We start from the raw sequence: 144,179 nt of genomic DNA on the forward strand, positions 1-144,179 counted from the left end.
TCCTGACCACGGTGGAGAGTTTTACTGAGCGGCCCTTTCTTGGCAGGCTTGTTGTGGTGCCATGTTCTTTCCATTTGATAATGGATTTGATGGTGCTTCGAGGGATCATCAGAGATTGGGATATATTTTTAGAACCCAACCCTGACTTGTACTTCTCTATAACTTTGTTCCTGACTTGTTTGGAGATTTCCTGCTTGGTCTCCATGGTGGTGTTTGGTTAGTGGTGCCTCTTGCATAATGGTTTTGCAGCCTCTGTGGTCTTTCAGAAAAGGTAAAGTGTACATACTGACAGACCTTGTGACACTTGGGGCCCCGTTACATTTAGCGATGCACCAGTGATCCCGACAACTATACAACCCAGTCAGGATCGCTGGTGCATTGCTAAATGGTCGCTAGTGAACTGCCAAACAGGCAGATCTCTCCAGCGACGCAGCAGCAATACAGCGATCCATCGGGGGTTGCTGTTACCTGTCACACCGCAGTGATTCTGACGACTTCCACCTTTTGTCCATGAGTTCTGCAACGTCGCTAGCTGGCGCCGAACACAGCGAAGCATGCCGGCCAGCGGGACGCCAATGACGAAAAAATGGCCCAGGCCGTTTGAGCACGATCAGCGATATCGGGCGGGGGGGGGGGGGGGAGGGTGTCGCAGGTGCGTGTCACACAAAGCGAGATCACTGGTGAGATCGCTGTTGCGTTACAAAATCTGTGACGTTTTAGCGATATCGCTAGCGATCTCTCTGTGAGAAAGGCCCTTTAGATTGCACACAAGTAAAGTTCCTTTCGCTAGGCATGTGACTTTATGAAGGTAATTGCTTGTACCAGAAATTAAGGGCTTCATAGCAAAATGGGTGAATACATATGCCAATTTTTAGTTATTTGAACCCACAAATTTAATTTCTCTGTGTATGTGTGTGTATATATATATATATATATATATATATATATATATATATATATATATATATATATATATATATATAAAAATTATATATATAAATTTATTTTTTTTTTTTTTTTTTTTTTTTTTCTCCACCAACTTAGACTATTTAGTGCTGAGGCATCATGCACAAATCTGATTACAAAAATATTTAAACACCGGTTGTATTGTAACAAAATTGTTAAAGCTAGTGGAGGTTGAATACTTCCGCAAGCCACTATATAAATTTGTTGTCACTTTGCTTATACAGACCTGGACAATCAAGTTACCATTGTCTGTACAATGATGCAGTAAAAAAAAAAACCATGGTGGAACTACTGTTTTTCAGTACATTATTTGGAAATAAAGATATGGCTCTTGGAAGAGGGGGGTGGAAAAATGACAGCATAAAAACGTGAACCGGCCACCGCGTGAAAGATATTGGCAGGTTGAAATCGGTCTGCCTCACTATCATGAGATTGAAGGTGCAAGTCATGTTAGACCACTATTTGCTGTGCTGCTGATGCATCCGACGCTCCAATTCACCCATAGTTGAATATCTCTAGTTACGTTTCTAGGCATTTTATTAGGTGGCACGGGGTAATATCCAACCCATCTGTACACATCTTGTCAACAAGTAAATTTTCTACCTCCTGAAAGGGAGAAAAGCTTTATACTTTTTCTTTTTTTTTTTTTTTTTTTTTTTTTTTTTAACCAGGGAGTGTTTTTATGTAAGACTTGCTACACCAGGTCTTTGCACTAGTGTCTTCCAAAAAACTCAACACCCACTATCCGGCTGAACGAGTCTGTACGGGATGCAGAGCACTCAGCAGTTGGCTAGCCGTAGACTTCTCTACAAGTGTGTTGGCATAATGACAAATCTAAGCTCCTCTACAATGTCATCCAATCAAAACCTTTGTTTGCCATGTAGAACTGTTTATATGTGTATTTATTTTATCAGATATTTTTATAAATTGTGTAATTGTATATACAGCATTGTTTTGGTATCGTATTTAATTTTTGCCTTAATTCACCTTGTTGCAGATTTGAAATCAAATAAAATAAATTTATAACTTTTTCACTGAACTGCACCTTAGAATGAAATGAGATGCATGACCGCTACATACTTCTAGAATCTGACTTATGTTTCTATGGTAAAAGGGCTGTGTGCATGTCTTAGGCCTTATTCAGATGTCTGGTTTTTTTTTTTTTTTTTTGGTTTTTTTTTTTATGTACTTGTTATGTGATTTTTATTGATCTAATGTGTACCCATTATAATGTGGTGCTATTCACATTTTTTTTCTTTTTTGTTTTGAGGATTGTATGTCTGCAAAACAAAACACCACAGAAATGTTTGATTTTGATCCAAGTCACATCAAAATCAACTATTAAAGTCTGTGAAAATCACTGACGGATGGCATCTGTGCTGTCTGTGCTTAACCCTTCTCGACATATGACGTACTATCCCGTCTATGTCTTAATGCCCATGGATGGGATAGTATGTCATCGCGATCAGCTGCGCCCACGGGGTAGCGCAGCTGATCGCGGCCGGGTGTCAGCTGATTATCATAGCTGACACCTTTGCCAGGAGCAGTCATGGACCGCTCCTGGCACATTAACCCCCGGCACACTGTGTGATCAAGACATGATCGCAGTGTTCCTGGGGGCTTAGGGAAGTATCACGCAGGGAGTGGGACTCCTTGCATGCTTCCCTGAGACCCTCAGAACAACGCGATGTGCTGCAAGATGGCTGTGGGGGCCTTCTGGGTCCTATAGGGAGGTGGCTTTTCAGTGCCTGCTGAGAGCATACTCAGGAAAAATTGCACAACAAATTTTGGGGGCCAATTTCTCCTGTTACCCTTGGGAAAATTAAAAAATTGGACTAAAAGATCATGTTTGTGGGGAAAAAAAAGTTGTTGTTTTTTTTTTTTTCATGCCCAGGTGTTATTAACTTTGGTGAAGCACTTGGGTGTTCAAAGTGCTCACCACACATCTAGATCAGTTCCTTGGGGGGTCTAGTTTCCAAAATGGGGTCACTTGTGGGGCGTTTCCACTGTTCAGGCTCATAAAGGTCTCTCCAAACGCTACACAGCGTCCAATCTCAATTTCAGCCAATTTTGAGTTGATAAAGTCAAACGGCGCTCCTTCCCTTCTGAGCTCTGCTTTGCGCCGAAACAGTGGTTCTCCCCCACATATAAGGTATGAATGTACTCAGCACAAATTGCACAATAGCTTTTGCATTCCAATTTCTCCTGTTACCCTTGGTAAAATAAAAAGAATTGGATCTAAAGGAATTTTTTTTTTTGTAAAGTTAAATGTTCGTTTTTTTTTTTTTTTTAAACATTCAAAAAATTCCTGTGAAGTAGCTGAAGGGTTAATAGACTTCTTGAAAGTGGTCTTGAGCACCTTGAGGGGTGCAGTTTTTAGAATGGTGTCACTTTTAGGTATTTTCTATCATATAGACCCCTCAAAGTGACTTCAAATGTGATGTGGTCCCTAAAAAAAAAAAAAAAAAAAAAAAAGTGGTGTAAAAAATGAGAAATCGCTGGTCAACTCTTAACCCTTATAACTTCCTAACAAAAAAAATTTGGTTCCAAAATTGTGCTGATGTAAAGTAAACATGTGGGAAATGTTACTTATTAAGTTTTTTGTGTGCCATTATCTCTGAGATTTCAGGGCATAAAAACTCAAAGTTGGAAAATTTCCATTTTTTTTCATAAATAAACGCAAGTTATATAAATGAAAGTTTACCACTAACATGAAGTACAATCTATCATGAGAAACAATGTCAGAATCACTGGCATCCCTTGAAGCGTTCCAGAGTTATTACCTAATAAACAGACAGTGGTCAGAACTGAAAAAATTGGCCTGGTCATTAACATGCAAACCACCCTTGGGGGTAAAGGGGTTAATAATTGGGCCTCATGGACCTGAAAAAGATCATGAAAGACCTATTATCTGCAGAATAAAAAGCTATGTCTGGGCTGAGTCTGATTTCTGGATCTATGAATGGGTCAGTGATGTAATGGACGTGGATGCCATCCGTATTGAATCCATGTGCTGTCCAAGAAAATACATGAACGTGTGATAGTAGCCTTAGGCCGGGGTCACACTAGAGAGAAATACGGACGAGTGAGAGGCATAAAAACCACGCATTACACACTGACAAATGATTCTCTATGGGGTTGCTCCCATCAGCCATATATTTCTCTCGCGTATTTTACGGTCCGTGCCAATCGCAGCATGCTGGGATTGTTAGCGTACTATGCCCGTAGTACGCCATGGCAAGTCTATGGGTGCACAAAAAATAGGCATTACACACGGACCACACGTGTGACTTGCGAGAAATACGCAGGTCTTTGGCAGATGACAGGAAATGGACCAAACCATCATCGGGAAGATTAGACATGCTAATTACCTCAAAAAGCGCTCCAAACATCCAGGAAGTATGCCTCCACAGAGTAGAGCATCATGCCACCCTACTACCTCAATGTGGAGATGCTTATTGTGTTAGTGTAGGAGCTCCTGGAAATCTGGGACCAACGTGATGCCCATTATGCCAACCGGGCAAGAAAGGAGGCATCATATAGGCGCATATGTCGCCAGATGTTCCACGATTTTGGTGATCGGCCACGTGAGGAGCAGCAGCAGCAAATGAGTAAGTACAACCAAAAAAGGGTTAAAAATTACCTCACATCAAAAAAGGCATTTGGAATACATTTACCATATGGCAAAAATACAGTGCCTACAAGTAGTATTCAACCCCCTGCAGATTTAGCAGGTTTGATAAGATGCAAATAAGTTACAGCCTTCAAACTTCACACAAGAGCAGGATTTATTAACAGATGCATAAATCTTACAAACCAAAAAGTTATGTTGCTCAGTTAAATTTTAATAAATTTTAAACATACAAGTGTGGGTCAATTATTATTCAACCCCTAGGTTTAATATTTTGTGGAATAACCCTTGTTTGCAATTACAGCTAATAATCGTCTTTTATAAGACCTGATCAGGCCGGCACAGGTCTCTGGAGTTATCTTGGCCCACTCCTCCATGCAGATCTTCTCCAAGTTATCTAGGTTCTTTGGGTGTCTCATGTGGACTTTAATCTTGAGCTCCTTCCACAAGTTTTCAATTGGGTTAAGGTCAGGAGACTGACTAGGCCACTCCAACACCTTGATTTTTTGCCTCTTGAACCAGGCCTTGGTTTTCTTGGCTGTGTGCTTTGGGTCGTTGTCTTGTTGGAAGATGAAATGACGACCCATCTTAACATCCTTGATGGAGGAGCGGAGGTTCTTGGCCAAAATCTCCAGGTAGGCCGTGCTATCCATCTTCCCATGGATGCGGACCAGATGGCCAGGCCCCTTGGCTGAGAAACAGCCCCACAGCATGATGCTGCCACCACCATGCTTGACTGTAGGGATGGTATTCTTGGGGTCGTATGCAGTGCCATCCAGTCTCCAAACATCACGTGTGTGGTTGGCACCAAAGATCTCGATCTTGGTCTCATCAGACCAGAGAACCTTGAACCAGTCTGTCTCAGAGTCCTCCAAGTGATCATGAGCAAACTGTAGACGAGCCTTGACATGACGCTTTAAAAGTAAAGGTACCCTACGGGCTCGTCTGGAACGGAGACCATTGCGGTGGAATACGTTACTTATGGTATTGACTGAAACCAATGTCCCCACTGCCATGAGATCTTCCCGGAGCTCCTTCCTTGTTGTCCTTGGGTTAGCCTTGACTCTTCGGACAAGCCTGGCCTCGGCACGGGAGGAAACTTTCAAAGGCTGTCCAGGCCGTGGAAGGCTAACAGTAGTTCCATAAGCCTTCCACTTCCGGATGATGCTCCCAACAGTGGAGACAGGTAGGCCCAACTCCTTGGAAAGGGTTTTGTACCCCTTGCCAGCCTTGTGACCCTCCACGATCTTGTCTCTGATGGCCTTGGAATGCTCCTTTGTCTTTCCCATGTTGACCATGTATGAGTGCTGTTCACAAGTTTGGGGAGGGTCTTAAATAGTCAGAAAAGGCTGGAAAAAAGAGATAATTAATCCAAACATGTGAAGCTCATTGTTCTTTGTGCCTGAAATACTTCTTAATACTTTAGGGGAACCAAACAGAATTCTGGTGGTTTGAGGGGTTGAATAATAAATGACCCTCTGAATAAACTTTTCACAATTTAAAAAAAAATTAAACAAAGAAATAACATTCTTTTTTGCTGCAGTGCATTTCACACTTCCAGGCTGATCTACAGTCCAAATGTCACAATGCCAAGTTAATTCCGAATGTGTAAACCTGCTAAATCTGCAGGGGGTTGAATACTACTTGTAGGCACTGTATGTGTTACAAAAAAAAAGGCAAAAGTAAAACTCTGTCTACAAAATTTTACGTCTCTGTCTCAAATATGAAAAAAGTTATCAGCATACTAACATACGCTTACCAAGGCAATTAAACAGTAAGAGAAACATAGGGGGTTGAAATATATATATTTACACAGACAGAAATCAAAAATATATAACATAGACACAGCATGCTCTTGCCAAGAAGTTTCCCCCTCAGGTGACAAAGTAATTTGAAAATATCATGCACTTTGAGACCAGAGAGCGGTCTATGTTGAGGGTTGATATGTAGTCTCGCCCTACGCACATTGTCCGACCCACCCACAACACCAGCAGAGGAGGAACAATCATGTATCCTGGTGAAGTTATGAAGAACGACACATGCTTTGATAACTTCATTCACGTTTTGTTCACTCAGCTGAATGGCAGACTGGAGGACCCGCTATTTGGCACAAAGAATGCCAAAGGAACACTCAACCAGTCGCCGAGCACGTGATAGGCGCAAGTTAAAATTTCTGCACCGGTGGTCCAGGTTGTGCCGGGAATATAGCCTCATTACATTGCGCGTTAACTGAAATGTCTCATCTGCCACAAGGACATAAGGGATTGATTTTTGAGTGGAGCCTGGTAGCTGGCGCTGTGGGGGTAGATCCAACTGGTTGGTGCATAGCCGCCGACCCATAATGGAAGTATTGAAGACTCGAGAGTCTCCCGTCCTTCCATAGGCCCCAATGTCGACAATTATAAACTTGTATTGAGGGTCGGCCAGAGCCAACAATACAACAGAAAAGTATTGCTTATAATTGAAGAATTGGGAGCCAGAGTTCGGCGGCTTACGCACCCGGATATGTTTGCCATCAAGGGCCCCAATACAATTAGGAAGCTGGCATTCCTCCTCAAAGTCCCTTGAGATCCTCAACCAGTCTTCCATCCTGGGCTCGGGCATGACGAGTTGAAGGAGTCTTGACCATATTTTACTACATGTCGACCTCACTATGCCAAAAATGGTAGATCTTCCAATGAGAAACTCATGGTGGAGGGCAGCATAAGACAGGCCAGTGGACAGGAAGCTGAAAAACAACAGAAATAGAACATTTTAGAAGGTAAAAAAGATAAAAAGACCAGCTACAGACATACCAAACTTTTTATTGTTTCATATCTACTAACACATTTTTTCTAGCATAATGACTACATGATATTCAGTACATATTACACATAACATTCTGGTATGTAATTTTTAATATATCTGGACTAAGATGAGGGCAAAAAAATTATTACAAAAACAAAACTACACATACTTTGGGCAACACATCATGAACATAGAGAATGTGCTTGTGTAGTACATACTGTAATGTGAGTAGAAGTCGCTTCTCTGCAGATATAGCTTTACACATCCTTGTGTCCTGAAAGGTTATCCCAGGGCGCACTGTCTCCAAGAGTAGATCAAATGTTGCAAGGCTCATGCGACAGTATTGGAAGAAATTTTTCCAGATGATCCCGCAAAGAAGAATAGAGGCGGTGAAAATGACCTCTTGTGAGTCGTTGCCTCAAAAGTGGAGGACCCACATGTGTCTCCTCTGCGGATCCACTATCACTGGGTATGGGTGACCAAAGCAGTGTGACAAAAGCCAGTTGAAGAGAACCTGCTCAGTTGTGTTGGAACTCAGACTGTCATGTTGGCCATACAACACCAACACACCTAGTGAAGGCAAGGTCACAAATGGACAGAATGGAGGCAGCCACCTGTTTCAGAGCCAATAAATAGGTTGTAGGCTAATGATTTAAATAGGCCTCAAAACCATTAAATGTCCATTTTGCAAGCCTGTGAGAAAATCGCCATACGGATGCTTACATGCGCAAAATACACAACCACACCTTGCTTACGGATGACATACGGAGCACTATTTAGGGGACATTTCTCCGTATTACGCATGTAAAATACGGACCGTATTTGGCGTCGGTTAGTGTGACCCCGGCCTTAGACTGTGTCTTTTGTTCAGTCTCCGGTGCCTTTTCTCTACTCTTCCAGCTATAAACAGCGAGCAGCTTCCAAACCGAGCCGCCAAAGAATGGACCTTCTACTTTAAACCTCATCACGATTTCCGAACCTTGAAGCAGTTAAAAAAATGTCACAAAGGACTGAATATTTGTACAGCAATGTCGTTTAATATGTGCACAACAATGTTTTTGTGTTGCTGTTATGATCATTTTTTTGCCACGCTTTTTCAGTCAGATTCCAAGTGGAATCCACTTTTAACAAGATGTCGTTTGCCTATATTTTAAGGAATGTGTTTATGGAAAAATCCTTTATGGTATTTTTCCATAAACTATCCTGTTCAATTTGGTCTTAATTTACTGTTTTACTTGCGGGTGTTGGCAGAGCTGAAAACAGTTGTGTGGTAGGGACTCCAGGTGTCAAAAACCCCACAACCAGTCTGATATTGATGACCTTTTCCAAGGAGTTTTTTTCTGCTGGATCAATATCATACTCCTGCCCATTCAAGGCAATTCTAAGCTTTCCAGTTTGGGCAAACGCCTAGAAATCCTGTAGCTTTGTAATATTTGCCCAAAATTTACTCTTTAATTCCTGGTCTATGAAAGTGTAGATTGCACTTTCATTGAGCTGTTCATGTACTGTTTTATACACTGTACAGCCATAAAGTATCTGGACTCCCCTTCTAATTACTGAGTTCTGGTGTTTCATTCACTCGCAGTGTAAGTGTGCATAAAATCAAGTACTCAGCCAAACTATTGCCATAGACAAATATTGGTAATAGTACGGTTCTTGTTGCAAGCTCGGTGACTCTTCTTCCCACTTTTATTTTTTATTTCCTCCCCTTCTTCATAAAAAAAAAAATATATATTTGCAACAATTTCTACATTTCTGTTTTTTTCAGTCAAGATGGGGTGCAGAGTGTACATTAATCAAAAAAAAATGAACTTTTTTGAATTTACCAAATGGCTGCAAGAAACAATGAGTGAAAAATTTAAAGGGGTCTGAATACTTTCTGTACCCACTGTACTTGTTATTTTTGTCTAATATTTTTAAATTTGTTTGGTGATCTGAAACATATAACTGTGACAAACAGGCTAAAGGATAGGAAATCAATAAGGGGGCAAACATACTCTCACAGAAAGTACCTAAACTCAACTGATCAAAAGCATATAGCACTGATGGACAGAGAGAAGAGGGCCCCTTTTCAAGAACAATGTATGAGCATACATGGGCCCTTTCTAGTCCAATTGCTCATCATGATGCACAGTTGCACTTGCTTTGGAGGTTGAAATGTGCCCCCTAAGCTCGTAGGCCAAATTGCACTGATGCAATGATGTGTCCACCCCTGGCATATACGATTATGGATAAATATAAAATCAATGAAGAAAATAATAAGCAGATGATGCAAACGGGAATCAGCCACTGGTGAAGTGGAAAAGATGAGCTTTCGGTGAGCATAGCGTGCAACACACTTGTGACCATCTCAGATACATTGTGACGCGATGGTCAGATGTATCTTAAGCCCCTTCACCCTGAAGCCTGTTTTCACCTTTCTGACCAGGCCACATTTTACAATTCTGACCACTGTCACTTTATGTGGCAATACCTCTGAAATGCTTCACTTTCCCAGTGTTTCTGAGAATGTTTTCTCGTGACATGTTGTACTTTGTTAGTGGCAAATTTAGGCTGATATTTTTTGCATTTAATTGTGAAAATATCCCATTTTGGAGAAAATTTTGAAAACTTCGCAATTTTTCAAACCTTTAATTTTTATATCCTTTAAATCGGGTTAATCACGCTGTACAAAATAATTATATAACATTTATCATATGTTTTATTTACATCTGCATAATTTTTTTAAACATAATTCCTTTTTGTTAGGACGTTAGAAGGGCTAAAGTTTATCAGAAATTTCTAATTTTTCCAGCAAAGTTTACAGAACTGTTTTTTTAAGTGTCCACATCACTTTTAAAGCGATATTTATGGGCCTATATGACAGAAAATACCCAAAAGTGACACCTTTTTAAAAACTGCACCACTCAAAGTACTTAACCACATTCACTAAGTATATTAACCCTTTAGGCACTTCATAGGAATAAAAGCAATGTGGAAGGAAAAGGTGAACATTTTAATTTTTCCCACCAAAATGTTAATTTAGCCCCAATATTTTTATTTTTAGAAGGGTAACAGGAGAAATTGAAGTATACAATGTGTTGAGCAATTTCTCTTGAGTACGTCGATACCCAATGTGTGGAGGAAAACTACTGTTTGGGTCCATGGCAGCGTTCGGAAGGGAAGGAGCACCATTAGACTTTTGGAGCAGAAAATTCGCTGGAACTGATAGCCGTGTCGTGTTTTTGAGAGCTCCTGATGTGCCTAGACAGTGGAAACCTACCACAATTGATCCAATTTTGGAAATTACACCCTTCAAGGATTTTATATTTAGAGTGATGGTGAGCACCTTGAACCCAAAGATGTTTGACACTATTTTATAACGTGGAGCCATAAAAATGAAACAAAAAAAATACAAATTTCCCTCAAAAATATTGCTTTAGCCCAATTTTTCATTTTCACAAGGCTAAGATGAGAAAATGAGCAATAGAATTTGAGTGCGTTGATACCCCATATCTGGTGGAAAACTACTGTTTGGACGCACAGCAGGGCTCAGAATGGTAGGAGCGCCATTAGGCTTTTGGAGCACAAAATTGGTTAAAATAGACAGCGGATGCTATGTTGTAGTTAAAAAGCTCCTATTGTGCCTAAAAAGTTGACCCCCCACACACACACAAATGATCCCATTTTGGAAACTACAACTACACCCCTCAAGGAATATTAAGATCAGCTGTAAAAATAAAAAAAAAATCACAATAAACTCAATATATGTGAGAAAAAAAAATATAAGCATATATATGTACAAATTATTTGATCTGGAAAACAAATCATCAAAAAGGAGGGGGGAGGATGATAATAAGCTGTAATGTAATAAATTGAAGACAGGAGGGCACCACTGAGTACTGATCACAACACAGGGATCACCACAAAAAATTAGTTTTTATTTGTAGAAAAGACATACCATAGTTAAAAACATTAAAAAGTCATACAATGACATACCAAAAAGCACAAAAGGCCCATAATGGGGCCAACAAAGCTCACCCTAAAACCTGAGAGTTGATACACAAGTACAGGACATAATACACAGTATACATGCAATAATGCTTATAGCGAAGTCATATAGTCCAAGACTGTTCCTCAAGAAAATAAGTGTACACCATGGCAGACTAAGGCCCTAAAAGTTCCAGTGAAAAGGCCTAAAGGTGATGGAGATATATAGAGACACAATATATATTAGCACCCTGCATAAGTATACCATACAGGAACAGTACCTATAAACAAAGATGAGACATGCTCAATAAGGCAAAAAAATGACGCTACTTATGAATAAGGTCATGACTATACATATGCCAAAGAGGCTAAAAGCTGCAAACACAGAAAATAAATCCTGCCTGAATCTAGGAGTGGTAATGCTCACATGTGGGGGAGCTTGTGGAGTGCCCGACGCGTGTCGCCACCGCTAGCTGGCTTCGTCAGGGGCTGGAGAGTCATTCTACACCATACCATATAAATATGTTCAATAATTACTAATCATTAGATACAGCCGCAGCGATATACCTGTTGAAGCCGCATTAAACATGGAGGCCGGGAGGCACAGTCACGCCATGAGGGGAGGTTTAGTCCCGGGCTTAGAGTCATTTCCTGGTTAGAGTGGTATGACGTATCAGGTTCCTACTGCGCAAGCGCAGGGGGCTGAATCACCTTGCAAAGGAGGCAGTACCAATCGTAGTGTCCCCAGAGAGGGGAGGAATGAGAGGCGCGGTTACAAAAAGAATAGAAGCGCGATGTACAAATCATAATAGATCCCTATGTTACCCGTCATTCATACTGCGCACGAGCAAAAGAACCTGGGTCTAACAATGATAACACTTTATCGTTGCGCTGACGCACAGCAAGCAGCAGTACGGCAATAAGAGATAGGACATCATGGTACAGATAAAGGATACCCCATACACTGTCCATAGCATATAGCGCAATACATGGTCGCACAAAATCAAGTAATGGAAAATTAGACTATTTTATAACTACCCAAAAAGGGAAAAAGAGCGGTTACATGGAAATAAAGGCACAATATAAAAGGTATAATAAATCCTTGTGTGACCCATAATCCTTACTGCGCAGGCGCAAAAAAGCATTGGTCTACCAGTGGGATATCATAATCATGGAATATTTTATATCATTTAGTCATTGCGCCGACACACAAGGACCAGTGATAAAGTAAAAGATAGAACATCATTGTAAAATATAGAACCGGACAGAAAATACCCCGGATGTTTGTCCATAGTGAATAACATAATATGCAAACGTATAAAATCCAATTATAGAAAGGTACACGATGTTACTGAGATGTTACACATAAGATGGCGTGATTGCAACATGTGCGTACATACAAAATGGCGTCTGTTGGAGGCCTGTACCCCAAAGTATGTACACTCATGGGGTTATCCATATGGTGGCCTGGATGACATAGATCTGGCAAAAGCCAGCACACATCATGTTATTCATGTGCATACATATTGAGACAATCCCAACATGAGATAAAATGTCATTGTAAAGTTTATCCCCAATGTATAGACAGTGGTAAGATTATCATCACCCCTTAAATACAATAGGCAAGAACAGAAAGTCTCACCCTGTACTCATATTAGACCCAAACAACCCTTCAATGAGTACTGAGGATGAATATATGAAGGAAAATCAAAAATAGGTGGACACAAGGTCACAAATGATCAAGATATGTACGAGGACTTGGTCTCCATCCAACATAGAGCCATGTCAAAGGGAAGAAATCCCACAGAGAGAAAGCTGCCTCCATAGGTTTCACTCCATATCATGGACATGGAAAGTATTACTGTATCGACTTCTGAAGAGACTCCACAAGCTCCTCCCCATGCCAACACCCACTCAAACAGATGTAAATGTTAACCACATATATAAAGGGAAAAAATACCCTTAGGAATTTATATTCAATTCACTAAAAAAGTGATTGAATAAAATAGAATTCCGTTGGTGAAGACTTGGTCTCCATCCAACATAGAGCCATGTCAAAAGGGAAGAAATCCCACAGAGACAGGGCTGCCTCCATAGGTTTCACCCCATATCATAGACATGGAAAGTATTACTGAATCGGCTTCTAAAGAGACTCCACAAGCTCATCCCTATGCCAACACCCACTCAAACAGATGTAGATGTTAACCACATATATAAAGGGGAAAAAATACCCTTAGGAATTTGTATTCAAATCACTAAAAAAGGAGAATATACATAAGGAGAACCCCTCTGTGAATGAGTCACAGTCCAGTGATTTTTTATCATCAGACCAGAGCGACACAAAGGGCGCCACAGGAGGGGTGGGTGGGGCAGAAGAGCCCGTAAGAAGAACCAGGAGGTATCGTCAATGGTCTCCCAGGTTTCGAAGGGATACCAGACAGAATCGCAGGCATTAGCTGGTTTTGACATTACTCAGTCGGGTTGTGTGAATGCCCTTCATCCGGAAGAGGGTAAGCTGTCTGTTCTTAATTTGTCCAACTATGAATTATCATCAAGTGAATTTTCTATTCTACAACGTGGTCTTTCTTTTTGCCCAACGAATACTCTTGATAAATTTACCTTTGTCAAAGATTTGTATCTTTTCTGCAGACAGCTTACGTTTAAACTCCCGTACCACCAACCCACTATCGTTGATACCTTACCAATGGAAGACAGACAAACATTTAGGGATCTTCTCTCTCTTTTAGAGGAGAATGAGAATCCTTCTACGAGAACCCACTTCACGGGACGTCTTCCTTCTCAAGCAACACCCACGTTTTCCCTTTTTCCAGTGGTCCAAATCTTCTTCGATGCGGTATGTAGAGATTTAACAGCATTGGACATTAAACCTAATCTCTTGAATAATGTAACTAAGTCTGAAAGGACTGCCATTAGGACTCTTGGTGGGAATAAAAATTTAGTGATAAGAGAAGCTGATAAAGGAGGTAATATTGTTATCTGGCCAGTAGATCTCTATTTAAAGGAAGCCAAAAGACAGCTCAGTAATTCCTCCTTTTATCAGGTACTCCCTTCTGATCCCACCATGGTATTCAACTCTAAACTCGACAAACTCCTTGATTGGGCTTATACCCACCATGTTTTGAACAAAAAAGAAAGACACTTTCTTACCTCCCGCCACCCAAGGATCCCAACCTTTTACATGTTACCCAAGGTGCATAAGTCCATCATTGATCCACCCGGACGACCAATCGTGTCGGGTATTGGTGGGTTGTTTGAAAAGCCTTGTATTTATGTTGACTTTTTTCTCCAGCCCATGGTGATTACTTTGGATTCTCATGTCAAAGATACTTCTCACTTGTTGTTTTTGTTGCAGGATTTAGTTATTCCCCCTGATACATATTTGGTTACTTTGGATGTTGAGTCCCTTTATACCAACATCCGACACGATTTGGGGATCCAAGCAGTAACTTTCTTCCTGGACCAGCACACTATGGGGGATCAGCAGCATGATCAATTTTTGTTGGACCTATTGCATTTTGTGTTAGACAAAAATTATTTTGTATTTGATCGGGTATTTTATAGACAGGTGTCTGGGACTGCAATGGGTGCACGGTGTGCGCCATCGTATGCTAATCTTTTTCTCAGGTGGTGGGAGGTAACCCGGGTCTACCCATCATTAGAGTTTAAGGACCATGTGGTCAAGTGGTGGCGTTACATTGATGATGTCCTTTTATTATGGACTGGACCACTGGAAGAATGCAGGAAGTTTGTTGATAGCCTCAATGATAATGCATTTAATAATCATTTGACGGCTAATTTTGCAGGTAATACGGCGGAATTTTTGGATTTGAAACTGACCATTGACGGACAATCCATTCATACCACTCTCTATAGGAAACCCACTTCCACCAACAGTATTCTACACTATTCAAGCTTTCATCCAGAGCACTTGAGAAATGGAATTCCGAAAGGACAGTTTTACCGGTTAAAGAGAAACTGTTCGGATCAACAAGATTTTTTAATACAGGCTAAGGATTTGACCGAACGCTTCAAAAACAGAGGATACCCACGTAAGGTAATATCCAGGGCTTTTTCATCTGCCAGGGACAGGGATCGTGTTGACCTCCTAGGTCCACGACCTTCCAAGGCTTTTAAACCTTTAAGTCTGATCACCACTTTCAACAATCAATGGCGGGATTTACGGGGTATCCTGAGTAAATATTGTGGTATGTTAGTGAATGAGCCCAAGCTCTCACCCCATTTAGCATCTCAACCTACTCTTGTTGCCAGGAAGGCTCAATCACTAAAGGATTCTTTATGTCACAGCCATTTCAAACAGCCTGTGCATAGTCTGAATAGAGGCATACGCCTGGTGGTCACGTTTGCCTGTGGCAGATGTAACATATGCCATCTAACTACTGGCAGTGAAGGGGTCTCTGTTCCTACCCTGACTTTTCCTGTTGCTTCTAAGACCTTTTTCAATTGCAGGTCTAGGAATCTTGTCTATGCCTTATTTTGCCAGTGTCCAAAAATTTATGTAGGACAAACCACACAAGAGCTCCGGAAAAGGATTCAACAACACCTGTCTAATATCAACACTGCCAGGACTGACCGTGAAAAAGGTAAACCCTTGACATCTGTGGCTGCTCACTTTTTATGCGAACACAACAGCTGTGTGACTGTCATCAGGGTAATGGGCCTGGAAACAATACAAACAAACATCAGAGGGGGTAATATCTCTTTGGAATTACTGAAACGTGAATCCAGGTGGATTTTTGATCTCCGAAGTCGTTCACCTGTGGGTTGAATGAGGAATTATTATTTACTGGTTTTTATAAACTGGTTTAAGTTTATAAATAGTTATATTTCTTCTTTATCTTATTCACAGGTTCTCGTCCCTCTGTGCCTAATTTGCTGTCTTTGGACTTCCCTTGAAGTTTTTCTCTCCGGGGTTTTACCTATTTGGATTCCAAAGCTTTCCATATGCCTGGATCGAATCTCTGTTTTGTCCTTCTGAATTTGAATATTTCATCTTCTCTAATAGGCTTGGATGACACCTATCAGGACATACTATCATTGAGGATACTTGGATACAATGGTGGATTTTCTTGGTTCACTTGGCCCAGTGATTTGGCCTTTATTGACACTTTTTTGATAATACCTTTTGTGTCTTTTATGGTTTTCTTAATTATTTCTAATTATTTCATCTAATCATTCTAGGTGATTTGAACATCAATAAACTTTCATGAGTACTTCTCCCCTTTATATACATTTTTCATATATGGTTAATATGGAAATTCATTTGAGTGTGTATGGGCATTGGGAGGAGCTTGTGGAGTTTTCATACCCTCTATTGTACGGTTGTACCGTCCTCAGAAGTTGACCATCTAACATTTTCCATTCCCAGGAGACTGGGGTGGAATTTGTGGAGTCATTCCTTTTTGTTGAGTATGACTCCCTTCCTTTGGTAGGGCTGTCAGTCGGATAGGGACAGGGATTCTTGTGCATATTTTGACTACTTTTGTTTTGTTCTTTACCATCTGGTTTGTTTTTTCTTTCCCTTATATGACAATCTCCAGCACCCACCAACGGAATTCAATTTTATTCAATCACTTTTTTAGTGATTTGAATACAAATTCCTAAGGGTATTTTTTTCCCTTTATATATGTGGTTAACATCTACATCTGTTTGAGTGGGTGTTGGCATGGGGATGAGCTTGTGGAGTCTCTTTAGAAGCCGATTCAGTAATACTTTCCATGTCTATGATATGGGGTGATACCTATGGAGGCAGCCCTGTCTCTGTGGGATTTCTTCCCTTTTGACATGGCTCTATGTTGGATGGAGACCAAGTCTTCACCAACGGAATTCTATTTTATTCAATCACTTTTTTAGTGAATTGAATATAAATTCCAAAGGGTATTTTTTTCCCTTTATATATGTGGTTAACATTTACATCTGTTTGAGTGGGTGTTGGCATGGGGAGGAGCTTGTGGAGTCTCTTCAGAAGTCGATACAGTAATACTTTCCATGTCCATGATATGGGGTGAAACCTATGGAGGCAGCTTTCTCTCTGTGGGATTTCTTCCCTTTGACATGGCTCTATGTTGGATGGAGACCAAGTACTCGTACATATCTTGATCATTTGTGACCTTGTGTCCACCTATTTTTGATTTTCCTTCATATATTCATCCTCAGTACTCATTGAAGGGGGTTGTTTGGGTCTAATATGAGTACAGGGTGAGACTTTCTGTTCTTGCCTATTGTATTTATGGGGTGATGATAATCTTACCACTGTCTATACATTGGGGATAAACTTTACAATGACATTTTATCTCATGTTGGGATTGTCTCATTATGTATGCACATGAATAACATGATGTGTGCTGGCTTTTGCCAGATCTATATGTCATCCAGGCCACCATATGGATAACCCCATGAGTGTGCATACTTTGGGGTACAGGCCTCCAGCAGACGCCATTTTGTATGTACGCACATGTTGCAATCGCGCCATCTTATGTGTATCATCTCAGTAACATCGTGTACCTTTGTATACACATGTGTATACCTATCTTACGATAGTTTAACTTTCTATAATTGGATTTTATACGTTTGCATATTATGTTATTCACTATGGACAAACATCCGGGGTATTTTCTGTCCGGTTCTATATTTTACAATGATGTTCTATCTTTTACTTTATCACTGGTCCTTGTGTGTCGGCGCAATGACTAAATGATATAAAATATTCCATGATTATGATATCCCACTGGTAGACCAATGCTTTTTTGCACCTGCGCAGTAAGGATTATGGGTCACACAAGGATTTATTATACCTTTTATATTGTGCCTTTATTTCCATGTAACCGCGCTTTTTCCCTTTTTGGGTATGTTATAAAATAGTCTAATTTTCCATTACTTGATTTTGTGCGACCATGTATTGCGCTATATGCTATGGACAGTGTATGGGGTATCCTTTATCTGTGCCATGATGTCCTATCTCTTATTGCCGTACTGCTGTTTGTTGTGCGTCAGCGCAACGATAAAGTGTTATCATTGTTAGACCCAGGTTCTTTTGCTCGTGCGCAGTATGAATGACGGGTAACATAGGGATCTATTATGATTTGTACATCGCGCTTCTATTCTTTGTGTAACCGCGCCTCTCATTCCTCCCCTCTCTGGGACACTACGATTGGTACTGCCTCCTTTGCAAGGTGATTCAGCCCCCTGCGCTTGCGCAGTAGGAACCTGACACGTCATACCACTCTAACCAGGAAATGACTCTCAGCCCGGGACTACACCTCCCCTCATGGCGTGACTGTGCCTCCCGGCCTCCATGTTTAATGCGGCTTCAACAGGTATATCGCTGCGGCTGTATCTAATGATTACTAATTATTGAACATATTTATATGGTATTTTGTAGATTGACTCTCCAGCCCCTGACGAAGCCAGCTAGCGCTGGCGACACGCGTCGGGCACTCCACAAGCTCCCCCACATGTGAGCGTTACCACTCCTAGATGATTCAGGCAGGATTTATTTTCTGTGTTTGCAGCTTTTAGCCTCTTTGGCATATGTATAGTCATGACCTTATTCATAAGTAGCGTCATTTTTTTGCCTTATTGAGCATGTCTCATCTTTGGTTATAGGTACTGTTCCTGTATGGTATACTTGTGCAGGGTGCTAATATATCTCCATCACCTTTAGGCCTTTTCACTGGAACTTTTATGGCCTTAGCCTGCCATGGTATACACTTATTTTCTTGAGGAACAGTCTTGGACTATATGACTTCGCTATAAGTATTATTGCATGTATAATGTGTATTATGTCCTGTACTTGTGTATCAGCTCTCATGTTTTAGGATGAGCTTTGTTGGCCTTTGTGCTTTTTGGTATGTCATTGTATGACTTTTTAATGTTTTTAACTATGGTATGGCTTTTCTACAAATAAAAACTGTAATTTTTTGTGGTGATCCCTGTGTTGTGATCAGTAGCTTTTTTCTACCTATTTCTCAATAAGCTGTAATGTATTATTACCCAACAGGCTTACGAGTTTATGCTATTGATCTTATACCTAAACATACTCGAGGCGGCAATCACACTGATGCGGTACGCAACGGAGCGTACTGGATTTTTTTGTTGCGTACATATGCACCCACAGGGCTAAACCTCAGACGAGAAGTTATGCTACATTATTAGCGCTCTCGGTGAATGCTGGGTGATGGTGGGCGTCCTCTGGCGATAACGTCAGGACGCATGCGCAGTAGGGACGTCTCATCCCATCTTGTTCACTATAAAAGACCGGATAAATGTGCAATGGCGTATCCCTTTTGATAAAGCCAAGGGCGAAACGCGCGTCAAGGGTGACACGTGGCTCCAGAGCAACCAGGGACCATACTATATGGGTAAGCATTAAGAAGCAGTGATTTTACTTGGCTCTTTTTGGCAGCACTTTGTGGGTTGGTTCCTATATATATGTAGCGCTACTAGTTTTTATGGTTACTATAACACTTGGTGTAAAATAATTTTATTATGTGCCATTAAAGTTTTTTCTGCCTGTATACATGTAACAGTACCGCTTTTTTATGGTCATTATAACACTTCTGTGTAAAATAATTTTATTATGTGCCATTAAAGAGTTTTGTTGACTTCGTTTGCACTGGGTACATATACCGACTAGGGTTGTATGATATACTCAATTTTAATCAATTTTTGTACACATTTATTTGTAATTAATTAATAAATACTATTTTCACTCTATTAATTGATGTGCACTTCATTATATGTATTGCACTCCTTTTTCTTCTTTTGGCATATTCTGTTTGGAGTTTACATTCACTTTATCCATTAGGATTATTTTTGGGCACGTATTATTTTAATATTCACTAGGTTTATCATTGACTGAATATAGGTGTTATTTTGCCCATAGTTGCATTTGGGAATTTGTGGTATTATTAGCATTTATCGTCATGATCCCAGTGCAGGTTTTGACCTGCACGTCAGTGGTTAATGTCTTGAGCACAGTTCCGGCTTTGACCTGCACACCTTGGGTTAATTATTGTTGCCTCTCTTTGGTTCAGGCAGAGCTTTTTATTGCCCTGAGATACTCCAATCCCTGTCAGTTATACTTTCGCCCTTGGCATTGTGTGGTGACCCCTGAGTATGTTTGTTCTGTGTTCTGGTTGCTTGATTCTCTGTGTACGACTCGGTCTGTTCTCTGGATATTGCTTTGGATTCTGCTTGGTACCTTCTATGTCTGTTTGGTTTTGACTTCTGCTTGGCCCTGACTATCTGTTCTGTCTCATCCCTGGTACTTTACTGATATCTCTGTGTATGACCTCCGTTATGCCTGACTCTGAGTATTTCTGTATAGTGTCCTGCCATCTCTGAAAGCAGGACACTAAGCCCCCCCCTTTGCAGTCACATGACCGTAGGTCCTGTAACTGCTTGCTAAACTTCAGCGTCCACAGGTCCTGTGTATCTGTACTTTCCGGCTGTACCTGACCCCGGGCCCCCCTCCAATGCGGATGAGTCCCTGCTCAGGGGAGGCTGCACGCCAGCGCTGACAGGATCCTGACATTATAACTGACCGTGAACTTTTTTTTTTCTCTCCTCACTTCTGCAGCATGGACCCAATGCGTGCCTTATCTGAGCAGGTGAAATGCTTGACTCAGTCGCTGCAGAAGCTAGGTTTGGAATACCAAGCTCTGGCCCAGTCCCAACGGCAGGTTGTGGACTCGGTTCAAGGGGTGCTTTCCGCAGGCTTTCAGCAGGTGGGGAATAGAGATGTCATTTTAGTCCCACCCGAATCCCCGGTTAAGTTACCAGATATGTTTGCTGGTGACAAAAATGAATTTAGAGCGTTTAAAGAGGGCTGTAAGCTCTTTTTCTCCTTGAGACCGCGCTCCTCTGGGGATGAGAAATAGAGGGTGGAGGTAGTTATGTCCCTCCTTAGGGGGTCCCCACAAGCCTGGGCATTTTCTCTTTCCTCTTCTTCCCCAGAGAGAATGTCTGTGGATGCGTTTTTTGAGGTCTTAGGGCTTATTTACGATGAGCCAGATAGAGTGCGTTTGGCTGAGGACAAGGTGATGAGTGTCTGTCAGGGGGAGCACTCAGCCGAGTGGTTCTGTTCTGAATTTAGGCGTTGGGCAGCTGTTTCTTGGAGTGATGCCGCCCTTCGGGGACTGTTCCGTAGAGGCCTGTGTGAACATCTGAAGGATGCGCTGGCACTCCATCCTCCACCTGACTCCCTGGAGGATGCCATGACCCAAGCGGTTCGCATAGATCGCAGACTGCGGGCAAGAGGTGTTATGCAACTTGAAACATCATTATTCTCCAGTGGAGTTGGGACCCGGACTCCTCCAGTGGCTATGGAGGTGAGCACTGTCACCTGTGATGAGAAGGAAAGAAGACGCCGCCAGGAGAAGCAGTTGTGCTTCTATTGTGGGGAATCTGGACTGTTATGAATGAGTCACCGAAGGAGGAAAAAACAAAAATACAAGCTAAGTCCAGAAAACCGGAGGTTGGTAGCTATCGGATTGCAGACCCCTGATCCTAACCACAAAAACTAACAGTAGCCGTGGGGGGTTCCTACGATGCCCTAGACCAGGGTTTCCCAACTCCAGTCCTCAAGGCACACCAACAGATCATGTTTTCAGGATTTCCTTAGTATTGCTCAGGTGATAATTGCTTCACCTGTGCAATACAAAGGAAATCCTGAAAACATGATCTGTTGGTGTGCCTTGAGGACTGGAGTTGGGAAACCCTGCCCTAGACCCCTCGAACACAGCCGGAGAACTAAATAGGCCTAAAGAAAGAAAGGGGAAATCTAAACTGCCCCAGAGCAGACCCCAAAGCAATAGGCAGCCCCCAACATATAATGACGGTGAAGCAAGATGAAAACACTAACACAGATAGAAAGATACGTTGAGCAAACGATGGGGCCCAAGCTAAGTAAAAAGGACAGGATAGAAAAGCTGCTGTCTGCAATCCGTAAAAAACCCTACCAAAAAATGTCCCAACCGTCTGATAGGAAAAACAGGCCCTGAAGTCGCTAGGACTTCAAAAAGACTATATCAGCACTCAGGTAAATTCTGAAGACAGAGCAAAGAGACAAACTGATCAGAGACAAAAATGGAACTCAGCACACCCCCGCCCGGGGATGGCTGAACTCCAAAAAACAAGGTAAACAAAACTAATAAATTCAATAGCAGAGCAAAAACTTATCTTTGGGAAGCTCGAATCAGACTGGTCTCCAAGAATCCAGCAGAGAAATCACCAGCGACTCAGAACGGCGTCGGCTGCCATATATCCAGTCAGAATTTCCTGCTGTTACCCAGTCATCATCTACCAGATCAGGTGTTTGGTAATCAGCCTCACTACCTTCCTTCACCAGAAGAGGGAGTTCATCAGACATCGACGGTGAAGGGGAAAATGAACTCACAACACTGGACATTGGAAGAAGGACTGCCCCTCCTGTCCATCATCCTCCAAGGTGGCGGGAAACGACTAGGTCTGGGTAGTAGTCGAGGAGGCTACCCAGACCTTCAGGTACCTTTTTCCTCACTTGCAAAAATTGTGCTTCGGGTGGAACTGGAACTTGGTGACGGTCCTGTTCAGACTACCGCCTTTGTTGACTGTGGCTCTGCTGTTAACCTGATTGATGCCTGGATTATGACTCTTAATAAGATAGGGACAGTTAGGCTTCAGGATCCTGTTAAACTTGTGGCAATTAACTCGTCCTGTCTTACCCAGGACGGTATCGGTTTCAGGTCTGAACTTTTTTCGCTGAAAGTGGGTTCCACTCATGTGGAAAAATTAACTTGTCTTGTGTTAGATAACTTGCCTGCAGGACTGGTACTGGGTATGCCTTGGCTACAACGCCATAATCCTACCATTGATTGGGTGACGGGGGAGATCACTCAGTGGGGATGTAAAGATAAGTGTTGTAACCTGGGGCCTTTTGTTAACTCTGTTAAAACCGTATCTGTCTGTCGGTCTGGAAGGTATTCCGGAGTACCTGAAGGATTCCGAAGACGTGTTTTCCGAAAGTGAGGCTGAGGCGCTGCCACCACATAGATCCTACGATTGTGCCATTGAGTTAGTACCTGGGGCCAAGTTACCTAATGCTCGATTGTTCAATTAGTCCGGGCCTGAGCGCCAAGCCATGAAGGAGTACATAGCTGAGAGTCTCCGCAAAGGGCATATCAGGCCTTCTGTGTCACCCGTGGCAGCAGGATTCTTCTTTGTGAAGAAGAAAGATGGTGGTTTGTGGCCGTGCCTCGACTTTCAGGAACTTAACAAGATAACGGTTAGGAACACTTATCCACTTCCCCTCATCCCAGACCTATGTAACCAGTTATCTGGGGTCCAATGGTTCTCCAAATTAGATCTCCAGGGGGCCTACAACCTGATAAGGGTTCGGGAAGGGGACGAGTGGAAAACTGCATTCCTCACATCTGAGGGACTCTTTGAAAACCTGGTTATGCCCTTTGGGTTAACTAATGCCCCCGCTATTTTCCAGAACTTTATTAATGTTGTGTTTTCTGTTGAAACCCGTGGGGTCTGTCAAGGAGGACTCCGAGTCTGTTGTTCCTCCAGTGTTGGTGGAGGGTCACTTGGAGTATGAGGTTGGACATATTGTGGACTCTCGGCGGATGCACCGCTCTTTGCAGTACCTGGTCCACTGGAAGGGATATGGACCAGAGGATCGCTCATGGGTTCCTGCTCACTCTGTACATGCAGATCGCCTCATTCGGGCTTTCCATGCCAAGTACCCGGGGAAGCCTGGGGGTCCAGAGACCCCCCGTTGAGAGGGGGGGTACTGTCATGATCCTGACTCGGTCTGTTCTCTGGATATTGCTTTGGATTCTGCTTGGTACCTTCTATGTCTGTTTGGTTTTGACTTCTGACTTCTATCCGTTCTGTCTCATCCCTGGTACTTTACTGATATCTCTGTATATGACCTCCATTTTGCCAGACTCTGAGTATTTCTGTATAGTGTCCTGCCATCTCTGAAAGCAGGATGCTAAGCCCCGCCCCCTTGCAGTCACATGACCGTAGGTCCTGTGACTGCTTGCTAAACTTCAGCGTCCACAGGTCCTGTGTATCTGTACTTTCCGGCTGTACCTGACCCCGGGCCCCCCTCCAGTGCGGGTGAGTCCCTGCTCAGCGGAGGCTGCACGACGGCGCTGACAGGATCCTGACATTTATATTATACATACCGTATATATTTTTTGGTTTTTTGGCTAATATAAATAGTTGTTTTCACTGCAAAGTTGCATATTGAGTTTATTTTGCATTTTTTGTAACATTTGATTTGTTCACTCTGCTGCTTGCAATCATGCACTTTGTTCCCTTTTTATTGTTGGTTTCCTTATAACCCCCCTCCCAAGTGTTTTGTGTTTCCACATTACTGCAATAGTGCGGTATATTTAATCCTTGTATTTATTTAACTTTGTAACCAGTGTTCAAGAGCTGTGTGCTCGAAACGCGTCTGGTTTCATTACTCACCACCCCTCCTGTTATTGCTGTGTCATCTGAGATGTTCGCTTGTAATTTTCAGTTTTTAAAGGATAACCTAATAAAAGTTTGATCTTTTTAAATAAGCCCTGGGAGTGAGCTGGATCCACTTCTATTTTTTCTGTTGCCTAGAACTCTGTGCAGCAGTGCGGATGCCGTGCTCCTTCTCGTGAATGGAGTTACATCTCAGGGGTGAGCTGAAACTTATTTACCTTTTTAATTAGGTTAAACTGTATGCATGACAATAGTCAATTTTTGGACACCTCCACCCCCGCCAAAAAAAAAAAAAAAAAATGCAGTCACCTGCAGCAGCTATATATTTAGCGATGGACTGCAAAGCCCTGCTAAGGCCTGTTTCACACTTCCGTTTTTTTGTGTCAGTTAAAATCCGCCAAAATGGCGGAAAGCGGATCCGTTGTTAACTGATGTGAACGGATGCCACCGGACCGTTTTTTTTACGGATCCGCCGAATGAAGACTTTTAAAGGAACCGCTGCCCGGGAAGGGGAGAGAGAAAGAGAGAGAGAGGGAGAGGGAGAATTTTTTTCTGTCCGCCAGAAATGATTTCAGGGTTAAATTTCCTCCTGACTTTATTTCTCCGGGCATGCGCTGTATAAAAATGCGGACCCTGCAGTACAAAAAACGTTACATGGTCCGTCCAGGCATCTCGGCGGACGCAAAAAATTGACAGATCCGCAAAAAAACGGATCCAACGGATGGCCATCTGTCAAGGTCAGCCGGTAATGCAAGTCAATGGGGGAAAAATCGGATCCGCCAAAATAAATGGCGGATCCATTTTTTTTTTGCAAAAACGGCTGATTTTGACTGATGGTCAAAAACGGAAGTGTGAAACAGGATTTATTCGTCCACTGTCCCGCCTTCAGCAGTTGGCCCTAGGCTAAATGCAGATTATATCTCATAGAAATGGCAAAGCGCAAGGATAGAAGAGGACTTTTTGTATAACCATGTATAAGTATATAAGGTGACAATACAAATATCTTTCTGAGGATTTTTTTAAACCAAGGAAGGTGATGGTCAAAAGGGGGCATTCTCTGCGTCTGGAGGAGAGAAGGTTTTCCACCAACATAGAAGAGGATTCTTTACTGTTAGGGCAGTGAGAATCTGGAATTCCTTGCGTGAGGAGGTGGTGATGGCAAACTCAGTCGAGGGGTTCAAGAGAGGCCTGGATGTCTTCCTGGAGCGTAAGAATATTGTTTCTTACAGTTATTATGTTCTTTAGAAGGACGTAGATCTGGGGATTTATTCTGATGGAATATAGGCTGAACTCGATGGACAAATGTCTTTTTTCGGCCTTGCTAACTATGTTACTATGAATGGTTCAGTAAAAGTATCAACACTAGAGGACTCTGATCACTGAAACTGTGCACACAGGCCTGGACAACTACTCTCTCAATCCAATCACAACTGTCCCTGAGCTGGGCAATGGCGTCAGTGAGCCGAGCATAGTGGCGCTAATCCTTTTATAGGGTATAATGGGGTAATGCGGCCAGCCAATCACAGTAATGCCACTACCAAGAAGGCTATGACAATACAGCGGCTGGCAGGCAATCCCTGCATGTTTATTGGCTTTGTAACAGGTACCAAACAAGCAGGGTGGGGATTCAAGCATTAAGCTGAACACCAGCCAATGCTCATCGAATACCAAGCACAACTGAGCACCAAGATGCTCGAGTGATATCCGAGTATCATCTCAGTCATTTTCCTACCACATTTGCTTGCAGGGCAATTGTCCTGCACTGGCCCCCATTTAGCTTCCTTTAGCAGCCCGCTAGCCGTTACTCTGACCATTTTACAGCCATTTTACAGCACTGAAGTTCGGGTCCCCATTGACTTGAATGGGGTTTAGCGTCCAGGGTCAAGTTGGGGTCAAGCTCAATTCCTGAACCAGACTTTTTAAAGATTCTGCCCAAACCCAGTGAAATGAAACATCCACGGATTCGCTCATCACTAATAAAAAACTAAAGGCCCCGTCACACTAAGCGACTCCCCAGCGATCCCGACACCGATATGAAGGTGTCAGGATCGCTGGTAAGTCGCTATGTGATCGCTGGTGAGCTGTCACACAGACAGTTTCACCAGCGATCAGCACAGTGATGCCGAGCGCCCGGCATCGCTGGCTATCACTGTAGAAAATAGTATCAAAATAAAAAATATAGTTATTCTCACCTTCCGACGTCCTGTTTAGCCATCCCGCCTCTCTCCACGCTCCGGTCCCAGTGATCCTTTGCACGAATGACCGCGAGATGTCACGGTCTCGCGGGATAACAAAGTCTCGCGGTCATTCATGCAAAGGATCACTGGGACCGGAGCGTGGAGAGAGGCAGGATGGCTGAACGGGACATCGGAAGGTGAGAATAACTATATTTTTTATTTTTTTTTATTATTTTTTTACACCTGATCGCTGGTCTCCCGCTGTCACACACAGCGATGCGTGCTGGCCAGCGGGAGACCAGCGACCAAAGAAATGTCCAGAGGTTTCTTGCAGCGATCAGCGATACCGGCAGGGGGGGCCGCTCGCTGATCGCTGTCACACACAGCGATCTCGCTGGTGAGATCACTGTTACGTCACAAAAGTTGTGACTCAGCAGCGATCTCGCTACCGAGATTGCTTAGTGAGACGGGGCCTTAACACAGGACCATGGAGACATCCATTAGATGTGCAGGAAAGGGTTCTTTACAGTTAAGGCCCCGTCTCACTAAGCAATCTCGGTAGCGAGATCGCTGCTGAGTCACAACTTTTGTGACGTAACAGCGATCTCACCAGCGAGATCGCTGTGTGTGACAGCGATCAGCGAGCGGCCCCCCTGCCGGTATCGCTGATCGCTGCAAGAAACCTCTGGACATTTCTTTGGTCGCTGGTCTCCCGCTGGCCAGCACGCATCACTGTGTGTGACAGCGGGAGACCAGCGATCAGGTGTAAAAAAATAATAAAAAAAAATAAAAAATATAGTTATTCTCACCTTCCGATGTCTCGTTCAGCCATCCTGCCTCTCTCCACGTTCCGGTCCCAGTGATCCTTTGCATGAATGACAGCGAGACTTTGTTATCCCGCGAGACCGTGACATCTCGCGGTCATTCGTGCAAAGGATCACTGGGACCGGAGCGTGGAGAGAGGCAGGATGGCTGAACGGGACATCGGAAGGTGAGAATAACTATATTTTTTATTTTGATACTATTTTCTACAGCGATAGCCAGCGATGCCGGGCGCTCGGCATCGCTGTGCTGATCGCTGGTGAAGCTGTCTGTGTGACAGCTCACCAGCGATCACATAGCGACTTACCAGCGATCCTGACACCTTCATATCGGTGTCGGGATCGCTGGTGAGTCGCTTAGTGTGACGGGGCCTTTAGAGTAGTCAGACTGTGGAATGCCTGAATGCAAGAGGTGACCTGGCTATTTTCCCTTTTTTGTTTCCTCCCTATCTTCCAAGAGCCATAACTTTTTTTTATTTTTCCATCTAGCTAGCCTCATGAGGGCTTGTTTTTGGAGGAACGAGTAGTATTTTTGAATGATAATATTATTTTGTTTTTCATGTGAAGCTCTGGAAAGCAGGAAAAAAAATTCCAAGTGCGTTGAAATTGCAATTTGCAAAAAGTGCAATACCAAAATTTATTTTAAATTACAATGTTCATTATACGGTAAAGCTGACATGGCAATATGATTCTCCAGGTGATTATACCTGACACATCTGCAGGTTCCTCTCATCTTCCAGCTCACAGGCAGACAGGGTTACAAAATTGCTGCAATACAGCAGAGCTGTGAGAGCCGCAGCAATTGTGTTTGTAAGAAGGAAAAGTTCTGTTCCGTTGTTCTGTGTTAGTTACATTTCTCACACTGGTAACAACCCATTTTTATTAAAAATAATTTCTGGGGGCAGAGTCTCATGCAGATCGGTGTCCCGCCCATAGATCTTAACAGCTCATTGACATATAAGAAATACATTCATTTTTCTAAAATAATACGTTATCACAGATATCATCTTTTCCAGCATCCTATGACCTGCAGGCCCATATAGACGTATTAGAAGGGTTCATCCTACTGACTGATCCTCTGTAAGTGTAACTGAATCACTAATCCTCTTCTCCACTTTTGGCCAGTGTTTCAGGAGGCCAGGATTAATGGAGACATGGAACCATTATGCTCCTGTATTGGACCCCACCCATCAGACTTATGAAGTACAGTATTGATAGGCCATAAGTGGTAGTAATATTCTATTAAATGCAACGAGACAGTAATCAATGTAAGATATTTTTAATTAATAATTCTATGGAAGAATGAAGAAATGTTCTTGATGAGGCCTTCACCTTCTGCAGATGTTTCTAGATTCCCTATCAGTATGTCTTTGGAAGGGTGGGAGGAGACCGGAGTACCCGGAGGAAACCCACACAAGCACGGGGAGAACATACAAACTCCTTGCAAATGCAAGGCTACAGTGCTAACCACTGAGTCACCGTGCTGCCCTATGTAGATGGTGAAAGTTCTTCCACACTTGTACAACTCTGACGATGGATCTGCTGTACTCGCTTCAGGGCTCTACATGAGGCGGTTTTCTGTCTCTGCAATGTTTAAGGTGCCCTGGTGACACATTGCAAAAATCCAGCTTTCTCTGATAGCGTGAACTGCCCTGGATAATCCACACCGACAGGATGATCTCAACCGGCGGCAGAGAGAACCTATGAGAAGAGATATGAAACTTATGTAAGGAATGTGACTTCATATTTTAACTCAGGAAAAGTTCAGAAATCAATATTTTGTGGAATAACCATGATTTTTAATCACAGCTTTCATGCGTTTTGGCATGCTTTCCACCATTCTTTAACACTGCTTTTGGGTGATCTTATGCCTCTCCTGGTACAAAAATTTGAGTAGTTCTTTGTTTGATGGCTTGTGACTATCCATCTTCCTCTTGATTACATTCCAGAGGTTTTCAATGGGGTTCAGATTTGGAGATTGGGCTGGCCATGACAGGGATTTGATGGGGTGGTCCTTCATCCACACATTGATTGACCTAGCTGTGTGGCATGGCGCATTGTCCTGCTGGAAAAAACAGTCCTCAGAGTTGGAGAACATTGCCTGAGCAGAAGGAATCAACTGTTTTTCCAGGATAACCTTGTATGCGGCTTGATTTATATGTCCTTCGCAAAGATTAACCTGCCCAATTCGAGACTTGCTGAAGTATCCCCAGATCATCACCGATCCTCCACCAAATTTTACAGTGGGTGCAAGGCACTGTGGCTTATACGCCTCTCCAGGTCTCCGTCTAACCATTAGAAGACCAAGTGTTGGGCAAAGCTGAAAATCAGACTGATCAGAGAAGATTACTTTACTCCAGTCCTCTATGGTCCAATCCTTATGGTCTTTGGCAAACTTCAGCCTGGCTCTCTTTTGCTTCTCATTGATGAAAGGCTTTTTTCTACCTTTACATGACTTGAGCCCTGCCTCTAGGAACCTGATACAAACTGTTCTTGCCATGCACTTCACCCCAGCTGTCATTTGCCATTCCTTTTGTAGGTCACTTGATGTCATCCTGCGATTGCTGAGTGACATTTGAATAAGATGACGGTCATCCCGGTCAGCAGAGAGTCGGTCTGTAGCTTCGTTGTCCCCAATGTCTGCTGCTTGACCTCGTAGTAATGGACTGCCATCTTCGAAATTTCAAGGATGGAGGCAACATGACGCTCACTGTATCCCTCTGCTAGTAAAGCCAAAATTGAGCCCTTCTTTTCCTCACTCAAGACTTTTCAACTCCTTTGGCATGGTTAAAAGTTATTTTTTCATTCTTATTAATTTTGGGATATTACTAGCACTTGTTTTGCCATCCAGCTTGTCCTTTTGCAAGAGGATTGTGAACACCACAGCAGGGTTTTTTATGCTTTCCTTTGTTAATTAAGATTTGGTTCAGGTGATCACCTAATCAGACGCACATTAAGTAGAACGAGGTCTACTCTGGTTGGAATTCAACTGACACTGGAATGGCTGTCAGACATTTAGGCAACCTGATTTTTATAAAACTGTGCAGTGGTCTCTTAATTTTTGCCAGAGCTATATTCTTCTGCGTCTTTCGGATTTTGAAAGTTTTTTTGTTGAGCCACCTGTGTGTCGAACTTTCAATATAGCCAGATACAGTAATTGGAACTGTATATGGTTTTTAAATAGTCTGGAACATCAGTCACTGTGCCGTTTATTAACCTCCACGGAATAGTCACTGAAATTGATAATTTTGTGCTCGTGAAAAGTTAACGTCTATAATAGTATAATGCATCCCAGAGTCATATATAGTAGTATAATGCATCCCATAGTCATCCATAGAGAAAACCCAAAACTCAGAAACAGGGCGGTCACATCCTTATGCACAGAATGCACATTGAACTAAATGAGAAACTAGGTCTGAGATAAAAAAATAAATTAATGTGTATGCAAAATGTAGATGCATATAAACACATCACCTTTACACAGAGAAAAACAAAAACAAAAAACAAATATCCTAAAATAAAAAAGTAAAAAATAATGCAAAAATTACATGAAGGAAGTAATAATAATAAGGGTATTTAGTAAACATAATTTTGAGCAAAAGAGTGTACAAGCCATCCAGCCACGTCAATGCAACCCTTGTGGGACAGTCCTAACTCTTGTATTTAAAACCTTTCCACTTGTCAAGTGACATAAATGTGAACAAGGACTGAGAGACTGAACCACCAGTAAAAGCATAGGCCAGACAGCATGGATTTCCCAACTCAGAAACAGGGCACTCACATGCTTATATGCACAGAATGCACATTGAACTAAATGAGAAACTAGGTCTGAGATGAAAAAGTAAATTAATGTGTATGCAAAATGTAGATGCATATAAACACATGACCTTTACACAGAGAAAACCATCCATAGTAGTATAATGCACACACATAGTCATACATAAAGTATAATGCACCCCCATAGTTATTTATACTAGTATAATGCCCTCCGTAGTCATATATATAATAGTATAATACACCCCATAGTCATGTATAGCAGTATAATGCACCCCATAGTCGTATATAGCAGTGTCATGCACCCCATAGTAGTATAATGCACACCATAGCAGTATAATGCACCCCACAGTAGTATAATGCACCCCTATAGCAGTAAAATGCACCCCCATAGTAGTATAATGCACCCTATAGCAGTATAATGCACCCCACAGTAATATAATGCACCCCCATAGTAGTACAATGGACCTCCATAGTAGTATAATGCACCCCATAGCAGTATAATGCACCCCCATAGTAGTACAATGCACCCCCATAGTAGTACAATGCACCCCCATAGTAGTATAATGCACCCCATAGCAGTATAATGCACTCCTATAGTAGTATAATGCACCCCATAGTAGTATAATGCACCCCCATAGTGGGGCTTTAAAAAAATAAGTAAAAGTTTCTCCTTACCTCGCCGAAGTAAGGGCAGTAATGCGCTGATGGTGGCCTTGGCAGATGCTGCTCAGTGTCTCTGCTGGATGTCAGGCTCTATAGTTGCATCATGCAACCATCTACATGTAGCAGAGCTAGACCCATCGTGGGATAAATGGCTTATTATCTTTTCAGTGGACAGGTGAGGAATATTGTTTATTATTTTTATTCTCTTACATGGGACAATGGCTTCACTGGAATGGGCGATGTCATAAGTATGGTTAAATTAAGATTGATTAAAGTAGTCTGTCATTCTTTCAATGAAAGGACTTTATTCTGGGTGTGTGGGTTTTATACAATATGACTATGGGGTTACTAATGGTTAGCTGTCTTATAAATGCCTCCCCATTACTAACCTCTGGGCTTCATGTCACCTGACTATGCAAAGGTGACATCAACCCCTTCCCAACTATTATCCCACTTGCCACTGAACCAGGGCAAGTGGGAAGAATGAGGCTAAGTATCAGAATTGGCACATCTTATAGATGCGTCTTTTCTGGGTTAACTAAAAGTTGATGTTTTTAGCTTCGGGGGGCAATATCCATGCTGCCTTCCTAGGCTATTAATATCAGCCCGCAGCTGTCTGCCTAGCCTTTGCTGGTTATTAATTTTAGATACACCCTATGTCAATTTAATAGCCAGTAAAGGCCAAGTATATAGCTGTAAACTGATATTAATAGCCTGGGAAGCTCCATGGTTATTACTCCCCTTCCCAGGTTATAAAAATCTGCCCCAGCTGTCGGCTTTCCCTCTGCTGGTTAAGAAAATTACGTGGGAACCCGCAAGATTTTTTCACAAAAATAATCATTTAATAATTAAATACATGTACAGTAAGCTGCACACACACTGTACTAATTGTATATGTCACTTTCATCTTTACATCTATCTATTTTATGTGTACGAGTATATACTGTATGTAATCTATTCTATCCTGTCGGGTCCCGCTGTGATTTTACTGTACGCGGTAGATGAATTTCTGAATTTTCAAAGGACATAAGTGCCTAAAAATCAGACGGCACTTGCAGGGTCAATGGGTGCAATTTTTTTTCTGCACTCACTGACTTCTATTGCCGAATGCGATCTGATTTCCGATTACAATCGCAGCATGCTGCGATTTTTTTTCCAGGCCGATCGTGATCCGATCCGAGCTGGAAAAAAAATCGCAGATGAACACACAATGATAGAATAACATTGGCTTGAATGCAACACGATTTTTAATCAGATTGCATGCGTCTGATTTCATCGCCAGTGGGAATGAGCCCTAAACCTACTTTTTGTAAGCAGCTTCTTTACTGCCAAGAGAGCAGGTTTTGCCAGGAGAAATGCAAATGAAACGCAACTTGTGAACATTAACATTTTTCCTCATGGAGAACACAGCTGGCGTAGGGAGACTTTGGTGATGGTAGGATCATTGTGAAGAAAATTCATTCTGTATCATATAGTTCTTATTTTATTCCATTTGCAGTGAATTGACACAATAATTGTCTTCCTTACATTGCTCCCATCACTCTTTTATCAACCATTTTTGTAAAAATTAGTAACTTGTGGTTAGCCAAAAGGGACTGAAATGGAGAAGTCATGATACAGTTGGTAGGAACCAATACAACATAGGAGGTGCAGCTAAGCTCCTATTTGCAAAATGCTTTTGTAACGTTCAGTTACAACAGAGCAATTTATTTTCACAACCTTTTTGTTGACAAGAAGTATTGAAAGTTTTGCATTATTTTTTAAAAGTTCATTTATATATTGCTATACTAAGACATCTGGAGCTTGATGCATTTCTACTATTTTGATTTATATTGTTGAGGAGTTTTTCCAAAAAAGAACCCTATTTTTAGATAACATTGTTCTATTTATATGTGACAAACTGCAATTTTCAAACTTTAAATTTTTATGCCCTTAAATCAGAGAGATATGTCACACAAATTTCTTGATAACTAACATTTCCCACATGTCTACTTTATATCAGCACAATTTTGGAAACAAAATTTTTTTTGTTAGGAAGTTATAAGGGTTAAACGTTGACCAGCGATTTCTCATTTTTACAACAAAATTTTTTTTAGGGACCACATCATATTTAAAGTCATTTTGAGGGGTGTACATGACAGAAAATACCCAAAATGACACCATTCTAAAAACTAGACCCTTCAAGGTGCTCAAAACCTCATTCAAGAAGTTTATTAACCCTTTATGTACTTCACAGGAACTGAAGCAATGTGGAAGGAAAAAATTAACATTTAACTTTTTTGCAAAAAATTTACTTAAGAACCAATTATTTTTACTTTTACAAGTTTTAAAAGAGAAAATGAACCACAAAATTTGTTGTGCAATTTCTACTGAATATGCCAATACCCCATATGTGGGGGTAAACCACTTTTTGGGCACATGGCAGAGCTCGCAAGGGAAGGAGCGCCGTTTGACTTTTTCAACGCAGAATTGGCTGGAATAGAGATCGGACGCCATGTTGCGTTTGGAGAGCCCCTGATGTGCCTAAACAGTGGAAACCCCCAAGTGACCCCATTTTGGAAACTAGACCACTTAAAGAACTTATCTAGATGTCTGGTGAGCACTTTGAACCTCCAAGTGCTTCACAGAAGTTAATAACGTAGAGCCGTGAAAATAAAAAATATTTTTTTCCACAAAACTGATCTTTTTGCCCCAAATTTTTATTTTTGCAAGGGTAACAGGAGAAATTAGACCCCAGAAGTTGTTGTGCAATATGTCCTGAGTATGCCCATACCCCATATGTGGGGGTAAACCACTGTTTGGGCGCAAGGCAGAGGTCAGAAGGGAAGGAGCACCGTTTGACTTTTTCAAAGCAGAATTGGCTGGAATTGAGATTGGATGCCATGTTGCGTTTGGAGAGCCCCTGATGTGCCTAAACAGTGAAAAAACACAAGTGACACCATTTTGGAAACTAGACCCCTTATGGAACTTATCTAGTTGTGTGGTGAGCACTTTGAACCCTCAAGTCCTTCACAGAAGTTTATAACGCAGAGCAGTGAAAATAAAAAAATCATTTTTTTTCCTCAAAAATGATATTTTAGCCTGCTATTTTTTATTTTCACAAAGCTAACAGGAGAAATTGGACCACAAAAGTTGTTGTGCTATTTGTCCTGAGTATGCTGATACCCCATATGTGGGGGGAACCACTGTTTGGGCACATGGGAGAGCTCGGAAAGGAAGGAGCGCCATTTTGGAATGCAGACTTTGATGGAATGTACTGTGGGCGTCATGTTGCGTTTGCAGAGCCCCTGATGTGCCTAAACAGTAGAAACCCCTCACAAGTGACCCCATTTTGGAAACTAGACCCCCCCAAGGAGCTTATCTAGATGTGTGTTGAGCACTTTGAACCCCCAAGTGCTTTACAGAAGTTTATAATGCAGAGCCGTAAAAATAGAAAATCTTTTTTTTTCCGCAAAAGTGATTTTTTAGCCCCCAATTTTTTTATTTTCCCAATGGCAACAGGAGAAATTAAGCCCCCAAAGACGGTAAATAGTCCAAACCCCTCAATTCTAGATCCAACCCTAACCCCAACATAACCCTAATCCTAAGCCTAATGCTAATTCTGACCCTAATCCTAGCCCTAACCCTAATTCCAACCCTAACCCTAATTCCAACCCTAATTCTAACCCTAACCCTAATTCCAACCCTAACCCTAATTCTAACCCTAACCCTAATGGAAAAATGAAAATAAATATTTTCTTTATTTCATTATATCTTCCCAACTAAGGGGGTGATAAACGGGGGGGGGGGTTATTTACTATTTTTTTCATTTTGATCACTGTGATAGGGTTTACAGTCATATGTTAAAGTTTGGGCACCCCTATTAATATTAACCTTTTTTCTTTATAACAATTTTGGTTTTTGCAACAGCTATTTCAGTTTCATATATCTACTAACTGATGGACTCAGTTATATTTCTGGATTCAAATGAGGTTTATTGTACTAACAGAAAATGTGCAATCTGCATTTTAACAAAATTTGACCGGTGCAAAAGTATGGGCACCTCAACATAAAAGTGACATTAATATTTCGTAGATCCTCCTTTTGCAAAAATAACAGCCTCTAGTCGCTTCCTGTAGCTATTAATGAGTTCCTGGATCCTGGATGAAGGTATTTGTGACCATTCCTGTTTACAAAACAATTCCAGTTCAGTTAAGTTTGATGGTCGCCGAGCATGGACAGCCCGCTTCAAATCATCCCACAGATGTTCAATGATATTTAGGTCTGGAGACTGGGATGGCCATTCCAGAAAATTGTAATTGTTCCTCTGCATGAATGCCTGAATAGATTTGGAGCGGTGTTTAGGATCACTGTCTTGCTGAAATATCCATCCCTGCGTAACTTCAACTTCGTCACTGATTCTTGCACATTATTGTCAAGAATCTGCTGATACTGAGTTGAATCCATGCGACCCTCAACTTTAACAAGATTCCTGGTGTCGGCATTGGCCACACAGCCCCAAAGCATGATGGAACCTCCACCAAATTTTACTGTGGGTAGCAATTGTTTTTCTTGGAATGCTGTGTTTTTTAGCCTCCATGCATAATGCCTTTTTGTATGACCAAACAACTCAATCTTTGTTTCATCAGTCCACAGGATCTTCTTCCAAAATGTAACTGGCTTGTTCTAATGTGCTTTTGCATACCTCAGGCGACTCTGTTTGTGGCGTGCTTGCAGAAACGGCTTCTTTCGCATCACTCTCCCATACAGCTTCTCCTTGTGCAAAGTGCGCTGTATTGTTGACCGATGCACAGTGACACCATCTGCAGCAAGATGATGCTTCAGGTCTTTGGAGGTGGTCTGTGGATTGTCCTTGACTGTTCTCACCATTCTTCTTCTCTGCCTTTCTGATATTTTTCTTGGCCTGCCACTTCTGTGCTTAACAAGAACTGTACCTGTGTTCTTCCATTTCCTTACTATGTTCCTCACAGTGGAAACTGACAGGTTAAATCTCTGAGACAACTTTTTGTATCCTTCCCCTGAAAAGCTATGTTGAATAATCTTTGTTTTCAAATCATTTGAGAGTTGTTTTGAGGAGCCCATGATGCCACTCTTCATAGGAGAATCAAATAGGAGAACTACTTGCAAGTGGCCACCTTAAATACCTTTTCTCATGATTTGATACACCTGGCTATGAAGTTCAAAGCTCAATGAGGTTACAAAACCAATTTAGTGCTTCAGGAAGTCAGTAAAAAGTAGTTAGGAGTGTTCAAATCAAGAAAATGATAAGGGTGCCCATACTTTTGCACCGGTCAAATTTTGTTTAAATGCAGATTGCACATTTTCTGTTAGTACAATAAACCTCATTTGAATCCAGAAATATAACTGAGTCCATCAGTTATTAGATATATGAAACTGAAATAGCTGTTACAAAAACCAAAATTGTTATAAAGAAAAAAGGTTAACATTAATAGGGGTGCCCAAACTTTTACATATGACTGTATCACAGTGATCAAAATGTACATTGAATGAATGAATGGAATCTGCAGGCCAGCAGATTCGGCGTGTGCACTGTGCAAGCGCACGCCATTTTCTTCCCTGACCAAGATAGCAGTGCCCACTGGAGGAGGCAGGAGGGCCGGGGACCACGAGGACCACCGGAAGGGGATCGAGAACCCTATTTCTCCTCTGATGTGCACTCACATCAGAGGAGAGAGAAATTAAATGCAAAATCGGCGATCGCAAAAGTGGGGTCGGTAAAAACCGACCCGAATCATGTTCTCTGTGGTCTTGGCTACCCCGGCAGGCGAGACCCCGGAGAAAATCTGACTCTGGGGGGCGCTATACACTTTTTCCACAGTGCCGTTAATTAACGGCGCTGTGATTTAAGTACCCATAACTACCGCCGTTAAAAGGCGTATCGGCGGTTGTTAAGGGGTTAAAAAAGCTCTTGTTAGAGGCAAAGTAATATTTTTCCAGCACACAGAGTACTAGCATTTTGTGTTGCCTTTTTTTCTTTTTTTAAAGCACCGTCTATTTTCCCGCTGTTTTTGGATTAGTGCCCTACGCAAAGCAGTAGTCCAAACATTTCCTACTGCCTGCTACCAAGCACACACCAGGCCATTTTCCCCTCTGTTTTTGTGGTCACAGCCTGCCTTCTGCTGTCCACATTAGTCCACTGAAAAAGGCAGTTAGTGCCCTACATAAATCAGTAGTCCAAACATTTCCTACTGCCTGCTACCAAGCATGCACCAGGCCATTTTCCCCACTATTTTCGCTGTGACAACTAGTTTGGCTTGTACCATCAACATCTGAAAATCTGTGAGCAAAACTCAAAATGCCAAAAAAGCTTGTTGTTAAGGGATCTGGACGTGGATGTGGTGTTGTCAGTGGTGTGCGAAAAGGCACTGAGTCAGTGTCAGGTCAGAAAAAGTTTGATGCATCCACTATGTTCCTGGAAAAATTTGCCGGTCTGGAACGTAAACGTGTGTGGAAGCCAAAAGAGCAATAGCAGATTCTGTCTTGGATAGGAGACAAGGCCTCTACGCATTTGTCAAGCAGCACTGTCGATACACAGAAGACTGGCCCATCCAATCCTGAAGCTGGTTCTCCTTCCTCCCGCCATTATCAGTTACAGGAGACATGACCCCCAAGCTTGGCCACTCCGAGAATCTGTTTGCTACGTATCCTTTGGTTGGCTCTGGCCTATTACCATGCAAAATTTAAGAAAGACAAGAGGTGGTGTGCGTTGATGATATTTGAGGACCTACCGCCAGAACAAAGCCACTTGGAGGAACGTCATTTACTGACTCCAGAGATGGAAGCTGATGATGATGGAACACAGTTGCCATGAGGTCAGCCTACAATGTCAACTGGGAAGGAGGATGAGATGGAAGATGAGGTGGTCGATGATATGTCCACTGATCTGACCTGGACCATTGGCACGCATAGCCATTACAGCAACACAGGATATGTAGCGCCAACACAGGCACCAAAGGGTCGCGGTTTGCCCAGAGTGAGAACTGGGTCAACTGTTCCCAAGAGCACCCCCGCTGTGCGCCAAGTCAGGGTAAGGGGGCGTTCAGCCGCTGTGTGGAATTTTTTTCTGAAAGTCCTTCAGAGAAAAATATTGTAGTCTGTAGCATCTGCCATACCAAGTTGAGCAGAGGCCAGGTCAAAGACAACCTGAGCACCACCAGTATGCAAAACCACATGGCAGCCAAGCACCCCAATAGGTGGGTGGAACACCAGGATACCAAATCTGTGTCTGTGGGTCAAACCACTGCCATGTCGCCTGGGCTATGTCTTTCAGAAATTGCTGTTCAGGAAGGAGGCGCTCATATCTCCTGCCCACAAGCTGCGGTTGCTCACACACAAGAAACATCAACCACATCCATTTCCTTGTGCCAGTGAGCCATGCACCCACAGGCACAAATACTAAACTCACACATTGCCAAATTGCTAACTGTGGAGATGTTGCCGTTTAGGTTTGTGGGAACATAGTCTTTCCATGATCCCTTGGCTGTGGTTGCCCCATGATACACTGTTCCCAGCTGCCACTATTTTGCCCCCCCCCCAAAAAAAAAAAAGCACGTCGGGGTGTGCTCTGTATTTGGCACCGGCTCCCTTTTTTTTCATATGGTTGTTATTGCTGCATTTTGATACATCTTATATGCTGCACTGTAATTAAGTACTATTTGATCTTTCTGATTCCTTTTTATTCTTCTATTTGCACTTTGTCACTTTGTGCAATTTTTTTGCCATTTTTTCACGCAAATTGCACTTTTTGCTATACATTATACAAATGTATTCATACCCCCTCTTTTTAATATTTTTTATTACTTTGTTCTGGGGTATTTTCTTTATACACTATTTAATGTTGTAAATACTTGAGCTTTTTTCTCCAGGACACATTTTAACTCTAATAAGGATACATTAACATAAACTCAGGGGCTCTTTATGTATAAACAAATAGTTTTTATGTCCAGTATGTAAGTAATTAACATCTGTTCATCCCTGCATCTTTAACAATTTTATGGGATGCCTTTTACCAATGATGATTGTAATATTATGTAGATTCTAAATAGAGGCACATTTTTTTGTGTGATACTTCCATTTACCACTCTAAATAAAAGCTATTTCTTGATTAAATTACTCCTGCTTATGTTGTCTGTGTATCTGGGTACTTTTGTTTTTTCCTGCTTTCTGGGTGGTTTCCACCCCCTTACTGAGCAGCGGTGGTATTTATTATATAATCTTGTCATATTACCCATTGTATACTGGTGCTTTTGGAGTGCCCGCCAGGGCAAGTGGGGTACTCGGTACTGGGCCGGTATCTTAAAGGGACAGTGTCACAGCGGCGTTGACCCGGTCCGTGGCCCTGGGCGTCCAATGGAAGGGGATTATTTACAGGGGATGATGAAGATAAGAGGTTTTGTAAAGCGTATTCGTGACGCCACCTGTGATATCTGGTCAGAAGGAGACCAGCACTGCAGTGCAGATCCTCTGGGACAGATGGTATGATGCAGCAGAGGTGTAATAGCTCTCCACAGGCAGAGCTGTAGTCCCAAGGCAGTTGTAATAGATGTTGAGGTAGATGATATAGTGTTTAGGCACAGAGATGTAGCAGTGTTGAAGGGGTTGCAGGAAGAACTCAAAGAACACAACAGAGTGCAGTTTCTTTTACCTTTTACTGTGCTTTGTAGGTACAATCCAGAATTCAGATTACAGATGGCACTGGAGTTAGTCAACCTGGAAGCAACTTGGGAATCTCTCTATGCAGATGGGTGGTGAGGTCTCCCTTCTAGCGCTATTCTGAAGTACTTGCGGTTCTGAAATCCACACAAGTTCCTCTTTCTGTCTGTTACCTAGAACTTCACTTGCATAACAGGCAGCTGTAGCCCTCTCTCTTCTCTCTCTCTGGCTCACACATGTTGCTGCTGTGTCACCGAGTCTCAGTTGGGAACAGAGCATTTACAGCCTCTTGTTCCTCCGGTTTCTGCTGTGGGACCGTTAGAATCCACACAGCCTCAGACTCTGGCGTCCGGTCAATGCGCTTCAGCTGAGGGGTGAGCTCTGCTCCAGCTCCAGTCCCCAGCTCGTCTCCACATGTCCACACTCTTCCCACTCTCTGCACCCATTAACTAACTTCCTTCCTCCGGAACACAGAGAGCAGCTCCCCTGCAGTTAGGTTCAGAGCTTCCTCTGCTGGCCTGGAGTAGGAACTGTGCTGTGTGCTGGAATTAGCTGATAGAGAGACCCTTTCATTGCTTCCAAGCATGACATCACACTCCCTAGGAAGGAGGTAATGCCACTGTGGCTACCGTACTCCTGGGGGCACCACATTTTGTATTTCAGGTAACTATTTTGCACAGTGTGTAGTCCCTGCATTACACAAGCACGTGTTATACAATCTGAACTGTGCTCTCACCAACGCCGTAACCAGGAAGGTCCACCTAAGAACAGACACCTGGACAAGTTGTTGTGGACAGGGAAGATACATTTCTGTCACGGCACACTGGGTGAACCTGGTGGAGGGTGGGACAATGGCTCAAACTGGAACATCACACATCCTACCCACACCAAGAATAACAAGCCCACAGCTTCTTTCAGTGTTTCCGCCTCTTCATTTTGCACTTCCTCTCTACCCTCCTCCTGCTCCTCATCCTCTGCTGAAGTACATTCCCCATCACTGCCAAGCTGGGGCCTGTGCAGCAGCGCATTGGGAAAGCAGCAACACGCTCTTCTGAAGCTGATCTGTTTAGGTCATAAACCACACTCCAGCACAGCTGTGGCAAGCTTTAAAACAACAGACCGATCAGTGGCTCTCTCCGCAGTACCTCCAACCCAGTCTGGTCATCTACGATAATGGGCATAACCTGGTGGCGGCTTTAAAGGTCGGCAAGCTTGTACACATGCCATGCATAGCTCACGCGCTGAACCTAGTTATTCAGAAATTCCAGAATTCCTATCATATGTTGGTGAGGATTAGTGAGCAGCAGAGGGCAGAGCTGAATACCAGCTTCAACATGCCCGTCAGACTGAGAGTCAGCCACCACACATGACAACTGTCAAGTGGGTGTGGATTGCTGACATTTGTGAGATTGTTGAGAACTTAGAGTACTGCACCAATCTCGTGAGCGGTGATCAGACTATTATCAGCGTAACCATCCCGCTGCTGTGTCTCTTGAAACAATCACTGCATAATCTCAAAGAGGAAGCTTTGCGTGCCCAGCATGTTGGAATGGAGCCAGATTTCACAATGGGTGATACTACCCAGCCCAGCCAATATTCTGAGGCAACATTAGATGATGAGGAGGAAGATGATGAGGATGAGGAGGGAGAGGACTTTTTTTTCTGTGATACAGAGCGGACTCCTATTGCTACAGAGGGGACACCCAACCCAAGTTTCATGTCTGTGCAGCCTGGATGGACTGGAGAGGAGGAGGACAGAACATTTGCCTTTTTGCAGCTTGGCTCACATGGCACAGTTCATGTGTAAGTGTCTGTGGCAAGACCCTCGCGTGATACACATTTTATCCAAGAACCAATACTGGTTGTCCACCTTTCTCGATACACGGTAGAAGGAGAAATTTCCTTCTCTCCTTCTGGAGTTTTACAATGGAATCGTTCAAGAGGGCTGCTGTAGATCAGTTGCTGAAAACATCACCCTCAGACAATGCTGGTGGCAGATGTAGCGACTGTTTTCAACACCAAGGGATAATGGAGAGAGACACGAACACTAGGTCCAACAGAGATGGGGGGAAAATGTACACAAATTGGTCAATTTTCAGTAAACCTGCACAACAGCAAGGGCTATCTGTGCCTGTAACAATGCCAAGGTGGGAGAAGTTGCAGAACATGGTCAAGGGGTACTTAAGTGGCCATATGTGCGTCCTTTCTGACGTTTCAGTTTCCTTTAATTATTGGGTGTCCAAGCTGAACACTTGGCCTGACCTCTCCTTATATGCCTTGGAGGTGCTGGCCTGCCCAGCTGCTAGTGTGATGTCAGAGCGTGTTTTCAGTTCCGCTGGACCAATCACCACTGATAGGTGCAAACGCCTCTCCATGGAAAATGCAGACAGACTTAATCTGATTAAATTCAACAAGGACTGGATATCTCCACAGTTTGCAATCCCTCCAGATGACAGCAAGCCAACCTAAATTCACCAAAAATGCTGATTCCTGCTACTGGGTGAGTATAATCTAACTTGTTTTTCTTATCTTTCAGATTACATCAGGGGCTTATCTACAGCATTACAGAATGTTGTAGATAAGCCCCGGATGTCGGTGCCGGCAGCTCATAGTCGAAAAAAGGAATGACAGATTCCCTTTAACGTCAACCCCTTCCCATAAAAACCCGTTTCCTTACTTAATCAACCATGACTCAGCCCATAAAGCTAATTTTTACAAACCCTATGCACATTGTGCAGTGCACAAACCAGGACAGTATTCCTACTCCAGCCTAACTACTATTTGTGATTGGAGGCCCTTGGGATGGTGGCTTCCTGTGTCAACCATGACTCAGCCCATAGAGCTAATTTTTACAAACCCTATGCACATTGTGCAGTGGACAAACCAGGACAGTATTTCTACTACAGCCTAACTACTATTTGTGATTGGAGGCCCTTGGGATGGTGGCTTCCTGCGTCAACCATGACTCAGTCCATAGAGCTAATTTTTACAAACCCTATGCACATTGTGCAGTGCTCAAACCAGGACAGTATTCCTACTCCAGCCTACTATTTTTAATTGGAGATCCTTGGGATGGTGGCTTCCTGCGTCAACCATGACTCAGCCCATAGAGCTAATTTTTACAAACCCTATGCACATTGTGCAGTGGACAAACCTGGACAGTATTCCTACCCCAGCCTAACTACTATTTGTGATTGGATGCCCTTGGGATGGTGGCTTCCTGCGTCATCCATGACTCAGCCCATAGAGCTAATTTTTACAAACCCTATGCACATTGTGCATTGGACAAACCAGGACAGTATTCCTACTCCAGCCTAACTACTATTTCTGATTGGAGGCCCTTGTGATGGTGCCTTCCTGCGTTAACCATGACTCTGCCCAAAGGACTAATTTTTACAAGCCCTATGCACATTGTGCAGTGGACAAACCAGGACGGTATTCCTACTCCAGCCTAACTACTATTTGTGATTGGAGGTCCTTGGGATGGTGGCTTCCTGCATCAAGCATGACTCAGCCCATAGAGCTAATTTTTACAAACCCTATGCACATTGTGCAGTGGACATACCAGGACAGTATTTCTACTCCAGCCGAACTACTATTTGTGATTGGAGGCCCTTAGGATGATGGCTTCCTGCTTCAACCATGACTCAGCCCATTGGGCTAATTTTTACAAACCCTATGCACATTGTGCAGTGGCCAAATCTTGAATGTAGAGTGGCCTTACCAAACTAATATTTGTCATTGGAGGCCCTTGTGACAGGTTGTCCCTCATTGTGACTGAGATAGGGGATACATATTCAATAGAAATCTAAGTTTGGTAATTGTTCTTGTGTATCTGTAAAAGTGGTGTAATACTGCAACAAACTTATTCCCAGAAACCATATGTGAGTCAGAAATGCATGCAAACATATTCTCCAGGCTCTTCACATTCCGGTAATGTCTGAAGTTTGCTAGAGAGCATTTGGATCACCCAGAAGCATATTGGGAGAATGTCATATGGTCTGATGAAACCAAAGTCAAACTGGTAGAAACAAAACTCGTCATGTTTGGAGGAGACAGAATGCTGAGTTGCATTCAAAGAACACCATACCTACTGTGAAGCATGGGGGTGGCAACATCATGCTTTGGGGCTGTTTCTCTGCAAAGGGACCAGGACGACTGATCAGTGTACATGAAAGAATGAATGGGGCCATGTATTGTGAGATTTTAAATGCAAACCTTCCATCAGCAAGGGCATTGAAGATGAAATGTGGATGGGTCTTTCAGCATGATAATGATCCCAAGCACACTGCTAGAGCAACAGACAAGTGGCTTCGTAAGAAGCATATGAAGGTCCTGGAGTGGCCTAGTGAGTCTACAGATTTCAACCCCATAGAAAACGTTTGGAGAGATTCGAAAGTCCATGTTGCCCAGCGACAGGCCCAAAACATCACTACTTTAGAGGAGATCTGCATGGAGGAGTGGGCCAACATACCACCAACAGAGTGTGTCAACCTTTTGAAGACTTACAGAAAACGTTTGATCTCTGTTATTGCCAGCAAAGTATATACCGTATATACTCGTGTATATGTCGACCCCCTAAATTTGCCACAAAAAAACTGGGAAAACTTATTGACTTGCGTATAAAACACAAAAATTGAGCTTGGTTTGAGTTGGTACACATGCAGCATATAAATGCATGTTCACATGGCCATAAAGCATACAAAACCTACAAAAGACAAAATGAAAAAAACCCTGCTATAATTAAATAAGTAAAAAGCAAAAGTGCATTTAAATCATAGAGAGTTCTTAGTAAGACTGTATTTGATCAAACATAGCATAAAAGCCGTACCACCATCGACAAGGTGACGGCTTTTATGCTATGTTTGATCAAATACAGTATTACTAAGAACTTTGCATGATTTAAATGCAATTTTGCTTTTTACTTATTTAATTATAGCAGGGTTTTTTCATTTTGTCTTTTGTAGGTTTTGTTGACTTGTGTATAAGCCTAGGGTGGAAAATGCAGCAGCTACTGGTAAATTTCAAAAATAAAAATAGATACCAATAAAAGTAAAATTAATCGTGACATCAGTAGGTTAAATGTTTTTGAATATCCATATTGAATCAGGAGCCCCATATAATGCTCCATGCACTCCAAGATGGCCCCATAATAATAATTATAATCTTTATATAGCGCCAACATATTCCGCAGCCCTTTACAGTTTAACAGTTTCAAAACACAAGTCATAAGTAACAACGCTAACAATACAGTAATTAAAGTAAAATAAGACGACCCTGCTCGTGAGAGCTTACAATCTACAATGAGATGGGGGAGATACAAAGTACAGGTGTGTATTTACAATGATGTATTTACGATAGTCCAGCCATCTTGAGAAGGTGGGGGACAGAGATAGTGAATGGGCTACATACTCACACTTGCACATAAAATGACTGATTAGTGAACGTGATAGGCTGCTCTGAATAGATGTGTTTTGAGAGAGCGCCTAAAACTGTGCAAATTGTGGATAGTCTTAATTTCTTGGGGTAGAGCATTCCAGGGGATTGGCGCAGCGCGGGAAAAGTCTTGGAGTCGGGAGTGGGAGGTGCGGATTAGTGCAGAGGTTAGTCGAAAGTCTTTTGCAGAGTGCAGCGGTCGGCTAGGCCGATAGACAGAAATGAGGGAGGAGATGTAGGGGGGTGCCGCACTGTGGAGAGCTTTGTGGGTGAGAGCAAGTACTTTGAATTGGACCCTATAATGAATGGGCAACCAATGTAAGGACTGGCGAAGAGTGGATGCGTCTGAGTACCGATTAGCCAGGTAGATGACCATAAGATGCTCCATACAAAATACACCCCATATAATGCTGCACAAAGGTTAATAATGCCCCATACGCTGCCCCATAAAGGTTATGGCCCCATAAGATATTCCATAGATTATGCTCCCATAAAATGCTCCATAGATTATGCCCCCATAAAATGCTCCAGAGATTATGGCCCAAATGCTGCCCCATAAGATGCTCCATAGATTATTCCCCCATAAGATGCTCCATAGATTACGCCTCATATGCTGCTCCATAATTATGCCCCCATATGCTGCGCCATAGATTACGCTCCCATATGCTGCTCCATAGATTATGCCCCCATATGCTGCTCCATAGATTATGCCCCCATATGCTACTCCAAAGATTATGCCCCCATATGCTGCTCCATAGTATATGCCCCCATATGCTGCTCCAAAGATTATGCCCCATATGCTGCTCCATAGATCATGCCCCCATATGCTGCTCCATAGATTATGCCCCATATGCTGCTCCATAGATTATGCCCCCATATGCTGCTCCATAGTTATGCCCCCATATATTGCTGCTGCATAGTTATGCCCCCATATATTGCTGCTCCATAATTATGCCTCCATATATTGCTGCTGCTGCCCTGCAAATAAAAAAAAAATGATATACTCACCTCTCGTCGCTGGGGGCCTGGTGCCGGTGTCCTGAGCAGGTGGTGACAGGTTCTGATGTCACGGCTGGCTCAGGACCCCGGCTTTGGCGATATTTACCGATCCCGCTCCATGGCTGCATATCGCTCTGTCCTCTCCTCCGTGTCCTGTCAGTGACGTTCAGGCAGAGGGCGCAGCGCGCACAAACTACATCACCGCACCCTCTGACCTGAACATCACAGACAGAGGACGCGGAGAGGACAGAGCAGCGCGCAGCGATGGACCCAGGACAAGTGAATATAGCTTATACTTACCCCCACCTGGCACGGTCTCTGCAACCCCAATTCTCCCGGTCTCAGGCTCCTTCCTTCAGTGGATTAAAAACACAAGTGACGTGCACAAATGTGAAGAGGTCGGTCGGACAGTGTTCACACCACCCACTGACTGAAACACAAAAAGAAAGCACAGAATGACAAACGTGCAAAAATACTCCGTTAAGGGTTACCATAGTAACATAGTAACATAGTTATTAAGGTTGAAGGGAGACTTTAAGTCCATCTAGTTCAACCCATATCCTATCCTAACTTGCCCTAACATGTTGATCCAGAGGAAGGCAAAAAAACCCCATGTGGCAACAGTAAGCTTCACATTGGGGAAAAAAATTCCTTCCCGACTCCACATACGGCAATCAGACTAGCTCCCTGGATCAACGCAATATTAAGGAGACTAGTGTATATACCCTGTAATATTATACTTTTCAAGAAAGGCATCCAGTCCCTTCTTAAATTTTAGTAGTGAATCACTCATTACAACATCATATGGCAGAGAGTTCCATAGTCTCACTGCTCTTACAGTAAAGAATCCGCGTCTGTGAGTATGCTTAAACCTTCTTTCCTCCAGACGTAGAGGATGCCCCCTTGTCCCCGTCACAGGTCTAAGAGTAAAAAGATCATTAGAAAGGTCTTTGTATTGTCCCCACATATATTTATACATTGTAATAAGATCACCCCTAAGCCTTCGATTCTCCAAACTAAATAACCCCAAGTGTAATAACCTGTCTTGGTATTGCAGACCCCCTAGTTCCCTAATAACCTTGGTCGCTCTTCTCTGCACCCGCTCCAGTTCAGCTATGTCTTTCTTATACACCGGAGACCAGAACTGTACACAGTATTCTAAGTGTGGTCGCACTAGTGACTTATATAGAGGTAAAATTATGTTCTCCTCTTGAGCATCTATGCCTCTTTTAATGCATCCCATTATTTTATTTGCCTTTGCAGCAGCTGCTTGACTCTGGCCACTAAATGTGAGTTTGTCGTCCACCCATACACCCAGGTCTTTTTCAGTGACTGTTTTGCCCAGTGTTTTACAATTAAGCACATAATTATACAACTTGTTCGTTCTACCCAAGTGCATGACCTTACATTTATCCCCATTAAAGCTCATTTGCCATTTATCAGCCCAAGCTTCTAGTTTACATAAATCCTCCTGTAATATAAAATTGTCCTCCTCTGTATTAATTACCCTGCAGAGTTTAGTGTCATCTGCAAATATTGAAATTCTACTCTCTATGCCCCCTACAAGGTCATTAATAAATATGTTAAAAAGAAGCGGGCCCAAAACTGACCCCTGTGGTACCCCACTGCTAACCGTGACCCAGTCCGAGTGTGCTCCATTAATAACCACCCTTTGTTTCCTATCCCTGAGCCAGCTCTTAACCCACCTACACATATTTTCCCCTATCCCCATTGTTCTCATTTTATGTATCAACCTTTTGTGTGGCACCGTATCAAAAGCTTTTGAAAAGTCCATGTACACCACGTCCACTGCATTCCCTTGGTCCAGTCCGGAACTTACCTCTTCATAAAAGCTTATCAGATTAGTCTGACAGCAACGGTCTCTTGTAAACCCATGTTGATATTGGGTCATAAGGTTATTCTTCTCCAGATACTCCAGTATAGTATCTCTTAGAAAACCCTCCAGGATTTTACCCACAGTTGAGGTTAAACTTACTGGCCTATAATTTCCAAGTTCAGTTTTTGTCCCCTTTTTGAATATTGGCACCACATTTGCTATACGCCAGTCCTGTGGTACAGACCCTGTTATTATGGAATCTTTAAAGATTAAAAATAGTGGTCTATCTATGACTGTGCTTAATTCCTGCAGTACTCGGGGGTGTATCCCATCCGGGCCCGGGGATTTGTCAATTTTAGTGATTTGTAGATGCCGCCGTACTTCCTGCTGGGTTAAGCAGGTGACATTTAATGGAGAATTTTTATCCCTGATCATGTTATCCGTCATGGGATTTTCTTGTGTAAATACTGTTGAAAAAAAGTTATTTAGCATATTGGCTTTTTCCTCATCCTCATCCACCATTTCACCCAGACTATTTTTAAGGGGACCAACACTATCATTTTTTAGCTTCTTACTATTTATGTAGTTAAAGAATATTTTGGGATTATTTTTACTTTCTCTGGCAATAAGTCTCTCTGTCTCAATCTTTGCTGTCTTGATTTGCTTTTTACAGAATTTATTTAATCTTCTGTATTTATTTAATGCCTCATCACTACCTACTTGCTTTAATTCTCTAAATGCTTTATTTTTATCTCTTATTGCGCCCCTTACAGCTCTATTTAGCCATAGTGGTTTCCTCCTATTTCTCGCATGTTTATTCCCATACGGTATATATTGTGCACAGGTCCTATTCAGGATGCTAATAAACGTCTCCCATTTTCTTTGTGTATTTTTATGTCTCAGGATATCGTCCCAGTTAATTGCACCAAGATCATCTCTCATCCGTTGGAAATTTGCCTTCCTGAAGTTTAGTGTCCTTGTAACCCCTCTACTACACATCTTATTAAAGGATACATGAAAACTTATTAATTTGTGATCACTATTACCCAAGTGACCCTCAACCCTTACATTTGATATGCGGTCTGGCCTGTTGGTTAATATTAGGTCAAGCAGTGCCCCCCCTCTTGTTGGGTCCTGAACCAGTTGTGAAAGGTAATTGTCTCTCATCGTTGTCAGAAACCTATTACCTTTGCTGGAACTGCAGGTTTCGGTTCCCCAATGTATTTCAGGGTAGTTGAAGTCCCCCATAATAATGACTTCTCCTTGAGTCGCTGCTTCATCTATTTGCTTTATGAGGATATTCTCTGTAGCTTCCATTATTTTTGGAGATTTATAACAAACCCCTATCAGTAATTTATTATTTTTCCCCCCTCCCCTTATCTCTACCCACAGGGACTCTACATTTTCATTAGATTCATATATATTATCACGAAGGATGGGTTTTAAGGATGATTTTACATATAAACACACGCCTCCCCCTCGCTTATTTGTTCGGTCATTTCTGAACAGACTATAGCCCTGTAAATTAACAGCCCAGTCATGGCTCTCATCCAGCCATGTCTCAGATATCCCCACCATGTCATAATTATGTTCCAACAACATTAACTCCAATTCCTCCATTTTGTTGGCGAGACTTCTGGCATTAGTATACATGCACTTTATGTATCTCTCTGTACCTCTATTCTTTCTTAAATTATTAACTGTTCTAACCCCACCCCCCATGCCACCTCCACCCCCAATGTCATTATTTGTGCCCAGGTCTCTATCTGCACTGTCTTCCCCTCCTATAAAAGGAATACCCTCCCCCCCGTCCCTAGTTTAAACACTCCTCCAACCTTCTAGCCATTTTCTCCCCCAGCACAGCGGCACCCTCCCCATTGAGGTGCAGCCCGTCCCTAGCGTAGAACCTGTAGCCAACTGAGAAGTCGGCCCAGTTCTGCAGGAACCCAAACCCCTCCTTCCTACACCAATTCCTGAGCCACTTATTAACCTCCCTAATCTCCCGTTGCCTCTCTGGCGTGGCACGTGGTACAGGAAGTATTTCCGAAAATACCACCTTGGAGGTCCTTGCTTTAAGCTTACAGCCTAATTCCCTGAAATCATCTTTAAGGACCTTCCACCTACCTCTAACTTTGTCATTTGTGCCAATGTGCACCATGACCGCTGGATCCTCTCCAGCCCCTCCCAGTAATCTGTCAACCCGATCAGCGATGTGTCGGACTCGAGCGCCAGGTAGGCAGCACACCGTTCGACGATCCCTGTCTTTGTGACAGATTGCCCTATCTGTTCCCCTAATAATTGAGTCTCCCACTACCAGAACCTGTCTGGCCTGCCCTGCTCTCCTATTTCCCCCCTTACTGGAGCAGACACTCCTCCGGCTTTCAGAGGACATGCCTTGCTGCAGCAGTGCTACTCCTGCACTAACACTCCCCTCATCTGCCAACTTAGCAAACATATTGGGGTGTGCCAGATCAGGACTAGCCTCCCTGGCACTCTTCCCTCTACCCCGCCTTCTAACTGTCACCCAGCTAGCTGCTTCATTGTCCTGCAGCTCCAACCTAGCATCCCCCCCCTCATCTATCCCATTGAGCATCTGCTCAGTGAGCAGAAGACTCCTTTCCATATTGTCTATGGATCTCAGTGTTGCCAGCTGCACATTTAGATCCAGTATCTGGGCTTCCAAATGCACAACGTGCTCACATCTTGCACAGCAGTATGCACCCTCGACCGGCTGTTCAAGGATTTCATACATGCGGCAAGACGTGCACTGGATGGCATTGGCAATAGTGGAGCACATCCTAATGGGGATTGCACCAGACAATAAGATAAGCAAAAATAAATTAAAAAAAAAAAAAAAAAGTATTAATATAACAGCAATTCAGTAAGACCTCCCTTGGAAACTCCCTGAATCTAAAGTCACTGAATTTCAAGTCACACACTTACCACAGTTCGCACTTACGCTCAGGTCACACTCAGCTCGTTCACACTTGCTCAGGAAGAAGATTTAAAAGAGTTTTTTGTTTTTTTTTCCCCTTTTACCAGCACACCACCTTGCTGCTCAATGCACTTCCATGACAAGGTGGAGTGGCTTGGTATACATTTTTTGCAAAAAACGTATCGACTAAATACCCTGTATTTGTTATCATCTTATTACTAGCACTAGCTGACTACTGTTTTTTTACTACAGAGTATTTTTGCACGTTTGTCATTCTGTGCTTTCTTTTTGTGTTTCAGTCAGTGAGTAGTGTGAACACTGTCCGACCGACCTGTTTACATTTGTGCTTGTCACATGTGTTTTTAATCCATTATTTCCTTGCTTATGAATGGTTTGGGAGATTCCCACCCCTCTCTTGTGTGGCATGCACATAAAAAGCCATCTTACACCACATGCCCACATCAGGAAGTGCCTGTCTGAATCCTGCTCATTTAGGTACTGTTCACATGTTCAGGTTTTAAATACATTAGATAGGGACTGCTCCATTAAGGGCTACCATGACGAGGTGGAGTGGCTTGGTATACATTTTTTGCAAAAAACGTATCGACTAAATACCCTGTATTTGTTATCATCTTATTACTAGCACTACTGTTATATTTTTTACTACAGAGTATTTTTGCACGTTTGTCATTCTGTGCTTTCTTTTTGTGTTTCCTTCCTTCAGTGGTCACGTGGTACCGCTCATTAAAGTAATAAATATGCGCATATTCATGACTTTAATGAGCGGTACCATGTGACCGCTGAAGGAAGGAGCCTCAGACTGGGAGAAGCAGGGGGGCTGCAGAGACTGTGCCAGGAGGGGGTAAGTATGACCTGACAGCCCCGCCCCCCTCCCCCGCCGACCCCCTGGTATATGACTCGCGTATAAGCCGAGAGGGGGACTTTCAGCCCCAATAAATGGGCTGAAAATCTTGGCTTATGTGCGAGTATATACGGTATAACAAAATATTGAGATAAACTTTTGTTAATGACCAAATACTTATTTTCCACCATAATTTGAAAAATAAATCTTGCCAAATCAGACAAGGTGATTTTCTGGATTTGTTTTCTCATTTTGACTCTCATAGTTGTGGTCTACCTATGATGTCAAATATAGGCCTCTCTCATCTTTTTAAGTGGGAGAACTTGCACAATTGATGGCTGACTAAATACTTTTTTCCCCACTGTATATTGTATATACAGTAGTCGCAGTATCACATACATAATGTATATACATTAGTCTATACATTATACAGGTGATACTATGACTGCTATATATACAATATACAGGTGATACTGCGACTGCTATATATACATTATAAAGGTGATACTGCAACTCTGCTGTAAGTACATTATATAGGTGATACTGCTGTATATATGTTACATAGGTAATACTGTAATTATACACAGCAATCACAGTATCACATACAGTGGGGCAAAAAAGTATTTAGTCAGTCAGCAATAGTGCAAGTTCCACCACTTAAAAAGATGAGAGGCGTCTGTAATTTACATCATAGGTAGACCTCAACTATGGGAGACAAACTGAGAAAAAAAAATCCAGAAAATCATATTGTCTGTTTTTGTTTCATTTTATTTGCATATTATGGTGGAAAATAAGTATTTGGTCAGAAACAAGCAATCAAGATTTCTGGCTCTCACAGACCTGTAACTTCTTCTTTAAGAGTCTCCTCTTTCCTCCACTCATTACCTGTAGTAATGGCACCTGTTTAAACTTGTTATCAGTATAAAAAGACACCTGTGCACACCCTCAAACAGTCTGACTCCAAACTCCACTATGGTGAAGACCAAAGAGCTGTCAAAGGACACCAGAAACAAAATTGTAGCCCTGCACCAGGCTGGGAAGACTGAATCTGCAATAGCCAACCAGCTTGGAGTGAAGAAATCAACTGTGGGAGCAATAATTAGAAAATGGAAGACATAGAAGACCACTGATAATCTCCCTCGATCTGGTGCTCCACGCAAAATCCCACCCCGTGGGGTCAGAATGATCACAAGAACGGTGAGCAAAAATCCCAGAACCACGCGGGGGGACCTAGTGAATGAACTGCAGAGAGCTGGGACCAAAGTAACAAGGCCTACCATAAGTAACACACTACGCCACCATGGACTCAGATCCTGCAGTGCCAGACGTGTCCCACTGCTTAAGCCTGTACATGTCCGGGCCCGTCTGAAGTTTGCTAGAGAGCATTTGGATGATCCAGAGGAGTTTTGGGAGAATGTCCTATGGTCTGATGAAACCAAACTGGAACTGTTTGGTAGAAACACAACTTGTCGTGTTTGGAGGAAAAAGAATACTGAGTTTCATCCATCAAACACCATACCTACTGTAAAGCATGGTGGTGGAAACATCATGCTTTGGGGCTGTTTCTCTGCAAAGGGGCCAGGACGACTGATCCGGGTACATGAAAGAATGAATCGGGCCATGTATCGTGAGATTTTGAGTGCAAACCTCCTTCCATCAGCAAGGGCATTGAAGATGAAACGTGGCTGGGTCATTCAACATGACAATGATCCAAAGCACACCGCCAGGGCAATGAAGGAGTGGCTTCGTAAGAAGCATTTCAAGGTCCTGGAGTGGCCTAGCCAGTCTCCAGATCTCAACCCTATAGAAAACCTTTGGAGGGAGTTGAAAGTCCGTGTTGCCAAGCGAAAAGCCAAAAACATCACTGCTCTAGAGGAGATCTGCATGGAGGAATGGGCCAACATACCAACAACAGTGTGTGGCAACCTTGTGAAGACTTACAGAAAACGTTTGACCTCTGTCATTGCCAACAAAGGATATATCACAAAGTATTGAGATGAAATTTTGTTTCTGACCAAATACTTATTTTCCACCATAATATGCAAATAAAATGAAACAAAAACAGACAATGTGATTTTCTGGATTTTTTTTTCTCAGTTTGTCTCCCATAGTTGAGGTCTACCTATGATGTAAATTACAGACGCCTCTCATCTTTTTAAGTGGTGGAACTTGCACTATTGCTGACTGACTAAATACTTTTTTGCCCCACTGTACATAATGTATATAGCAGTCACAGTATCAACTATATATTGTATATGCAGTAGTTGCAGTATTACCTATATAATGTATATACAGCAGTCACAGTATCACATAGAATATATAGGTGATACTGCGACTGCTGTATAATCATTATATAGGTGATATTGTAACTGCTGTGTATCGTTGCAGTATCACCTATATAATGTATATACCAGCCATTCAGGAATTGTATTTGTTTTTTTAATGTCATTCACCGTGTGGTAAAAATGATAAGGCAGCTTTATTCTTTGTATCAGTACGATTACAGCGATACCACATTTATATCATTTTTTAATGTTTTGCCGCTTTCACACAATAAAAACTATTTCATAGAAAAAATATTGTTTTTGCATCGCTGTATTCTGAGAGCTACAACTGTTTTATTTTTCCTCTAATGGAACTGTGTGGCGGCTTGTTTTTTGTGGGACAAGATGACATTTTCAGAGATACCATATTTATTTACATTGGTCTTTTTGACTGCATGTTATTCAACTTTTTTACAGCGCTATAATGAAAAACCATCATTTTTTGCCATGTTTTATTTAATTTTTTTACAGCGTTCACTTTAGGGGACAAATAGTTTGACAGTTTTATAGATTGGGTTGTTACAGATGCGGCGCCCCCTCCCTCTCAACCTTGCAAATGTGGCGATCACTGTGGATTGTGGCATCTGGAGGGTTAATCAGCCAGCATTGTGTGGGCACCGAACCTGGCTGTACCACAGGAGTTTGGCTGTCAACTGCGCTGAACCCCCGCAGTGATCATGTAGGGAAGTGCTTCAGCACTTCCCGGTGATAACATACTGTGATCAATCAGTCAGATTGACCGATAACAGTGAAGGTACCGGTGCTGAAATGGATTCCTGCATCAATAGCCGTGCCAGACAGCTGTCACTGACCGCTGTCAGCACGGAGCTGTCACTGTGTGTTTATTTCTGTTTATGTTGATGATTATGGCTTACAGCCAAAGTAAACCCAAAATTCATTATCTCAGTAAATTAGAAAAATTAACAAAACACCTGCTGACTTGACAGATATCCAGAAGACAGTCACTAAATGAAGAAAAATGCAGTGGATCGCCAGCCAGGCCAGTGGGGTACTCGGTACCGGGCCGGTATTTCACAGGGAAGTGCCACAGTAGCGGTGACCCGGTCCGTGGCCCTGGGCGTCCATGTAAGGGAGTGAAGTGATGGAATAAAGTTTATGAATAGATGATTCGTGACGCCACCTGTGGTGTTCGGTAATGAAGATGTCAAGCCGACGCTGCAGACAGATCCGCTGGGACAGATGGTGTGGTGCAGCCAAGATGTTATAACCATCCACAGGCAGGGTTGTTGTCCCAGGGCAGTGTAGATGGGTGTTGGGAAGGAAGGTGCAGGCACAGAGATGTGGCAGTGCCGGGGAGGTTGCAGCAAGAAGGCAAGGACACAATAGGTTGCAGTTTCTTTACCTTTACTTGGCAAATGCAGTCCAGGGTCCTGAGTACAGATGGCACAGGAGCTGGTTAGCCTGGAAGCAAATCAGGAATCACTCTGGCAGATGGGTTGTGCAGTCTCCTTACTAGCGCTCTCTATGAAGTACTCCCAGTACTGAGTTACACTGGAGTTCCTCCTTTCTGATGTTATCCACACTCCACTCGCATGGCAGACAGCCGTAGCCTTCTATCTCTCTTGGCTCACCCGTCGCTGTTGTGCCTCCGAGGATTATGTGGGAATAGAGCATTTACAGCCTCCTATTCCTCTGGTTTCTGGTGCAGGACCGTTAGTATCCATACACCCTTGGAGACCAGGCTCCAGATCATGCGCTATCACTGGGACTGAGCTCTCCACTTTCCTCAGTCTCCCCAGCTCTTCTCCACGTCTGTACACGACGCCCTCCTCACACCAACTGACTAATTTCCCTTCCTGGCCCTCAGAGAGCGCTCTTCCCCCAATTCTGGTTCAGAGCTCCCTCTGCTGGCCCGGAGTGGGAACAGTGTTGCATGTTATGGTTAACTACCAGAGAGACCCTTCATTGCTTCCAGGCGTGACATCACTCTCCCTAGGAGGAAGGCAATGCCACTGTGGCGACCATACTCCTGGGGGCGCCACAGCAGCACTCGTGGAATCCATTAAAAAACCATAGTCCTTTATTGAATTAGTTGGACAAGGTCAGCATGAGGGCTAGGTACGTGAGCAACAAGCAGGGAAAAAGACTACAGCTGTTTCGCATTACACACGCTTCAACAGGTCCAATGCCATTTTGCTGTTTCTCTCTGTTTGCAGAAGACAGTCACTTTCATACTCCACAAGGAAAATAAATTTTGCATTTCATTTGGAAATCAAGGTCCCAGAGTCTGGACGAACAGTGGAGAGGCCACAATCCAAGCTGCTTAAGGACTAGTGTTAAGTTTCCACAATCAGTGATGGTTTGGGGAGCCATGTCATCTGCTGGTGTTGGGCCACTCTGTTTTATCAAGACCACAGTCAGCGCAGCCATCTACCAGGAAATTTTAGAGCACTTCATGCTTTTCTCTGCCGACAAGCTTTTTGGACATGGAAATTTCATTCTCCAGCAGGACTTGGCACCTGTCCACACTGCCAAAAGTACCAATACCTGGTTTGAAAACAACAGTATCTCTGTGCTTGATTGGCCAGTAAACTCGCCTGACCTTAAACCCATAAAGAATCTATAGGGTATTGTCAAGAGGAATATGAGAGACACCAGACCCAACAATGCAGATGAGCTGAAGGCTGCTATCAAAGCAACCTGGGCTTCCATAACCCCTCAGCAGTGCCACAGGCTGATCGCCTCCATGCCACTCCGCATTGATGCAGTAATTGATGCAAAAAGAGCCCCAAATAAGTATTGAGTGTATTTACTGAACATACATTTCAGTAGGCCAACATTTTGGATTTTAAAATCATTTTTCAAGCTGATGTTATAAAGTATTCTAATTTACTGAGATAATGACTTTTGGGTTTTCATTGGCTGTAAGTCATAATTATCAATAGTAACAGGAATAAACACTTGAAAAAGATCTCTCTGTTTGTAATGACTCTATATAATTTGAATTTCACTTTTTGAATTGAAGAACTGAAATAAATAAACTTTTTGATGATATTCTAATTTTGTGAGAAGCACCTGTATATCCAGCACAGAGGTTCCCAGCCCCACACCCTTGGCTGCCACACTCAAGTTGAGTATTATAGGTGGCTGTACATGGGTGGATCTCTTTTTTATTCACTTCTATGGGAAGAATACTTGCTCTGATCTCCTTTCTAATAGGACCCTCATCTTTTTCAACAATGAGGCTCTGATGCATACAGCTGTCAGAGCAGAAGTAGGACGAATCTCTTAATTTTTATAACAATTCTGACAAAATTTTACAACTGCATACAGGCACCCTGTGCATATGCCAAAAGTGTAAGAAATTGGAATATCCCTTTAAAAAACAAGTATTGGCTTATAAATACTGATGTAAATTACTGACCAAATACTGAATGTGTGAATGTGGCCAAAAGCTGAATGTAGATGCTGTGACATAGCATATGAGGCTGTTGAGTTCACGGAGGTCGAAATTCAGCCTAAATATTGGACATAGATCATTTGCAAGTTAATGTGCCTTCAAAGTAGACACAATTATTCAATTAGTTCATGAAAACATTCCTTTTCTTAATCAAAAGAGAAGACCTTGGCTTAGTCAAGTGGAATGAAAACATTAGTGTGATAAGGTGTGGGTGTCTTAGCAAGAAGAACACAGAATTGTCAACATCATGACGCAGATACTCTCATTTGAGGGAATCCTTTACTCAGAAATGATGAGTAATTCTAATTTCTTCCATCGTAAATATTTTTCAACACATTTTTCAATTTCACCCACTATCAGTTACAAAGACACAACAACTATAGATATTAAAAGATACAAAAATATAGCTAATACGTGTTTTATTAGGACATGTGTAGAGAAATGAAAATATGAACATGAAATAAGAAAAAAAAATATGGCCATGTGCGTAGTTGCATTACAGGCAATTAGCTCCATATTCAACAACATATAAAAATAAGGAACACATACAGATATGAGATACCAGGGTAGCAGGTAGTGTATATCAGATCCCATATGGCTGCACTTTGCGTATTTTTTTACTGTGCCATTAAGACAACAGAAGAGAATTGAGAAAAGCCAGATAAATACATGGGAATTGTGACAGTGTGCACATCACACACAGACAACGTGCACATTGCACACTGTCACAACTCGTCAATAGTCGTCAGACTCATACAGTGACTGCAGACTTCTGATTTCAGCTTAGGCAACCACTTAGCGATAGGAGCCTAAGTCCACTATTCAGGAACTCTGGGCATCTAGTAAGACTATACCTAAAATACCTATTCTGGATAATATTATAGGCTTCAAAAATATTTTGTTCTCCAAAGCATCGCTGTGCACCATCTCACACTGCCCCAAACAATAGAATCGAGTGTTACATGTGGCCACGCTGATGTTGCCTTCTCTTCCTGCAGATTGACAGCGAGGACATCACATCTCCTGGTGGCCACCCACACTAATAGGACTTGGCAGTACAGGACTGTGGGGTTCCCCACTTATTGATATGCCCAATGTTTATGTTTTAGGTGATTTCAGCATGCTCTATATAACCCCAACCACAGTTTTGTACAACAGCCCAATGTTGTATGTCTCCTGTTACTCCCGTGTAATATCTCTAAGTCTGAATAGTTTTATTACTTGAGTTGTTGTTATGACATTTCCCAGACAAAAATTATTTTCTTGTAACAGGCCCCATTATGTAATGTCCATCCAACTTCATCCATTTGATATTTAGCCCAAAAAAATTCTGATCACTCCCATGTACAGGAAGTATTTGAATAGGATTGCCCCTTTTGTGGTGTACAGGATGAACACTCATCCATTCTAGCCTAATTTAAAGTAGTTGACAACCCCTTATAAATCCATATGTCCCCCTTTGTAATATAATTACACTTAATTTTACCTCTGGTGGCAGCGCTTTCCACCAGTGTTGGCACTGGCTCTCCCAGGGATCATGTGACATTGCTATGTCAAGTGATCCCTGTGGCCAATCAGCGCTGGCTTCCCTTTCCACTACAGGACATGGTGTTCATATTACAAAACCATGTGGACCTTATCTCAAAAAATTTAAAACTCCTTCCATAGTTCTCTTATATATATATATAAAAACCCCTTTTCCCTCCAAATTAAGACCAGTGTACAAGTGCTTCTCACAAAATGAGAATATCATCAAAAAGTTAATTTATTTCAGTTCTTTAATACAAAAAGTGAAGCTTGTATATTATATAGAGTCATTACAGAGTGATCTATTTCAAGTGTTTATTTCTGTTAATGTTGATGATTATGGCTTACAGCCAATGAAAACCCAAAAGTCATTATCTCAGTAAATTCGAATACTTTATAACACCAGCTTGAAACAATTATTTCAAAATCCGAAATGTTGGCCTACTGAAATGTATGTTCAGTAGTGTTGAGCTTTCCGATACCGCAAGTATCGGGTATCGGCCGATATTTGCCGTATCGGAATTCCGATACCGAGTACCGATACTTTTTTCGTATCGGATACCGGAATCGGAAGTCCAAAATGCAATGAGCCACTTTTGTGGCTCTGATTGGCTGCCGAAATGACGTCATCATGATGTGCTGTCTGTGCGCATCATGATGCGCCGTCAGTTCGGGCCTTCGGGGGGGCTGTGCCGACTATCCGGGGGACTGTGCCGGCCTGCCGGTGGTCTGTGCAGGCTCCGGTGGTCTGTGCCGGCCTGCCGGGGGGCTGTGTCGGCCTGCCGGTGGTCTGTGCAGGCTCCGGTGGTCTGTGCCGGCCTGCCGGGGGGCTGTGCCGGCCTGCCAGTGGTCTGTGCAGGCTCCGGTGGTCTGTGCCGGCCTGCCGGGGGGCTGTGCCGGCCTGCCGGTGGTCTGTGCAGGCTCCGGGGGGCTGTGCCGGCCTGCTGGTGGTCTGTGCAGGCTCCGGGGGTCTGTGCAGGCATCGTCCGATGGGACTACAAGTCCCATCGGGCGATGCCTGCTACCATGACAGTGATTGACACATTAGCCAATGACGGGACAGTAGTAGTCCCATCATCCGGCTAATGTGTTGAATGTAAAAAAAAAAAAAAAAAAATTTACATGCTACATACATACAACATGCATACTACATATATACTACATGCAACATGCATACTACATACATGCTACATACTACATGCATGCTACATACATACTACATATATACTACATGTAACATACATACTACATATATACTACATGTAACATACATACTACATACATGCTACATACTACATGCATGCTACATACTACATACATGCTACATACATAATACATATATACTTCATGCATGCAACATACATACAACATATATACTACATGCATGCATACTACATATATACTATATATACTACATGTAACATACATACTACATACATGCTACATACTACATGCATGCTACATGCTACATACATGCTACATACATACTACATACATAATACATATATACTACATGCATGCAACATACATACAACATATATACTACATGCATGCAACATGCATACTACATATATACTATATATACTACATGTAACATACATACTACATATATACTACATGCTACATACATGCAACATACACACTACATGTTACATACATGCAACATACATACTACATACATGCTACATACATACACACTACATGCTACATACATGCAACATACATACTACATACATGCTACATACATGCAACATACACACTACATGCTACATACATGCAACATACATACTGCATACATGCTACATACATACACACTTCATGCTACATACATGCAACATACATACTACATACATGCTACATACATGCAACATACATACTACATACATACATGCTACATACATGCAACATACATGCAACATACATGCAACATACATACATACTACATACATGGGATCAAAGTGACAAGTGACGGTAAGTATGTACTCTATGTTATATGTACTGTATGTCTATATGTATGTATTGTATGTAGTATATATGTATGTTGCATGCATGTAGTATATATGCAGTATATATGTAGTATGCATGTTGCATGCATGTGGTATGTATGTAGCATGTATGTAGTATGTATGCAGTATGTAGTAGCATGTATGTAGTATGTATGTTGCATGTATGTAGTATGTATGTAGTATGTATGTTGCATGTATGTAGCATGTATGTAGTATGTATGTTGCATGTAGCATGAATGTAGCATGTATGTAGTATGTATGTTGCATGTATGTAGCATGTAGTGTGTATGTTGCATGTATGTAGCATGTAGTATGTTACATGTAGTATATATAGTATATATGTAGTATGCATGTTGCATGCATGTAGTATATATGTATTATGTATGTAGTATGTATGTAGCATGTATGTAGTATGTAGCATGCATGTAGTATGTAGCATGTATGTAGTATGTATGTTACATGTAGTATATATGTAGTATGTATGTTACATGTAGTATATATGTAGTATGTATGTTGCATGCATGTAGTATATATGTAGTATATGTATTATGTATGTAGTATGTATGTAGCATGTATGTAGCATGCATGTAGTATGTAGCATGTATGTGGTATGTATGTTACATGTAGTATATATGTAGTATGCATGTTGTATGTATGTAGCATGTAAATTTTTTTTTTTTTACATTCAACACATTAGCCGGATGATGGGACTACTACTGTCCCATCATTGGCTAATGTGTCAATCACTGTCATGGTAGCAGGCATCGCCCGATGGGACTTGTAGTCCCATCGGACGAAGCCTGCACAGACCCCCGGAGCCTGCACAGACCACCGGCAGGCCGGCACAGCCCCCCGGCAGGCCGGCACAGACCACCGGAGCCTGCACAGACCACCGGCAGGCCGGCACAGCCCCCCGGCAGGCCGGCACAGACCACCGGAGCCTGCACAGACCACCGGCAGGCCGGCACAGCCCCCCGGCAGGCCGGCACAGACCACCGGAGCCTGCACAGACCCCCCGGCAGGCCAGCACAGCCCCCCGAAAGGCCCGTACAGACCCCAGAGAGGCTGTACAAGGCAAAAATAGGGTTTTTCTTATTCCGATACCGGAAGTCCCATAGACTTGAATGGGACTTCCGGTATCGGAATCGGCGATACCCGATATTTTTTTTAGATTGGCCGATACCATCCGATACGATACTTTTAAGTATCGGACGGTATCGCTCAACACTAATGTTCAGTAAATGCACTCAATACTTGGTCAGGGCTCCTTTGGCATCCATTACTGCATCAATGTGGTGTGACAAGGAGGTGATCAGCCTGTGGCACTGCTGAGATGTTACGGAAGCCCTGGTTGCTTTGATAGCAACCTTCCGCTCATCTGCATTGTTGGGTCTGGTGTCTCTCATCTTCCTCTTGACAATACCCCATAGATTCTCTATGGGGTTAAGGTCAGGTGAGTTTGCTGGCCAATCTAGCACAGTGATACTGTTGTTTTTTAAACCAGATATTGGTATTGTCTACGCTGACTTTGGTCTTGATAAAATACAGTGGACCTACACCAGCAGATGACATGGCTCCCGAAACCATCACTGATTGTGGAAAGTTCATTCTAGACCTCAAGCAGCTTGGATTGTGGCCTCTCCACTCTTCCTCCAGACTCTGGGACCTTAATTTCCAAATGAAATGCAAAAATTTACTTTCTTCTGAAAACCACACCTTGGGCCGCTGAGCAACAGTCCAGTTCTTTTTCTCCTGGGTCCAGGTAAGAGGCTTCTGGTATTGTCTATTAGTCATGGCTGGCTTGAAACAAGGACTGTGACACTTGTAGCCCATGTCATGGATAAATCTGTGTGGTGGCTCTTGAAGCAATGACTCCAGCAGCAGTCCACTCCTTGTTAATCACCCCAACATGTTTGAATGTTTGAACAGCCTTTTCTTAACAATCCTTTCAAGGCTGCAGTTATCCCGGTTGCTTGTGCACCTTTTTCTACCACACTTTTTCCTTCCACTCAACTTTCCATTAAAATGCTTGGATACAGCACTCTGTGAACAGCCAGCTTCTTTAGCAAAGACCTTTTGTGGCTTAGCCTCCTTGTGGAGTGTGTCAATGACTGCCTCCTGGACATCTGTCAAATCCACAGTCTTCCCCATGATCGTGGAGTCTGCTGAAACAGACTAAGGGACCTTTTTAAACACTTAGGAAGATTTTGCAGGTGTTTTTTGTTAATTATTCTAATTTACTGAGATAATAAGCACTTGTATTTGGACAAACTTCCACATGGATCAATGGTCTACATGGAAAAAAAATTGCAGCATGCATCCTTTTGTCCAATATATGGACCAGACTAGTGCAAGTAAATAGCTGGCAGCTCCTGCACTTTTCCTCTATGTGGATGAACTCCCAGAGCAGCTCTTGGAGTCGGCCACATCCAAAATTTGACTGGCCTTAGTTTTAATGCGAACATCTGACCCAGACCTTAGACCTCATTCAGACCTCTATTTTTCATGTATGTGTTTTCACGGAATGAACACCTGTGCATTATAGTCTATGCGGCTGTGCACAAGTCTGTGTTTTTTGTGGACCCAGTGTTCACAATGTAAATATCAGAGACATGTTTGTTTTCGTATCACAATCACGGATGAATATTACCCATAGAAGACTACGGGTCTGTGATAGTCACGGAGAGCACACAGATGGCGTCAGTGTACAGTTAGTGTACTGTCTGTGATTAAGGCTACTTCCACACTTGAGGTTTTTGCCGTCAGTTGTAAACCTGCAAAGTTTTAAAAAACGGATCCGTTTCCGTAGTGCAACAACCGGATGCCAACGGATGCGTTTCTTGGCCGGATACGCTGGAGCAGAAACTTAAAGGGAGAGAGAGAGATTTTTTGCCACTTCCAGGGTTAAAATTCATGGCAGAGAAAATCTTCCTGGCATGCGCAGTTTAAAAAAGCGGTACGGCACAAACAAAAAACATTACATGTAACGTTTTTTGCAGAAGCCACACCGTCACTTTTTGCCGTATCCGTCAAAAGCTGGACGCGATGCGTGGCCATGTGGCACCAATGTAACTCAATGGAGAAAAAATGGATCCGGCGACACATAACGCCAGATCCGGTTTTCCCTATTTCCGCCGCAGGGTGCCGGATTCTGAAAGCCTGAAGTGTGAAAGTAGCCTAACATTGCAAGGTTCAGGAGCAGATTTGTAATACATTTTATTTTCTGCACGTGAAAATCACTGATGAAACACTGATGGTAAAAACTTACACACTGACCAAAGACTGATTAAACTCGGATAAAAATCACTGATGAATCTCGAATAAAAAACACTGATGAATCCAGGACAGCATTTTGTGCAGATGAAAAATCACTAATGTCTGAATGAGGCTTTAAGGTGCTTTTATACTGCATGATTATTGAGAACAAGCATTCCTAGTAACACCCTTTTCCCATCTTTTCTAATAAATCTGTATTTGCAAAAAAAAAAAAAAAGCATGTATTTTGTGGATTATCTATAAATGTATTGATCGTTGCAACCCTGTATCAGAAACTGTAGAACTTCGATAAAAATCTCCTTGTTCTCCCTATCCCTTCTGTACCTCTGGTCTCAATCCCATAGAGACATCCAGAGAAGCGCAGGTGTGATGTGACAGCACTAAGGGAAGGTTTTCAGGCTAGGTTCACACGACTGTATTTTCTCTCATCTAAGAAAATCGGGCTGATTATGCTAATTACATTCTAATCAAAGTTTAATCAGAGTGAGATCACAGTGTGATCCGATTTTTTGGTGGTTTTCATCCTTAGCACTTGTACCTGTGATAGTTTATGGAGCCATTCACATGTCAATGATTTTTCGCGAACTAAAAGTTCAGCAGAAAATTGTGAAGACATGTCCAATTGTGATTTGAGGGTCAGATCTTAATCGGCAATGCAATGCAAGTCAAAGGGTCCGTGAAAAAAATTGGACCATAATCGGTTGACATCTGAGTGCGGTCCAATTTTCACGTAAGGAAAAAACTGATGACACTCAGACCTCACTCTGATCAAACTGTGCTCAAAATAATCAGTTCATTTTTTTCGTACGTGAGAAAAATAGACGTTGGAATGAGGCCTTGATGAGTGCGTTTTTAACAAAATTGCATTAGCGCAGAACACGAGTTAGTTTTATATGTAGACTATTGCTCTCCATAACGTCATAGAACAGTCTTATAATGGTAATGCCTTACAGGAAAACGTAGACTGCACAAGTGAGACAAATGCTCAGTAGATCTAATTTTTGGCTTATTCAGTGGTTTTTCTTTCTCAGAATTCACATTGCAGGACAATTGACTGAACTAGACTGACTATTCAAAATAAAGGGAGTGCGTCATTCCTAACTGTCAGTAATAACGAAGCACACATCATTGATGGGGATATAGCCCTTATAAAAATCGCACCTTTAGGCCGGGATCACACACAGCGAGATACGGCCGAGTCTCGCAGGTTAAAACCACGCTCTGGCGCCGGCACTCCGGAGCGGAGCATGCAGCCGCACAGCAATACATGTAGCTGCACGCTCCGCTCCGGAGTGCCGGTGCTAGAGCTTGGTTTTAACCTGCGAGACTCGGCCGTATCTCGCTGTAGTGTGACTCCGGCCTTACTGTTCTAATTTCTGCCTCTCTTCTGCAGAAAGTGAAGCTTATTCAAACATGTTAATTAGGGTGCTGGGTGCACGCCGGGCATGGAAAAGAGGCTCAGTGCACTGTTCTGCCCACTAGTTGAATGCCCTGCCTGCCCTACTGGTGATTGACTGCACTGGCCTGCTTGGAGTTAAGGCAAACCAGTCTTGCCAATCACCAGGGAGGATATGTGGAACATGCAAAACCAGTGGGCGGAGCAGTGCACCAAGCCGCTTGGCCACACCAAGGGCACCAAAGGGCATTTTGGCGAAGCAGGGAGAATCTGGCATTAAAAGTCCCAAATCTTGCGATTTTTCAAAGTAATTCATGCCAGAATTCTGGCTAAATTGCTTTGATGAATCAGGTTTTGCAGCAAGAGTGGAACCTAGTCACACACTAATTGCTTTGATGAATCAGGGTCTATGACTTTGTGGTGAGTGAAGGGGTTAAAATGCTGCATGTGTGACTACAAACCATATGGCTCCTCTGTAATACTACTGGAAAAATGGTAAAACAAATCTTTTTAAATGCACAATCCTGTTTATGCAAAAGATCACATGTAAAGTAAATTTATAGAATTTATCATAAAACTTAAATTCTTGATACTCTCCTGGATTGCAATGTTTCAAAGTGTGCACTAGGTGGCAGGGGAAGGACAGGATATTGATAGGAAAGCAGCCATTGTAGCAAAGCATAGAATAGATCTACAGGTCCCCAGATAATAAAAAAAATTATGAAAAATAAAATGCAAAGAGAGGCGCAATGAGTGTACCTGTGTTTAAATTAATTCCCTAACTGAATCGACAGGGTGCTCACCTTACAGGGTTGTGCCACCTTGCACAACCACGGTGTGAACGTGAGTGGTAGTTGGGGAGCGTGTCCTCGCAACCCAGAAGGGTACTGCACGTGGCTGTCAGCAACCTCCGCTCTCCTGGTCAGTCCATCTCTCACCGGCTTCCGGATGTGAAGTTGAGACCGATCCCAGCCGTAAGTGAACACCTGAGGAAGACGGCTGTGACCGTAGAAACGCGTTGTGGGTATTGGAGGAATAATTAATGTTGAGTTTTTTACCCTTTTTCTGGTTTCTGCCTCTCTTTTAGCGCTCCTATAGACCGCTTTTTTTGTTGTTGCTACACAATAAAAAAATTATGGCGCAGGCACATAAACGATAAACGGAATAGAGAACCAGACAGTTTAGATTACGGGATGAAAGAAAATGGAATGAACACAAAGTGTAAGTTGAAATTTACGTTGTAAATAATGCAAACAAGATATTGCTATTCCATTATACTTTGTGGATAAGTTCTGATAAGTCTTTAATGATTAAGTGGAGAAAGAATATTTAGAATTGAGAGTCCTCAGTGGTTGATACCTTTTGTAAGTGGAGAAAGGCTTTCATGTATAAAATATCCATTTCTGTGCAGTCCATGTCTTCTAAAAGCAGCACAACACATTTTCGCTTCTTTCAAAACTGCCAGAAGGTGAAAACAGTTGAGAGACAATAGGGACTGGAGAGGTTAGGGTCGCCCATGATCATTGGCACATGGGGGGGCTCATGACCAGTTCTCTGCCACATAAAGTGATGGTCAATGTCATAGTAAAAGGGTGCACAGAGAGCAGACTTGAGTTGCTTAAGGCTGGGGTCACACTTGCGTGTGTAATGCAAGAAACTCGCGCATCAATACCCGACACTGCCGCCGGCACTCGGGACCGGAGTGTGCGACTGCATAGAAAGAAATGCAGCCGCACACTCCGGTCCCGAGTGCCGGCGGCAGTGCCTGGTATTGATGCGAGAGACTCGAGCGAGTTTCTCGCATTGCACACACAAATGTGACCCCAGCCTAAGAGAGAGTTGGCAAAAATTAAAAGACCACCACATCAAAACCCTGTCAAGGGCAGCCCATTCTCCAGACCTGAACCCCATTGAAAACCTCTGGAATGTAATCAAGAGGATGATGGATAGTTACAAGCCATCAAACAAAGAAGAACTGCTTATTTTTTTGTGTCACAAGCAGTGTGAAAGACTGGTGGAAAGCATGCCAAGACGCATGAAAGCTGTGATTAACAATCATGGTTATTCCACAAAATATTGATTGCTGAAATCTTCCTGAGTTAAAACATTAGTATTGTTGTTTCTAAATGATTATAAACTTGTTTTCTTTGCATTATTTGAGGTCTGAAAGCACTGTTTTGTTTTAATTTTGACCATTTCTCCTTTTCAGAAAAAAAAATACAACATTTTTTGCTTGGAAATTCGGAGGCATATTGTCAGAAGTTTATAGACTAAAATAACAATTTACATTTTACTAAAAAATATACCTATACAGAGAAAAATCAGACAAACTGAACATGTGGAAGTGGTCTCTTAATTTTTGCCAGAGCTGTATATTCAGGCCAAATTTTACAATTCTGACTAGTGTCACTTTATGTGGTAATAAGTCTGGAATAAAGTGCTTTAAATTATCCCAGTTTTTGTGACACATTGAACTTTATGTTAGTAATATATTTAGATCAATATTTCTTGTGTTTATTTGTGAAAATATCAGAATTTTTGCAAAAATTTAGAAAAGGTAGTAATTTTCATACCCTTAAACCAGAGACTTATATCACACAAAATAGTTAATAAATAACTTACCACATGTTAACTTTACATCTGCATCATTTTTTAAACATAATTTGTTTTGCTAGGAAGTTAGAAGGGTTAAAAGTTGAGCAACAATTTCTAGTTTTCCAACAAAATTTACAAAACTAAGTATTTTAGAGACCAAATGCCATTTAAAGTGGCTTTGAGGTCCTATGTGACAGAAAATACCCAAACATGACACCATTTTAAAAACTGCACCACTCAGTTTATTAGCCCTTCAGGTGTTTCAAAAAAATGAAGCAATTTGGAAGGAAAAACATGAACATTTTTAATTTTTCCCCCCCAAGAAAATTGCTTTAGCCACAAATGTTGCATTATCACAAGGGTAACAGGAGAAAGTGGACAGTACAGTTTGTTGTGCAATTTCTCCTGATTACACCAATAGCCCATATTAGGTGGAAAACCACTGTTTGTACAAACGGCATTGCTCGGAAGCAAAGGAGCGCTATTTGACTTTTGGAACGCAAAATTGGATGGAATAAATAGTGGACGCCATGTTGTGTTTGCAGAGGCCTTGATATGCCTAACCAGTGGAAACCCCCCACAAGTGACCCCATTTTGTAAACTACACCCTTCAAGGAATTTATCTAGTTGTGGTGAGCACCTTCAAACCGCAGATGCTTCACAGAATTTTATAACATTGAGCAATGAAAATGAAATCACATTTTTCCCACACAAATGTGGCTTCAACCCCATATTTTTTATTTTCACAAGGGTAACGGGAGAAAATGTACTCTAAAATTTGTTGAGCAATTTATCCTGAGTACACTGATATCCCATATGTGCTGGAAAACTAAAATTTGGGCTGACAGCAGGGCTCGGAATGGGAAGAGTGCCATTTGACTTTTTTAAAGCAAAATTGGCTGGATTAGATAGCAGGTACCATGTAGTGTTTGCAGTGCCCCTGAGGTGCCTAAACAGTGAAGCCCCCAACTAGTGATCCCATTTTGGGATCCCCACCCCTCAAGGAATTTATTTAGATTTATGGTAAGCACCTTTAACCCTCAGGTACTTCACAGATTCACAGAATTTTATAACATTGAGCTATGAAAATGAAACAATACATTCTTCCCACAAAAATGTTGTTTTTGCCCCACATTTTTCATTTTCACAAGGTTAACATGAAAAAAATTGACCATACAATGTGTTGTGCAATTTCTCTTGAGTACACTGATACCACATATGTAATGGAAAACTACTGCTTGGGTGCACGGAAGGGTTTAGAATAGAAGAAGCGACATTTGAATTTTGGAGTGCCAGCAGAAACCCACAAAAGTAACCCCATTTTTGAAACTACACCTCTCGAAAAATTCATCTAGGTGTGTAGTGAGCATTTTTAAACCTCAGGCAATTCACAGACACTCCTTGAAAAAGCCACAGTGGGCGAAACGTACGTTGGAGGGAGCTTTTACACACTGAGCCACTTATTACAGGTATTTTTGATTTGGGTTTACATTATTAATATGCACTTTTTATAGTAGTTGGTTTTTTTCAGCTTACATTATGCACTTTATTGGTATTACTACCCTTTTCATTTTCTGTATGATTATGTATCTTTTGTGGTCACTGTGTTTAATATATATGTATTTTTTGTGATTACACATTATGTAATATATTTTTTTATTATGTTATTTTGGTTCTGTTTATACCTGTAATTTTTCAATAAATTTATTTGAGTCTCATTCTTTTGGACTCTTTTTGGTGTATTCATTTTTGAGTAGGTTAATTCACAGAATTGTATAACATTAAGTTGGCTGAGTAAATGGAAAATTACCATTTTTGCCACAAAATGTTGCTTTAGCCCCAAGTTTTTCATTTTCAGAAGGGGTAAAGATGACGCATACCTAGAGGCAGAGCAGGACGGAAGCAGGAGGGAGGAGAGAAACCATGCTGGAGTCCCCGGGCGGCAGGACGGGAGGCAGGAGGCGCAGCGCAGCGCCGGGCAAGGTGAGCAGAGGACCGGGGAAGGCTAGTGGCAGTATCGGCAGAGGCGGGCACCGATATGGGAGGCGGCGCCGGCATGATAGCAGATGCTGGCGTGACAACTACACACATCTAGGAGTTCAGTCAGCATATTGACACCACTTGTGCCTCACAGAATATTATACCATTGGGTAGTGAAGTAAGAATAATTACATTTTTATTACTAAAATGTTGTTTTAGACCCAAGTTCTTAATTTTTATAAGAACTAATAAGAAAAAATGGATCTCAGTTAGTTGTGCAATTTTTCCTGAGCGCACCAATACCCTACATGTAATTGGGAAATACTTTTCAGTCACAGTGGAAAGCTCAGAAGGGAAGGAGCGCCATATACTGTAATAGTGCATCTTGTTGTTAAGGTTTGTGGGTGCCATGCCACATTGGCAGTGCCCCTGAGGTGCTAGAACAGCAGAACCCCCATAAATGACTGAATTTTACAAACTACACCTCTCAATGAATACATCTAGAGGTGTAGTAATTATATAGAAACCACAGACATTTCACTGAATTTTATACCAATGGGCAATGAAGAAAAAATAATTACATTTTTACCATAAAAATTTTATTTTGGCCCCAGATTTTACAATCTCACAAGGGCAAATGGGTAAAAATGGCACCAAAATTCGTCACATCAGGGTTTCCAGCCAAATCTCCGAATGACATGATTCAGATGAATCCCCAGATGGGTAAATTCACTACAATGAGGCAGCAATGTTACTCTGGACTCCATCTGGCCTCTGTTCAGTGTTGTTTTTCTTTTCAGACGTACACAAAACTGTGGCCGACAGTGCTTTTAACCCATTCCTAATTTCAAGTGCAACATGATGTCTATTTAGCAGGTGTGAGTCTAGGTTCTCAATATGTAGTCCTGCACTTCTTGTGATGTCACCACCCAAAATGCCCCAAAGACTGAAGTGATCATCTGTGAGGTCACTATTTGTCAGCACCGCTCCCCGTTCCGCTGCTCCCGCTCCCGCTGCCATACTCACCGCCTCCGCTTCTGGTCCGACTCGCTCCTCTGACGCGTCCTGGACGCGCGCCCACGCTCTCCTCGCTTTCCGGCGGCCGGCGTCCCGACGCACTCCTCCACTTCCCTCGGCCGCGCGCACTATGCCTCTGCGCACGCGCCGGAGGGTTAAGCCGCGCGCCTCTGCCGTCAGCCACCTGCCTGGCGTGACCTGACCCGGACCAGCCTCCTGACCTATCAGAGCCCACCACCAGGTATTTCAGGCCGCCCTCCCTTAGTGGAGGCGCCTGACTATTGAGTTACCTCTCTGATGTCTAGGCCGCGCTCTCTGCTGCTAGTTCCTTGCAAGCTTGCGCGCTGGTTAACCCCTTGTGTCTTGTACCTCTTCTTCCTGATAATCCCTGTGTCTCCCGCCTGTGTCTCCTGTGTTCCCCCTGAGACTCCTGCCTGTGCCTCCTGGTAACCCCTGTGTCTCCTTCCCTTTTCAGTTTGCCTCTTCTTGGTTCCCGCCATCCTCCTCCGTCCTTCTCCTCCTCCCTCAGCCTCTGGACCTTGGTCTTCCTGGTTCCTCTCCGGATCTTCCTCTGCTCCTCATCATCTGCTCACCCTCCTGAGCCGACCCCTGGTCCTGGCTGCCGTGGCGCTTGAACTTCCCGAGTCTGTTCCCTAACGGTCCCTGTATAGGGGTCGGTCCACTTGGTTCGCTCGCTCGGGGAGGGCTCGGCGTCACGGCCCAGAGGGTCCACTCTCGCCACCGTCATCCGCAGCGTAACAGTATAGTCAGGCCATGGACCCCGCCGGGGCCGCTGCCCAAAAGGAGTTGGTTTTCCTAAGGGAGAACCAGACCCATATTATGTCTTTCATGAAGACCATGGATTCCCGCTTGTCGGCCTTGCAGGCCGCTGACCCTGGTAACGCCTCCCAACTGGCCAGCCTCCAGCAGGAGCTGGTTCAACAACGGGACACCCAGTCCCATATTCTTTCATATATGGCTTCGGTCGACGATCGGCTGCTTTCCCTTCAGTCGGCTGCCGGGCGCGATTCGTCCTGCAGCTCTGATCCCGGACCTTCCCCACCTCCCAGGCTTGGTAGACCGCCTCGGTATGGTGGCGACCCAAAGTTTTGCAGAGGCTTCTTAAATCAGTGCAGGTTGCACTTCGAACTCCTGCCCCAACAGTACCCCACTGACAGGGCCAAGGTTGCCTTCATTGTCTCCCATTTGGAGGGAGAGGCACTCTCCTGGGTAAACCCCCTTGGGAGCGGGACGATCCCGTAGTCTCCAGCCTCCAGACCTTCACTGACACTTTCCGTAAGGTCTTTGACGAGCCCGGACGGTTGGCTTCCGCCACGGAGTCTCTTTTTTGCCTCACCCAGGGCACTCTTACGGTCGGACAATACGCCATCCGGTTCTGTACCATGGCCTCTGAGGTGGGGTGGAATAACGAGGCTTTGGTTGGGGCCTTCTGGCGTGGTCTCTCTGGCAAAATTAAAGATGAGCTGGCAGGGCGAGATACCCCGACCTCCTTGGAGGATCTAATTTCTTTGGCCACATGAATCGACCTCCGGTTCCAGGAACGCGCTAGGGAGACTGCTAGGGATAGGAAACCGCTTAGACCATCTGCTTCTTTTCACAGGCCGTCCAGCCCACATCCTCCTGGGGCATCCTCCAGTCCGGCGCCAGAGCCGATGCAGGTGGATCGGGTCAAGTTGGCAGAACAGCGCCGTAAGGAGAGACTGATGGAGGGTTTGTGCCTGTATTGTGGCAGCGCGTCTCACTTCCTACGCTCCTGTCCTGAGAGACCGGGAAACTCCTCCACCTAGGGCAGGTAAGAGAGGCCGATCTAGGTGTGTCTCACTCCTCTCATCCCCTTACCCTTTCGGTTCAGCTTGTTTTGGGTCAGAGACGTGGTTCGGAGGTGGCCTATGTGGACTCGGGCGCGGCAGGGAACTTCATTAGGTTGAAGGAGGTGAAGAAGTACCAGATTCCCGTGATTTCCCTGAAGACTCCACGTGTCATCGCCTCAGTAGATGGAAGACCCCTACGAGAATCTGTGTCCCTGGTTACGTAGGAGGTGTGCCTGCAAATCGGGGCCTTGAACCAGGAGTGGATCGCTTTCTACGTTCTTCCCAACCTTTCTCATGCTGTGCTGCTAGGTCTTCCATGGCTCAGGACACATGAACCTGTCTTGGACAGGCGTTCCGGTGAGGTCCTCCGCTGGGGGCATCCTTGCCAAGAGAGGTGCCTGGGGTCTGTCCGCCCGGCCAATCCCCCTCCAGCCTCCTCGGGTCCTGAGGCTCTACCAGCCGCATACTGGGTATTCTCTGATGTGTTCGATAAGAAGGAGGCAGAGGTTCTTCCCCCGCATCGCTCGTATGACTGTCCTATTGACCTGCGGCCCGGGACCACCCCACCTCGAGGGCGAATTTATCCCTTGTCTCCAGTAGAGACTACGGCCATGTCTGAGTATATTCGTGAGAATTTAGCTCGAGGTTTCATACGGAAGTCTTCCTCCCCGGCCGGAGCCGGGTTTTTCTTTGTAAAGAAGAAAGACGGTTCTCTCCGTCCTTGTATTGATTTCCGGGGTCTGAATGACATTACTGTGAAGAATAAGTATCCTTTCCCTCTCCTCCCAGAACTCTTTGACCGGCTGCGGGGAGCCCGCATCTTCTCGAAGTTGGATCTACGCGGAGCTTACAACCGCATTCGCCCTGGTGACGAATGGAAGACCGCCTTTAACACCCGGGACGGGCATTATGAATACCTGGTTATGCCCTTCGGTCTCTGCAACGCTCCTGCGGTCTTTCAGGAGTTCGTCAATGATATCTTCCGAGATTCCAAGATACTCCTGCGTGGTGGTGTATCTGGACGACATCCTTATTTTTTCCCCGGATCTGGCGTCCCATAGGAGGAGTGTTCGTCTGGTCCTACAACGTCTGCGGGAGAATCACCTCTACGCGAAGCTTGAGAAGTGACTCTTTGAGCAGTCTTCCTTGCCCTTCTTGGGCTACATTGTTTCAGATTCTGGGCTGGAGATGGATCCTGAGAAACTGTCGGCTATTCTTCAATGGCCCCGCCCAGTGGGGGTCAAGGCGATTCAAAGGTTCCCCGGCTTCGCCAACTATTATCGTCAATTTGTGCCACATTTTTCGTCCGTCATCAAACCCATCTCCAGTCTCACTCGCAAGAGCGTCAACTCCTCGTCCTGGCCCCCGGAGGCTGAAGAGGCCTTTTCCTGTTTGAAGCAAGCCTTCGCGACTGCACCTGTCCTACACCAACCCGAGGCTAATAAGTCATTCATCCTGGAGGTAGATGCCTCTTCCACTGGAGCAGGTGCAGTGCTCTCACAGAGGTCCCCGTCCGGCCGACTGATTACCTGCGGGTTCTTTGCAAAGGCCTTCTCGCCGGCAGAGTGTAACTACGCCATCGGGGATCGCGAGCTGTTGGCCATAAAATTGGCACTGGAGGAGTGGCGTTACCTTCTTGAAGGGTCGGTCCATCCGTTTACCATCTTTACCGACCACGAAAACCTTGCATATCTCCAGTCAGCCCAGAGACCTAACCCTTGGCAAGCCAGATGGTCTCTCTTCTTTGGATGGTTTGATTTTGAATTGCGTTTCCGTCCCGGGCCAAAGAACATCAAGGCGGACACGTTGTCCCGGTCTCTGCAGTCTCCTGATCTGGTGGAGGAACCAACTCACATTATCGATCCCGCTAGGATCATCACTGTGGCTCCTGTGAGATTGATTACTCCTCCTCCCGGCAAGACCTACGTTCCTGACTCTGAAAGAAAAAAGGTACTGCATTGGGGACATTCCTCTAAAATTTCTGGACATGTCGGAGTCAAAAAGACATTGGAGTTTATCGCTCGTTTTTATTGGTGGCCCTCACTCCGCCAGGATGTGAATGACTTCACGGCCTCCTGTCCCTCTTGCGCCAAGGTCAAGATTCCTAGGCGGCCAACGCCGCCGGTCTTCTACTGCCTCTCCCGATTCCCTCGGTTCCATGGCAACATATAGCTTTGGATTTCATCATGGATCTGCCTAACTCTTCCGGATCTACGACTATCCTGGTAGCAGTCGACCGCTTCTCCAAGATGGCCCATTTTGTTCCTCTTCCAGCGCTACCCTCCGCTCCAGAGTTGGCGAAGATTTTTATCCAGCACATCTTCCGCCTCCACGGCTTTCCACAGCATATTGTTTCTGATCGAGGTGTACAGTTCACCTCTCGATTTTGGAGAGCCTTGTGTAAACTTCTGGAGGTAAGACTGGACTTTTCATCCGCGTACCATCCCCAGTCCAATGGTCAAGTTGAACGCGTTAATCAGGTGCTAGAGTCCTACTTACGGCAGTTCTCTAACGCTCATCAAGACAACTGGGTCCATCTACTCCCCTGGGCAGAATTCTCCTACAATAATCATCCCAGCGAGTCATCAGCCAAGTCTCCATTCTTCGTGGTCTTTGGCATGCACCCTGGTGTCCCTCTACCTATATCTGGTTCCTCCGGTGTGCCTGCAGCCGATTCCCTGACCCAAGAGTTCTCTAGGATCTGGTCCGAGACTAAGGAGGCTCTCAGGAAGTCTGGGGAGCGCATGAAGAGGCACGCTGACAAAAGACGCTTGGATGCTCCAACCTACCTCCCAGGTCAACAAGTTTGGCTTTCGGCCAAGTACATTAGGCTAAAGCTCCCTTCTTACAAGCTGGGACCGCGCTACATTGGGCCTTTCAAGATTCTCAAACGTCTTAACGTATCTTACAAACTGGAGTTGCCTGCGTCGCTTCGGGTCCCCAACACCTTCCACGTCTCTCTCCTTAAACCAGTTGTCTTGAATCGGTTTCACCCAGCCCCGAACCTTTCTCCTCTTCCTGTCAAGTCTGATGATGTCTTTGAAGTAAAAGACATTCTGGCCTCGAAAAAGGTTAGAGGTAAAACCTTTTTTCTGGTCGATTGGAAGGGTTTTGGTCCCGAGGAGAGATCTTGGGAGCCGCAGGAGAACATCAATGCTCCACGCATTCTTAAGAGGTTTTTAGCCAGACGCAGTGGAGGGGAGTGTAAGAGAGGGGGTACTGTCAGCACCGCTCCCCATTCCGCTGCTCCCGCTCCCTCTGCCATACTCACTGCCTCCGCTTCTGGTCCGACTCGCTCCTCTGACGCGTCCTGGACGCGCGCTCCCGCTCTCCTTGCTTTCCGGCGGCCGGCGGCCCGATGCACTCCTCCACTTCCCTCGGCCGTGGGCACTATGCCTCTGCGCACGCGCCGGAGGGTTAAGCCGCGCCTCTGCCGTCAGCCACCTGCCTGGCGTGACCTGACCCGGACCAGCCTCCTGACCTATCAGAGCCCACCACCAGGTATTTCAGGCCGCCCTCCCTTAGTGGAGGCGCCTGACTATTGAGTTACCTCTCTGATGTCTAGGCCACGCTTGATAATCCCTGATAATCCCTGTGTCTCCCGCCTGTGTCTCCTGTGTTCCCCCTGAGACTCCTGCCTGTGCCTCCTGGTAACCCCTGTGTCTCCTTCCCTTTTCAGTTTGCCTCTTCCTGGTCCCGCCATCCTCCTCCGTCCCTCTCCTCCTCCCTCAGCCTCTGGACCCTGGTCTTCCTGGTTCCTCTCCGGATTTTCCTCTGCTCCTCATCATCTGCTCACCCTCCTGAGCCGACCCCTGGTCCTGGCTGCCGTGGCGCTTGAACTTCCCGAGTCTGTTCCCTAATGGTCCCTGTATAGGGGTCGGTCCACTTGGTGCGCTCGCTCGGGGAGGGCTCGGCGTCACGGCCCAGAGGGTCCACTCTCGCCACCGTCATCCGCAGCGTAACACCATTCTAGGACCTTTAAACAACTGCTACATACTAGGTGAGCCCCCACTTATCAGAATAAGAATATGTTCACTATTTACACTCACTGGCCACTTTATTAGGTACACCTGTCCAACTGTGTGTTAAGACTTAATTTCTAATCAGCCAATCACATGGCGGCAACTCAGTGCATTTAGGCATGTAGACATGGTCAAGACAATCTCCTGCAGTTCAAACCGAGCATCAGTATGGGGAAGAAAGGTGATTTGAGTGCCTTTGAACGTGGCATGATTGTTGGTGCCAGAAGGGCTGGTCTGAGAATTTCAGAAACTGCTGATCTACTGGGATTTTCACGCACAACCATCTCTAGGGTTTACAGAGAATGGTCCGAAAAAGAAAAAAAATCCAGTGAGCGGCAGTTCTGTGGCCGGAAATGCCATGTTGATGCCAGAGGTCAGAGGAGAATGGGCAGACTGGTTCGAGCTGATAGAAAGGCAACAGTGACTCAAATTGCCACCCGTTACAACCAAGGTAGGCAGAAGAGCATCTCTGAACGCACAGTGCGTCGAACTTTGAGGCAGATGGGCTACAGCAGCAGAAGACCACACTGGGTACCACTCCTCTCAGCTAAGAACAGGAAACTGAGGCTACAATTTGCACAAGCTCATCGAAATTGGACAGTAGAAGATTGGAAAAACGTTGCCTGGTCTGATGAGTCTCGATTTCTGCTGCGACATTCGGATGGTAGGGTCAGAATTTGGCGTAAACAACATGAAAGCATGGATCCATCCTGCCTTGTATCAACGGTTCAGGCTGGTGGTGGTGGTGTCATGGTGTGGGGAATTTTTTCTTGGCATTCTTTGGGCCCCTTGGTACCAATTGAGCATCGTTGCAACGCCACAGCCTACCTGAGTATTGTTGCTGACCATGTCCATCCCTTTATGACCACAATGTACCCAACATCTGATGGCTACTTTCAGCAGGATAATGCGCCATGTCATAAAGCTCGAATCATCTCAGATTGGTTTCTTGAACATGACAGTGAGTTTACTGTACTCAAATGGCCTCCTCAGTCACCAGATCTCAATCCAATAGAGCATCTTTGGGATGTGGTGGAACGGGAGATTCGCATCAGGGATGTGCAGCCGACAAATCTGCGCCAACTGTGTGATGCCATCATGTCAATATGGTCCAAAATCTCTGAGGAATGCTTCCAGCACCTTGTTGAATCTCTGCCACGAAGAATTGAGGCAGTTCTGAAGGCAAAAGGGGGTCCAACCCCTTACTAGCATGGTGTACCTAATAAAGTGGCCAGTGAGTGTATATGGAGGCATGTTCACACATGTACTCAATCACTCAATTGTCTATGGGACTGACAGAAAATATCCAAACACTGTAATTGGCTATCATCGTCAGTCTCATAGACAATGAATGGAATGGCAGTGTGCATGTATGTCCACTGCTTAATTTTAAAGGGGGACAAAGGATCCTAGTACTAGTGATCAATGAATTTCCTATGAATAGATGATAAAAGTTTGATCATAGTTCAACCCATCAATAAAGAAACTTTATCTGTGCGTCAACCATATACTATAAGCAATTAACAATCACATAACTGTAACTATCCGCATCTACCATGTTACACATGTCCTTCTTACCAGCACAGTGATTCTACAAGTTTTGATCTTGAGTTTAACCATTGACTACAATTTTACCTATGGCACGACCCTCACTTCTGGACCTACATTCATGACTTTGACATTTACATGGTATTGACCTTCAGCTTGTGAACGTCTAACACTTTCTAATTGGGTTCTCTCTGTAAATTAGGAAGCTCACGTGACAGTCTAGTTCAGATACTGAAAAACTGCAAACTTGGATGATTCTCGTTACAGTGTCCACAGTATCATAAATGAGTCAGTAGACTATGAGCAAGAGCAAAAGCAAAATCAATTTGACACTGCTGCAGTAGGACTTTATTACACTGGATAAATGCAAATGGAACACCCCCTCAGGGCTCTGGGTTACTCGGTACCGGGCCGGTGTCTTAAAGGGATGTGTCACGGCAGCAGTGACCCGGTCCATGGACCTGAGTGTCCATGAAAAATAAGGATTTACGAGGAATAAAGTCTATGTGTAGATAAGTTTGTGACGCCACCTGTGGTACTTGGCAATAAAGGTGTTGGCCGACGCTGCTTGTACAGACCGCTGGGGCTGGTGGTGATGCAGCAGAGTTGGTTCAGAGTTGGTTCAGCTCTCCACAGGCAGAGCTTAACCCCAGGGAAGTGTAAGTATAAGATGGTGGATAACTGTAGTGCAGGGATGCGTGTGTGATCAATAACTGCAGACACAAGAGTTACTGTTGCTTTTACTGAAGGCTTGAGGTGCAGATCGAAGCAGTGGAACAGATGGAAATGGAGATCCAGCAGCCTGAAAGCAGATCAGGGTCCATTGAACCAAGTGTTGTTGGAGGCCTCCCTTTCTGCGCTAGTGTCTGAGGTCCCTGCAGCATGAAGCTATACTCTGTCCTCTGTTGTCTACAGTCCTTAGTACTTGCTCTTATGGCAGGCAGCTTGAGCCTCGTCCTCTGTGGCAGCTCCAGGCTCTCGTATGCTGCTATGTCTCAGGGGCTTTGATGAGGCCAGGAGCCTGCAGTCTCCTGCTCTCCGGATTTAGCTACTGAGACTGTCTGTTAGGCATAGGGTTCCTGACGCTGCATAGCAGGAATCCCGTGCCTTGCATCCGGCAGTCACCCATTCCTCTTCGGGCGCAGAGGAGCCTGCTCAGCGGACTCATCGATCCCGGCGCTCTGCTCATGCCAGCTCTGTGGGTTTGGTTGCTGCTGCCACCTCTGGTCCAGCTACAGCAACGCATGCTGGATAGCAGCGAGCTACTCCAGGGACTAAGTCCTCCTTTCGGGCCACTGAGCATGCCCGTGGGACCATCTCTCATTGGAGATCAGAGGTCACATGCTTAGGTCCTTCTCCAGCTCGGATTGGACCATCAGAAAGGTCAGAAAGGTCCCGGAAGGAGGCAGCTATAAAAGGTTCGCTAGTATAGACTGCATTATCAGACAATGAGGAGTGAGTGTCGTATGCATGTATGAATGTCTCTGGTGAATGACTCATTATGAAACTCTGACCTTTGGTACGCATGTGTTGTGCAGTCTAGCCTGTTAAGAGCCCAGGCTTAGGTGTAGGCAGGACGGAGTCTGAGACAGGCATCAGTGTCCACCGGTGGCTCGGCACGCCACGGTGCACATGCTCGACACTCCATAGTTAGCGTCTATAATGGCGTCCGCAGGTGCGACGCCGCTCACTCAGAAGGTCTAGAGCAGGGGTCTCAAACTCGGCAGAGTAAATGCGCCGCACATAAAAACAAATTGAGCTGGGGGGCCGCATTCCTTTCAAACTTAATACACCCCATACACGCGCGGCTCCGCACACCTCGTACACACGCGGCTCCGCTCCATACACCTCGTACACACAGTTCTCCGCTCTGTACACCTCGTACACACAGGGCTCTGCTCCGTACACCTTGTACATACAGGGCTCTGCTCCGTACACCTCGTACACACAGGGCTCTGCTCCGTACACCTCGTACACACAGGGCTCTGCTCCGTACACCTCGTACACACAGGGCTCCGCTCCGTATACCTCGTACACACAGGGCTCCCCTCCGTACACTTCGTACACACAGGGCTCCGTACACCTCGTACACACAAGGCTCCGTACACCTCGTACACACAGGGCTCCGGTCCATACACCTCGTACACACAGGGCTCCATTCCGTACACCTCGTACACACAGGGCTCCGCTCTGTACACCTCGTACCCACAGGGCTCCGTTCCATACACCTCGTACACACAGGGCTCCGCTCCGTACACCTCGTACACACAGGGCTCCGTTCCGTACACCTCGTACACACAGGGCTCCTCTCCATACACCTCGTACACACAGGGCTCCACTCTGTACACCTCGTACCCACAGGGCTCCGTTCCATACACCTCGTACACACAGGGCTCCTCTCCATACACCTCGTACACACAGGGCTCCGCTCCATCCACCCTGTAAACCCCTCCTGACCCCACGCATAAACTTACCTTCATCCAGTACCATGACAACCAGCACACAGACAGCAGCGTCCGTCCTGCACACACTGAGGCCCCTGGTCATGTGACCCCTGACTCCTCCCCCTCCTGTGACCTCATCACAGGTCCTGTAGCCAATGCCATCACCGCTCCTGAATGCGTGCCTTCCCCCTGCCTCAGGGAGCGAAACATGTGGTGCACCGCAGGCCGCAAATGCCTGCCTCAAGGGCCGCATGCGGCCCGCGGGCCGCGTGTTTGAGACCCCTGGTCTAGAGGGACTCTGACCCTGTGTCCTTGGGGCAGAGTTCTGTGACCGCTTTCTGTGCGTTCCGAGGGCCGGGCTCTGTGAGCTAAACAGCCACCGGCATTTATGTTCTGCGGTAGCGCGGCTCTGTGAGTTAACAGAGTTCGCTTCTGTTCACACTGGGTGACGTTAATCCATGTGTGACCTTTTGTACACCGCTTTATACTTACGCCATTACTAAGCAGCAGTTTACCACCCCTGCATGGTGGACCCCGGGCTGCGAATGCACCTTATTATTTTATTATTTGGTGCGTTCCGCCAGCCCTAACACTGTTGTTCCCAGACAGCCATGGACTCCGGAGTCCAGTATCCAGCGCACTCACCTGGGGTGAGCTTCTTTACAGCTCCACTTCCCCAGGCTTTTCTTAGCTCTTACTCCTTTCCTCTTTCTACTGTGGAGCAGCTACTTTTTGCTTACTGCTCCTTCTCACTCCCAGACTCAACTAACTAACTCCTCCTCCAGCCCAGAACTTGCTGGAGGCTCCCCCAAAACAGGGTTCAGAGCTCCACCTTCTGGTCTGGAGTAGGGAAAGTGTTGTGTATAGCCCCTTTCCTACATTGGACGTACTATTCCATCCATGTGACCTGGGACCTAAGTCCCCAGGACAGAATAGTACGTCTAATGCGATCAGCGGCGCTCACGGGGGGAGTGCAGCTGATCGCGGCTGAGTGTCAGCTGATTATCACCGTTAACCCCTGGCACACCGCGATCAAACATGATTGCGGTGTACCGGGGATTAAAGGAAGCATCGGCAGGGAGGGGGCTCCCTCCGTGCTTCCCTGTGACCCCCACAGCAGCGCGATGTGCAGCGCCGCTGCGGGGGTCGCCTTCCCTGCAGGTCCTCGGATCCAATATGGCGACGTGGACCTTCGGGGGCCTGCTGGACCTGAGGAAGCCTGCAGCAGTGCCTGTGACAGATCGCTGATCTGTCACAGTGATCTGTGATGTGACAGAGCAGCGATCTGTCACAGGACAGTGATGTCCCCCATGGGACATTATAATAAAGTAAAAAAACAAAAAAGTGTAAAAATAATTAAAAAAAAAATATTCCCTAATAAATTCATTTTTTGAAAATAAAAAAAACAAAACAATAAAAGTACACATATTTGGTATCTCCGTGTCCATAATGACCCACCCTATAAAACTGTCCCATTAGTTAACCCCTTTAGCGAACCCCTTAAAAAATAAAAATAAAAAACGAAGCAAAAATAATGATTTATTATCATACTGCCGAACATAAAGTGCAATAACGTATGATCAAAAACACACATATAAATATCCATGGTACCGCTGAAAACGTCATCTTGTCCCGCAAAAAATGAGCCACAACACAGCATCATCAGTGAAAAAATAAAAAAGTTATAGCTCGCAGAATAAAGCAATGCAAAAATAATTATTTTTTATATAGAAATTGTTTTCATTGCATAAAACCGCCACAACATAAAAAAAGACATAAATGAGGTATCGCTGTAACCGTACTGACCCGAAGAATAAAAGGGCTTTATCAATTTTACCGCACGCTGAACGGTGTAAACGCACCCCCCAAAAGAAATTCATGAAACGCTGGTTTTTGTTCATTCTGCGTTGCAAAAATCGGAATAAAAAGCGATAAAAAAATGTCACATGCCCGAAAATGGTACCAATAAAAACGTCAACTCGTCCCGCAAAAAATAAGACCTCACATGACTCGGTGGGTCAAAATATGGAAAAATTATAGCTCTCAAAATGTGGTGATGCATAAACTATTTTTACAATAAAAAGCGTCTTTTAGCATATGACAGCTGCCAAAAATAAAAACCCGCCATAAATAGTAAATCAAACCCCCCGTTATCACCCCCTTAGTTAGGGAAAATAATAAAATATTTTTTTTTTATTTATTTCCATTTTCCCATTAGGGCTAGGGTTAGGGTTATGGTTAGGGCTAGGGCTAGGGTTAGGGTTAGGGTTAGGTTTGGAGTTAGAATTGGGGGATTTCCACTGTTTTGGCACATCAGGGGCTTTCCAAACGCGACATGGCGTCCTATCTCAATTCCAGCCAAAAAAGTTAAATGGCACTGCTTCCCTTCCGAGCTCTGCCATGTGCCCAAATAGTGGTTTACCCCCATATATGGGCTATCAGCGTACTCAGGACAAATTGCACAATAACTTTTGCAGTCCAATTTCTCCTGTTACCCTTGGTAAAATAAAAAAAATTGAACCTGAAGTAATTTTTTTTGTGAAAAAAAGTTAAATGTTCATTTTTTTTAAACATTCAAAAAATTCCTGTGAAGCACCTGAAGGGTTAATAAACTTCTTGAATGTGGTTTTGAGCACCTTGAGGGGTGCAATTTTTAGAATGATGTCACTTTTGGGTATTTTCTATCATATAGACCTCTCAAAGTGGCTTCAAATGTGATGTCCCTTAAAAAAATAAATGGTGTTGTAAAAATGGGAAATCGCTGGTCAACTTATAACTTATAACTTCCTAACAAAAAAAAATTTTGGTTCCCAAATTGTGCTGATGTAAAGTAAACATGTGGGAAATGTTATTTATTAAGTTTTTTGGGTGCCATATCTCTTTGATTTAAGAGCCTAAAAATTCAAAGTTGGAAAATTGCGAAATTTTCAAAATTTTCGCCAAATTTCCATTTTTTTCACAAATAAACGCAAGCTATATGAATGAAATTTTCCCACTAACATGAAGTACAATATGCCATGAGAAAACAATGTCAGAATCACCGATCCATGGAAGCGTTCCAGAGTTATTACATCATAAAGGGACAGTGGTCAGAATTGTAAAAATTGGCCCGGGAGTTAACGTGCAAACCACCCTTGGTAGTGAAGGGGATAGTGGTTACCTGATCAGGGAACTCTTCTCTGCTTCCAGGCATGTCATCACCCCCCCCGGGAGGGAGGCAATGCCACTGTGGCAATCGGACTCTGGGGGTGCCACACAAACAAAAGATAGTGGAAGATGTAACCAGATCCACACAAAAACAGATTTCATGGAATGGATGAATGTCATCCACTCAATGCCGACTTTTATTTCCCATTGACTTGCATTGGGGTCTGGTTTCGGATGAAACTCCGACTTTTTTTGCCCTAGTCGGACCAGTTTCATCTGAAACAAATTTTGTTTCATGAAACCCGATCCGACCAAAGTCGCTCAACTCTAGTGGCCACTACTGCGCTATCACTACGCGGTTTGCTTCAGCGTCCCTGTCTGAGTCGCTAGTGCGCTACTTATTCGCAGATACACAGTCACTGACACGGGGACACGCAATTATTATAACTGTACATGTTAAATGTTATGATTGCATATAATTGATAGCTGACCTATAAAAGGAAACGCTACAAAGTTCCTAATTTGAGACCACCAATCGGAGCTGAGGAGGCGTTGAAAAGACAAAGCAAAATCACGCCTGCGTCCCTGAGTTCTGAGTCGCCAACGAGGTCGCTCGTCGTTGTTATGGCATCAAACACAGCGATACATGCGGGCCAGCGGGACACCAACGATCAAAAATGGCCTAGGACATTCGAGCACGATCAGCGATATCGCAGCGGGGGGCCGGTTGCCGCTATGTGCCACACGTAGCGAGATCGCTGGCGAGGTCGCTGTTGCGTCACAAAACCTGTGACATTTCAGCGATCTCACTAACGATCTCGCTATGTGTGAAGTACCCTTTAGCCATGGTTTGACTAATACTAAGACCTAGCTGTCGAAGTGCGTCGGTTTTGCCTCCAGGATATCCGTGGTATGCTATTGTCCTTGCTTTTATAATGACAATACAATAAACGTTAAGTTTTATTCATAAAGTCCATAGCTGGAGAAAACTTCCTTTTTCCATTATAGTCTATAGGTCTGTTTTAGGCTGAGTTCACATGTAGAGTTTTTTTCACGTTTCCGCGGCGGTTTTAAATGTGCGATTTTGCCACGAAAACGCAAAAAATAAGTATCCCATGCATTCCTATGGGATTCCGCAGTGCTGTGCTAATGCTGCGTTTTTTTCCACGGCGGAATCGCTTTGCTGTAAAAAAAACGCAGCATGCTCATTAATTTAGCAGAATTGCGGCGATCCCGCACCCATAGGAATGCATTGTTCTGCTTACTTTCCGCATGTGGCTGTGCACACCATGCGAAAAGTAAGCAGAACATTTGTGGATGGTACTCACGGTCCGTAGGAGATGACTGTCCTCCGGGCTTTGGGTACCATATCCCTGTTAAAAATAGAATTTAAAATAAAAAATATTGTTATTCTTACCTTCCGGCGTCTCGCGCAGCCTTCCCGCTGGCGGGAAATCTGCGCGGGATGCCGGAAGGTAAGAATAACAATATTTTTTATTTTTTTATTATTTTTTACATCCTATCTTTTACTACTGATGCTGCATAGGCAGCATCAGCAGTAAAAAGTTGGTCACACTCGTCAAACACTATGTTTGACGAGTGTGACCAACCTGTCAATCAGTTCTCCAAGCGATGCTCCAGATCGCTTGGAAAACACTAGCATTCTGCAAGCTAATTACGCTTGCAAATAGCTAGTTTTTCCTTGGGAAAATCGCGGGAATTTAAAATGCGATTTTCCCGCGGAATGGAATCTGGAATTCTCGCGGTAACTTCCGCGAGAGTTCCGCTACGTGTGAACGTAGCCTTATGGTACATTTTCATAAAATTTGAAGTTCAAACTCATGCATTCAAGTGAATAATTCGACAAAAAAACAAATGGACAGTAGATTTATGGTATCTGTACTTCTTCCGTGCGCTGTCCGTTTTTCACCTACTAATGCCAGGAGAAGATTGGGAAACCTCCATCATTTTGGTTTTTTTTTCATATGACAAAAACAGATGACTCAGGGATGGTAAAAATGGACAGATGGAGTAAAGAAGCAGATCCAGTACACTGATAAAAATCGCTCCATTTCATGGAGGGAAGGGAAAGCGTACAAGAAAAGAAAACATATTTTTACAAATTTGGCCTAAGAGAAACCAGCAGAAGGAAGGAAAAACAACACAATAAGTCAGTGTGACCCGACATTTACAGTGATTTAGAGCTGTACTTTAAACTGAAGCACAATCCCAGAGAATGTTGGCTTGTGTCCGATGGTCACTTTCCAGATTTTACTGTCATTTTGACTGCTTGTCATGTTCTGCAGTGGGTGGGATTGCAGGAAAATCCATGATCTGTACTAACAATTATTAGGCAGATGCAGACAAGACTGGAATTGCTTGTAATCGTGTTATAAAAACAGGCGCTTCTGTTGCTCATCAAATGTTTAATAATTTTTTGACATGAATTGTTACGACACTGTTTACTAAGCTTTAATTGGAATGGGACCTTCTAGATAAAACAAGCCTCGTCTTGTCGTGCCAGCTCAGTAGAATACTTGCAATATCACTTGGTAGACAATCCTTGTATACATTTGTATTAGGAATACACAGTTCATATGGCTATTTATGATACAGAAAGGATTTCAACATCCTTTTATCAAGAATCAATGGTTAAACATAGTCCTGTTTTCAGATTTGCTATCGCAGTGCTTGAATAATTTGTTCTGCCATTGTCTGAATGTTTGCCGAAACTATAGAATTACTAAGGAAACCATATATTTTAATATTAACATTTGTTATGGCCCAGAAAAAGTGAGACCCTATTTAAATATCTATTTTAATGTACGTTTTCAATCACTGTTATTAGAACAAATACTAATAATGATTTGCTCGGTTGTTCACATGTTTTTGTTTTGATACTGACTATGTGTTAGTAAAAAAAAAAAAATTGGACACATGGCTGTTTTTGATCCAATTCATGGATCAAGCTTACTCATTCAAACCACTGGGTCTATGAAAAAATCAGACAGCGCACAGATGCCGTTTTTTACTGTTTAATGGATGGAAAAAGCTTGGAATTGTTATTGTTTTTGCATATGAGATAAACGAATGCCACATTGATGGGAAGGATGGGCCCATAGACCAACAGTGGATGAAAAGCGGATCCAGCGAACTGATGAAAAACGTCTGATTTTTCTCATATGAAAAAAACATTGACATTCGAAGGAGGCCTTTTATTATAATTTATTTTCTTAATTTTTTGAAAACTAACTTATCTTCCTATTTATTTAACCATCTGAAAGGAATTACACAGTTATGAATTTTCGTAATATACTATATTACTGTCACGAGCCACTGCTCAGTGTTTCTTGGATGCAGTCACTGACAGCTCAGTTGTCCATTCTAGTGCAGGGGCGTGCTGAGCTGTCAGTATTTTGAGAGACAGCTCGGCCAGCGAGTCTGAGACTGGGAGGTGCTGAGCTTTCTTCAGGTGTTCCCTTTATCTAGTAATTTACTCAGCTACTAAACTAAGCTGTCTATCCCAGATAACTGCCAGTCCTAGCTTTAAGCTCTGTGTGGCTTGTCCTCTATGCCTTGTAGTCTGAATTCTGACATTCTGATGTTTTGTTGGCGCATACCTGGATTTGCCTATTGACTACCCTTTTGCATTAACCTTTTTGTCTTGACATATTCTGACCTTGGTATCTGACTCCGGACCTCCTGACTACCGAAGCCACACGGCTTGTCCGTGAGTAGTAACTAGTGTTATAATTACCTTATTTTGCTTCCTTCTCTCCCAAACACAATGGTGAGTGATATTTCAAAGCCTAGTTGGTGCTCCTTTTAGGCTGTGTGCCCACGATCTGATTTTTAAGCGTTTTTGCCGCGATTTTCGGCGTGAAAACGTTTAAAAATAGTGTACAGACCGCCCCCCATGCATTCCGCACATGCTGTGCTAATGCTGCGTTTCTTTCCGCGGCGGAATCGCATCGCGGAAAAAATCGCAGCATGCTCATTCTTTTGTGCGGAATCGCAAAGAATTGCCGCGATTCCGCACCCATAGAAATGCATGAGAATCGCTTACTTCCCGCATGTGGCTATGCCCACCATGCGGGAAGTTAAGTGTCTCATGTGCGGATGGTACCCACGGTGTGGAGGAGAGGAGACTGTCCTCCAGGCCCTGGGTACCATACCCCTGTAAAAAAAAAAGAATAAAAAATCGGGGTATATTTACCTTCCGGTGTCCCGCGCTGCATTCCTGGCCTAAGCGTTCCCAGTAATGCCTTGCGGCAAGGTCCTGTAATGACGTAGTCTCGCGTGACTCTAGCGGTCTCGTGAGATCGCTATAGTAACGTGAGACCAACGTCATCACAGGTCTCGCAAGGCATTACTGGGAACGCTGTGGCCTGGGATGGCAGCGCGGGACGTCAGAAGGTAAATATACCCCGATTTTTTTTATTTTTTTAACATTTTATCTTTTACTATTGATGCCGCATAGGCGGACTCAATAGTAAAAAGCTGCTCACACTTGTCAAACACTATGTTTGACGAGTGTGACCAACCTGTCAATCACTTTCCAAGCGATGCTTCAAATCGCTTGGAAAGTGCTTGAGAAAATCGCGGCAAAATCGCAAACAGAATCGCGGTGAAATCGCGCGGGAAAAAAAACGCGCGATTTCTGGGAAGGAGTCCGGTTTTCATTGTGCGTTTTAAAACGCAATGTGGGCACATAGCCTTAGAGTTCCTTTCAACCGCTGCTCAATAAACTCCATACACTATGTTCAAACCATGGAAGTATGGGAGTTCACACGTTTGAACAGTTGGGTAGGGAGCAGAGAGGTACAGAACAGAGGAAGGGGTCACACAGAGCTGATGAATACGGAGGACCACATGGCGGCAGATTTTTTTAGTCCTCTAGTGACAATATTCTACTGATAAAACAGTGATTTTATCAAAACGATACTGAGCAGCCCAGTAAGTGACACATCACTGGAATCAGAGTCTCTGTCTCTACATTATGCTGCTCTCAGATTAGGTGGCAACAACCTAGTGATAGATTCCCTTTAAAGTAACCCCACTCAGAAATATGTAAACCTCTTAGAATTGCGGGCAGCTAAAAGTACAGTAAATAGCAGAGAATTGTAATGTAATTTAACATGACTACAATAACAGGATATTTAGAAATATGTTAGTAGCTATAAAGCATTGCCCCTGCAATCTCACAAATCAATATGCATCAATACACTAAATGCACATTTTAATATTGAAAGAAATACTGTATGTATTCACAAAAGGTCTGTGAGTCAGCGAAATGCATAAATGTATCAGGAATAGTTTCTTAAAATGTCGCCAATCCTGCTTCTCTTTCACACATGATCTGCTGTAAGGATAACTGTTCCTTTTGTTGATCCAAGTGAAATTAGTACAATGCCAGACAATCATTTGGGTCCTGCCGCTTTATATTTGCCAGGAACAATTGGTTGCCTAGTAACACAAATACATGGAACGGGAGATTTTCTTTGTTTAATGTTAATGCCATTGAAATCTAACGAATGTTCTCCCAATGTGAAGAGGAAGAAATAGATTCGGGTAAAGAACATTGTGTCTCACGTATTTATAGCAAACTGTGCTGAAAGGTTTAACAAGTATCGGAGGTATAGTCAGGATCTACAACTATTTATTGTCATTAATTGAAGAGGTTATCCATGACTATATTTTTCTTAGCTATGGGGCTAATAAAACGTATGTTTTAGCTATGGTCTAAGAACTCACCAGTTGGTAGTTTATACCTGCTTGTTCTGCCCTGCGACAATTTGTTCAGAGAAGTCACAGACTGCTCCTGCCGGTGATTCTCCTGTTTAAGAAGGCTTCATATCAACAGATCAGTTCCTTCTCTTCCGCTCTGCTCTGTTGAGGGGGTGTGACTGCCGATGTCATGCTGTCGGCTCCCCACTACCTAACTGCGGGGAGCCGGCTGTCTATAAGCATGACAGTGATACCTCATCCACAGAGCAAGCTGGAAGAGGAGGAACTGTTCTGTTGATGTAAGGTCAAATGAAGCTGGGGAATTGCTGCTTGATCATTCCACTGGGAGAATTATCATTGCACTGCATAACAGACAATTACTTAACTACCTGCTCTTGCTCCAGCACCTCAGCCCCAATGTTCCACAGAGGAGAAGAGGCTGTGCGGCCAATAGTATGCGCTCCATGAAGGTGCCGAAGATCAAATGCCTTAGGTTATGTGCACACACTGCGGATTGGTCTGCGGATTTTTATCTGCAGAACCGCAGGTAAAACCGCAGGTAAAATACCTGCGGTTTTACCTGCGGTTTGCCACCTGGACAATGGAATAGATGGTAAACCGCAGCAGAATCCGCAGAAATAATTGACATGTCAATTCTTTCTGCGGATTCAAAACCGCAGCTTTTCCGCAGTTAAAAATCCGCAGCATGTGCACAGCAGAATGTAAATTACATAGGATAACATGCTACTGTACACTGCAGAACTGCTGCGGCCAAAACCGCAGCGGAACCGCAGCAAAAACCGCAGCGTGTGCACATAGCCTTATTATTGTGGATGAGGTTTAATTTTATAGTGAGGACATATAATGGGAGTGAAAATTGTGAAAGGACCACAGTTTTGCGAGAGGCAGTGGTGGTGGTGGGGTACTTTATTCAGACAGGTTGCGTGCGTGCGTGCGTGTGTGTGTGTGTGTGTGTGTGTGTGTGTATATATATATTCTGGAAAGGGACAGTGTGTGAGGGATATTTTGCAAAGGGCCAGTGTGTTGGGGTCGGGATATTTTGGAAAGGAGCTTGTGGGAGGGAATATTTTGCAGGAGAGCGGTGTGCGGGACATATTTTGCAGAGGAACACTGTGCAGTGGATATTTTGGAGAGGCACAGTGTGTGGGGGATATTTTGGAGAGGGGCCGTGTGCGGGGGGGATATTTTGCAGAGGGACACTGTGTGAGTGGGATATTTTGTATAGGAGCAGTGTGCGGGGTGGATATTTTGGAAAAGGGCACTGTGCGGGGGGAATATTTTGAAGAAGGGCAGTATATGGGGATATTTTGCAGAGAGGCAGAGTGGGGGGGATATTTTGTGCAGGTATCACAGGCAATTATCAAGGGCGCAGCATGGAGATATTTCTATTTATGGCGCAGTATAACAATACTTTTATTCTAAGGCTGGAGTCACACACAACCATTAAAAATTCGGACCGATTTTAACGGTACGAAATCACACAAAGATTTCTTGTCCAGGGATCCGTCTGTCATCCCATCTTCCGGCGATTAACCGATTTTATTTGCGTCTAAGCATCAAATTGACATCCAATGCCACTGCCTGATGCTCTTTCCTGTTGACCTGGAGAAGTCTTGCGATTTAATCGCAAGTCACACGTGTGGTGCGTTTTCAATGTGATTTTTAATCGCATCCATAGACTTGCATTGTCGAATCCGATCCGAAAGTTGGTGACAATAGCAGCATGCTGCAATTGTCTCGGTCAGAGGAACGGATGTGATAAAATAACGCATGATGGGAGCAGCAACATAGAATAACATTGGAACAAATGCAATGCGATTTATTTATTTATTTATTTATTTTTTTTTTTCCCCGCACTGCATTCGTCCGATTTTATCGCTAGTGTGGCTCCGGCCTTAAGGTCATTGTGTCGGGAAGTGCTGCTGAACACGGAGAGGAGGGAATTCTACAGAGACGAGCTCTGGGCATGAAATCTCATCATGGCATCTGTGCTACATGGAGACAAAAGAACAACTTTAGTCGGAGAGGATGCTGCCTTTACTGTAAGGTACCTGGGTGTAAATGTCTATTTGTTATACTACCTGCGTCTCATTAGTGCTGTGGTTCCAGGATGGTCCACAGTCTGATAATTATTCATATACCGACGATGGTTTCAGTACTGCATTTATGTACTGATGGTGGTCCTGGTACAGCATTCGTGTACTGTCAGTGGTTCTGATCTTGTACACATGTAGCAACTCAAAACATGCTTCATGGATATAATAAAACTTAAACATTTCTCAAAACTTAGTTGCTGTTCTAAAAACTCAGTGTAAGTTAGCATATGTTCACACTTATTTTTGAAGCAGAAACTGAGCAGAATCTCTCCAAATCCTTCTCAGATACTCAAAACTTGATTCTGGGCATGTATTAATGTACTGAAGGTGGTTTTGGTGATGTATTTATATAAGTACCCCTTTAACATTTTTGCGGCCCTTGGGATTGGATTTCAGTAATACAATTACTAAAGCCATGTGATCTAACTGTAGAAGTAACATAATCTCTGAAACACTCGTTCTCCATAGACCACCCAACACTGTAACGGCACGTAGCAAGTTGCCTATTATAGAACAGCAAGTTGCCTACTTCAATTCAAAATCATAGCGGTCACAAAGTAGTCCATATTTTCAAACAGGAATATTCACATATCTTTATGTTTATACTCATATAAAGCATGAATAATGATGTCCAGACGAGTAATGAAAAAAGTAACTGCTATGTCCCAGACCTTCAAAGATCAGGAAAAATACAATGGAAAAATCTTGTTGCCAGTGACTAATAGGTTTGGAAGTGCAATTCTAATTTATTTTTGGAAGTGAGCAGACTCCACCTAGTGTAAAAGCTGTACAGCTAAATTCTTTTTAACAAAACAGTCCAACGGCAAACAGAACATGGAATGGAATATAAGTTCTTTTTCATTTCTTTAACCCCTTTCTGCCATGTGACGTACTATCCCGTCCATGTGCCCTGGGACTTAATTCCCAGGGACGGGATAGTACGTCACAGCGATCAGCGGCGCCCAGTTGGTGAGCGCCGCTAATCGCGGCCGGGTGTCAGCTGATTATCAAAGCTGACACCCGGCACAATGTGTCAGGGGCAGTCACGGACTGCCCCCGACATGTTAACCCCTTGCACACCGCGATTAAACACGATCGCGGTGTACCGGGGGTTAAAGGGAATCCTCAGCAGGGAGGGGGCTCCCTCCGTGCTTCCCTGAGCCCCCCACAGCAGCTCCATCCCTGCAGGTCCCCGAATCCAAGATGGCGACGGGGACCTTCGGGGGCCTGCAGGGAGCTGGCTTCCTCAGTGCCTGCAAAGCGCAGGCACGAGGAAGCCAATTGCAGTGCCTGTGACAGATTGCTGATCTGTCACAGTGATCTGTGATGTGACAGATCAGCGATCTGTCACATGACAGGTATGTCCCCCCTGGGACAATGTAATAAAGTTGAAAAAAAAAAAAAAAAAGGGAAAAATAATTTTAAAACGCTAAATAAATTTTTAAAAAAGATATTCCCTAATAAATTCATTTTTTGGAAATAAAAAAAACAAAAAGCAATACAGTACACATATTTGGTATCGCCGCGTCCGTAACGACCCGCCCTATAAAGCTGTCCCATTAGTTAACCCCTTTAGCGAACACCTTAAAAAATAAAAATAAAAAACGAAGCAAAAAATAATAATTTATTATCATAACGCGCGAACAAAACGCATATAAATATCCATGGTACCGCTGAAAACATCATCTTGTCCCGCAAAAAACGATCCACCATTCAGCATCATCAGCAAAAACATAAAGTTATAGATCGCAGAATAAAGCGATGCAAAAATAATTATTTTTTTATATAAAATAGTTTTCATTGCATAAAAGCGCCAAAACATAAAAAAACCTAAATGAGGTATCGCTGTAACCGTACCGACCCAAAGACTAAAACCGTCATATCAATTTCACCGCACGCGGAACGGTGTAAACGCACCCCCCAAAAGAAATTCATGAAACGCTGGTTTTTGTTCATTCTGCGTCCCAAAAATCAGAATAAAAAGCGATCAAAAAATGTCACGTGCCCGAAAATGATACCAATAAAAATGTCAACTCGTCCCGCAAAAAATAAGACCTCACATGACTCGGTGTGTCAAAATCTGGAAAAATTATAGCTCTCAAAATGTAGTGATGCAAAAACTATTTTTACAATAAAAAGCGTCTTTTAGCGTGCGACAGCTGCCAAACATAAAAACCGCCATAAATAGTAAATCAAACCCCCCGTTATCACCCCCTTAGTTAGTGAAAAATAATAAAATTAAAAGAAAATGTATTTATTTCCATTTTCCCGCTAGGGTTAGGGCTGAGATTAGGGTTAGGGGTGTGTTGGGGTTAGGGTTGGAGTTATAATTGGGGGGGTTTCCACTGTTTGGGCACATCAGGTGCTCTCCAAATGCAACATGGCGTCTGATCTCAATTCCAGCCAATTCTGCGATGAAAAAGTCAAATGGTGCTCCTTCCCTTCCAAGCTCTGCCATGCGCCCAAACAGTGTTTTACCCCCACATATAGGGCATGAGCCTACTCAGGACAAATTGCAAAACAACTTTTGGGGTCCAATTTCTCCTGTTACCTGTAGGAGAATAAAAATTGTGGGCAAAAATGGGGTCACTTGTGGGGAGTTTCAATAGTTTAGGTACATCAGGGGCTCTCCAAATGCACATGACACCCGCAGACCATTCCATCAAAGTCTACATTCCAAAACGTCACTACGTCCCTTCCGAGCCCCGACGTGGGCCCATACAGTAGTTTTCTCCCACATATGGGGTATCAGCGTACTCAGGACAAATTGGACAACAACTTTTGGGGTCCAATTTCTCCTGGTATCCTTGGGAAAATAAAAAAATTGGTGACTAAAAGATCATGTTTGTTGAAAAAATACGATTTTTTTTTTTTATTTTTACGCCCGGTCATTATAAACTTCTGTGAAGCACTAGGGGGTTCAAAGTGCTCACCACACATCTAGATAAGTTCCTTAGGGGGTCTAGTTTCCAAAATGGTGTCATGTGTGGGGGGTTTTCACTGTTTTGGTACATCAGGGGTTTTCCAATCGCGACATGGTGTCCGATGTCAAATGGTGCTGCTTCCCTTCTAAGCTCTGCCCTGCACCCAAATAGTCGTTTACACCCACATATGGGGTATCAGCGTACTCGGGACAAATTGCACAATAGCTTTTAGGGTCCTGTTACCCTTGGGAAAATAAAAATTGGGGGTGAAAAGATCATTTTTGTGGAAAAAATATGATTTTTTAATTGTACCGATGTACGTTATAAACTTCTGTGAAGCCCTTGTGGGTTCAAAGTTCTCACCACAAATCTAGATAAGTTCCTTGGGGGGTCTAGTTTCCAAAATGGGGTCACTTGTGGGGGTTTCCACTGTTTAGGTACATCAGGGGCTCTCCAAACATGACATGGCGTCCGATCTGAATTCCAGCCAATTTTACATTGAAAAAGTCAAACGGCGCTCCTTCCCTTCTGAGCACTGCCATGCGCCGAAACAGTGGTTCCCCCCACATATCAGGTATCAGCGTACTCAGGATAAACTACACAATAACTTTTGCAGTCCATTTTCTCCTGTTACCCTTGGTAAAATAAAAAAAATTGAACCTGAAGTATTTTTTTTGTGAAAAAAAGTTAAATGTTCATTTTTTTTAAATATTCAAAAAATTCCTGTGACGCACCTAAAGGGTTAACAAACTTCTTGAATGTGGTTTTGAGCACCTTAAGGGGTGCAGTTTTTAGAATGGTGTCACTTTTGGGTATTTTCTATCATATAGACCCCTCAAAGTGGCTTCAAATGTGATGTGGTCCGTAAAAATAAAATGGTGTTGCAAAAATGAGAAATCTCTGGTCAACTTTTAACTCTTATAACTTCCTAACAAAAAAAAATTTTGGTTCCAAAATTGTGCTGATGTAAAGTAAACATGTGGGAAATGTTACATATTAAGTTTTTTGTGTGCCGTATCTCTGTGATTTAAGGGCATAAAAATTCAAAGTTGGAAAATTGCGAAATTTTAAAAATTTTCACCAAATTTCCGCTTTTTCACAAATAAACGCAAGTTATTTGAATGAAATTTTACCACTAACATGAAGTACAATATGTCACGAGAAAACAGTGTCAGAATCACCAGGATCCATGGAAGCGTTCCAGAGTTATTACCTCATAAAGGGACAGTGGTCAGAATTGTAAAAATTGGCCCGATCATGAACGTGCAAACCACCCTTGGGGGTTAAACGGTTAAACTTTGGCCCCAATAAATACTGTGTAATTATTAATCGGTTATTAACAGCACAGATCTGGACTATTATTGTTATTTCTCTAATGGCAGATACTAATAAGACAATATTCGGATGTCTGAGTTCATATTATGCCATTTAGTAAATTAAGATACTTTTTCTGACACCATCACACAGATACATTTTACTGGCAACACTTTAGGCCAATACTTCTACAGATCTCTTGTCTAATACCACAAAGGGTATGTCTTAGCTGAATAAATGAAACTATAATTTATTGCCATGGCAGCTTTACATTGGGCTCTAGGGCAGAGGGGCCCCATGCAACTATATCAAGATTGCAACTTTTTTTTAGTGAAAAACACATTGGTAGCTCGTCAGGCAGAGCCAGTCTTATCGTTCTGTTTAGGCACCTTGGCGATGTATGTCTATGACTATGCACATAGAGCTGCAGGTGTTTGGTATATATGGGGTGTACATTTATAGGACCACTTTTTAAAATTTTATACAACTATTGGAACCCCATGGTGGATTAAAAATAATATTAATACTCACGAGAGATGTAGGAAAAAAACAAGAGCAAAAGTTGTCAACTTAGGACCTGGTGACATGCTTTGTTTAAAGGGAATGTGCTTTCAGAAAATGATTTCATGCTTAAAGGGAATCTGTCACCCCCTGGACCCTTTTAAGCAATTACTATGGGCATACAGGTAATAGAATGGTGAAAATATTCTTACCTGTATGCCACATAGCTGCGGTCTAGTTGTTGAGAAATTGAGTATTAATCTTTGATGTTCGTGATTTCTTCCAGGCTCCGGGGTGTGCAGTGCCCGGAAGAAATCTCTGCCTCCTGACTTCAGTATCATAGCACCACCATCCCATGCATGTAACACAGCCCTGTAACGTGCAGTTGTGGCGCCCTAATCCCGAGCCTGCGCCCTGCATTTACGCAATTAGCCGAACCTTATCCGCTCTTCTGTGGACTGTGTACTCATCCTTCTGCGTTGGCGCCGGCGAATCACTGCAGGGACTCGCCTGCACAGAAGAATAACTGTAAAAATATAGTTAAATTAAATCCTGATTTAAACAATAGATCATTTTATTATGAAACACTCCCATTAAGACCTGGGTTATTGTGTGGTTTGTTTTGGCTGGGAGGTGGATTTTAGCACCAACCATATTTCATAAATGACCGTATTGGCTTATGGGTGAAGGTTGGAATATGGTAATATTAGAATAGCATTGAAACAGTTAAAATGTGTATTTTTAGCTTCAAAGTAATGTCATAGAGCTCCAACTAACATGCCTAATTGACCTAATAGGAAAGTCATCGCTGTGCAGAAAATCAATCTGAGTCCCAGAGTGGAACACGTAATAGAAGAGAACAGGAACACGATGCAGAGGGTACAGCATGGCAACAGTAATGTTCCATTTCACAACTCAATGCCTCGCAACAGCTGGTCTCTTATAAAAACTAACATTTACAAATGGACATTTCTCTGCTTCCATGCTCCACTATATAACTTATTTAGACTTTGTCACATACTAGCAGTAGTCTAAAGACATTATGTACATGAAATCTATGTATGGTAATAGTCCAATTGTTTTGTATATTAAAAAAGTTACAAGAGCAAACACAATTTGCATAGTGTTGCAGATCAGGGATATAGCCAGGACACCTTTTCTTACAATGAATAACAAGTTCTGACTATACGGCACCTACAATCACTTACTGAGCTCATCCGGCTTAAATCACTCCCAAATCCGTCAATGCCCTGAACTTCCGTGATCCCATAGTTAAATATTTTTCTCACTCATTTCATAGGACCAAGGATGCTGATGACTATGGTGCCACCAAATATGACCTTTTAAAGGAAGCATCATAAAAAATGGCCTATTGTTGAACTTAGGTTTTTTATTTCAAATTTATTTTAAAAATATTTTTTATATTTTTTTCATATCAATACCTAATTTTTAAAAACAATATTTTCAAAACTGTCCACTATGCCTAATATTAGTCTTGTATTTCCTGTTGTGGAGGTGGACATTAGTAACAATAGGCTGACTGAGACCCTATTTGTTTGTATTGTATAGGAGCCTTATCTCTAATCTGGGCAAAGGTCATTTTCAAGGGAAGGGTAGAAGGTGAGATATGACCTTTTCTCTTTTGTAAATGCTGGATCCTGTGTTACAGAGATGTTATCTGTCAACCTGTCTGTGATGATAATGAAACAGCTGAAAAGTCTTCTCTAAAGAACAGGAAATAGGAGTCCAATACTAGGCTTGGAGACCAGTGTGTTTTTTAATATACTTATTGATAGGAAAAACTGAAAAAATGTTCAAATAGAAAAAATATATATAACATAAAAAACCCAGGCTATTCACCTGTTTTGGCTCTAGGGTCATACCCTGTTCCTTTCCCCTATAGCTGACACTATGCGCTGTGGACCGCACCAAGATTTGTGTTCAGTTATGTTTTGCCTTGCAGTCTGTCTCCTCAATTCTCTCAGCTGGCAATCATCTCAGCAAACTCATTTGTTTCTACAATGGGCATTTACTTCCTGGCTTGGACCTGCAAGTAACCCTTCGTCTGCAGTAAGCTCATCTTTGGACTTGTTCACAATACAAATGCTGCTGCAAGTCCAAAACTTACTATTCATCTTCAGTTCCTGAGAGTGTCACTCGTAGCTCTGTGTATCCTGGTGCCCCCTGCTTCACTTGTCTGCTGACTGTCCTGGTCCTCTCTGCTAAACGTGACACCCAGCAAATCCTGCCTGCCTTGCCATCGTCTTTGATCTGTGTTGTCCACTCTGACCTGCGGCGTAGAGGATCTAAATTCACCCTGTGAGAATATTGAGACCATAGATTCCAAAAATGCAAAGGTATCAACAGCACTGCCTCTGGGTGTGGAAGACTTATCCAGACTGGTTATGCAACTTGCTGTGAGCCAACGACATTTAACTAAGTTATGCATGAGCTCTCAGAACACCTAAATGCACTGCCTCAATCTCTTAAAGTTACACCTCCGGCTTCTCAGAACCTGACGCAGCCTAATTCTTACTCGGGACATTCTACTTGGGGAACATCTCCACATTTGCTTACTCCTGCCCGCATTAATAGAGATCCTCAGGCCTGCTGTGGCTTGGTGAACCAATGCACTTTGAAATTTGTCCTCAACAATTTTCTTTTAGCAGCAGTCAAACATGGCATATATTATTTTTTAGTTACCTGAAGATGCTTTGGCTTGGACTACACTATTAAGAGAGCAGGATGATCCTTTGATGGATCCTCTGCCATCCTTTCTGTCTGTCTTACTTAGAGTTTTTGACAAACAAGAGTGTATACACTCTGTTGATGATTCCATACCCCGGCATAGACAAACTCTCTTGGACATTATGCCATTCAGTTCTGTACCGTCTGCTGAAATTTCCTGGTACAATGACACTTTCCTGGCTATCTTTTACGCTGGCCTGTATTGGATCAAAGACTAACTTGCTGGTAGGCAGGGCTGGATCCAGGTTTTCATAGGCCCCGGGCGAAAGAGTGTCAGTGGGCCCCTTTATTACATACCATGATTCATGATACACAGATAAGGCAGAGAAATATAGGTATACAACACAGGGCCCAGCCTGCCCCATCATCCTTCACATACGCAGACATTCACACACAGTACACAGACAGGCACACACATACAGTATGCAGACATGCCCACATACAATATGCAGACATACACACACATACACAATACGCAGACATACATACACAATACGCAGACATGCACACATACACAATACGCAGACATGCACACATACACAATACGCAGACATGCACACATACAATACGCAGACATGCACACATACAATACGCAGACATGCACACATACAATACGCAGACATGCACACATACAATACGCAGACATGCACATACATACAGTATGCAGACATTCACACATACAATATGCAGACATGCGCACACAGTACACAGACATGCACATGTAGGAGGAGAGGCCTCCGCCGAGTACCCGGGCCGGAACCGAGGGAACCGTCTTCTAGGTTCCTGGGGTATCTGTTTCCAGGGAACAGAGCTAGGGGATGGACTGCTGAGACTGACAGGGGAGTTGGGGGAGGAATCCAGAGAAGAGGGGTGGAGAGGGCCAGACTGTGTGAGTCAGCAGAATGAGAGGGAAGAATGTGGAGACTTGGTGAGGGCCAGGGAGCGAGAGCCACGAGCAGCTACCAGAAAGGAGGACAGCGACAGGAGGGAGTCTCTCGGTGGACCGCAGGGAGACGGCACCAAGCTTACCGACAAAGGAAGACTGCTGCCTCACTCCAGCTCTCGGCTGCGGCCTACTTGCAGCCGTCCGCGGCCAATGCCGCCTTACTCCAGCTCGCGGCTGCGGCCTCCTTACTGCTGCCCACAGCCACCGCCGCTTCACTCCCGACCACGGCGGTGACTCCTCCTTTGCCGCCCGCAGCTGCCACTGCCCCACTCCAGTTCGCGGTAGAGACTGGGCATGTGCCCCCTGCGGAATCTCCAGTGCGGCCGCAGACTGCGCCTGTGGCCTATCAACCACCACTTTTCACCGCCGCTGCCAGTCCCTGTCAGGGAGCTGCGACATCCACTCTCCCACTCCCAGGTGGTATCCCGCTGCCTCCGCTGAGGGACACCCCGCCAAAGAACTCTCCGCGGGCCTGTTGTGCCCCTACTCCTCCTGACCGTTGGAACGCCCGAAGACTACGCCAGATCTTCAGCGGCTGGGCCCAGTGGCTGTGACGCAGACACACCGTGGAACAGAACACTGAGGGACGTCAGGACGGATAAGTGATACATAGTGACTAAGGACCCGTAGTTGGCCATTCTGCGGCCCTATAGTGACCGGTCTTTGTCGGATTAGTCGTGTTCTTCCAATCCTTGTTTATGTGTATTGGCTTCCTGCGAGGACAACTACTGTTATTCTGTTGGTTGCGTAACAATAGCCCTAATGGCATTTATCTATAAAAGTTAACGTTTAAAGTCATATCTGTCTCGCGTCTCGTCACTGCATCCTGCGTACCTGCTACTACTGCATTTAGCATAGTCGGCAGGATGCAGTCTCCGAGCACGGACAGTGGCACCCCAGGCCAGAGTGGGGCCATAGACACAGCAAGCAACCAGGGACCCAAGTCCAGCATTTCTCTGGGGGCTATGCTAAACAACCTGCCCAGGTTCTCAGGCTCCAACTCCATGCTGTGGAGCTGGGCAGAGCGAATGCGAGGCCTCTTCCGAATGCATTCGATGACCCCTGACCTGGAAGCCGAGGTAGCTCTTATGGCATTAGAAGGGGAGGCCCGGGATTCAGTAATGTTGAGGCCCCTGGGACACCGCAACACCTTTGCTAGGGTCTCGCGGATACTGGAAGAGACCCATGGGGAACCCGAAAGATGTGGGAGAGTTGAGGACCCGGTTATTCAGTCGAAAGCAGGGAGAGGGGGAGACTATCACTCAGTATATGAATGTCCCCCAAGAGTTATACACGGCCATCGAGCGGAAGGACGGCGTAGGGGTAGGACCTATCAACATTACTCTACACGACTTGTTAGTGACTGGACTCCGAGACCCGTTGATAAAGCAGGCACTAAGGGAGCAGGTACGAGTGAACCCACATTTAGCTTTCTCTGAGGTGGAGAGTCAGGCGCGTGCACGAGAGCAGGAGCAGGGAATGACAGTCCCCATGGGGAAGGTCTGGAGTGTGGAGGCCGCTGTGACTGTTGTCGGAGAGCCCCAATGGATAGAAGAGATGAAACAAGAGCTGAAGAACATCAGGGGCAAGTTGTCGAAAGTGAAGAGAAGAACCGAGGTCACGCCTGGGCGGCCTAGTTTCAATCCCAGGCCCTGGGGACCTCACAATGCCCTCACAGCCCCAGTGCTATGAATGTGGGGAGCTGGGCCACTTCGCACGAGAGTGTCCTCGGCGTGGGAGGCGCCCACCCCGGCCACCATTAAACTAGAGGGCTCCAGGCTGGGGGGACGCCGCTCGGAGCCAGAAGCCATGACATGGGGTGGTGGAAGTCCCAAAGATCTGATTGCAAAGTGTCCAGTGGTATGGGCAGAAGTCGAGGGCCATGCCGTACGATGCCTAGTGGACACGGGGTCGCAAGTAACGACCATGCCTGCAACTTACTTTCGGCAGCATTTCCCTGAGGCAGTGAGACCCCAGTGGGGACCCATGATAAAACTGGTAGCCGCCAATCAATTACTGGTCCCTGTCGCCGGGGTGGTTTGGGTGCAGATGACGCTGTGTGGCAAATCCCTCGGACGCCTGGGAGTGGTCCTGACTCATGGAGAAACCAATGACAAACATCCAGTTATCCTGGGCATGAACATCCTGCGGGAGTTTGTCAATTTACTCTTCAATGACCCCACGCAAGAGACTCTGAACCAGTGGGGTTGCCGCGCACCCCAAGGGCAGGTCTTCCAGCAGTTGGTGCGGGAGGCGCGAGTTCTCCAGGACTGCCAGGAGGGCGAGGCACTGGGCAAAGTCATTGTGCCAGCGGCTCCCCCCGCTCATACTTCCCACCAGGCAGACAGTGGTGGCCCTGCCCATCCGGGCCCTGGTGCCTTTGGAGGGCATGGAGATGCAGGTGGAGCCATGCTACTCGGAACGCCTGCCTCCTGGCATACTGGTGGCCCGCTCCCTGGCCACTGTGCGGAGAGGGACCGTCCTGGTGCGCTGTGTCAACCTAGAAGACCAAGACATCATCTTAAAACCCCAGGTCAAGATGGCCAAGCTGGTGAGGCCGTTGGAAGAGGTGCTGACAGCCCCTGTGGTCCAACTGAAGGTGCAACCCGAGGACCATTGGTCAGTGACTATTCGAACTCTGCAGGCTGCCAAGTCCTTGATTCAGGAAAAGGGCCAAAACATCCTGGAAAGAATGCGGGATGAACTCTCTGGTCTGGCTCCCGCCCAACTTCTCCAGGTAGAAACACTACTAGGACAGTATCATGGGGTATTCGCTAGCCTCTAGGATGATTTTGGATGCACCACAGCCATCACGCACAGAATTCCCACAGCAGGAATGGCCCCCATACGGGAACGATACTGACATATCCCCCCACAACTATACCAGGAGGTAAAAACTTCACTGGCCCAAATGCTGCAGAAGGGGGTCATACGAGAGAGCCAGAGCCCCTGGGCGGCTCCCATCGTGTTGGTCCACAAAAAGGATGGCACCCTGCAGTTCTGCGTGGACTATAGAAAGCTGAACGCCTGTATCATCAAAGACTTGTACACATTGCCTCGTATAGAAGAATCTCTGTCCGCCTTGGGGAAGGCGAAGTACTTTTCAACGTTAGATCTGGCCAGGGGATATTGGCAGGTGCCGATGTCGGAAGAAGACAGGGCTAAGACGGCATTCATTCTTCCTATGGGACTGTTCGAATTCAATCGAATGCCGTTCGGGCTGGCCAATGCCCCGGGGACCTTTCAGCAGCTGATGGAGCGGTGTCTGGGGGATCTCAACTTCGAGGCCATGCTGATATACCTGGACGACATAATCATCTATGCCGCCACGTTTGAGGACCGTCTGCGGCGAATGGGGAAGGTGCTCGGCCGGCTGCAGAAGTATGGTTTGAAGGTGAAGCCCCAGAAATGCCACCTGTTTCGCACCCAGATTGAATATCTGGGGCATGTCGTCTCTGCCGAGGGTGTTAGACCGTCCCTGGAAAAGGTTGTTGCCATTCAGGGATGGCCTACCCCCAAGATGATAAAAGATGTGCGGGCCTTCCTGGGGCTGGCTGGATACTATCGTCGTTTCTTAAAGAATTTTGCACGCCGGGCCCGAGCCCTGCAGAACCTGCTAAAGGGGGCTCCTGCCGGGGCGAATGGACGGAAAATCCAGTGGCAACAACCGCAAGAAGAGGCCTTCCAAGACCTTAAGTCTGCGCTCTCGGGTGCTCCAGTGTTAGCTTATGCGGATTTCTCGGAACCATTCATACTACACACCGACCGGAGCCTCCACGGGCTAGGAGCTGTATTGTCACAAGTTCAGGACGGCCGGGAGAGAGTAATGGCGTATGGTAGCCGATCACTTCATGACTCCGAGTGAAACCCTGACAATTACAGCTCCTTTAAGCTCGAGCTCCTCGCAGTAGTGTGGGCCATGACGGAGCGGTTTTCAGAGTACCTGGCGGGCTCCGAAGTGGTGCGAACAGACAACAACCCTCTGGCCCACTTGGAAAATGCCAAATTGGGGGCTCTGGAGCAGCGATGGGTGGCCCGGATGGCCAAATTCAACTACAAGATCATCTACAAAAGAGGAGCAGAAAATGTGCACGCAGATGCCCTCTCCAGGATCCAGCACACAACGCCAGGGAAAAGTCGAGATGACGAATTGGAAGGAGAAGAGACACCGTATGCCCTCACCGCCGCCGTGCTCACGGCTGCCACGCAAGAAGGACCCCCAAGGGGTGTGCTGGAGCAATCACGTGACAGATGGATCCAACAGCAGCGCAAGAAGATGAAGAAATTGGGCTCCTACGCCGATGGGTGACCGCCGGCAGACTACCCACCGACTTGTGGCGCCCCTGAGGCTTGGTCGCCACAGAGGTACTGCACCTTCTCCTAAGGTGTAGTGCCCCACCGTCCAGGTAAGGTGGGAACTCCTTTCCACACTCCAACACTCGCACCCCACACAACAGGATTGTTCTGCACAACCACATTACGGCTCAGTGCTTAGATAGTAGCAGAGCACCTTTGGTGGTTCCCTGCTTGGAACACTGGATGTGCTGGGAGGTGAGTGGAATTAAGATACATAAAAGAGTGGGAAAGTGTAGGATGACAGGTCAGTCTGACAGAAGGTCAGTCGGGTAGGAAGTCACTCAGACAGGAGTGAGGATCCCTGGAAGAAGGGATGGAGGAAGGAGTTCTGCAGCTGCCTCAGTGATCTGAGCCAGCTGGCATGGGAAAGGAAAAGAAGGAGAAAGACGTAGAACTGAAACCTAAGCTTCTATAAGAGAGAGAAAGACAAGTACGGAATGAAGGAGTAAGGAGAACAGAGAGGACGTGGGTTAGCTGTTTGCCGCACAAGTAGAGTTCTTGGGAACATCAGTCAGGAGGAACTCCAGTGTAACTCAGTACTAGGAGATCTTTACACTTTAAGGTGCTATAGAGGAGTCGTTCAGAAAGGTACATGTTGGCGGAGTGTTGGAGGGGAGCGTTCCATCTTGCCTGGAGGTTGACTGAGTCTCTGACCCGGAGGACACGGCCCGGAGGCAGGCACCCTTGTGTACCGCAGACTGTGAGTAAAGCTTTGGAACTACAAGCCCCGGTGTCCTCCATTCATTCTTGCGCCAACCCGCTCAGCACCGCTACCTCTGGGTACCATCCTTTACACTGCCCTCTCCTCTCCTCATCCATTGCAACTACACGGCCCTGGGGCTACAGCTTCACCTGTGGGGAGCTACACCATCTATGCTGCAGTACACCACCAGCCCCAGAGGATCCACCCGCAGTGTCGGCCTAACATCTCACTTGCCGAACACCACAGGTGGCGTCACAAACTATTCCATTCCATTAACTACATTCCCCCATTACTTGGGAGCCCTGGGCCACGGACCGGGTCACCGCTGCTGTGACACATTCCCCTGACACCGGCCCGGTACCGAGTGCCCCACAGCCTTGGGAGAGCATCCCAGACTCCCAGAGACAGACTTCATCTCAGGATATGTTGCTGATGCTACGCCAATGGGAGAAACTAGTCATCAAGAAAGGACTGTTGTATCGTAAGATAGTATCGCGGGCGACGTCTGCAACAGCTTGGTAGGTAGTCGTGCCCAGAGCCCAACTCAGTGAACTGGCACGGGAAGCCCACGAAAAGGGGGTTCACTTCAGAGTCCTGAAGACCTTGCAATGGTTGCAGCAGATAGTTTACCATCCGTGCTTGCACGCTGCTGTGGAAGAAACTTGCCGGGCCTGCCGCCTATGCGAACTAGCTAAACCACCCGCACAACGGGCCCCGGTGCAAACGATAGTGACATCAGCACCCCTCGAGCTCTTGACGGTGGACTATGTGACCATTGTCCCTGCAAACCAAGGGTATGAACATTGTCTCATCATGGTGGATCACTTCACCAAATTTGCCGTGGTAACCCCCACCCGAGATCAAACTGCAGAGTCAGCCGCCTATGCAAACTGCAAAAACTTTATCCAAGTGTACGGCTGCCCTCTACGGATACATTCAGATCAGGGAGCATGCTTCCTGGGGAAGGTCATGGAGGAGCTACATCGTCTTTATGGTATCAATAAATCTCGGACCACACCATACCATCCACAAGGAAACGGGGCCTGTGAACGCTTTAATCGGACACTAATTCAAATGTTGCTCACCCTGGAGAGTGACCGGAAAACCCGCTGGCCTGAGTATGTCCCTGAAATAGTATGGGTCTATAACAACTGGGTGCACTCACTGCTATTCGGGCGAGAAGGCAAAGGGATCACAGAGGTAGAACTAAACCCGCCCGGAGGAACCCCAACCCTGGTCTCGAGTGTCATCATGGGTCCGAAACCACCGACACCGGCTACAGACCCTTCACCGCATCGTCCAGACAAAACTCCAGGACCTAGAGCACCCAGGGGGGACTCTACCTCCACCCACCGACTTTCAGACTGGGGATCGAGTACTCGTATTAGACCAGCGCCCCCAGAACAAGGTAGAACCATGGTGGGAAGAGAGTCCTTACCGAGTATTGCGCCGAATAAGTCCCGATGAGCCTGTACACGAGATACGACATGAAAGGGACGGGGAACTTCCCACTCATACTGTGCACCGTAATATGTTGCGGCCCTGTACATCCAACAATCCCATGTGACGCAAATCCACTCCTCAGGCCCCCGAACCAATACCCACGGTCTGGGACCTAGATAACAAAGAAGATAGCCCAGCGGTACAAGCGGGCCATCCAAGGAACAATATCTCAGGAAGTCACGCCAGCCCACCAGAATCGGCCAGTCCACCACTGGCCACAACCCCAGAAAGTTCCACCACAGTCGAACCAAGACGCTCCGAGCAGTCAACAGCCGGCAAACCCCCCCGAACGCGACGAACAGGATCAGTTCGTATGGCAACAGGAACTTTTGTCTCAAAAGGCCAACCCGAGTCTACGAAGACCCTCGCCCGAGGACTGGCGAGCATACAGGATGGGGGAGTGTAGGAGGAGAGGCCTACGCCGGGCCGGAACCGAGGGGACCGTCTTCCTGCGGTATCTGTTTCCAGGGAGCAGAGCTAGGGAATGAACTGCTGAGACTGACAGGGGAGTTGGGGGAGGAGTCCAGAGAAGAGGGGCGGAGAGGGCCAGACTGTGTGAGTTAGCAGAACGAGAGGAAAGGAGGTGGAGGGAGGACCAGGGAGCGAGAGCCACGAGCAGCTACCAGAGAGGAGGACAGCGACAGGAGGGAGACTCTTGGTGGACCGCAGGGAGACGGCGCCGAGCTTACTGACAAAGGAAGACTGCTGCCTCACCTGCTCTCCGCTGCGGCCTACTCGCAGCCGTCCGCGGCCGACGCCGCCTCACTCCAGCTTGCGGCTGTGGCCTCCTCGCTGCTGCCTGCAGCTACCGCCGCTTCACTCCCGACCACGGCGGTGACTCCTCCTTTGCCGCCCGCAGCTGCCACCTCCCCGCTCCAGTCCACAGTAGAGACTGGGCATGTGCCCGCTGCGGATTCTCCAGTGCGGCCGCAGACTGCGCCTGTGGCCTATCAACCGCCACTTATCACCACCGCTGCCAGGCCCTGTCAGGGAGCTGCGACCTCCACTCTCCCACTCCCAGGCAGTATCCCGCTGCCTCCGCTGGGGGACACCCCGCCAAAGAACTCTCCGCGGGCCTGTTGTGCCCCTACTCCTCCTGGGCGTTGGAACGCCCAAACACTACGCCAGATCTTCAGCGGCTGGGCCCAGTGGCTGCGACGCAGACACACCGTGGAACAGAGCGCCGAGGGACGTCAGGACGGATAAGTGATACATAGTGACTAAGGACCCATAGTCGTCCATTCCACGGCCCTATAGTGACCGGTCTTTACTGGATTAGTCGTGTTCTCCCAATCCTTGTTTATGTGTATTGGCTCCCTGCGAGGACAACTACTGTTATTCAGTTGGTTGCGTAACAATAGCCCTAACGGCATTTATCTATAAAAGTTAATGTTTAAAGTCATATCTGTCTCGCGTCTCGTCACTGCATCGTGCGTACCTGCTATTACCACACACACATACGCAGACATGAACACATACAGTATGTAGACATGCACTCATTCAATACGCATACATGTACACACACATACAATACGCAGATATGAACACCCATACAGTAGGCAGACATGCACACACAGTACAAACATGCACACATACAGTACAATACACAGACATGCACACATACAATACGCAGACATGCACACATACATTACGCAGACATGAACACATACAATACGTAGACATGCACTCATTCAATGCGCATACATGTACACACATACAATGCGCAGACATGCACACCTATACAGTACGCAGACATGCACACATACAGTACAATACGCAGATATGCACACATACAATACGCAGACATGCACACACAGTACACAGACATGCACATGTAATAACGTGCAGGAGAGGTATATGTCACCACTGAACAGGCAGACCAACAGTAAAAGGGGAGGTTTATTTACAGGGGATAATACTGGTGCAATGTACAGTATAACAGAGAAAATAATATGAATGGGTTATATCAACAGCAGGGGAAGTACACGGAGTACAAACAGTAGAAAAGTTATTCTCTTATGAGGCAAAACTTATCAGTTCTCGGGGATCTTGATTGGGGGGATCACTCGTCCCACGTTGGCACCGAGGCACCAGCGGTGCTTGATGTCATCCGTCTCTGGGGTCCTTGATATAGTCCAGCTGTAGTATGGGGGATTTACGTGGGAGCCCAAGGGGTATGAGGATGGTGCTATCCCCCTGTGCTCAAGGTCCTTGCCTCTGCTACGACAATGGTATTATCCCCCCGGGGTCAGGGGCTCTGTCTCACACAGTCTCTCTTTTCAGGTCATTTTCTCGTTACTGAATGCCCCTTGGTCACAGGGGAGTGTCTCAGCCTATATTCCAGTCTCTCTGCAAGGGAGCGTCTTGTCGAGGTACGCGGTCTGTCTCTGGGGCAAGGTCTCCTCAAGGAGGGGAGTCAACAGCCTTCCTGCCAGTATGGTAACAGACTTCACATACTCACTGCCCACCGCCTGTGTCCGCGGTCTCAGTCTCCAGCCGCTGCACCCGTCTCCTCTCCCCTCCTGCGTCAACGTCCTCTTGCTTCTCCTCCCTGCGCTGCTCTGCTGAAAGCCCGTGCAGAACTCCCGCTCTCAGTCCTGACCTCTTCCTGTTCCTGGTATGCCTCTGATCCCCTAAAGCATCCCCCGGGGAACCTAACTCCCTGCTCGATGGTTCCGGGCACGGAGCTAAGAAGGCAACTCTGCCTTGGCTCCTTCGGTGCTTCACTCCCTTACATTCCCCCTCTCTGTGAGCTCGCCATTCCACAGGCGAGCGTTTCTGGAGTTCTTGTTGACAATCATCTAGACCTTGTACAATTTGCTGCCAGATGAATTCGTCCTGGTTGTAGCGTCTGGGGGGCACACCTGCCGTTGATTGTTCAGAACGTCTAAGATCAGTGGGAGTTGTGGAATCAGCCACCGGAAAAGTGGAAGTTGGAGTCTCCTCGGTTACGTCCAACACTTCAGTCACCAGCCCTGTTTCCAGGTTTCCCTGAAGGAGTAGAGAGTCTCCCTCTTCTTCGTCATCAGCAACGAGCACGGGTTCAGCCACCGGGGGCACCGAAACAGATGGCACCACTGGAGAATCTAGAGACAAACAGGGATGTAGCATATTCCGATGTAATGTATGAGTGGGGAGTTCTTCACCTGTTTCAGGTTGAACTTCATAGACGGGTCCCCGTCTACCGAGCCGGCGCTTCACCCCATATGAGACCTCCCACTGACACTCCAATTTGCTGTTAGGGCGCTTCTCCCTGACTAAGACTCGGTCCCCTGGTCATAGGGCTGTCCCCTTCTGTGGAGGGACCTGCGGGTGTTCCAACCCACGGAGCCAGTTCTGCACCAACGCTGAATGGTCCGCAGCTGACGATGATGTTCTCGAACTCAGGAGTACACCCCCGCCCACGGGTAGTCCTCCTCGGGCTCTAACACCACTTCAGTCAGTCCCTTCCCGGGTCGGCTGAAGAACAGTGAATAGGGCGTGAATCCTGTGGTACTGTGTTTACGGTTATTGTATGCCCACACCAATTCGGGGATGAACTCAGTCCAGCGCACTTTCTGATCTTCAAGTGTCCTCAGCATCTGGATCAGGGTGCGGTTGAATATCTCACAAGCTCCGTTCCCCTGTGGATGGTAAGGGGTGGTCCGAGACTTATCGATTTTGTACATCTGATGCAACTCGTCCATCACCTTCCCCAGGAAGCAGGCTCCTTGATCTGAATGAATTCGCTTGGGACACCCGTACACTTGAATGAAATGTTTACAAATAGCATAGGCAGCAGATTCGGCAGTCTGGTCCCGAGTAGGTGTGACCGCAGCAAATTCGGAATAGTGGTCGATCATGACAAGGCAATGTTCCTAGCCCTGGTGTGCTGGGCCAATCGTCAAGTAGTCTATGGCCAGTAGCTCCATGGGTGCAGAGGACCTCACCGTTACTGTAGGGGCTCGCTGTTCCGGCGGCTTAACTAGTTCACAATTTCGGCACTGCTGACATACTTTCTCTATGGTGGTCCCCATGTGGGGATGGTAGAACAACCGTTGCAGCCACTGGAATGTTTTTTCCACCCCGAAGTGTGCTCCCTTCTCATGTGCTTCCCTAGCCACCTGTTCTACCAGGGACAAGGGGATGATCGTTTGCCAAGCAAAACTCAGTTCAGATTGTAGGTACACTTTCCTGTACAAGATTCCATCCCATAACTGTAGCCGCTCCAACTGGCGCTACATTTGCAACATCTCAGGGGGCATGGCTGCCCGCTCACTCTGGCCGGGCACCTGTTCGGCTATGAGCCACCGCCTCAGCTGAGCAATCTCTCGATCTTCCTGCTGTATCCGGACCCACTCATCACGGGGTTGTTCCAACAAATTCTTGGGTGCCCTTTCTTGTACTGTTTCCTGTGTCGCTGCCACTGTCCTGGCAGTCCCTCCAAATTCTGGAACCTCTATAGCCTCCAATTATTCATCCCGACTGGGCGCTGGCGGGCGGTAATCTACTCGGGAAAGGGCGTCCACATGAGTATTCTCCACACCTCTCCTATAGGAGATCCTGTACCGGAATTTTGCCATTCGTGCTACCCAGCGTTGTTCTAAGGCCCCTAGCTTTGCTGTTTCAAGGTGAGCCAACGGATTGTTATCCATACGCACGTAGACTTCCGAGCCGGCCAAATACACTGCAAACTTTTCAGTCACACCAGCGCCAACAACTTCAGCTTGAATGAGCTGTAATTTTCTGGATTTCTTTCTGAGTCACGCAAGGAGTGACTGGCGTATGCGATGACACGCTCCTTCCCATTCTGCATCTGTGAGAGTACTGCCCAGAGTCCTTGTAGAATTCCGTCAGTGTGCAAGATGAACGGCTGCGTGAAGTCAGCGTAGGCCAACACCGGAGCCTTAGTCAGAGCCTTCCATAGAGCCTGGAATGCTTTCTCCTGTTGTTCTCCCCAGTGTACGTTTCTGTTCTTCGCACATGAGGGTACTCCTTTCAGCAATTCCAGGAGGGGGTTTGCGATTCGGGTGAAATCCTTCACAAAGTGCCGGAAGTATCCCGTGAGTCCCAGGAAAGCTCGTACATCCTTCACGGTTCTCGGGGTCGGCCACTCCTGCATTGCAGCGATCTTCTCCTGCAAGGGCTTCACGCCCTTGTCAGAGACCACTTTCCCCAGATAGTCAATTTGTGTTCGGAAGAGGTGGCACTTCTGGGGTTTCACCTTCAGGCCATATTTTTGTAGCCGACTCAGCACTTGCTCCAGCCTCCGGAGATGTTCTTCAATGATGGGAGCAAAGATGATTATGGGTCGCCCTCCCAGGGCTGTGGGGTACTCGGTACCGGGCCGGTCTCTCAGAGGGGAATGTCACAGCAGCGGTGACCCGGTCCGTGGCCCTGGGCGCCCATGTAAAAGGGATTAAGTGATGGAATAAAGTTTATGAGTGACGCCACCTGTGGTGTTCGGCAATGAAGGTGTTAAGCCGACGCTGCGGACAGATCCTCTGGGACAGATGGTGGGGTGCAGCAATGATGGTGTAGCCCTCCACAGGCAAGGCTGTAGTTCCAGGGCAGAGTAGATGAAGAGGGTAGGTGTTGAGGAAGAGGGTGTAGTGTTTGGCACAGAGATGTAGCAGTGCTGGAGAGTTTGCAGGAAGAAGGCAAGGACACAATAGGGTGCAGTTTCTTTACCTTTACTTTGCTTTGCAAATGCAGTCCAGGGTCCAGATTACAGATGGCACAGGAGCTGGCTAGCCTGGAAGCAACTCAGGAATCTCTCAGATGGGTTGTGTAGTCTCCTTCCTAGCGCTTAGTTTTAGGTACTTGCAGAACTGTGTTACACTGAAGTTCCACTTGCTTATTCTCTTTAGAATTCCCTCATATCGCAGACAGCTGTAGCCGGTCTCTTCTGGCTCACATGTCGCTGTTGTGCCTCCGAGTCTTATGTGGGAATAGAGCATTTACAGCTTCCTATTCCTCCTGTTTCTTTTGCAGGACCATCAATGTCCATACAGCCTTGGATACCGGGCTCCAGATCATGCGCTATAGCTGGGAATGAGCCTGAACTCTCTGCTCAATCTTCCAGCTCTTCTCCTCCACGTCCACACACGTTGCCCTCCTCACACGAACTACTATTTTCCCTTCCTGGCCCCCAGAGAGTAGCTCTTCCCCCAGTTTTGGGTTCAGAGCTCCCTCTGCTGGCCTGGAGTGGGAATGTGTTGTGTGTTGTGATTAACTGACAGAGAGATCCTTCATTGCTTCCAAGCATGACATCACACTCCCTAGGAGGAAGGCAATACCACTGTGGCAACCATACTCCTGGGGGCGCCACATTCCCCCCTAGTGCAATTCAGTACTCCCGGACTGAAGAAAAACATGTAAACAATTATAAATATAACAAGATGTAAAAAAAAATGAAAAATACAAAAACCAAAGCTCAAAAATAGTCCTTATGACGATTAGTCCATGCGTCAATGTCCATGGGTCCATTTCCTGAGCAATTGGTAACTATGTACAAGTTAGTTTTGACCACACATAGTCCTGTGGTCCAATTGTCCATCAAAACAAACTGAGATTGTTCAAAAGTTCTTACAGAGTCTCTGTAGGTACAAAACTTGAAACGCATATTTACAGATTAACATTTACAAAACTTATCTATATGCGGAACCTTAGGGGTGGTATACCTTGGGTACTACGGACAGACCTACGTAGCAATGGTGTGGGTAAACTAGGTAGTAACCATCTGTGAACTCTTAGACTCACTGTGGACATGACAGATTCACCACTGGCAGGGCAAAGGTTCTCTGGCTCCACTGCTGGTGCAACATCCGTTGCCTGGACTTCCTGATTTTCAGAGTTCTCTTGAGTCTCTGCTACATCAGTTGCAGTAGGCTGGGGAAAGATTAGGACAGGGACTACGACGGCTTGATCCATTCTTGTCCAATTTGCAGGGAATTCTCCGAGTACAGTGCTGACCTTTTCTTCTTCTATGGGTTGAAGGTTGTTTTGTTTTTCCATCCTTTCCTTTAGCTGGTCAGGGCACAGTTTCAGATGATCCCTCGATACTGCTGATGAGGTTTCTCCTCCATCCTTACTGATAACACCAAAGTGTGCCTTGTCAAAGTTTGATGGTAAGACGGTGTAGGGTTCAGCTTCCCATTGGTCATCCAATTTATGCATCCTTCTTTTCCTCTTTAGGACTTGTTCTCCTGGTGACAAGGGAACAGCAGGTGCATGTTGATTGTAGGTCTTTTATTGTTTTTGTCTTGCTTGTGCTAGACTCTTCTACGCATTCTTGTACTCTATGGTACTGCTGCTGCCGCTCTGCATCCCTGTCAGCATCTGGTGATGTTACTTTAGGTGTCAGGACTCCTATATCCAAATCAATAGGCAGCTTGCCAGGCCTCGCTCTCATTAGGTAGGCTAGAGTGCAGTTGGTGGAATTCACAGGAATGTGATTGTAGAGGTCTACCAGATCTGGCAACTTTTCTGGCCACAGATTCCTCTCTTCCAAAGGCAAGGTCTTCAGTAGATCGATCACCACCTGATTCATCTTTTCACACATGCCATTGGTCTGTGGATGGTACGGTGTTGTCCTGATCTTCTTGCAACCGTACAAGTTACAGAATTCCTGGAACACTTCTGCCTCAAAAGCTGGACCTTGATCTGTAAGCACTCGCTTGGGATATCCGTGTGGTCGACAAAAGTGCTGTTGGAATGCTCTAGCTGCTGTTCTGGCAGTTTGATCCTTGACAGGCACAACTACCAGGAATCTCGAGTAGTGGTCAACGATGGTAAGAGCATAAACGTAGCCTGAACGGCTTGGGACCAGCTTCACATGGTCCAGGGCAACCAACTCAAGGGGTTGTTTGGTTACAATTGGCTGCAAAGGAGCACTCTGGCTGTTATGGTCCTTCCTGCGCAGGTTGCATTGTCCACACTCCCGGCACCAACTTTCAATGGCCTTCCTCATACCAGCCCAGTAGAATCTCTCCCGGAGCAAGGCCTCCAACTTCTTCCATCCGAAGTGTCCACCTCGATTGTGGTATGCTTCCAAGACCATTGATGCCTCCCTCTTTGGGACTACCACCTGCCAGACCAACTCATGAGTCCGGGCATTGATACTCCTCCGGCACAGATTTCCCTCATAGATGAACAGCCGGCCTCTCTCCTTCCACAACTGCTGGGTTTCTTCAGGAGCATCTGGATCTGGGCATGAGTCAGCTTGTGACAGTAGCTCCTTCACCAGGCAGACTGCAGGGTCGCTATCCTGCGTTTCTGCCCAGTCATGATGAGGCAATGGATTTAGGGCGGCCTCTTTCATGACAGACCGTCTGTTTCTCACTCCTTGGGCACATTGGGCCGCAATTGGTGGTTGGAAGGCAGGTAACTCTATTTCTTCGAGTGCCTCATGGTCTTCTCCTGCATCTGGCAGATTGGGCATTCTGGACAGCGCATCAGCATTGGCATTCTTGTGCCCCACTCGGTACTTGATGGTAAATTCATAGTTAGACAGCCGGGCCATCCATCGCTGCTCCAGTGCACCTAGTTTGGCAGTTTCCAAGTGAGTCAACGGGTTGTTGTCCGTGAAGATGGTAAACTTGCCTGAAGCTAGGTAATGCTTGAATCATTCAGTCACAGCCCAGACTATGGCGAGGAACTCCAGTTTGAAGGAACTGTAGTTGTCAGGGTTCCTTTCAGTGGGACGAAGCTTCCTGCTGGCGTAGGAGATCACTCTTTCTTTGCCATTCTGTACCTGTGACAGTACTGCTCCCAGTCCCACGTTGCTGGCATCAGTATACAGAACAAATGGTTGGTCATAATCTGAGTAGGCCAGAACTTCATCTCCTGTGAGAGCCATTTTCAGTCGAGTGAAAGACCTCTCCAGTTCCTCATTCCATTCAAATGTAGGACTCTTCTTCCTGGCTTTCTTGGGCTGGCCCACCAGAAGATTTTGCATAGGCGTGGCTATTTCAGTGAAGCCTTTGATAAACCTTCGGTAGTAGCCTACCAACCCGAGGAATTTATGTACTTCATGGAGATTGCTGGGCTTCTGCCAGTCCCGGATGACAGTGACTTTGTCAGGATCCGGTGCCACACCTTCTGCACTCACTACATGACCGAGGTACTGTACCTTGGGCTTCAGGAGGTGGCATTTGGATGGTTTCACTTTCAGGCCAAAGTTGGACAAGGCTTCAAACACCTCAGTCAGGTGCTTCAGATGGTCTTCATAAGTCTTGGAAAAAACAATGACATCATCAAGGTACAACAGGACTGTCTCAAAGTTCTTGTGTCCAAGACAGCACTCCATTAGCCGTTGAAATGTCCCTGGGGTGGTGCAGAGCCCGAACGGCATGTAGTTGAACTCGCAGAGACCCATTGGTGTAGTAAACGCTGTTTTCTCCTTGTTTGCCTCTGCCACGGGAACCTGCCAATACCCACTAGTGAGATCTAAGGTGGAAAAATAGTTAGCAGTTTTAAGTGCGGCTAATGACTCTTCAATTCTGGGTAATGGGTAGGCATCCTTATGTGTAATGCTGTTAATTTTTCTGTAATCAACACACATTCTCATGGTACCATCTTTCTTTTTCACAAAGACTATTGGGGCTGCCCAAGGGCTATAGAATCATAGAATCGTAGAGTTGGAAGGGACCTCCTGGGCCATCTGGTCCATCCCCCTGCTCAAAGCAGGATTCGCTAAATCATCCCAGTCAGATGTCTGTCCAGCCTCTGTTTGAAGACTTCCACTGAATGAGAACTCACCACTTCTCGTGGCAGCCTGTTCCACTCATTGATCACTCTAACTGTCAAAAAGTTTTTTCTAATATCTAATCTGTGTCTCCTCCCATTCAGTTTCATCCCATTGCTTCTAGTCTTTCCTTGGCAAATGAGAATAAAGTTGATCCTTCTACAATGTGACAGCCCTTTAGATATTTGTAGACAGCTATTAAGTCTCCTCTCAGTCTTCTCTTTTGCAAACTAAACATTCCCAAATCCTGCAACCTTTCCTCATAAGGCAGGGTTTGCAGACCGGTCACCATTCTGGTCGCTCTTTTCTGAACTTGCTCCAGTTTGTTGATGTCTTTTTTAAAATGTGGTGCCCAAAACTGGACACAATATTCCAGATGAGGTCTGACCAAAGAGGAGTAGAGGGAAATAATGACTTCACGTGATCTAGACTGTATGCTTCTGTTAATACATCCTAGAATTGCATTTGCCTTTTTTGCTGCTGCATCACACTGTTGACTCATATTCAGTCTGTGATCTATTAATATACCCAAGTCTTTTTCACATGTGCTGTCACTTAGCCCTATTCCTCCCATTCTATATATGCTTTTTTTCATTTTTATTGCCCAGATGTAGTACTTTGCATTTCTCCCTGTTAAAAACCATTCTGTTAGTTGCTGCCCACTTCTCCAGTTTATTTAAATCTTTTTGAATCCTCTCTCTCTCTTCTCTAGTATTAGCTATCCCTCCTAGCTTTGTGTCATCAGCAAATTTAATCAGTTTAACCTCAATTCCTTCATCTAAATCGTTGATAAAGATGTTGAACAATACAGGGCCCAGGACAGAGCCCTGTGGTACCCCACTTGAGACATTCTTCCAACTGGATGTGCAGCCATTTACGACCACTCTTTGGGTCCGATCACTAAGCCAGTTGTGAATCCACCTAACAGTTGCCTTGTCCATTCCATACTTAGTCATTTTTTCAATAAGGATTGTATGAGAGACTTTGTCAAATGCTTTGCTGAAGTCAAGATATACTATATCTACAGCATTTCCTTGATCCACCCAATCAGTGATACCGTCATAGAAGGAAATTAAGTTAGTCTGACATGACTTATTAGTTACAAACCCATGCTGACTCTGTTTAATCACTTCATTCTTATCCAGGTATTGACATACATGTTGTTTAATAATTTGTTCAAAGATCTTTCCTGGTATAACTGTCTCTGATCACCCCAGCCTCCTTCATTTCCCGCAACATACTTTTGGCACATTGGTATTGTGTTGGGGGTATAGGCCAGTATCTTTCTTTAATGGGTGGATGATCTCCAGTGGGGATATGGTGTTGAACCCCTTTTGCCTTCCCAAAGTCTAGAGGGTGTTTACTGAATACCCGCTCATACTCCTGAGTCACTTGGTAAACCCCACTCTTTTGGTATGAAGGGGTGGAGTCAGATCCCACCTGCAGTTGCTGACACCACTCCTCCAGCTGCCTTACAGAGCCATAGTCCTCCACCTGGTCGGATGAGACCAAGGGCTCTGCTGCCCGTATTGCATTGTCATTGACAGTAAGCAGCTTAGCAACTGTGGCATACCGAGGTATTGTGGCCTCCTCTTCCCCACAATTCAAGAGGCGTACAGGTACTCTCCCTTTGCGGACATCAACTACCCCTCTGGCTGTCAGGACAGTGGGCCGGCTATCAGAGTACACTGGCTCTACCAATGCTTGGTAATCTTTTCCTCTGAGGCCCATGGCTGCCCGACACCAAATTAACTTTTCAAATCTGGGGGGTACCGCAATGGGGAAAGAATCACTCACTCTGACGCTGCCAATTTCTCCGCCAGACAGTTCTACCTGCTTTCTTTGCATCAGGGCCTTGATCTACTTCTGCAGGACTCATTGTTCACTGGAACCAGCAGTCTCGGCTACCTGTTGCAACAAAACAATAACCTCGGCAAGACAATTTTCAATCACATTAGTACCACGGGTCATCATTGGGTTACATTCTCGTCGATCAATGTCTACCACTATCAGACCTTGAGATTTTAACTCTACTTGCCCCACTTTAATGGTAATCTCTTTACATCCTACTTGCGGCAAAGATTGACCATTACTGGCAACTACTGTGAGTTCATCACTTGGGCCATGGGTAAGTTCAGAGTCAGCCCAATACCGCTTGTAAAGGATATATGGCATAGTTGTCACCTGAGAGCCAGTGTCCAGCAAAGCGTTCATGGGGATGCCGTCAATCACCACTGGGAGGATCGGTCGCCCTCCAACATACTTGGCTCGCCAGTTCCTTGGGCCTTGTGGTCCTTCTCCTGGGGGTTGGCTCTCTGCCCCAGGGTGGCAGAATCTTGCGATGTGGCCTGCCTTGCAGCAGCGACGACAGATGGGACGTCCGTCCTGGTCATAGCGATTGTTGTCTCTCCCTCGGTGTGGTGGGATCCTCTTCTTCCGTAGCCATGGGACATCCTCTGGACTGGAGGCCAGCTGGATCTTCTCCTTTGACACCTGCAAGGACTGCACAGTTTTGGCAAGTGCAGCCATATTTTTGGTCTGCTCCTGGACCTGAAGACGCAGTTCGGCAGAAGGGTCTTTGTCCAGAGTCTGTGCATCAGCCTCCACCGGGCTGAGAGGGAAAGATGCTGCTTCTTGATGGTATGTGATCGCTGGGCGCCTAGGGGGCGCTGGGCGGCTGACATTTGGGTCATGCAGCACTGGAATAGCCCTGTCTTTGAAGTCTGCAAAGTCTAGGTCAGGGTTCTGTAGGGCTGTGATGCGCAGCTGTGCTCTGTGGGTACTGGATAAGAGGCCCTCAATAAATTTTTCCTTTAACAGTCTGTCTCCATCTTTCACACTGTCTGCATCAATCTGCTTGATGGCTTGCAGCGCCTCCTGCAGGTTATGAGCATAGTCCCGTATACTGTCCTGCACTCTTTGCTTACACCCAAAGAATCTCATCTTTATTTCAGCTGCAGTACGGGTGTCAAAGGTGCTTCTAAGGGTACCGTTACACTTAGCGATGCATCAGCGATCCCGACAACGATATGGATCGCTGGTGCATCGCTAAGTGGTCGCTAGTGAGCTGCTACACAGGCAGATCTCACCAGTGACATAGCAGGGGTCGGGGGTCGCTACTTACTGTTAAATATTAATAATCCGTTAAATATTTCTTATTACACCCAGTTCTGTACATTGCTAGCTGAAATGACATAGGCTATTTTTAAGCTTGGCTCATGGTACAGGACAACTCCATATATACCAGGTCACGTGCTTCAAGAGACGTATATAATTCATGGCTAACTGTAGAGGTCGCTGGTTCCTTCCCTCACCATCATGAGACACAGACGCAAGATGACATAACTGAACAACTGGTATATTACTTTACTACAAAGAAGCCTAAGAGAGACAGAGGCCATTTGCCATGTGGGATCTCAGAGAAAGAAGATGACAAACTTTTGCAATAACGGACAATTTCTCTTTCACCTATTTTTATGTTTTTCTGTAATAATCTTTTCTTTGATGGAAGAAACCAAATAAACCACTACATTTTTATCTGGTAACTAGTCCTGAGTATTTTACAGGATAAGCATTATTTTACATTGGAGAGCCAGCCAGATCTGAATTTTTGTATTTTTTTTTGCGGATTTCCGTCAACTTGCCCAAAAGGGGGAGTGAACTTTGCTAACGTCAGTCATATGTGCAAGTTATCAGGAATTCCACTATTCACAAGAATCAGACAGAATCTAGAAGTGAGGACTAAGAATTGCCAGATGGATTGAGAAGTACTACAAGTGCCAAAGTGCCAGACGTGCTGAAGCCAGACGTGTGAAGACAAGAGCCCAGCGTTGTCCATCAAAAGAACAAGCTGAGACATTTCAAGGTAAGAGAAATAAAATGGATGTCATTAATTCTCTTGCTAAGCAGAGTTAATTGAAATTTAACTCTGTAGACAAGTCTAATCCAGAAGTATTATGGCTTAGATTATATGCAGAGTGCGAAATGGCGAATCAGAAGTTAGATTGTAAATTCTTCAATAGAGAAAGAGAGAGATTAAAAAATATTCTACAGATGGTAGATATATTTCATAGATCTGTGTCAGAGAAATCCAAAAATGATTGTTGTGATGTTCTCGAGATTGACTGTAATCAAGTGTCTGTAGCAGCCATTGAAGGTGACCTTGCAGACGTGGAACAAAATGGAGAAGTAGGAGGAGATTTCAGAACTGACGTAGATGACGTACAAGGGAAAGACGTACCACTAAAAATAGACGACTCACAGGCCCAACTTCGAAGTAAAGTAAGAAAAAGTTTGCTAAAAATATGCAAAATCATTCCTGCATATGATAACAAAATCCATGTTTGTAGAAACTCTGAGGTTTTTGAAAGTTGTGTTGATAAATTTGATTTATCTAACGAGGAGAAGAATCAGTTGTTCAAAATGTGGATCCCAGTAACATTTGCTAGGAGATTGTCTTTAAAGTTATCTGGTGAAACACATGAGAATTTAACTGATAAGGACAGATTAAAAATTCTCATTTTTTGTTCATCAAATGAAAATCATCCAGATATTGATATTCTTCAAAAATTAAGGATTGGTCGGAAGGAATGTATTTTTACGTTCATGTCCATATATGAACGTCTGTACAAAATGCTGATTGAGAATGTCAAAACACCGTCCCTCATAAGGAGTTTTGTAAGCAAATTTTGGTTTTTAAATCCTGCATCTCGTGTTATTGCGTCACAAAAAGATTCTTTGTTTGAATGTGCGCAATCTCTTGATTTTGCCAGAAAACAAGAGAATCGTGAAAGGAAAGTAAATTGTGCTAATTTTGTGAAGACAGGCAGAGTAAAATCTTATCAGAAGCCTGTATTAGCAAAGCCTTCTAAAATGAGTTTTCCTCAAAATCAAATCTATGAAGAACGAAGAAAATTACATATTTGTTATAAGCCATATGGAATGATGCAAAGGATCACCGAAAAAACTTCACAGTTTAAGCTCTATAAAATTCCAAGTTCTGATCTTCTTTCTGTAACAAAGATGGCCGAATTTGACAGACAGAAGCAGGTGGTGAGTGACATCATGGCCTGTAAACTGAATACTCTGCTCCAAGAATCTATCAGCTTTAAAATGGCAAGAACTTTTCAGGATATTTTTTGCAGAGAAATAAGTATGGGTGTAGGAATTGGCTAGAAAAAGTAATATATATATTGTGTAACAGTGTTATACAATTAGTGGGTTATATGTAATTATTTTATAGAGTATAATCCTGTAGTTCTATGGTTTGTGGGTATATACATATTCATACAGTATATATAGAGTGTTTGTAGAAGTAGAAATAGTAGAACTGTATTTTTTTTTATGAAAATTAAAATCTACATCAGTAATAATATTTAGAATTATGAATATGATATTAACCTTATTTTTTATGTTTCCTTAGAATTTTAATTTCAAAGCAGGACTTAATCCGGAAAAATTCTCTTCCAAGGATTTATGCCTTTATTTACACAGGAAGTTGCAATAATTGCATGAATTTATATATTTAACACTGAAATAATATGCATATAACTAACTGCATGGTTTGAATGACAACCACAGCATGTGGAATTTGAACCTTGTTCTAATAATAAGACCAGTATACTATTCTTCTTTGGGAAAAGAATTTTTAAGGGGGTCTCAACTTTTGCAAACCAATGGAATTTTTTTTCCAGGCCTAAATGTCAAGTATAGCTATACAACATATATTTATGTCATGTGTATTTGGGGAATATTCAAAGAAATATTAAGACTAATTTTAAATAGTTTACAATGCATTGATAATTAGGATAATTTGGGTTAAAATACGTGTATTCATCACACCTTCGTATGTGAGGTATTTGGTTTAAACTTAAATATGTGACACAGTCTGAGTGACAGTGACTGAGTGAATGAGCAGCTGCTGAGCGAGTAATGTGATACGTTTGTATGAGGCCTCAGGATTCTGAATGCTAGAGAAAAAAAAAAAAAACCCAAAAGCTTATCTTTAGGAGAAATATGCAGATCAGTTAAATTATTAGAATATTAGGATATATAATGAAATATTATCTAAACAACATATATTTCTATATTTCTATAGTAATTATTATTTCTTGATTTAGTTAATTGTGGATAAGTGCAATCGCACATCAAAATGGTTTAAGGAAATCTACATTTAAATTAATTTTTCCAAAGGATAATTTTATGATATTCAAATTAATTTTAATGGTCACATATCTTCAGACAAATAATGGTATAAGCAAGTATAATATTTATACAATTTATAAATTAATTATTTTTCATTTTGGTTTTGATAAATGAATTATTTTATGAAACAATATTTTTTGGTATTAAGGGGGAAAATATGTTTTTGATCCTGACTACATCATCACATTTGATTAATACCTCTTCTTCACACATTTTAATAAAGAACAAATATAAATAAGGTTCAATGATATAAGTATTGGGTATAATAACATTAAGTATTATAAAGAGTCATTTCTTTACAGTAAGAGGAATATTATATGCAAAGTTGCATAATTTGAATATTTTGGTAACACAAGTTTATGACAATTATGAAATAATCCAGATCATGGAAATATTAAGGGTATATGTTACTGAAGACATAACTACTCTGCATCAACATAAAGGCTTTATTTTTATTTTTATTCTTATTCTTATTCTTAATTTTTTATTCTATTTTTATTTTTAATTCTTACATTTTTATTTTTTCTTTCATCAATAGTAAAGTAATATCTACTATAGAATTTTGCTTCATTAAATATAACAATGATACGGTTTCATTACAAAGAAAAATGTTTCACTTCTGAGTTATATGCAACAATTCTTTTATTCATTCGCTCACTCATATATTCTTATTTTGGTTCATGACTTTACATTCCTACATATTATTAGTATAATAAATATATTCCTTATTAATAAAGATGATAACGCTGGTTACATAAAACACAGTGACACCTATGGGTTGAAAAAGGTAATTACACCTATGACATAAAAAAATGTTCTATCACATGGAAAAAATATGGATAATAATGTATTATCACTTATTATTGGTTTATTATTTCAAATATTGAAATCTATATATGGTACAAATTCTGATAATAATTATATGGATATTACTGATTGCTATGGTACGCTGTGATATTATAGGATAGGAAAATTACCAGATTTGGTATAGACTAGGGAATGAAGACTTCAAGCAAGATACTGAAATTACGTTAATAAAGACTTCTCATATTAAAATTGATTCTTATCAGTTGCAAGAAGAAGAATGCCGCGATCCAGAAGTCCCAGAAGGTAACAAAGCTATGATTACTGATTAACTGTGTTAATTACAAGTGCAGTATCCACCACTGACAGCCACAAGTGCAGTATCCACCACTGACAGTCACAATTAAAGTGTCTAACCTGACAACCAGAGGACGATGATCCTACGATGCTGATGTGAACTGTGTTATCACGTTCTTACCAAGTTCCAGAGGTTTCAATCACCTGAAAAGCTTCGATGAAGGCTGGTGAACAATAAGGTAATTGTCAGGAAGCTACAACCCTGACATGTGTCCTGTGCATTAGGACAAGGACTGGTTATGGTGCTATGTTTAGCAAGGAAGAGTCATTTTAACCCTTGCTTTACTGACCAAAGACGTCACACCTGTTCAAAGACCAGTACTGATGAAGGATTCCAGAATATCCAAGGCGAGCCAATGTAAGCCCAGGTTTTTAAAGGTGACACTGCACAGATATTAAAGCTGCATCTATAAACTTTGTTTTCGTATTAACATTTGAAATTATGGACTTTGATTTGATATACAACATGATTTCTACAACATCTATATGCTAGAGAAAAACTGTGGTTTTAACAAGAACCAAGAAGAAGACAGAAGACATCAAAATGACGACCAGATGACATCAGATGATGATGACTGGACCTGAGATGCTTCAATTTAGACTTAGGGAAGTATAATTATACATATTGTATATGAATATTGTTCACGGCTTACCATAACATGAATTCACCTCAATTATGTCATTGAGTACTTATAACGGTAATCTGATATTATTATTACTATTATTATTATTGATATTAAATTATTTTGTCAAAGAAGAAGAAAAGAAGAAAGAAAATCTTGTTATATTTTGAGGGTTCCAATTAATGTCTGTCTCCCTCAAAAGGGGGAATTGTTAAATATTAATAATCCGTTAAATATTTCTTATTACACCCAGTTCTGTACATTGCTAGCTGAAATGACATAGGCTATTTTTAAGCTTGGCTCATGGTACAGGACAACTCCATATATACCAGGTCACGTGCTTCAAGAGACGTATATAATTCATGGCTAACTGTAGAGGTCGCTGGTTCCTTCCCTCACCATCATGAGACACAGACGCAAGATGACATAACTGAACAACTGGTATGTTACTTTACTACAAAGAAGCCTAAGAGAGACAGAGGCCATTTGCCATGTGGGATCTCAGAGAAAGAAGATGACAAGCTTTTGCAATAACGGACAATTTCTCTTTCACCTATTTTTATGTTTTTCTGTAATAATCTTTTCTTTGATGGAAGAAACCAAATAAACCACTACATTTTTATCTGGTAACTAGTCCTGAGTATTTTACAGGATAAGCATTATTTTACACTTACCTGTCAGACGCGGCGATCCTGACGTCCTCCCGCTCGCGTCCACGCGTCGCTCATCGGCGCCACAGGAAGCCCAGCAGGAAGCAGACGACGAGAAATGGTCCAGGACGTTCTCGCATGACCAGCGATGAGCAGCGGGGGAGCCGGTCGGAGGTGAGTATCAGACATAGCGATATCGCTAGCAATATCGCTGCTACGTCACAAAATCGGTGACGTTACAGCGATATTGCTAGCGATATCGCTATGTGTAACGGGGGCTTTAGCTTAGCCAGGATCTTTATAACAGTCTCTTTATCAGTGTCCTGCCAGGTTTTTACTTCCCTTTGCGCTGCACCAGTTAGCTGCCCAATAAGGATGGTCACTTTCTGGCTTTCAGACAGAGGATACACCTCAAACAAACTGCACAGTCTCTCTTTAAATTCACTCAGGGTATGTGACTCCCCTGAGTACTGCGGTAGCCAGGCCACTCCCGGTATATAGGGCATGGACAGCGGCATTATGGGGACTGCTGCGGTGGGCGCTGATTCTTGCGGTGCTCTGCAGGCAGCGCTGACTGCTGGATGCAGCGGCGCTATGGGAGCCGCAGCTGTGCCGGGCCCTGCAGCTTGTGGCACTGTGGGGTTTGCAGTGGCGTCCACTGCTGCATCTGCTCTTGCTTCAGACATTCTCTTCCCCCCTAGTTAACATTTGGCCAGGCCCTGGGTTGCGCTGGCTTATCGGTTGCCGCTTTGCAGGCTGGATGATCGGGCGACGCCGGGACTGCAGGCCTCTGCTCCTCACTTCCCGCGCGCTGGCCTCTTCCCGCGCAGCACTTCACTTTTTCCGCGCTTTTCGGCTGGCTCCGCCCACGACGGCCCGCCCCTTCGACTTCCCGCGTGTGCCAAGCAGCGGGGTAATGGCGGCAATTGCACAGATAGTCTATGGCACAAAACACAGTCTCTGGCACACAGGAGCCGGGGACACCGGGCTCCGTAAATCCTGTTCGTGACGCCAAAATGGGTCGCCCTCCCAGGGCTGTGGGGTACTCGGTACCGGACCGGTCTCTCAGAGGGGAATGTCACAGCAGCGGTGACCCGGTCCGTGGTCCTAGGCGCCCATGTAAAAGGGATTAAGTGATGGAATAAAGTTTATGAGTGAATGATTTGTGACGCCACCTGTGGTGTTCGGCAATGAAGGTGTTAAGCCGACACTGTGGACAGATCCTCTGGGACAGATGGTGGGGTGCAGCAATGATGATGGTGTAGCCCTCCACAGGCAGGGTTGTAGTCCCAGGGCAGAGTAGATGAAGAGGGTAGGTGTTGAGGAAGAGGGTGTAGTGTTTGGCACAGAGATGTAGCAGTGCTGGAGAGTTTGCAGGAAGAAGGCAAGGACACAATAGGGTGCAGTTTCTTTACCTTTACTTTGCTTGGCAAATGCAGTCCAGGGTCCAGATTACAGATGGCACAGGAGCTGGCTAGCCTGGAAGCAACTCAGGAATCTCTCTAGGCAGATGGGTTGTGTAGTCTCCTTCCTAGCGCTTAGTTTTAGGTACTTGCAGTACTGTGTTACACTGAAGTTCCACTTGCTTATTCTCTTTAGAACTCCCTCGTATGGCAGACAGCTGTAGCTGGTCTCTTCTGGCTCACACGTCGCTGTTGTGCCTCCGAGTCTGATGTGGGAATAGAGCATTTACAGCTTCCTATTCCTCCGATTTCTGTTGCAGGACCATCAGTGTCCATACAGCCTTGGATACCGGACTCCAGATCATGCGCTATAGCTGGGAATGAGCCTGAACTCTCTGCTCAATCTCCCAGCTCTTCTCCTCCACGTTCACACACGTTGCCCTCTTCACACGAACTACTATTTTCCCTCTGCTGGCCTGGAGTAGGAACTGTGTTGTGTGTTGTGATTAACTGACAGAGAGATCCTTCATTGCTTTCAAGCATGACATCACACTCCCTAGGAGGAAGGCAATGCCACTGTGGCGACCATACTCCTGGGGGCGCCACAACTACATCGTCAAGGTAAATCAGGGAGCTTCGAAGCTCAGGTCTCCCGCTCTCTTTGCACCCGATGGAACAGTCACATACGTAGTTCCCCTACGTCAGTCGGGTCCCCATGTGCCTCCTCTAGAATACGTAGCACCTTTTCCAACATATCCCTTTCTTGGGGGGGTCTATGCATGACAGAGTCCCGGGCCTCCCCCTCCAAGGCCATTAATGCTATTTCTCCCACTAGTGCTGGGGCCAAGGGGTGCATCGCAGTAACTCCTGAATTCTCTCAGTCCAGTTCCAACACATCACATTGTTCCCCATAAACCTCGGCAGATTATTCAGCATGGCTCCTAGGGAGATGCTAGTCTTGGAGCCTTCCCTGACTGCTTGGTCCGCTCTGTCCGCGCCGTCGTGTGACATCCTGCCGACTACACCAAATGTAATAACGTGCAGGAGAGGTATATGTCACCACGGAACAGGCAGACCAACAGTAAAAGGGGAGGTTTATTTGCAGGGGATAATACTGGTGCAATGTACAGTATAACAGAGAAAATAATATAAACGGGTTATATCAACAGCAGGGGAAGTACACGGAGTACAAACAGTAGAAAAGTTATTCTCTTATGAGGCAAAACTTATCAGTTCTCGAGGATCTTGATTGGAGGGATCACTCTTGTCCCACGGTGCTTGATGTCATCCGTCTCTGGGGTCCTTGATATAGTCCAGCTGTAGTATGGGGGGTTTACGTGTGAGCCCAAGGGGTATGAGGATGGCGCTATCCCCCTGTGCTCAAGGTCCTTGCCTCTCCTATGACAACGGTATTCTCCCCCCGGGGTCAGGGGCTCTGTCTCACACAGTATCTCTTTGCAGGTCAGTGTCTCATTACTGAACGCCCCTTGGTCACAGGGGAGCGTCTCACAATAGATTCCGGTCTCTCTGCAAGGGAGCATCTTGTTGAGGTACGCGGTCTGTCTCTGGGGCAAGGTCTCCTCAAGGAGGGGAGTCAACAGCCTTCCTGCCAGTATGGTAACAGGCTTCACGTACTCACTGCCCACCGCCTGTGTCCGCGGTCTCTCAGTCTCCAGCTGCTGCACCCGTCTCCCCTCCCCTCTTGCGTCAGCATCCTCTCGCTTCTCCCAGTCTTGACCTCTTCCTATTCCTGGTATGCGTCCGGTCCCCTAAAGAATCCCCCGGGGAACCTAACGCCCTGCTCGATGGTTCTGGGCACGGAGCTAAGAAGGCAACTCTCCCTCGGCTCCTTCGGTGCTTCACCCCCTTACACAAACATACATTACGCAAACATGAACACATACAATACGTAGACATGCACTCATTCAATACGCATACATGTACACACACAAACAATACACAGACATGCACACATACAATACGCAGACACGCACACACAGTACACAGACATGCACACATATAATACGCAGATATGCACACATTCAGTACGCAAACATGTACACACATACAATACGCAGACATGCACACACATACAATACGCAGACATGCACATCCATACACTATATACATATTTTATACACATACAATATTTTTAATATGGGGAAGCCGGCAACAAGCCTCACTCACCTTCCCCCCAGCTTGTATCTTGTCCAGCTCCTCTGGCATGTAGCTATACAGGGCATGCTGCTTGATGGCCGTCACTTAAACAGACATGGCCGTTCACAGAGCACTGTCTGGCCGTGTCTGCTAGTAACGATGCGGCCAGGTCGGCACTGTGCCTTTCATTTTGCTTGTGTGTCGGCCGAACCGCATCATTACTAGCAGACACAGCCGCAGAGTGCAATGCGCGTGGCCATGTTTGTTTAAGTGACTGCTCAAGCATTGCCGAAGAAACAGGTGGCCCTGCACAACTGCTGGAGGAGCGTCCCCAGCCACCTGTTGTCCCGGATGTGAGTGGGCCCCCCCTTTGTCCAGGGACCCAGCACTTGACTGGGTGCGCCGGCTGCTGATGCCAGCCCTGCTGGGAGGTATTCATCATATTCCTTTCATAATGTACTTTTTTTGCCACCCAAGTAGACTTAAGGTATGTTTTGAAGAGAGGTTAAGGGAGAAAATTCAAGATTCCTGTTTCCTACATTTGAGAGCTTCTTCAAAAATTTCTCGCAAAGAGGCGACCGGCAACCTTTGCAAACTGCCAGAATAAATTGTCAGTGGTTGAAAAATCCTGTTGCCTTACTGATCCACCTTGTCTATATTGTGGTGAGCGTGATCATTTTTGCATAAACTTCAGTTCCTAGAAGAAAGAGTAGGGATCACCATGCAATTATCTGTATCTTCCACTAAAGAGAAACTGGTTGTGCCTACACACGTGGTCAAAATTGTTGGTACCCCTCGTTTAATGACAGAAAAACCCACAATGGTCACGGAAATAACTTGAATATGACAAAAGTAATAATAAGTAAAAAATCTATGATAATGAACAAATGAAAGTCAGACATTGCTTTTCAACCATGCCTCCACAGAATTAAAAAAAAAATAAAACTCATGAAATAGGCCTGGACAGAAATGATGGTACCCTTAACTTAATATTTTGTTGCACAACCTTTTGAGGCAATCACTGCAATCAAATGATTCCTGTCAATGAGACTTCTGCACCTCTCGACAGGTATTTTGGCCCACTCCTCAAGAGCAAACTGCTCCAGTTGTCTCGTGTTTGAAAGTTGTCTTTTCCAGACAGCATGCTTCAGCTCTTTCCAAAGATGCTCAATAGGATTTAGATCAGGACTCATAGAAGGCCACTTCAGAATAGTCCAATGCTTTCCTTCCTCTTAGCCATTCTTGGGTGTTTTTTGTTGCTTGTTTTGGGTCATTATCCTGTTGCAAGACCCATGACCTGCGACTAAGACCAAGCTTTCTGACACTGGGCAGCATATTTCTCTCCAGAATACCTTGATAGTCTTGAGATTTCATTGTACCCTGCACAGATTCTACACACCATGTGCCAGATGCGGCAAAGCAGCCCCAGAACATAACAGAGCCTCCTCCTTGTTTCATAGTAGGGACAGTGTTCTTTTCTTGATATGATTTATTTTTCTATCGGTAAACATAGAGCTGATGTACCTTGCCAAAAAGTTTGTTCCATTTTTGTCTCATCTGTCCTTAGAACATTCTCCCAGAAACTTTATGGCTTGTCAAAATGTAGTTTGGTAAATTCCAGTCAGGCTTTTTTATGATTTTTTTTCAACAATGGTCGTCTCCCATGTAGTCCACTTTGGCTCATACAGCGACGGATGGTGCGATCTGACACTGATGTTTCTTGAGCTTGAAGTTCACCTTTAGGCTGCAGTCACACACAACCATTAAAAAAACGGTCCCATTTTAACGGTCCGAAATCACACAAAGATATCTTAACTATTGATCCATTTTTGATGCGATTTTTCTTAATTGATGCGATTTTAATCGCATGTAAGGATCCGTTTGACATCCGTCTGGCGAGATTTTCTCACAGGGTAGCTAAATGGACATATAATGGAGCCCAATGACAGGTTTCCCCACACAAAGAATGAATAGATCTAGACATATATATATATATATATATATATATATATATATATATATATATATATTTTATACATGTCATAGAGACACATTAATATATATATTACAAATTCATACAGTTCATCATAGCAGAATAGCCGCAGAAACATTTGCCGGCTTTTATATAATTATTCTCCTGCCCGACATGAAATGACACATGGTTTGCATATAGTTAACCATTTCATTTCATGTTTTTTTTTTTATGTCTATCACTATTAATTAGATGAGGGTTTGTGGGTAAAATTTTGGACTTGTAGGGGTTAATTTAAGGGGTTAATTCGTTGTATTAAATTGCAGGGACTCCTGCTGACGTCACTGAGGCTGCAGGGAGTCCCCGTAATTTCATACAACGAATTAACCCCTTAAATTAACCCCTACAACTCCAAAATTTTACCCACAAACCCTCATCTAATTAATTGTGATAGACATAACAATAAAAACATGAAATGAAATGGTTAACTATATGCAAACCATGTGTCATTTCATGTCAGGCAGGAGAATAATTATACAAAAGCTGGCAAATGTTTCTGCGGCTATTCTGCTATGATGAACTGAATGAATTTGTAATATATATATTAATGTGTCTCTATGACATGTATAAAACATATATATATATATATATATATATATATATATATATATACACTCACTGGCCACTTTATTAGGTACACCATGCTAGTAAGGGGTTGGACCCCCTTTTGCCTTCAGAACTGCCTCAATTCTTCGTGGCAGAGATTCAACAAGGTGCTGGAAGCATTCCTCAGAGATTTTGGACCATATTGACATGATGGCATCACACAGTTGGCGCAGATTTGTCGGCTGCACATCCCTGATGCGAATCTCCCGTTCCACCACATCCCAAAGATGCTCTATTGGATTGAGATCTGGTGACTGAGGAGGCCATTTGAGTACAGTAAACTCATTGTCATGTTCAAGAAACCAATCTGAGATGATTCGAGCTTTATGACATGGCGCATTATCCTGCTGAAAGTAGCCATCAGATGTTGGGTACATTGTGGTCATAAAGGGATGGACATGGTCAGCAACAATACTCAGGTAGGCTGTGGCGTTGCAACGATGCTCAATTGGTACCAAGGGGCCCAAAGAGTGCCCAGAAAAAATTCCCCACACCATGACACCACCACCACCAGCCTGAACCGTTGATACAAGGCAGGATGGATCCATGCTTTCATGTTGTTTACGCCAAATTCTGACCCTACCATCCGAATGTCGCAGCAGAAATCGAGACTCATCAGACCAGGCAACGTTTTTCCAATCTTCTACTGTCCAATTTCGATGAGCTTGTGCAAATTGTAGCCTCAGTTTCCTGTTCTTAGCTGAGAGGAGTGGTACCCAGTGTGGTCTTCTGCTGCTGTAGCCCATCTGCCTCAAAGTTCAACGCACTGTGCGTTCAGAGATGCTCTTCTGCCTACCTTGGTTGTAACGGGTGGCAATTTGAGTCACTGTTGCCTTTCTATCAGCTCGAACCAGTCTGCCCATTCTCCTCTGACCTCTGGCATCAACATGGCATTTCCGGCCACAGAACTGCCGCTCACTGGATTTTTTTTCTTTTTCGGACCATTCTCTGTAAACCCTAGAGATGGTTGTGCGTGAAAATCCCAGTAGATCAGCAGTTTCTGAAATTCTCAGACCAGCCCTTCTGGCACCAACAATCATGCCACGTTCAAAGGCACTCAAATCACCTTTCATCCCCATACTGATGCTCGGTTTGAACTGCAGGAGATTGTCTTGACCATGTCTACATGCCTAAATGCACTGAGTTGCCGCCATGTGATTGGCTGATTAGAAATTAAGTCTTAACACACAGTTGGACAGGTGTACCTAATAAAGTGGCCAGTGAGTGTATATATATGTGTCTAGATCTATTCATTCTTTATTTAACCGGTCTCTGTGATTTTACTGTATTGGAAGAATTGCCGGCTTTTGCTAAAGGACACCGGGTGCGATTTTATCGCAAGTCACCCATCGGGTCCGTTTTTAGTCCCATTTTTTCTCGCCCCCATAGACTTGTATTGTCGAATCCGATCCGAAAATCGGTGACAATCGCAGCATGCTGCGATAGTCTTGGTCCGAGGATCGGATCCGATCAAAAATCGCATGATGGGAGCTGCCCCATAGAATAACATTGGGACGAATGCAATGCAATTTTTTATCGCATTGCATTCGTCTGATTTAATCGCCAGTGTGACCCCGGCCTTAATCTGTTTTTCTGGGCCCTTCTGTTACCATTCGTATCATCCGTTTCTTTGATTTGTCATCAGTTTTCCTCCTGCGACCATGTCCAGGGAGGTTGGCTAGAGTCCCATGGAGCTTAAATTTCTGAATAATATATGCAACTGTAGTCACAGGAACATCAAGCTGCTTGGAGATGGTCTTATAAATTTTACCTTTAACATGTTTTTCTATAATTTTATTTCTAATCTCCTGAAACAACTCTTTCCTTCGCTCACTCTGGTCCATGTTGAGTGTGATACACACCATGTCACCAAACAGCACAGTGAGTATCCGTAGCCCTCTATACTGGCCCAGTCACTGATTCCAAGATTGTAGGCACTTGTGATGGTAATTAGTGGACACACCGTGATTTAACATGTTCCTTTTGTCACATCATTTTCAGGGGTACCATCATTTCTGTCAGGCCTATTTCATGAGTTTTATTTTTAAAAAATTCTGTGGAAGAATGGTTGAAAAGCAATGTTTGACTTTCATTTGTTCATTATCATAGATTTTTTAGTTATTTTTACTTTTATCAGATTCAAGTTATTTCTGTGACCATTTTGCGTTTTTCTGTCATTAAACGAGGGGTAACAACAATTTTGACCACGTGTGTATGTCTATTACCTTTCTACTCCTTTGTGCTCAAGCTTTCAGTGATTCTGAAGAAGCAGAGAAATTTATTAACTTCTCTCTGGGTAAGTGTATAAATTTCTTTTGCTTTTTTTTGTAGACTCCTCTGAAGCTAATCCCTGTGAATTGCTCTGCAATTTCTGGTGGCCGTACTCAATACCAGGCTTAGAATGTAACTCTTCAGATTGTAGAACTACATGTTAAGGAAATTTATTTTTTAGTTTTGCAACTTACTAAAGCACCAATGCTTTTGGGACTTTTGTGGTTAAAGCTACATGCTCAGGTCATTGATTCGTTGTCCAACCAGATCATCCAATGGGGATCATCTTTTCAAAATTCCCTCAAAGTTGTACCTTTTGTGAAACTCTGCTCTGCCACTATCGCCTCCAATTTGCCTGCTCCTTAACGTGACTTTGCAGATGTCTTTTCAGAAGGTCAAGGTACTATGTTCACATTGGTCATTTGAGTGTGCCATTCCTTGAGACTGAGGAGACGTCTTCTTACATTAAAGACAGTAGAACAGATAATATCATACCTGCTAAAGATCATTTAATCATAACATCAAAATTAATGGGCGACTCCCCATAACATTGGGACCTACATAGAATACCGGAGTCATCATATCCCAAAGGAAGACTAGTTTGTGAAAGAAAGTCTCACTTTTCTCTTCATAAAAACATTTGTTTTATTGAAAATTTACACAAAGACATAATGCAAAATCAGACAGAATGGGTATGTATCCAAGGTGGAAACACATAAGAGGAGTATATCAGATATAGATTAGATGCATACAGAGTCGGATTGGGGTGCTAAGGGCCTACCAGTAACATTGACGATGGGGGGGCCCACCTTTCACCTGCATACAAATATTACACTATACTCCTTCTCAAATTTACCCATATCTCTATATAATAATAGACTGGATAGTTTGGTTAATGAATGATGGTATGCTGTTTTTTCTGTACAGAGTGAATCAAGTGAATTATGCCAAGTACTGCCCATACAGTGGGGTTGGGGGCCCACTGGGGGATTCCCCTGTTACCCTATGAGCAAGTCTGAGCCTGCATGCATATATAGCACACATAAATATAAAACTATCCTTAATGGTAGATCATAGTTAGATGCACAAAAGGTATAGGGATTTAGAGCGGGTTTTTTATATTTTCCCATCTAAGAACACCTTCCCTCATGTCCATACTGGGGACCACAAAAAGATTATATGTACATCAATTCCCAATTTTGGAAGTATATCAAAGTATCCAAAAAACTCCCACAGTGGCCAGAGCGGAAAGGGAAAAATTGTATAAATAATCTATGCCCACATTCCCATACAGAAGTGCTGACCCTCCTGCCATCCACAGACCAAGAGTCCAATAAAGTGCCGTTTATAGTGCCATAGTATGCATAACCTTACCCATGTGGGATCCTGATACGCCTCACTATTGCCCAGACTTAGAATGTAACTCTTCAGATTGAAGAACTACATGTTAAGGAAATTTATTTTTTAGTTTTGCAACTTACTAAAGCACCAATGCTTTTGGGACTTTTGTGGTTAAAGCTACATGCTCAGGTCATTGATTCGTTGTCCAACCAGATCATCCAATGGGGATCATCTTTTCAAAATTCCCTCAAAGTTGTACCTTTTGTGAAACTCTGCTCTGCCACTATCGCCTCCAATTTGCCTGCTCCTTAACGTGACTTTGCAGATGTCTTTTGTCAAGGTACTATGTTCACATTGGTCATTTGAGTGTGCCATTCCTTGAGACTGAGGAGATGTCTTCTTACATTAAAGACAGTCTAGAAAAGAAGCAAATCTACATCTCCACCTGATTCTTCATGGTAAGAAGAAAGACATGTTTTTAAGGCTGTGTATAGACTATAGGTGTTGCGTGTACATACCAGGGAACATGTTTGGGATATATTTGCAGTGAAAGAAGCTACTGACCTTTCCATGCTTAAGAGAATTCCCAGACACATTAGATTTATTTTATTTATTATGCTTTGCTTATATAGCACTATCATATTCCGCAGCGCTTTACACACATTATCATCGCTGTCCCCATTGGGGCTCAAAATCTAAACTTATTATTATTTATTATTATGTATTTATATAGCGCTGTTTATTCTATGGCGCTTTACATGTGAAAAGGGGAAATATAGACAAGTATAATAAACATGTGTAAGACAAGGGGCACACAAGTACATAAGGAGAGGGGACCCTGCCCGCGAGGGCTCACAGTCTACAGGGATGGGTGAGGATACAGTAGGACAGGGGAGAGCAGGTCGTGAGGTGGTTCAGTAGACCGAGGATCATTGCAGGCTGTAGGCTTGTCGGAACAGGTGAGTCTTCAGGTTCTTCTTGAAGGTTTCCGTTGATTGTGAGAGTCTGATGTGTTGCGGCAGAGAGTTCCAGAGTATGGGGGAAGCACAGGAGAAATCTTGTATGCAGTTGTGGGAAGAAGAGATATGGGGGGAGAAGAGAAGGAGATCTTGAGATGATCGAAGGTTGCGTGCGGGTAGGTACCTAGAGACCATGTCACAGATGTATGGAGGAGACAGGTTGTGGATGGCTTTGTATGTCATGGTTAGGGTTTTGAATTGGAGCCTCTGGGCAATAGGAAGCCAGTGAAGGGCCTGACATAAGGGGGAGGCTGGGGAATAGCAGGGAGACAGGTGGATTAGTCGGGCAGCAGAGTGTAGGATGGACTGGAGTGGGGCCAGAGTGCTAGAGGTTGCAGTAGTCGAGGCGGGAGATGATAAGAGCATGCACTAGTGTTTTTGTGGTTTCGTGGTTGAGGAATGAGCGAATCCAGGAAATATTTTTGAGTTTGAGGCGGCAGGAGGAGGGGAGGGCTTGGATATGTGGTTTGAAAGAGAGCACAGAGTCGAGGATCATCTCAAGGCACCGAGCATGCGGGACTGGGGAAAGAGAGCAGCCATTGACATTGATGGATAGGTCTGGTGTAGGGGTAGAGTGAGATGGGGGAAGATGATGAATTCTGTTTTGTCCATGTTTAGTTAGAGAAAGCGAGCAGAGAAGGCTGAGATAGCAGACAGACATTGTGGGATTTCAGTAAGTAAGGAGATGAGGTTGGGTCCAGATAGGTAGATCTGCGTGTCATCGACATAGAAGCGGTACTGCAAACCGTGGGATTCTATGAGCTGTCCCAAGCCGAAGGTGTAGATGGAGAATAGTAGGGGTCCTAGGACAGAGCCTTAAGGAACACTGACAGACAGGGGAGGAGGTGGTGTGTGAGAGTGAGACACTAAATGTTCGGTCTGTTAGGTATGATGAGATCCAGGATAGGGCCAAGTCTGTGATGCCAAGAGATGAGAAAGTCTGTAGCAGGAGGGAATGGTCTATGGTGTCAAAGGCAGAGGACAGGTCCAGGAGAAGGAGGACAGAGTAGTGTTGCTTGCTCTTGGCGGTTAGTAAGTTGTTAGTGACTTTAGTTAGGGCAGTTTCAGTTGAGTGATGCGGTCGGAAGCCAGATTGTAACCGGTCAAAGAGGGAACAGGAGGAGAGGTGGGAGGACTGTTCAAGATATATATGCTGCTCCAGTAGTTTTGAGGCGTAAGGGAGAAGAGATATTGAGCAATAGTTAGACTCAAGGGAGGGCTTTTTGAGGATGGGTGTGATTGAGGCATGTTTGAAGGATGAGGGAAAGACACCATTTGGAAGTGAAAGGTTGAAAAGGTGTGTTAGAAATGGGATGAAGACTGTGGCCAAGTTAGGGATGAGGTGAGACGGGAGTGGGTTGAGGGCACAAGTGGTGAGGTGTGATCTTGACAGAAGGGTGGAGAGCTGATCTGTCATGGTGGAGAAGCTGGCTTTTGCAGAACAGGGCTGAGCGGCTAAGAGGGGCATTGTAGGCTGCGGGCCAAAGTTTTGTCTGATCGTGTCGATCTTCTGCTTAAAGAAGGAGGCATACTCTTCAGCAGAAATGAAAGGAGGGGGAGGAGGTGCTGTGGGACGGAGTAGAGAATTGAAAGTGTTGTGAGACAGGAAGGATATGAGAGATGCGAAGTAAGTTTGTTTTGCGGCAGAGAGCGTGGACTTAAAGCTGGTCCAGGACCCGTAGAAGCGAGTAATCGCGAAACGGGTGTTGTCCGGCACCTTCCTCCCCTAGCATTCCTCTAGCATCCTGCATGTCCACATATCTATTGATGGAATTCATGTGAAATAAAGACGCACAGTTTTTCAGCCATACTGGTGAGTGCTGCATATTTCTTCCTTTTTCGCTTCACATGGGAAATCATTTTCTGCCTTGGGCCATTTGGATATTTATCCCATCCTTCGGGGGCTGTACAAATTGTGCGCTAACTCCGTAAACAAAGTACGCCCTGACGCTGGCACTGGTGTCAGGATGCAATCTTTCATTGCACGCGCATCAGCTTTGGATTGTGAGCACTGCATGTGCGTACTCACAAAACAAGAAGAAATTAATGGGCCTGCGGCCACAAAATACCGCTGCCCAGGTACCGTGGTTCCCAGGAATCTGCCCTGGGGTCACATACAAGGTCATCAAGGGCCATAAACGACCCATGGGCCTGAGGTTCCCCACCCCTGCTCTACATAAAGATGGCCTAAGCTATAAGAAGATTGCCAACACCCTGAAACTAAGCTGCAGCACAGTGGACAAGACCATACAGAAGTGTAACATGAGAGGTTCCATTCAGAACAGGCCTCGCCATGGTCAACCAAAAATGTTGAGTGCACGTGCTCAGCAACTTATCCAGAGGTATACGTGCTGCATGCTGACATCATTGCTACAGAGGTTAAAGGGGTGGGGGTCTGCCTGTCAGTGCTCATGTCATACGCCGCACACTGCATCAAATTGGTCAGCATGGCTGTCGTCCCAAAAGGAAGCCTCCTCTAAAGAGGTTCCACAAGAAATTTCCAACAGTTTGCTGAAGACAAGCAGACTAAGGATATAGCTTACTGTGGTTTTATGAGACCAAGATAAACTTATTTGGTACAGATGGTGTCAAGTGTGTGGCGGCAATCGGGTGAGGAGTACAAAGACAAGTGTGTCTTGCCTACAATCAAGCATAGTGGTGGGAGTGTCATGGTTAGGGTCTGCATGAGTGCTGTCGGCTGTAGGGAGCTACAGTTCATTGAGGGAACCATGAATGCAAACATGTACTGTGACATACTGAAGCAGAGGCATGATCCCCTCCCTTCAGAGACTGGGCCGCAGGGCAGTATTCCAACATGATAACAACCCCAAACAAACCTCCAAGATCACCACTGACTTGCTAATGAAACTGAGGGTAAAGGTGCAGGACAGGCAAAACATGTCTCCAGACTAAAACCCTTTTGAGCATATGTGGGGCACCCTCAAACGGAAGATGGAGAAGTGTAATGTCTTCAACATCCACCAGCTCCGTAATGTCATGGAGGATTGGAAGAAGATTCCAATGGCAACTTGTGAAGCTCTAGTAAACTCCATGCCCAAGAGAGTTAAGGCAGTACTTGAAAACAATGGCGGCCACACAAAATATTGACACCTTGGGCACAATTTTGTCATTTCCACTTAGGGGGTGTACTCACTTTTGTTGCCAGCAGTTATTGTGTGTTGAGTTATTTAGAGGACACACCAAATTAACACTGTTTTACACAAGTAAATCCAGCAGAGGATACAGCATAGTTTGACTGGATGGAAAAGGGAGAGAAAGGCTCTAAGGGTAGCGACTGAGGGATGGAACACCTCCTGACACCAACCTGTGCCTGTCCCTAAGCTCACCTAACGCTCTTTGCGGGTCCTGCCATCGTCACATGCCTAGGCCCTGACTGTCTTCTCAATGTAAAACCGCAGAAATGCAACCATTACCAGTGTACTGCCTTCTTCCACGTATGACACTGTGTGGATTCCAGCATACGGCTAAACCTTTCATCCACTCCCAGTAACAAGACTGTATGGGTACTTAAGTCTATATTTATTGGGATGATGTGAACAACAATGGGAGATGATAACAGATGGTATAGTAGAACACAGTAGTAGATGAGATCAGGGGTTGTTGTACAAAGTTGTAGATGATATCAGAGATTGTTGAACACAGTTATGGATGATTCAGGTGTAGGTAGGTGTGCCGACTGGGGGTGGTCCGTTTTCCGCCACAGACAGACTTGAGAAAGAGACTGATGTGCGTTCAACAGGTCCTGCTTTATTGGCCGTCCTCTCAACGACTACAGCAACACAACAGCAGCACGACAGCTTCAACGCACAGGCCCGGGTACCTTTCACCTTCATCTGTCCTTTACAGTGACGACCCTTGCGGCTCTTTCGCTGTGGCTCCCTTAGGACCTTCACCTGTCCGAGTCCATCTGTCTGGTACCCCCGGGGCCTTCTCTGTACTCCGGCTCTCCTGTCAGGGGCCACCCCCCTGACTGTCTTCTTCCTCTGTCCCTGCCGGAGCTTCTCCTCTGTCCGTCTCTTCCCTTCTTCTCCTAAACTCCTCTCCCTGGACTGGTTTCCTTCTGGAACTCTCTACCCCTTCTTACCCTTCTTATATCCCCCTCCCTGGGAATTACCCCTCTAGAGCTCCTGTAACTCCGCCCCCATGACTCTGCGGTTTCGTAGCCCTAAGCTGATGTTAAGCCTTTTCCTCACTGCTCCCTGCTTCCATCTTCTGGCCAAACTACAGTACTACCCCTTCTTCTGTTTCTGCTGATCTTGGTCTCCCCCTAGTGGCCAAACCCAGTACTCCACCATCCCTTACTACCTCCAGCTGTCTCCCACCTTCATATACAGCAGTTCTTGTCAAGCACATTGTACATTTACCTTCCCACTACAGACAGGTCCGTAGGTCAGTCCATTTCCACTACAGTAGCAATGATACAGGATGCTGTTATATCGATAGCATGCATTATATAGAAGCTGAGTAATACAACATACACAGCAGCAAAGGAGAAAGATGTCTAAAACAACTCATGGCTGCCAGAGGATGCACACCCAGAGGATGCATATAACTAACATGCAGTGAAATAGCATTACAGAAGCTGAACATGCATTGCAAACATCATGGGGGGCTGCATTATGGCTGCTAACACAGATGCATAGCACATAATTGCATTGACCTTACCGGAATCCGCTTGTTATAAGCAGTGGTTTTGCAGGGAGCTGAGCAGATGTGAGCTACTCAGAAGACCAGCTGAAATAGTTACATGTTGTTGACCAGGGAAGGAAGAAGGGGCGGTTCTGAACAGTTAACCATTTAGGGAAACAGAGGATTCCAAACACATGAATAAGAAAGAGAAAGTCAACTATGACACCTAATAGCCATAGCTTGAACAGTCAAAAAGAGAAAAAGAAGCCAGCTCACCTGAAGGCATGTGTAGTGGATAGCCCGGATCACGTGCAGTCTTCACGCAGTAACCAAGGAAAAAGAAAAAAGGTCCAGCTTTGCAAATTCAAGTCCAATTTATTGTTAAAAACAAGTCCAAAACAGAGCAAAAAATATTGTGTTCACATGAGTAACAAGTAGTAGATTACGCGTTTCGAACAATAGCTTGTTCTTTCTCAAAAAACACAATATTCTTTGCTCTGTTTTGGACTTGTTTTTAACAATAAATTGGACTTGCATAGCTGGAACAGCACTTAAAAAATACCTTGCTGCACAGAATGGGCAGAACAACCAGAGAGCTCCAAACACCTAGATATTTAAAGGGTTGTAGAAGTGGATACCCACAAACATCAGCTGATCAGCCTAACAGAAACCTACAGCAAGATACTGACATTAACTCTTACTGGACTGATCATTGCCTCTGTGTAGCACAGGCGAACAGACAACTGCAGCTTCTAGTCTCCCAAGGAGACTATTGAAGCATGCAAAAAGTAAAAAAGTTTTCAAAACTATTAAAAAATATAAAAATTCAATCACCCTCCATTTGCCCCATCTAATATATAAAGCTCAAGTGTGTGTATGTATGTATGTATGTATGCATGTATGTGTGTGTGTATGTCCGGGATTGGCATCCGCACCGTCGCAGCTACAGCCACAAAATTTGGCACAGTGACACGTCTGGACCCCGAGAGTGTCCTAGGCTATGTTGTGAGGCAAAATTTTAACCCCGCACGTTCCAATTCACCAATTTTGCCCCTATCTACATAATGGGGAAAAAGTGTGTGTGTATCAAGCCCCGCCCCTCATTATGATGTCATAATGGTTGCCATGGCGATGCTGATGTCATCATAGGTTGCAAGCCCCGCCGCTCACTATGATGTCATAATGGTTGACTATGGGATGGAGGATGTGTGATGGGTATATGGGCACTGGACTATGGGATGGAGGATATGAATGACGGGTATATGGGCACGGGACTATGGGATGGAGGATGTGTGATGGGTATATGGGCACTGGACTATGGGATGGAGGATATGTATGACGGGTATATGGGCACGGGACTATGTGATGGAGGATATGTATAATGGGTATATGGGCATGGGACTATGAGAAGAAGGATGTGTGATGGGTATATGGGCACTCGACTATGGGATGGCGAATATGTATGATGGGTATATGGACATGGGACTATGGGATGGAGGATATGTGATGGGTATATGAGCATGGGACTATGGGATGGAGGATGTGTGATGGCTATATGGGCACTCGACTATGGGATGGAGGATATGTATGATGGATATATGGGCATGGGCCTATGGGATCGTGGATATGTATGATGGGTATATGGGCACGGGACTATGGGATGGAGGATGTGTGATGGGTATATGGGCATGGGACTATTGGATGGAGGATGTGTGATGGGTATATGGGCACTCGACTATGGGATGGAGGATATGTATGATGGGTATATGGGCACTCGACTATGGGATGGAGGATATGTATGATGGGTATATGGGCACGGCCTATGGGATCGTGGATATGTATGATGGGTATATGGGTACGGGACTATGGGATGGAGGATAATTATAATTTGCTATAACTAACCACGGGCTCTTCAGCTA

General features: G+C 44.5%; 2 long non-coding RNA genes across 2 annotated transcripts; one reads left to right on the forward strand and one right to left on the reverse strand.

Moving 5' to 3' along the window:
• Positions 1-6,383: 6,383 nt before the first annotated feature.
• On the reverse strand, positions 6,384-68,088 carry LOC141076369 (uncharacterized). The gene is made up of 2 exons (XR_012227473.1): positions 67,796-68,088; positions 6,384-7,325 (listed from the first exon to the last, which is right to left on the reverse strand). It is a non-coding gene; the product is annotated as an uncharacterized lncRNA (long non-coding RNA).
• A 21,080-nt stretch (positions 68,089-89,168) lies between these two features.
• Positions 89,169-98,779, forward strand: LOC141076368 (uncharacterized). The gene is made up of 3 exons (XR_012227472.1): positions 89,169-89,307; positions 93,208-93,367; positions 98,447-98,779. It is a non-coding gene; the product is annotated as an uncharacterized lncRNA (long non-coding RNA).
• Positions 98,780-144,179: the final 45,400 nt, after the last annotated feature.

The sequence above is a fragment of the Dendrobates tinctorius genome, unplaced genomic scaffold, assembly GCF_039654945.1.
Source record: "Dendrobates tinctorius isolate UK_male_01 unplaced genomic scaffold, ASM3965494v1 ptg000398l, whole genome shotgun sequence".
Classification (NCBI taxonomy): Eukaryota; Metazoa; Chordata; class Amphibia; order Anura; family Dendrobatidae; genus Dendrobates; species Dendrobates tinctorius.